This window comes from Numida meleagris, chromosome 2, assembly GCF_002078875.1.
Source record: "Numida meleagris isolate 19003 breed g44 Domestic line chromosome 2, NumMel1.0, whole genome shotgun sequence".
Lineage (NCBI taxonomy): Eukaryota > Metazoa > Chordata > Aves > Galliformes > Numididae > Numida > Numida meleagris.
Window position 1 is genome coordinate 78,412,836 of NC_034410.1, and position 144,179 is coordinate 78,557,014.

A 144,179-nucleotide genomic window follows, 5' to 3' on the forward strand; every position below is an offset into this window, starting at 1 on the left:
ATTAGCTGTTAACTTCATGTTGCTCTTTTTAGTCATAGAATCACAGAATGGCTTAGGTAAAAGGGGACGTTAAAGATCATCTGGTTCCAACCCTCCTGCCATGTACAGGGTTGCCAGCCACTAAATCAGGCTTCCCTGGGCCCCATCCAATTTTGCCTTGAACACCTTCAGAGATGGGGCATCCACAGCTTCTCTGGGCAGCATGTGCCAGCGCCTCACTGCCCTCTGAGTAAAAAATTTCTTCCTAACATCTAATCTAAATGTCCCCTCTTTTGGCTTAAAACCATTCCCCCTTGTCCTGTCACTATCAGACCATGTAAAAAGTCAGTCCACCTCCTGCCTGTAAGCTCCCTTCAAGTACCAGGAGGCCACAATGAGGTCTCCCCACAGCCTTCTCTTCTCCAAGCTAAACAAGCCCAGCTTCCTCATCCTTTCTTCATAGGAGAGGTGCTCCAGCCCTCTGATTATCTTCGTGGCCCTCCTCTGCACCTGTTCCAACAGCTCTGCTTCCTTCTTGTTCTGGGGGTCCCAGGCCTGGTTACAGTACTCCAGATGGAGCCGTGCAAGGGCTGAGTAGAGGGGGACAATCACTTCCCTCACCCTGCTGCCACTCCACTTTTGATGCAGCCCAGGATGCTGTTCGCCTTCTGGGCTGCAAGAGCACATTGGTGGCTCATGTATGGCTTTTTGTCTACCAGAACCCCCAAGTCCTTCTTTGCAGGGCTGCTGTCAAGGAGTTCTTCCCACTGTTTGTACTCATATTTAGGACTGACTTGACCCAAGTGCAACAATTTGCTCTTGGCCTCCTTAAACCACATTAGATTCTCCTGTGCCTCCACCTGGATGAAGAGCCATTGACCACACCCTTTGGCTGTGACCTTCCAACCAATTCCTTATCCACCAAATAGTCCAGTCTTCAAATCCATATGTCTCTGATTTAGGGATAAGGATGTGGTGGGGGACCATGTCAAAGGCCTTGCACAAGTCCAGGTAGATGACATCAGTAATTGTTCCTTTGTCCCCCAGTGCTTTCACTCCACCATAGTAGCCCACCAGACTGGTCAGGCATGATCTGCCCTTGGTGAAGCCATGCTGGCTGTCTTGGATGTGATCCTTTTCATCTTGCATGTGCCTTAACATCTCTTCCAGGAAGATCCACTCCATGATCTTGCCAGGCACAGACATGAGGCTCGCCAGCCTGTAGTTCCCTGTGTCTTCCTTTCTCCCTTTCTTGAATATGGGAGTGACGTTTCCCTTAACATCACTCATTAGTAAGACTTTGCTGACTTCTCTTTATCTTGTACTGGGACAGGCATCTTCTTTCTGTGGTTCATGTCTACAGTCTTTTGCTGTTGCAGCATATACAATTTAGTAAGTTTGCACTCCTTCTTGTTATTAGTTTAACTTCTTGCTGCATAATTTTCTATTTTGTGAAATACTTTGTGTTTGCATCTTATTTTTTTCCAAATCCTTATTGCTTTGTGTAAATGGGAAAATAAGGTTTACATTCAATAGGATACTCATCCAGATGGTATAAGGAACATCACAGTTCCATCAGCAGTTACCCAGATAATGTTCAGTTTGTTTATTCTTTTTTTAGCACTTATCAATGTTTTTTCCTGAAGCTGTGATTCCATGATTATTAATACTAAATCTGTGCTAGCCCATTCAGATATACATGGTAAATATTTGTCTTTACTTTTATTTTTGGCTAAATATAGCATGATACCTCTGTCTTTTTATTTTTGTTTCAAATCATTGCAAGAAAATGAGAAATATCTGATATAGTGTGAAATCAGTTGGTGCCAAAAAGCAATACTGATCTCGTATAGAAGCAGCTTGTATGAAGTTTAGCCATCAAAAGTTTTTGAGCTTCTGACAAGAGTTTATCATCAACTGGTGTAATGCAGCAAAAGAATGCAACAGCATCTGGCCTTTTGGAGTGAATTCAGGAGTTAGATCGTTTATGAATCAGCATTTGATTTATAAAGATGACACTGATTAAGGCAAAGGTAGTCATTCAATATTTTTATTAAAATATCATTGTTATCTCCATATCTTATGTAATCCCATCTAAACGTGGTAAGTTGAGTTCTGGCTTTTCTGTTCTTTCAGGAGACAGTAACTGAGCCACAGAAATGCAGGTCACAAGATTTTGTTTTTATACACTGCATTTCTTAGCGTTTTAGAGGAGAGAGCTTTTTCCGTGATAGCATAGGAAATTCAGAAATAAAATCATTGTTGAACAAATGACTTAGTACAGCAGCAACACAGCCACACAGTATTTCCATTTGAACGTTAGCTATTGCATGAAAGAAAGTTCATATTCCAGAATATGCTGTAGTTTAACATTAAATAAATAAATCTACAATTATTAGGTCAGTGATTCCTAGTAAGGAATATAGGAATATAATCCTCTAAAATTAGAAGTTCTGTTAAAGATCATATCCAAATCATAAGTCATAAGAAAACATATTATTCTTTTTTTTTTTCAATAACATGGAAAACAAAAGCAGATCGCTGTATTCTGACTTCAATTTCTTCTCTTCTCCGAAGTAATGGTTATATGTTAGAATGTCCTTAGAATCAGGGTTTTGTCTTTTGATTAGAATGACCTAACTGAAATACAGTGAAAATAAAGATAGTAAAAATTTTAGAGGAAATTGCTAAAGGAACTGTGAAACATTTAAGAAGGTAAAAAAGCTCAGATAATATTCTGCTGACTCAGAATGTTATTGAAATGGTCATTGTGTGCATACTATTCTAAAGGAACGTAAAATCATAATGGCTATTTATTATGAGAAATCTCACAAACAGAATTGTTGATTAATCATGCCATCTGCACATGCAAATAAATATAAGGCCTGTCTAAACTATCACAACTTATTATTCTTTTAAGATATTCTTCATGCAGGAGGGGTTTCTTTTTTTTTTTCTTTTTTCTTTTTTTTTCTTTCTACAATTCCAATTTGATAAAAACTTTCCTATCACAGAAACATGTAGGTGTGGAAATATTATAACTCCACAGACTTTGGATTTTCAGCTGTAACTGCAGCAAAGCTTTCTGGTTTCCAGAACTTGCCAGAAGCAGAAAAAATAAAGGTCATATCTTCTTATAACTCTCACCATCATTTTTCTATGTCAAGGACATATTTATTTATATGTTCTCCATGTTTTTTTCTACTCTTTTATTCCACAAAACAGACACTTCTTTTTCAAAGAGAGATCTCAGAAAAATCATAATGTTTGCTTTAAGCTGACCTACACAGTTTATGAACCAGAATCACCCAAGTAATCAAGAAGAGAAAGAAATGTATACATTGAAGAAGGAACTCAATGAGGATTGAGCTAATAAAATCAGCTGTTACAAAACAAAAGGGCAGACATTACTTTTCCAGTACTGCAGACAATGAAGGTAAGGAAGACCATTAAAAAAATGAGTTGTTTATATTCATCCAGCAGGTCACTGACAGAAATAATTGAATTTCAGTTCTTTCAGGTGTTGTGTGTTTGTAATAGTGTTGATTCTAAAGCAATAGAGTTCACTGAATAAATAGGTTTCCTGGAAAATTCTCAAGTCTAGGGAATCTTGTTTTGTTTCCTGGTTTTGCTGCTGCACAAAATGTTCTTCAAACATTAGTTTTATTTGCACTGTATCTTTATTTTTCCTCACTTAGTAGGTTGTTGCACCCCATGTCTGCAGAAAGCGGTGCACAAGTGTTCTTTATTGTGAGAAATCTGTCAATGAACATGTCCTAGTTTGAAGGAATTCATGCTAACCCAATGAGTCTATCTCCATCTAAGACTCCTTGTCCCCTTTTTCTCATGATCTGGATAAGTCTAGTAGGTGACAATACCTTTAAGTGACTTCTGTGGGAGCATAGCTTTGCCATTAGGCTCTTCTCTAGTGGGAATACGACTTCCTTCTACATTAGGTATTTCATTGGAAGGGCTGGTCTAGAGTCTGGGTTAATGAATGGTAGATCCTGTTTGACAAACCTGATTTCAATCTATGACTTGGTGGCCTGCTTAGTGGATGAAGATAAGGCTGTCAAAGTGGTCTACCTGCACTTCAGTAGAGCCTTTGACACTGTCCCCTACAACATCCTCATGGAGAAGCTGGCTGCCCATGGTTTGGATGGGCACATGCTCTGCTGGGTGAAACACTGGCCAGGCCCAGAGAGTTGTGGTCAATGGAGTTAAATCCAGTTGGCGACCAGTCATGAGTGGTGTCCCCCAGGGCTCAGTACAGGGGCCACTCCTATTCAACATCTTTATCCATGATCTCGATGAGGGGATTGAGTGCACCCTCAGTAAGTTTACAAATGACATCAAGCTGGGAGGGAGTGTCGATCTGCAGGAGTGTAGAAAAGCACTACAGAGGGACCAGGATAGACTGGATCAATGGGCCAAGGTAAACCATATGAGTTTCAGCAGGGCCAAGTGTCGGGTCCTGCAGTTTGGTCACAGCATCCCCACACAACCCTACAGGCTTGGGGAGGAGTGGCTGGAAAGCTGCCTGACAGAAAGGACCTTGGTGTGCTGATTGACAGTCGACTGAATATGAGCCAGCAGAGTGCCCAGGTGGCCAAGAAGGCCAATGGCATCCTGGCTTGTATCAGGAACGGTGTGGTGAGCAGGACTAGGGAAGTCATCCTGCCCCTGTACTCGGCATTGGTGAGGCCCCACCTTGAGTACTGTGTTCAGTTTTGGGCACCTCAGTACAGAAAGGACATTGAGGTGCTGGAGCAGGTCCAAAGAAGGGCAACAAGGCTGGTGAAGGGCTTGGAGAATATGCCCTATGAGGAGAGACTAAAGGATCTGGGGCTGTTTAGTCTGGTGGAAGAGGAGGGTGAGGGGAGACCTCATTGCTCTCTTCAAATACCTGAAAGGTGATTGCAGCAAGAGTGGGGTTGGTCTCTTCTCCCTGGTGACAGGTGACAGGACAAGGGGAAATGGCCTCAAGCTGCGCCAGGGGAGGTTTAGGTTGGATATCAGGAAAAATTTCTTTACAGAAAGGGTTGTTAAGTACTGGAACAGGCTCCCCAGGGAGGTGGTTGAGTCACCATCCCTGAATGTGTTTACAAACTGTTTAGATGTGGTGCTCAGGGACATGATTTAACGGTGGGTTGTTAGAGTTCAGGCAGTATGGTTAGGTTGTGGTTGGAGTTGATGATCTTGAAGGTCTTTTCCAACCTGAGAAATTCTGTGCTTCTGTGATTCTGCGCAGCTGGCAGATTGGGATGTAACTGGCCCCTGCGGGGGTGACTGGTGCTACCAGAACAGCTAAGGGTTCGGTGCTGGAGGACTGACTGCCTTGACCCTAAGAGGAGTGCCAGAGACAGCTCTGAGACTTACCATTCCCAGCCCCTCAATTCTGAGTGCTGCTTCTGAACACAGAAACAAATGGTGTCTTCAGTCTCTGTCCCTATTCAGCCTGCTACTAGTGAAATGATAGCAGCACCAGTGAGTTCAAAGTGCTTTCTGTGGATCTGGGAAGACCTTTTGTGGAATAGGTTGACTCTGGCTGCAGGCAGTTTGCCCTTCTTTCTGTACACATTTAGACTCTGACACCCCTTGTAACTCTCCCTGACCCTAGAGCTAGAACTATGCTTAGTAGATAATCTGGATTTGAGAGAGAGCTGTGTCTGTGATAGACATCTGATGGGAGGGCAACAGGTCAAATATTTGACTTTAAGTTTTGTGTAGTTAGGAACACAAAATGAGCCAAACTTCAAGATTCTCATTTAGAAAGACCTCTGGAAATTAACTTTGGCAGTGTGTCATTCTACTAGAGTAATCAGTGGCAGTAATGATGTTACTGGATGACAGTAATAATAATGTTAGCTATATGAATTTAAAATGAAGTAGTCATGATTTTTTTCAGCAAGACTTAATGCCTAATAATTCAATTCACTCTCATCAAAAAATGAGATAATTATCTCTAATTCTCTCCGCTGGGGCTGTGATTTTGTTATCATATAGACACTATGTATTCTTAAAGCAAGTCATTGTTAAATACCAATCAGATTACACATGACAGGTTCCAGACAGTCTAATCAAACACTAGCTCTTCAGTCAGAAATCTGAAATAATTTAGACAATTTATTTAATTGCTTGTGTGTTAATTAATCAAATGCCTTTCCCAAGGTAGTGATTACTTTAGTCAATATTCCTCTCTCCTGTACACAGACACACACGCACAAGATTTCACTTTTTTCACCAACTTATATTTCTCCTGTGAATACAATAAGAAAAAAAGAAAAAAAAAGTTAAGCAGCTTTTTTTAAACTATTCTATATGCTTTTATTATTTTTGCTGAGTGTTTGTTTTCCTATTTCTGTAACAGGAATTGTTAGTTAAATCATAACTCTTAAGCTACTTCTGTTTTATGCTATACTCTATGTCCTGTGATATTTAAATAATTAGAAATGTATGGATTGATTAAATATATAAACAGCTTTTGCATTCTTCATATTCCTAATACCTACAAATTCATTTATACAATTTTTCTTTGATCTCAAGTTCACTGTTGCAATGATGTTTCATACTGCAGCGTTAAGCATGTACCATAAAATTAGGAATAAGAATAGCATTAAACAACATTATGTACTCTGCTATTAAGTGTTTAATGCATAGTCACATTCCCTATCTGCTATTGAAGCATACATCTTCTAAGGAGTGATTGATTTTTACCACTGATATCACATTATGCTATTAACTTTTTTTAGGTCAACATATTTAAAGCCCTCTATTGCTTGTAAAGGCAGGGGAAAGGGTTTTATGTGAAAATTTTCAATTTCTGTTGACAGCTTGAATAAAGTAATGCTTTTAATTTAGACTCTCGATCTCTCATCCTATCTTTCATTGCTCCTTCACTTGATACTGCAGAACTTGCATGGTCATGGGATGTTCAAATTACTATGGCCTGGTTTCACAGTAGAAGGTTCTAAATGTTAAAAGAAAGTCCAGTCCTCTTCTTTTGCTAACAGCAACAGCTGCAGAAGTGTCTTTCCCAAGTGAGAACATTTGGAGAAGACATAATCCTTTTTGAAAGAAAACTATTTTTTTTGAAATTTCCATTTGGTTTCTCCCCAGCTAATTTGTGAGAAAAAAATCCTATCAAATTTCTGAGAGCACTTACGGGTAGTTTGAGGTTATAAACTACATCCTGAATTTGACATATGGTCACAAAGTGACTCCAAATCCTCTGAGGTTGTCCTTATATGTACACAGTTTTTCTTACTCTTGTAGTTTTGTGTTTAAATATATTTGTTGCTGTTATAGCCAGCAGCCAAAGTGTTGCTTTCTCTTTAAACAATGTGGAGTCTGGATGCCTGAAACAATAGCTGATGACATACTTCTTCAGTTGGTGGTGACAGAGTGGCCCATGTAGAGTTGTTTATGCAAAGATTAGTTTAAAGTTGAAAGTAGATTCATAGGCTCACAGAATTGCTGAGGTTGGAAAACATCTTTGGAGAACATCTTTTCCAACCTGGTCCCCCAGTTCAAATAGGGTCAGCCAGACCACATTGCACAGAACTGTATTTAGCCAGATTTTGATTCTAAACAGCTATTTTTGTTCTGGAAATATTTGATTGTTACAGAACATTGCAATTTATCTTGAAAAAAAAAAAGTAAATATTTTGAAGAGAAGTCTTTGCTGATTTTGTTGCGTGGTATCTTTCATCTTCGAACAAACATGGTTTGCTTTTATTTAGTGCTACTTTTTGTTTAAGGAAAAATTGGTCATATTTCTTAGCATGGAAATCTTTCATGCATCTCACAAAATTTTTATGAAGCTTAATAACTAGTTCTCCTTTGACAAACATGCTGTGCGAGCGATCAGTGTCTTGGTTACAATCATATGCTTTTTCATTAAAGTTTTTTTGTCATCCAAGCACCACAAAAGTTGAAGGGCAGCTATGTTTTTGCTCTCTTTCTGCAAGAGATTTTAGATATGTAAAGAAACCATACGTTTTGTGGTATGAGTTCTGAGGAGTGGTTTGCACAAGAGGAAGCACAGCAAGAAATCAACTTAGCAGAACGCTGAATCCCATACTCGGCTCTACTGTGGATAATTCATTGCCTCTGCCTGCAGTGAGCCTTTTTCTTAGTAGCTCTATGAGTAGCATTTTCAAAGCTGGTCAATTCTAATTTATATATGCACACAGAGCAACAGGTCTTCAGTTTCTATTTCAATCCTCTCTACATCCCTAGGGAATGGAATTACTCTTTTTTTTTCCCTTTATTTTTGAAAAACTTTTTAGAATGTCCTAATTCAGTAATAAGAGTCACTGCTATTTTTGTGTACGTGGCTTTATATGTATTCAAGCATGCTCCAGAACCTTTTGATGGTCAGCTCATTTATTATATTGATTGGCAGTTAAACATCAGGAAAAGCATCTGTGACTGCTTTGTCAGGACAAGAACTGTCAGTACTCAGCTGTCTAGGCACATCTTGGCATTTTGGCACAATGTCCAAATCACTAATGAATGAAGTGCAATTCTAATGAGCGCAGTAGTATTGGTACTGACATATACATATTTAATAACAAATAGAGGATCACAAAACCTCAACCAAAGAGGGAGGTTATTGTCTCAAGAGTTTTATCTGCACAAGTTTTCTACTTTTTCCCTGTCTCACTGGTGTTTCTTTTTATTTCAAAATCTCTTGAGAAACAATCTTAACATTAACTTTTTTTTTGTAGTTTTGTTAAATATTTATGAATCGAGAAGCCTTTTGGTGCTACCTTTTTTGTTAAGATTTTCTTTTTCTTTTTCTTTTTTTTTTTTTTCCAGCAGTAACTATAAATCAATCAGAAGCTGTTCTCAGAACCTTAGAATGTCAGCTAGGGCTTAAGCAAATAATATAGTTCAGGATGGTTAGCACTGCAGGGCAAGCAGTTTGAAAAGCAAGACTGTCAACAGGAGGGTTTGAGCAGAACAGTAGCTGAATATTTAAATCAAGGCCAAGTAAAATTAAAAGCAGTGCATGAATTGCATTGAACAGTAGAATCACAAAAAAGAACTCAAGTTATTCAAATATCTTACATATGATGATCTCTCTATTAAATCTGCAGGACATCTTGATGCAGAATGAATTAAAGATGAAGTTATGAGCTATATGCTTCCATCACCATTCATGTTAAGAATGGTACCTATCACAAACATCAGAGATTTTATGACATCATGTAAGCTTGTTTTAAAACATCATTCAGTGTTTACCTCATTATGAAACTTAGCCTTGTTCTTGTACAGTTCTATTTTATAAATCTGTGGCAGTTCAAAAAAAACCAAATAGCAGCTAACAACCCAGAGACATATAGTGTTGATATAAATCAATTCATGTTACCTTGCTTATGAGCCAAATTTTACGAGGCTAAGTGTACACCTTCTGGATTAAAAAAACACTTGTTCAATTTTTACTCATCTTTAGGACAGAAAGTATTCAAAAATGAAAGACAATGTTCTCTGCAAAGGCAGTTTGGTACACAGGACTGTACTTTCAAAAGTTGCCAATAAGAGTACTCAGAATTTTCAGATGAAGGTTGAGTTTAATAATAGGCCATACATTTAATGGTACTTAATATATTCATTTCCTAAATGGGAAGATGAGGCACTTGTGGATTATTTTTGGAGCCACTTTTTCTGATTCCATCTTTTTTTCCGTTTGTCAACAGTTATGTAAAATTCTGCCATACATATGTGCTGAGCAGATGAAGTAGTTTGAGGACATCCCAAAAGAGAACACGGAAAAACAGGAGATAAAAAGCAAGGCTCTGAGGTAAAGATATAACTCCTCATTAGCATCCTTGTTCTCTGTCTCCCAAAGCATTGTTTATCTGTGTTTAATTGTTTTTAATCCTGCTTCTCTCATCTTTCAAAACAATACTACAGTGATTCTGCCTCTCTGCATTCTTCATAAGCAGTAAATTAATGTCAAAGAGAAGTTTGGGGTACTTCAGGCCTTGTGTAAGCATCTCCAGCTTATTAGCTACAACATCTTTGAGACATTTTGAAGTGCCTGGTGGAATCATTCTATATTTTATTTTCAGTTTTTAATATCTCACTGGGTTTGCTTAGACAGTTTTATCTCCAGAAATACCTGTGTTTCAGTTTGGTAATGCTTAGAAGCACAAAGGACATGCAGAGCAAAGCCCAAGTGCAACATTCTATGCCAGAATTTTGTGTTGAGATGCAGCAATAATCTTTGCTGTTCTTTCCTGATTCAAGTTACTGCTTTATAGACTAAAATCTTTTGAGAGGTTTGCATCTGATTCTGGATTTCAGTTGTGCAGTCTATATATTCTCTCCAAATTGGAGAGGTATGGATTTGAAGGATAGACTTTTTGGTGGCTTAAGAACTGGTTGGCTGGTTGCAGCCAAAGGGTTGTGATGAATGGTTCTACGTCAGGGTGGAGGCTGGTCATGAGTGGTGTCCCCCAAGGCTCAGTCTTGGGACTGGTGCTCTTCAACATCTTTATCAATGACATAGACGATGGAATCGAGTGCACCCTCAGCAAGTTTGCAGATGACACCAAGCTGAGCAGTGCAGCTGATACACTGGAGGGGAGGGAAGCCATTCAAGAGGGTCCTGTACAGGCTGGAGAAGTGGGACCATGAGAACCTAATGAGGTTCAACAAGGCCAAATGCAAGGTGCTGCACTTGGGCCAAGGCAATCCCAGGTATTTATACAGACTCCTTGAGAGTAGTCCTGTGGTGAAGGACTTGGGGGTCCTGGTGGATGAGAAGCTGGACATGAGCCAGCAGTGTGCGCTGGCAGCCCAGAAGGCCATCTATGTTCTGGGCTGCATTAAAAGAGGAGGGGCCAGCAGGGAGAGGGAGGTGATTGTCCCCCTCTACTCAGCTCTTGTGAAGCCCCATCCGGTGTACTGTGTCCAGGCCTGGGGCCCTCAGTACAAGAAAGATGCAGAGCTCTTGGAACGGGTCCAGAGGAGGGCGACCAAGATGATCAGAGGGCTGGAGCACCTCTCCTATGAAGAAAGGTTGAGGGAACTGGGCTTGTTTAGCTTGGAGAAGAGAAGGCTGTGGGGAGACCTCAGTGTGGCTTTCCAGTACTTGAAGGGAGTGTATAAACAGGAGGGGAACAATTGTTTATGAGGGTGGATAGCGAAAGGACAAGGGGGAATGGTTTTAAACTGAGACAGGGGTGATTTAGGTTAGATATTAGGAGGAAGTTTTTCACTCAGAGGGTGGTGACGCACTGGAACAGGTTGTCCAAGGAGGTTGTGGATGCCCCATCCCTGGAGGCATTCAAGGAAAGGCTGGATGTGGCTCTGGGCAGCCTGGTCCAGTGGTTGGCAACCCTGCACACAGCAGGGGGTTGAGACTAGATGAACTTTGAGGTCCTTTTCAACCCAGGCGATTCTATGATTCTGTGATACCTCGTTCTGGCTCTGATGCTCAAGTCTGAGAAGTGAGTTTTCTTTGTGTCATGGTTTTATGATTTTCGGTTATTGGTACTCCACATCATAACATCATGTAGTGAATGTACCTGGTCCTCAGAAGAGAAGGACTACTACATTCCTCACGGTACTTTGCTCCTCTGTTACCATTTTCCAGCCGGAGGGAAAAGATAAAACCTCGCAGTATAAAAACTTGCAGATCACGAGACCTCGTCCCTTTTTCCACCGTCTCTCGTCTTGGCAGCACCTCGCTCTCCAGCCGTCTTATCGTCGGTAGTAGAGTAAGGCCTACCTTGATTTTGGGACATTCTCTCTCTCTGTATTGGATTTATCAGCTTAAATTGTAATTATTGTGTGTTGTACTATAGTGTGTTGTTTTTGCATTCCGATATCTTATTTAGTAAATTAGTTTGTTTCTCCTCAGATTGTTGCCGCTGTTCTTTGCTCTCAGGGCCATCTCCTTACCCTTTTCCCCTTTTCCCTTTTCCCGGGGCGTGGACCCGTGGATCCCCCGTTCCCTTCGTCATGGAATCGGGCCTAACGCCCGTAAACCATTGACACTTTGTGTCTGCGTAGACAATGGGGAATCTAGGACATTTTACTGTAGTTTTAAGTAGGTAAGCATAGGTCTCCCAGTAGCAGAGTAGACTGCCCACATAGTCACTGGGAAGAGGAACTTTGTCAGAAAACTCCTACTGACAATTTCCCTTACCATGTTTGTAATCTGAATTCTTAGTTTAGACATGGGGGCTTAGAATGCTGCAGTTTCTGAAGTGGTTGGAACGATCTGCCTGAAGAAGGGAAAATAGAATAGAAACTCTCAGTAGAATTTGGAATGAAAGAAATAGAGATGACTTCCAAAACATCAGTTTCTTTTTACTTGAGTTTTCAAATACAAAGATAATTTAATTTAATTGGAAAAACTGACATTTTACCAGATAGAACAAAATAAAATGGTCAGCACATGAGCAATCTTTCCCAGAAAGTCTGTCCATTTTTGTTTTCAAAGGAAAGATAGTTGTGGAAACACAACAAAGAAAGTATCCCAAATAAAAACAGAATGAAAAATAAATATATTTCTATATGAATAAATGAAGCACAGACTACAGGAAGAAACAACCAAATAGAAGGGAATTGGAAAATTTGCTGAAAATAGAATTCAAATGCAACAAAATGCACCAAACCAAGATGAAGAGTCAGCAAATAAATTGTGGCTTGTTAAGACACCAGCCCAGGAAATGAACTACATGTCCCACTCCAGAGTCCGGGCAAGGAAATGGCTTAGAAATAAATGCTGAAGGCATTTTGAACAGGATAGGTTAGAAGAGAGGCAACTAATTTTATATCACTGCATCGTGATCTAGCTTCCCTGAGGAACAATATTAGTATATGTATCTTAATGAAAATTATAGAAGAGATCACAGGAAAAAAAGGAAATTTGGTCACATCTATAATACAATTAAAATAGTTGCAGTAAGTTATGAAAACATGTTTTCAGTTGCAGTTTCAACAAGTACAAGATGGCTGCCTTCATTGCCAAACTGGAAAAGCTGCTACTTCTAGTGAGTGCCTTAGTTGCATAGTGCCTTCAGTAATGAAGTGTTATGGTAGAGATAGAAAAAGATGTGTTGACTTGGCATCATGCAGAGCTGTCTGACAGAGCTCAGGCTGGGCACAAGTTAGTCTCAGCATGATGTATCACAACAGGCAAAGTGGAGTCTAAAAAAGAAGAGTCTGTCCCGGGAAACAATGCAGAACAACCATCCCACAACCTCAGTATCCATGCCTTAGCCGTCCATGCAAACTGAAGAATTACTCAGACTTTGTGCAGAAACTTACAATTAACCAAGTTATGGGCTAGATGATCAATAGGACCTTGCTTAAGTGTACTCACCCCCTTATTATTAGTTAAGGAACACAAAAAGAGGAGAAAGATAATTTTTTTGATATCACTCATGAATTTCTTCTGTTCATTAAGGTGTGCTCCTCCAGACAGTGGGAAGCTATGAAGCAAAAGCCAACGAACAGGATTAAAACTGACAAGATTAGGATTGCTAGTGGTAGACTGCTAGCCCTGATTCCTCCCTTCCAGTGATGAGCTCAGGCCGTACTCTTAGCTGGGGTAATCTGACATAGCTCATCTGGATTATTGTTTAAAATTTATGACATTCATTTGCAGTTATTTTGGCTTAACAAGCAAAAATTACCACAGAATAGGCTAAGTGTTGCTGGACTTGGTGCTCATCAATGCAGAGAGGATGATTGAAGGCATTAAGGTCATACACAGCCTGGGCTGCAGCGACCACACCCTGAGTTTGTGATCTTGAGGAACATGGGCCTGGAAAACAGTTGAGTCAGGACCCAAACTTCAAGAGAGTGAACTTCAGGCTGTTTAAGGAATTGTTGAACGAGATCTCCTGGGAAGAAGTGCTTAAAGACTAAGGAGTGGAACAAAATTGGCTACTCCTTAAGAATGCTTTTCTGAGAGCACAAGAGCTCTCCATCCCTTGGAGTAAGAAATCAGGAGAGGCAGGAAACCAGCATGGCTTGGCAAGGACCTGCTGATCAAGCTGAGGGAAAAGAAGGGCAAGTACAGACAGTGGAAGCAAGAATGTGTCACCTGGGAAAAATACAGGGGTGCTGTCTGTACTTGCAGGGATTGGATTAGGAAAGCCAAGGCACAGATGGAACTGAACTTGGTGCAGGATGTTAAAAAACAAGAAGGGATTCTACACGTACGTGGGTCAGAAGAGACAGGCCAAAGAGAGATAACCTCCTCTGCAAAATGAGAAAGGAGAACTGGCTACAACAGATATGGAGAAGGCTGAGGTACTCAATGCTTTTTTTGCCTCAGTCTTTACTGGCAGCCAGGATTCTCACATCCTTGAACCTCAGAACCTCTAGGTGAGAACTGGGGGAGCAAAAACCCCCCTCACAGTAAGGGCAGATTAAGTCCAAGACTGACTCATAAGACTGAATGTGTACAAGTCCATGGAGCTGGATGACATGCATCCCAGGGTCCTAAGGGAGCTGGCTGATGTGGTTGCCAAACAGCTCTCCATCATATTTGAAAAGTTGTGTCTGTCACGTGAAGTCCCTTGGGACTAGAAGAAGGGAAACATCACTCTCATTTACAAGAAAAGGAGGAAGGAGGACCTGGGGAACTACAAACTGGTGAGCCTCACATCTGTGCCTGAGAAGATCATGGAACAGATCGTCCTGGAAGATGTGTTAAGGCACATGAGGGATGAGCGGTGATCCAAGACTGCCAGCATGGTTTCACCAAAGGAAAGTCGTGCCTGACGAATGTGGTGGCCTTCTATGATGGAGTGACATCAGTGGAAAAAGGAAGGGCAACTGATGTCATCTACCTGGCCTTGTGCAAGGCCTTTGACATGGTCCCTCGCCACATCCTTATCTCTAAATTGGAAAGATTTGGATTTGAAGGCTGGACTATTTGGTGGATACAGATTTGGTTGGAAGGTCACAGCGAGAAGTTTGTGGTCAATGGCTCTCTGTCCAGGTGGAGGCTGGTAACCAGTGATGTCCCCCAAGAGTCCATCTTGGGACTGGTACTCTTTAACATCTTTATCAGTGACATAGATAATGGGATTGAGTGCACCCTCAGCAAGTTTGCTGATGACACCAAGCTGAGTGGTGTGGCTGATACAGCAGAAGGAAGGGATACAAGGGACCTTGACAAACTTGACAAACTCAAAAGGTGGGTCCTTGTGAACCTAATGAGATTCAACAAAGCAAAGTGTAAGGTTTTGCACTTGGGTCGAGGTAATCCCAGATATGTATACAAACAGGGAGAATAACTCCTTGAGAGTAGCCCTGCTGAGAAGGACTTAGGGGTCCTGGTTGATTAAAAACTTAACATGAGCCATCATTGTGTGCTTGCAACCCAGAAGGCCAGCAGTATCCTGGGTTCTATCAGAAAAGCTTCTAATTGTATGGGTAGTTTTGATGATTATATTACACTAAAAAGGAAGACGATCATATACATTGTGAGAGGAGCGACTGCGATAGTTGGTTTAGAGCAAAATACTAAGCAACAGAATACCTAATTTCTAACCATGGCTCTTGACCTATGATCACAGTATCATCTCTTGCAAAATGTTTTCCTATTTTTGCATCTTTCTAGTAAAAATAATCTTGCTTAGAAGGTTAGTAAGATGCTTTAATACTTACAATGTTAATAAGTATTGCCAGCACTCCTATTTACGTGCAAGACAAAGTTGACATATTACACATGAAAATAAGAAGAACAAGATAAGATAGCTAGATAGATCTCACACTAACAGTCTTTTAACCCATGAAAATAAAAACTAGCAAATGTTGTAATCTTCTAAATTGAGAGAAAATGCTGTTTAAATTTGTAAATGTTGTCTTCACAAGCCATTTAATTGACACAACCTATTAATATCTGGAACTCATTTGACTGAGATTTCTGTTTAGTTGCTTAATTGCAGATTTATTAGGATTGATCTTTAAGTTTTAGAAATCTAGGCTCTTGTGAGTGACTGATTAAAATTTCAGTAGTCTTCTTGACTTGAAGTTTTTATCTGGACAGCTTTATAAGCTTTATCTGGACAACAGGTTGGCCATGAGCCAGCAGTGTGCCCTCATGGGCAAGAACGCCAATGGTATTCTGGGTTGCATTAAAAAGAGTGCAGCTAGCAGGTCAAAGAAAGTGATACTTTCCCTCTCCTCTGCCCTGGTGAGGCTGCATCTGCAGTACTGTGTCCCATTCCGGGCTCCTCAGCTCAAGAAAGACATGGAACTTCTAGAGAGAGTGCAGTGGAGGGCCACAAGGAGGGGTGTGGAGCATCTCACTTATGAGGAAAGGCAGATAGAGGTGGGACTGTTCAGCCTGGAGAAGAGAAGGCTGGGAGGGCATCTTACCAATGCTTATAAATACCTAACAGGTGGTAGCCAAGTGGATGGGGCCAAGCTCTTTTTGGCTGTGCCCAGTCGCAGAACAAGGGGGACTTTCTTACAAAAGTCAGAGTGTTTCATTTGAATTGAAATGAAGATTTTTATTTTTTTTTTAATCTGGACAAATATTACAAAAAGAAATTTTCATCTCTTCTGTTTTTGGTGGGACTTGTTTTCAGGCCTTCTTGGTTATTCAAAGAAATGTCTATGAAGAGTACTAGGATCATTACTTACACTTTGGAGAAAGAGTGTGATAATGTTATTTCACAAATAAAATTAACATTAATTTACTATATGATATAACAACTTTCATATTTTTTCATATCTATAGGGGGTTGACTTAGCTTTCATGTAATAAGAATCTAGATCATTAAGCAATGTAGGATTGGATAGAATTGCTGTAGCTTGAAGGGACCTACACAGATCATGAAGTCCAGTTGCAAACAATCACAAAATTGGTGGCAAAATTTTTGTTTTAGTGCAATTTATTTCTAATAAAAACAAAATTTGGTATAAATAATTTAACTTTTGGATAAATATTATTTCAGTCCAGATATATGAGTAGACGGAGCTGCATTTTAGTGACAGCATTTCTCAAGCATTTTGGGAACTAACAAGATGTAAATTTACATGATATGTGTGGGACCAGTATTGCAGTGTTACCTGAAGCAAAGTTTAAAAAATAGTAATATTCTAGTACATTCATAGGCTGAAGAATGTCAGGTAAAAGGTGTTAGTCTTGAACTTAATAGTATCAGTTTTGTACACTGACTAATCAGTAGCTTTATAAGGTAATGACTATTACGATGTCCCACAGAAAACTGACTTGCAAATCAAACTTGTACTCTGAGAAATTTGCTCATCTTTCTATATAAGCCAAAGAGGGCTTTTACCGGCCACAGTTTATATTTGTAGCTTTTTGTGTGGCTATGCACATCTGAGGGAGAATACAAGTATACCAGGTAAGCTGTTGCTGCACCTTTTACCACAGCTGCTTCAGATTTCCACTGGAGAAGACAAAAGCATTCAAGTTCATAACCCCTATTACATCAAAAGGAAATGACTATCTCAGATAAAGATGCCAATGATCCCCTATAGAGTAATTCACGAGGCCTCAGGTTCTTCTGTACTAGTTTGGAACCCAAACTATCTCTTTTGTTTTTTTTCTAAAATTAATTATTCAATCTTTTTTTTTTTTTCCCAAGCAGGATAATATTGAACTGTGAAATATTGGGCATAACATACATAATCAAAAGGTAGTTACTAGTCCATTGGCCAAAGGATCACCACTGTGGATCCCTTCGTTACTCCCAGCTTCTATTCCTATTAAACTCCCTCTGGGAAAGCAGGACAGTTCCCTAACTACTTTCACACTGACTTTGGTGGAGGTTTATTTGCTATGCAGTTTGAATATCTGGGCATATATATTTTGTACTGAGACAACTAGGAAACTGTATTTGCATGTTTTGAGCATGTGTGTGTTTTTGTATTGACAGAGAGCTTCCTGTATGCAGGGCTGGCCCACTTTTTATTTCAATATTACTCAGACAATGTAGAGTTCTTCAGTGCAACAAGAGGATTTTCTCTTTTTTTTTTTTGCTGTCATCCCCCTCACTCCACTTTTCCCCAGGAACTGTATGCAACCTGGAAAGGAGAGGAAGCAGCAAAAAGAATTAACCTCTGTTTCACTATCTAGATCTGTTTCATGTTAAAACTTTGTTATGCATAGTCTGTTTTTCATGTTTTAACCTTCTTTTGTTTAACACTAGATTTTTTACTCTCTCTGTTTTCAATTTATATGTTTGTTTTCCTGTTGTTGTTGTTGGTACACATTGGATTTCAAGACAAGATTGCTTTTTATCCACAGAGCCAGTCTCTGCAGATTAATCCAAACACAAGAACATTTTGTGAAGCTTCTGATCAGTTAAAATCTCAGAGTTTCAGAGGTGGAGTCTGGATGAATGCACATCTTCAGTGCTGTAGCTGTGACTGCTACAGTTGCTTAAAAATACTTTTCCCATCAGCGTTGCGATGTAGAAAGGCCACAAACTTCACTTTGAATTGACACTGAGAAGTGTCTCTACTTCTCAGAGATGCAGAATGATTTGCGTTTGGTAGGATGTTAATAAGATGCACCAAGCTTTGAATTTGAATGGGAGCTCAACTCGCTAAACAAAGAGAAACAAAACCATTTATCTGAATGCACTGGCAGAGGTACAGAAATCACTATACATGTTGTTCTTAAAAAAAGAAAATGAGAGAAAGCTTGAAAGAGAGCGAGATAAAAAAAGATCTACCAATGAGAAGGCTATTTCAGTAAATATTCTTGCTCACTGTTACAGCTGTGTTTTTTGTTTTATAGAGAATTTTGCGATTTCAGGATTTTTTTCCAACTTTGAAATATTTCTAATTGGCTAATGACTTTTTTTCTGGAAAAATGTATGTAGGAAATTAAGAATGTGCTGATGGAAGATTTCCAGACAGCTCTGTTGACTGTAAGTCTAATCACAGTCATAACTGGCAAGCTGAGATACTTTCGAGTTAATTGTACTGGGCAGAGAAATGTGAGCCCTCTGCTACTATAGGGGAATTATGCAGGAATCAGGTTGAAAAAAAGTAAAAACATTTTAAAGAGATACTCTGTCTTTAAAATTTAAATCTGATCTCAGCTAGTATCTTCCATAAACTTATGTGACAAGGGGACTGGATTTAAATGCTGCAACTTTAATTATTTCACACTTTCTGCAATGTCTGATCCATGTATTTTCTACTCTTCAGTTTAAATTTTGATTTCTTCTAACTCCTTGTTTGGAAAAAAAACTGGACTTTAAAATGACTATTTTTTCTAAATTTCCTATGAGATCTCATCTGCTGTTGAAGCCTTACTTGACCTCTTTACTATCACAATAAATGTATTTAAAAATACAATGTACTAAAAGTACAAAGTCCAGTGAAGGTAGGATGCCTGCTTTTGGATTTGAGAGGCCTGTAAATCAGGGTCTGTACATAGAGTCTGTCTGTAAATCTGTAATGACTACTTGTAGGTTTCTCTTCATATGAATTCTCCATTCCTCAAGTCTGAGAAATTGTGAATCTTCCAAAGGTCTCACCCAAACTCTTTGATGGAATCAGAAATTAAAAGCCTAGCTTTAAATAAATTTTGATTTTTTTTTCAGAAAAAAAAATAAATGGAACCTGTTTCAGAGACTTCAGAGGTGCATGTACAGGTTACAGTGTGGTTACAAATTCCCTGGCATCAGTTGCTCTCAGCTCATCTGAGTTTTGCAAGATTTGGGATTTTGTAACTGGAAGTTGGTACAGCACATTTTGAACCATTTTAATCTATGACTTCAGCTGATCTCACTGCTGAGCCTTCCCTAAATTTCATTAGGGCATTGGAGGAACAACAGCAGAAGAAAGAACAGTGCAAAATGCCTCAGTCTGGAAAGAAGACTGTCAGTAGTTTTCTCCTATACTATCCTGATAAATCTAAATCATAGTTGTATTTTAAGGAAAACTTGAGCAGTTTACTTGTAGTTGCAACATATTTTTTCTTAGCATTAATCTATATGAGATTATTCTAAGAAGTTAATATGAGTAATTCCTGAGGTGAACTATTAAATCTTGGAACAGTCTTTTTTTCAGAGCTAAAAATACCACAGTACAGTTTAACTGGAAACTTGTCTTCATGAGGAGCCTTAATAAGATATATAGGAAATATTTTCCTGCTTTATTAGTTACTTCATATTGAATTCCTTTATCAGCTTTTTCAGACAGAACTGGGCTTCCATATATTGCCATCAGCTACTTTAATGCTGAGAGTACTCATGCATGTGTGTAACTTGATGAAAATAATCTCCCTTAACATGCTTAGATGTATGTCTTCTTTCAGTATTTCAAATAAGCATTATATGTAGGCATTTTAACTTACTCCCACAGTGATAACTAAGTATATTAATTTTCAACCTTTTCTTCTTTCCTTCTTTCTAACCAATTAAGGTTTCTTAATTTGGAATAACTTTCCCAAATATTTAGTGCAGACAAATCTTCATCTGTAGTTAAAGCAGTTTTGAAGGACAAAACTTTTGTACTATCAGTAATTCACAATTGACATTAGAGACACTTTTTTCTTAATATGTTAAAGATTATTTCTTAATATGGAACTCATTTATTGCTGAGCACCAAGAAAGTATTTTGGTTATATTAAACATGATCAAATATTATAATAGCTTTCAGTCCTATATTGATTGGTTCTATGGAAACTTAAAGATAGATCTTTTTCACTGAATTTATTCTTAAGTGCTTCATCCAAATATATGGATTACTCTTTAAGTTTAGAACCACTGTCCTTGTTTGAAAATTCAATGACACTGCTGCTACTAATATAAATACGATTTTCTGTAGGAATAATCTGTTCCTTCCTAGAATATAAAGACCAACGTAGCTCTGATGTCCCAGGTTTCTGTGTAAAAGGCACATGCTTTGGAGGAAAACCCCAAGGATACATTTCACATCTGACATTGCTCAAGGCAATATACTTAAATTTAGAAAAATACTAAAATACAAAACCCATAAATATTGAACCGGTGTGGTTGTATGAAACAAAATTTGCAGTAAGGCAAATGTAGATGCAGAGTTCATTTCCACTGATGAGTGATGACATCACAGCAATCATTTATAGCTGTGCTATGCTCTGTCACTCATGAGTTATATATAAGGTCATCAGAAATGACTAGAAATGAATAATGCATTTACAATAACTTCATTCAGTATTCTTTGTTCTGTACACATCTCCTCAAAAGCAGGTCCCCCAATAAAGTCAGAACCTTATGAAAGACATTCAGTGCTCAAAAACAATTGAGTAGATTTTTAGACAACAGTAATTTTAGTAATAATCCTTGTTTATAGCTGTTGATATTCATGTAATTGTTATGTTTATATTGGGAAAGATATAGAGAACAGTAGGTCGAGTGAATGCCCTTCACTGAATGCAACAAGCTTTGACCTGTGCTTAATATCCAGATTTTGGCATTCGGTTTCTTCAGAGTAGGGCAAGTGCAGGATTGGAGAGGCTAAATAGTCTACTCTCTGTGGTCCACAATGTAACAGGTAATTTCTTCCCCAGAGGCAGCATCCACCCAACTAAAATATTAAAGAAGGGCAGACCTTTGTGATTTTGCTCACATCAATGAAATCCCTACACTCTACCTTACCCCAAGCCCAGGCCCTCAATCAGAAAAGTGAGAAACGGGAATGAAGAGGGTCCCCAGGAGCTGAACACCCTTGCTGAATGCAGTGTCAAGTCAGATGCATTTTGTGAAGGACAACAAAGTACAGAAGGAGCAGCTAATCAGCAAAGGTAGATTTAGATTGTGTAAAGTTTGAAAGTTTGCTAATCACATAGTTGTTAGAACTTTTTCTTGCTTCATCTCTAACCTTATGTTCTTGATTCCCAAGGGTTGCATTGTAACAACATTTTCCTTCTTTCAGTTTGATTTGCATACGGTGAGCTGACACAGCACCGATTTTGCTTCCATTCTGCTGTAGCAAAAAAATCAGCTGAAGAGCTCAGTGGGAATAACAGCCTCTTAGCTGCCTTATTGTATGTTACATCAAAATGGTCTCCCTGGTCTAACAACAACTACAGTAAGTGTACATTAAGGACAAAAGAGTCAACTGTAATCTGTGCCTACCTGCTAATAATGGATATTCTTTATATGCACGACAATACCACATTTTGGTTTGTTTTGTGTGGGGGTTCTGTGGAGGAGAATGGAAGGGCTGTCATAAACCTAATTCTGAGCAATATAATTGGCATGAAAAATGTAACCTTATTTCCTTTCAGAACGTTTGTCAGTATCTTAAAAAGAATTTGTATAGGGCCAACACACATTAAAATTCATAAGGTCTTAACTTACCTGGCTATGTCACCAGCTGTCAGGCTGTTTTTTATCTGTCTCCATTTCTACAATCTCATTCTCACATGAAAATAGGTTGGTTTCAAATGTAGTAAATAGAAAACTGATGCCAATTTGATTTCTCTGTTCTCTGTTTATCTTATTCGTTGTCAATCACATTATCCATGTTATGCATCTGAAGCCCTTCCGTTTTCTTCTTTTGTTCCACTTATCGTTCTTATTGCATATACACACATCTCTCCCCACCAACACACATATATAAAGTGCTGACAGATAGCACTGACAAGCCCCTTAGATTACCACACACAGATAAACAGATGTGACACTGAAAATGTCACAGCTCCTCTATTCAGACAGTTCTTTAACTTCAGTAACAAGATAAAATAAATTTTGCCTTTTTATTTTCCTCAGTCTCATTATGTGTGTAAGTGACTTGAAGTATGAAGTCTTTTCATTCCTTAGTCATAGAAACTCCTTTTTTTCCCCCACAATGACATGTTTTGTTGTTGTTTAAAACTGCTTTTTTGAACTCATCCGAAAGCCAGGAAGTTGGAAAATATTCAAAGTTGAAAGCAGCTTTAATGTAACCCCTCCTGATGTTACAAAAGGATATTACAGAAAGGAAAATATTTACAGCTGTGACCTAAACCAGTCCTGGTAAAGTCAGTGTCTTGCAAGTTGCTTTGAATTTGGTCTCAGTGTACCACTGTCTTTCACATCATGCAAGTCAGTGGGAATTTTTGGTGTTGGCTTTATTGGGAGCATAGTTTAAAAAATAATTACTTAGGTTATACTTTCTGCAAATCCTTCCCCAAGTGTTATTGAAAGCTGTGCCTAATGCTGCTGATTCATCTTGAAAGTGCCGCGGATTTTCCAGGGATTTAGAGCCAAACGCTACATGGTGCAGGAAGCATGACAATCTCAATATGAGTACGCAAGCTTCAACTTTAATGGAGTACTTCACAACATATATAGAAACTGAGTTACACCTGGCAAACTGCCATTGGTGGGGCTACCCCAGCCCCATCCTCTGATTGGTGATTACAACTTGTTGAACAAACAAAGCCAAACAGCAACCACCCCCCCTGTGCCCAACAGTTAACCTCCTGATACTTCTGTCCTTGGGCTCCGCCCCACCCAAGGACCCCTAGGCCCTGCCGACCATCCACCCAGAAATAATCCATACACACACTCTGCAGTACTTCCTTGCTCGTGCAGTCGCTCAAGTGATCCGTGGCCACCCTAATCCTGCAACAGAAAGGACAACTGAATGATTGTAAAGATACAGAGAGGGCTGTCCTTTGAATGTATTCCTGCATTATTAATAGACCAAGCTGTATAAAAGTGCTATGAGGTATGTTTTATACCTTTTAATCTATAGATAATATTAGCTGGAGTTTGTTTCTAAATTGTTGTTTGCTGAACTCCTGGGTATTCTGTTTAATTCTTTTTGCACTCCAGTGGCAGCCATGCTTCCTTGCTCTGACACTGTCACCAGATTCACTCCCTGCTGCCCAGCTTTCTCCATCCTTTACCACTGCTGCAGATGTGTGGTTGCCACGGTAACATATGCCATTAATTTCCACTTTTGTTCTAAAAGTCCGTGAGGCCCTCCTTAATATATATATGTGTCCCTGGAGTTGGACTGAGCTGTTTGGGTATTCCATTAAAAGGACCAGAAGTCTGTGGTCCTGAGGTGAATCTGCAGCTCTGTGTTACATTTTTGTTGTGTTTTGGGTTGCTTTTTTTTTCAGTAAGAGCATCCAACCCCCCAAAACACTGTTAATTATTATGGATTGGTTTATTAGGACTTAAGCACATCACAAGAACAAAATAACTCTTGTAAGAGGTGGACAAAATGAAGCTGTCAGCATAAATCTTCCCCAGGACCACAGTGTCAGGGCAGACTGGCTCCGGTCCTCCCATCTTTCCCTGGTTTCCGCAGCTGAAGAAGCCTTGCTGCCCCCAGATGGGTCCTCTGCAGATAATCCCCTTTTTCTTTTGGGGCTATGTTCTGAACATTGAAGGCTTCAGAGTGTCAGCTCTATCTTTAAGAGCAGACGTATGTATCCTTGAATTCCTAGAGAAAAGCTGCAACTCCATTGCTTTCCCTTGTGTCCAGCAGTGTTTTCCTTAGACCTGATGCCAATAAGTTGTGCAATGATGAGGAAATAGCTAAAAATCCTGGTCTCTATACAGATACCCTTCCTATGCTGCATTATATACAATTTAGATAACAGCATTTTCTTAGGAATATAAATTAGCATGGAAAACTTGTTTTTCATACAGACTTATCTCCTGCTTTTTCTGTGTACCCTAAACCATAGCTGCAACAAATACTTTCAATAGAAGAACAGAATACGCTTTAGAATTTGTTTTCCCATCCTGAATAAATGTTTGAAATACAAAAATGAAGATCCCCTCAGAAGAGAGGGAAAGAATGAAAGCAAATGTAGAAATCAGAATTGAAATCAAAGGTGAGAAAAAAATGAAAGCAATGTACCATTAAGTTTTAAAAAGATTTGGTACATTTTGTGGAGATTTATGTTCCTTACAGTTCTTTAATGAAGTAAAAGAACCAAATTAGCTAAATGAAATGCCTTTTTGACTCTTCTCATTCATTTATTTGATATCAAGACACGCAATTTGACCATCACGGGAGCTTTACTTTTTAAAATGAGACATGAAGTGTAACCTAGATTTTTCTCTTAATACAGCCCTTTACCCATTTGTATTGTCAGAAACGTTTGTTTCCAAATCCTAAATTGCATATGAGAGAGGGAACATTATCTGTACGCTTCCAACCTCTCTCATCTGTTCATACTTTGAACGTCAGCAACATCTGAAATTTTGAAAAACAACACCACCATAAAGATTTGATAGAAATTCTATTAAGGACTTAGATATGTCCTTGTAATGCAGGTAGACACTCTTATATTTTACTTTTATTTCCCTCGTGCACTGGAAGATGAGACCTTTACTATTTGCCTTCCATTGTAGCTCTGTTTTTTATTGGTGATTTTATTAGAATGATATCAAAGTTACAGAAAGGTTTAGAAGTCTGTCACCTTTAAAATATTACTTTCTTTCATAGAACCTGTATGAAGACTTGTATCTTTCCATAATATTTGAAAATTATTTGTGTATGCATTACACCTCAACAAAATGTTCCAATAATCTGTTACTGATAGCAAGTAGTGTTTCAAACTCATCAGCCCTCGACCATAATGAATTATTGTGCATGCAGAAATGAGAACAGTGTAACTGCTGTCACGTTCTAGTTTCCTGCCTTCAAAGCTTTACTTTCATCCCTGAAAAAATAGCTAACACAAAAGACTTAGAATAATGAAAAGTACTGTGACATGTTGTCCATGTTATTGTTGTTATACTTTTTTAAATTTCATATCACATATCATTGTGTATTTTATTACAACATAATAATTTTGTGTTAATTGGATCATAATCTGTGATTTGAAAAGCCATTTCATTTTAAAGCCTTTGAATTTTTATATCAGAACAGTAAAAAATTAGTTATATTTTTATGAAACTAATAAAGGAAAGCAGGAACACTGTATTGTTGCATTTTAAATTTCTTGTACTTGCCTTTAACAGTGTGTGCTGTTGTTGTATGAGTTAGCTAAGGAATAGGTTAAAAAGGGGAAATTGTGGCATGAATTCTGCTTAGATTACCTTTAGGGTCCTCTGATTATTATTGCCTCTGTTGAAGTACTGTGAAGTGCTTGATCTTTCAGACATGCTCAACACTTTGTGAAATCAAACTTTCTTATCACAGCTTACTGCTTGATAGTCCTTAGTTTTGACTAAGGATTAGGAACACAAGAAGTCCTTAGTTTTTGAAGTGTTGGCCAGAATTTCATTTGTGCTAGAGGTCTGGGGATCTTCACTCGTTACCAGGAATGTGTGCAGTGCAGCTGAAATGCAGACACCTATAGTTACGTCATTCTATTTCTGTAACTTATACTTTTTATTCAGAAATGCAACCAGTCTATTTCACCTGGTTAGAGTGTATGTTGTTTTTCTGTTGAAAATGTTGTTGAATTTCAATCAATAGCATGAAATTGATTTTTTTTTTTTTTGTGGTTGCTGTCTTTTGTATTTGATTTAACATTTCTAGGAACTATAACATTTTCTGTGAATTTTTTCTTTAGTCAAAACTCTGACATTAAGAAAGGTTTTATCATTGATATTTCTGTCAGTATGCCAGAGCTAGTCTCTCATTACACTAAGGATGGCTGCAACCATTTGAATTTTCCATAACATGGATGTGAAGCAATAGCTTTTACCACAAAAAATGTGGTGAGATTGGAATTTTTTGGACAGATATCTTTATAGTGGGAGATTTGTAGATAGAAAGGAGGCTCAATCAGCATTTCAGTACTTGTCTGACATAGCTTCATAAGGCCCCAGTCTCGCTCTCTCTGGAGCCCGCTGAACCCACAGTGTAGCTTTCATCCTCTGCTCCAGAAGGCTGCAGAGCTTGCTGGACAAGGAGGGCACCTGCTTCCAGCCTTACTCCTTCCCACAGTAAGGATAGATCATGATAGGGATAGTGCTATTCTGTCCTGAGAGATGCAGGCAAAGAGGATGGAGACAGGACAGCTTGGCCAGGGTTGGATGGGGCAGCTCAGGAGGTCCCACAATTAGCACTGCAATACGATATCTGCAATGTGACAGGCACTTAATAAATTTATCTACTGCGTATGTAGAACAAGGTGTCGACTGAGGTGCACATACACAGTCACCACCTGTTGTCACATTAAATGATCTGCCTTCTTAATGTTAATATATACCTATCTAGTGCAGGCAGAACCTATTCCCAAGATCTTTGGGCATTTTTTGTCACCAGTAGCAGAAAAAATGGTGTTATTTACTGACATTTCTGGAGGTGCTCATTGCAGGTTCTGCCAAGCCTGCCAGTGTTGCTGGTGTGAAACACGGTAGCTGACATACACCTCAGTCCAGAAATGTCGTCAAGAGGAATTAATCTGTCAGCATGGTTCAGCTCTTACAAATCGCTAATGGATTTTGTGCGTTATCTCAAGCTACAATGCTGCTGTTTTTGTGTGTGTACTTCTGGAAAATTCTGCCATTACAGCTAATAGTTCTATGTCATACATATGCTTGGGAAGAAAACACTTTTCTGATTTTCTTTGGTTTGTTTTTCTTTTATTCCAGTGGCACAAGGCCCCAGATCCTCATCTGCAGAATGATTTTTGTTCTTCAGTTTTTTCATTGTGTGTAAGAGCAATATTTACATTCTGTTTTGCAGCTCTGTTAGGTAGTCCGAAGGTACACCTCGTCCTGCACCCTAGGACAGAAAATGGAGGATGCTTAGAAAAGGGCGTGAGAACAGGCCATGCATAGATCCTTTTCCATTACCTTCTCAGCTTTCAGTTTATGTTCTAAACAGAGATCACATACAATGACTGGAAAGAGAATTAATCACCTTTAGGTTTTCACAGGCAATGACAAAATGAGGAATAAGCAGACAAACAACTTCACCCAGACATCCAAATCAGTAACTGAAGCCATTTATTTTTAAGTCTAACCCAAGAAGCAGTAAAATATCACTGGAATATCTGGCATTCAAATAGAAAAATCAAGAATTGTGCTTAAAATCTCTAATCAGCAGGTGCAGGGCTGTTCCAAACAGATCTGGTTATACTTAAAGGACCTAAATTTGCATCATGGGATCATTAAATGTTCAGAACATGGGCAGCGCAAATCCTAGGTTATCATGCATGGAGCTTTCTGGGCAATCCAAATGGTGATTAAGTGAGCTTGATATGTAAGATTTTATGAAAAATGGCAATACTTTTATAGCTGTTAAATTATTAATCCCTATACTATTTATGGTAATATTTTTAATCATAATTAACCTATTTAGTATTAATGAGGATGTAATGTGTGAAATGAAAGTCTTATTAATTTTATCGTTAAAAAGCCATTCAATTTTTATGCTGCAGCATCAGAAGGTGGACATTACTGTGTCATAAGAGCAATAGACACGGAGAGAATACTATTTCAGCAGGCCACAGTAAGGATAAAAATCTTTCCCTTTCAAACCTTTGAGCCCTTTTTAACTTCTATCTTTCTTCTTGTTTCAGGGGATCTTTAACTTGTGAAAGCAAAACCCGCATTTTCTTAATAACGATGGCTTTTGTTACAGTATGTGTTACTCAGTAGAACCTGAGGCTATAGTTGAGCATTGACTTTTTTTTTTTTTCAGTAGAAATCCCTAGTGCTAAAGATAAGGATATTTACTGAAAAATTGATTGCTTGATCTGCACCTTGATTTGACTCAGATCTGCACACCTCATGCTTTCTGCATTACAGTGCAAAGGCTCATCGATGGTTTTTCTTTCAACAAAGTAACTTCTCCCTTGATAGACATTTAAAAATGAAGACTACATACAACTCATTTCCAAAAATAACTGATAGTTCTGCTGGGCTACATCGTAAATCTGGTATTAGGAACAGGTGAGAGTCATGCATTCCTATGCACTCACTGTAAGGCAGCATCGGCTGTGCTGTTGAGAATCGTGGCCTGAGGTCCTTTCACTCTGAGGTCCATTCTTCATGTTCTCTTTGAAACTTTTTATCTCTCTGCTTAATAGGTGTCTTCTTTTTTAGTGTCCTGCAGGTAAGTTTTCAATCACCATCATTTTACCTTCCCATTTATAACTGAAACCTAAACCAGTGTCCAGAGGCATGAGACTACTGAATTGCTTTAGAAGCCAAACAAATGCATGATCTACCTCCTAACTGTTGCTTCCCAGGACTGGCCTTTTCAAAGGACAGAGATGACTTAATCATCAGGCTTTGATAAGTGATGTCATTCTGGTTATTCATTTGTTCTTATCAGAAGAACATTTGTGTTCAAAAGAAAAATTGTGTTTTGGAATTCAATATTATTAAAGACTCATCTTCGGCAAGCTCTGTTCCATATGAGTGCAGCTACAGAAGACCTTTTTTTTTTGTTTGTTACTTAGGTTAATGAAAATGGGGGGGAGGATTTTTTTTCTTAAGTAAAACTGCTCATTTTTATTAGGTAATGCTACAGAAGTAATTTATTCATATCTGTTATAAAATATTCCTGAAATAACTCGTAGAATATTAATTTTCCCATGTATAATACTAAATGAATAACATATATGAGACTCTCAATTTAGTGTCTCACCAATCTAACAGACTTTCTCTGTGTATTACAGTACCAATATTTTAATTCTTTTTTTTTTTTTTTTGAGTATATACACAATCTCAAATATATGTGCATTAAAATGTGAGTTATCTGGCTAATGCTAAAACAGTTTTGGGATTTTTTAAATCAGATGTAGGCAAAAAGTTGCAACACTGCTGTGCTATTTATCTCCATCTCTCTCTTGTATACACACTTAAATTTATTTTGAGTCTATGACTAGCTTTATATAATGAGAGATGAAAGAGTTTAAGATAAAAAGGTGACAAGAATTGCTGTAGTATTTCAGAACAAGTGAATATCTATTTAAACTCCTTTTTTTCTTTTTTCTTTTTTCTTTCTTTCATCCTTCTTTCTTCCTTTCTTTATACTTCCTTTCTTTTTTTCTTGTCTCTTCCTTTTTTTCTTCTTTTTTTTTCTTCTTTTTGTGATAAATCTTTTGACAATTTCTTTTATTTCCAAAGAAAAATGAAGCCCAAACATGAGGACTTAGCTGGAACTGTGTCATCAAAGATTTTTTTCTGTCTTATGCTGAAGGTTGAACACACCTCTTTTGTAGTTATGCACTATGAATTTATCCTTGCTGATTTGGAAAAAATGTCAAGTGAACTTACCTGGAAGCAGTACAATTGGCACAAACCACACTCCTGGAATGGGAATATTGCAGCAGTACAGCAGTGTAAAGGTGTTCTCAGATATAAGTGCATATATTAAGTGTAACTAACTTTTTGTCTTAATTTTTTTAATGTTTTATTGCTACAATCCTAGAACAAGATAAGTATGTTATTCCAACCCCTTTCTATCCTGTGCAATCACTTCAGAGATCACCAAGCTCTGTGTGAGCACTGGCTAGTTCTCTTGCTCTTGTTGCTCCTGCTGGAAGGGGTTCAGTAATGCCACCACACGCCTGCCAGGTTGCCTGAATTGCCCAAAGCAATGTGTTGAGGAGAGATTCAGCAAGCTGCAGAAGGTCACCTAGGATTTTCTTAGCCTGTGTTGCCTAGTGACATTTCCACAAAGCATTGAACCTACTCTGTTCTGCATGCTCCAAGTGCAGTATTTCTAAAACGTGATCACCTTCCCAGGCTCCACAATTCTACAGCATATTTCTAGTGATTGTGGGTTAGAAAAAATATTTATAGGTATTTGTTGGTGGACATATGACTGCTCTAAGCTACTCAAATAACTGGCATAATGACACAGCAATTTTTTCCATCTGAAACTGAAGTTATATCTAACTGTTGCCCTCTTATGTTTGCTAGGCTCCGGGAATCAATAGAATGAAAAGGCTGATAAAAATAATTTAACAAAGGAACAATGTTTTTTTCTAACTATCCATGAAAGAATTCCGATTATTTCAGCAGCATCAGGAAATACTCTCAGCAAAGCCTGACTTTCAAGATTTTGTATCCTCATAAAGTAATTCAGAGCACATTATCTCCACATCTGGGAGATAAATACTGATGAAAAATGTGATTTCTTTCCTTGTTTCATTTTGCCGATTTTGATTATATAGCAGCCATGGTTACAGATCAAAACTCTATATCCTGCATGTGGAAGGGGGAAAAGCTTAGAGTGTATCCACTCAATATATTTCTAGAGCCAAAATATTTTGTATGATGCATTCTCTTGATGTTCCAAGCCTAAAAATCAGCACGGATGGGGTGACAGGGCTAATTAAATCCATCAATGTTCTCTTTCTGTGGACTAGGTTATTGCTTATGCAAGGGAGTCGGATTGAAAAGGAGGCAGTCTTCCATCTTCTGCTGAGCTATCTGGGTTTGGGACTTTGGTCATGGTGTATAGGTATGTACAGTAAATGGAGAGAACAGGTGTCTCAGTGGTGACTCAGAACCATAAGTTAGGTGGCTATGTGCTGGCTGTATATACACTGCTCAGAGACCTGTTCTGGGTCATGGGGGCTCCAGGGTTTTCTCCAGAAGCTAAGAAAATTTTGGTTGCAACCAAAAAAGTGACAAGGTAATGCAATTTTTATTTTTATTTTTTTTCTGCTAAGCAGTCAATCTCCAAAGCAATTGAAGCACAATTGCCCAAACTAATTTCCTGTTCAGTCAAAAATGTGTAACAACAATTAAAAGTAGATCAACACACAACACACATTTCTTTTCAGACCTCTTATAATTCTATTCTATGGTCTTTTCTTGTTAACTGTTTTGCCACTTAGGAGACTGGAATAAAGGGTTGTTCTTGAAGCATCATGTTTTCTAGCAAGTTATGTCTGCAATTGATTTTTTCACTCTTAAAAATTAAAAAAAAAGAAAAAAAAAGCCATCTTCCAACAATGAAAACTGTTTCCAGAAATAAATAACAAAAAATATTTTTCTTCTGTCACAGATGAAACAGAGTAAATGATAACCTGAAGTAGATCTGGATACTGGGGTTTATATAAGAACCAGCAGGATTAGAGCTTTTACCCTGCTTAATCCTCCCATAAAGTCACTCCCATGCTTTCCCCTAAAGTGAAATTCACTGGTCTTGAGTTTCCTTCCCTACAGGAAGGTCACTGCTGTTCTGGGAAGGCTGAGCAGAAAGATACGTCAGTTCATGCAGTGCTGCTGGTTGCAATCACCAGTCCTGGGCATTAGTGGCCAAGGACCCCAAGCATTCCCTGGCATTCTTTTGCACCCAGTATCTCCATCTCTAGGATCTTCCTCAACCTCTTTTTGCTGCAGGCAGAGTATGACCTTCATGACTCCAAGATAAACTGCTCTTTTTGGGAACCCTTCTTTTTCACACCTGCTTTTCTTTCCTGAGCCAAAGCCCTAGTTTTCCAGTCTGAATATCCCTGAGCAGAAGCACAATATGTGACATCCTAGCTGGTGACACTTCTCTCCATCAACTGAAGAGTAGAGAACATGACAGTTCTGTTTCGTCAAGGTGTTATGAGTGTTTGTCACGGTTTTATGATTTTTGGTTATCTGTATTCCACATCATGTATCGTACTGGGAGTTAAAGAGTTAATGCTCCAGTTGGGTCGTGGATAGTTCTGGGTACCTGGTTCTCAGAAGAGAAGAACTACTACATTCCCCAGAGGACTTTGCTGCCCTGTTACCATTTTCCAGTCAGAGGGAAAGATAAAGACTCGCGTATCACGAGACGTTCCCTCTTCCCTCTTCCCTCTTCCCTCTTCCCTCTTCCCTCTTCCCTCTTCCCTCTTCCCTCTTCCCTCTTCCCTCTTCCCTCTTCCCNTTCCCTCTTCCCTCTTCCCTCTTCCCTCTTCCCTCTTCCCTCTTCCCTCTTCCCTCTTCCCTCTTCCCTCTTCCCTCTTCCCTCTTCCCACTTCTCGTCCCGTCTCTTGTCCCAGCAGCATCTTGCTCCCCAGCCATCTCACCTTCAGCATTAGAGTAAGGCCTACTTTAATTTTGTACACTCTCTCTCAATTTTATTGAATTTATTAGCTTAAATTGTAATGATATTGTATTATATTGTGTTATTTTGCATTCTAATATTTTATTTAGTAAATTAGTTTGTTTCTCCTCAGATTGTTGCTGCTGTTTTGTTTTTAGACTCATCTCCCTACCCTTTTTCCCTTTTCCCTTTCCTTGGGTGTGGGTCCATGGGTCCCTCTGCCCTACTAGTCATAGAACCGGGCCGAACCAGCCCGTAAACCGTTGCAGTGTTTGCAGTCAACCCATTACCCATAGCAGCTAGAAAGCAATAGGCTGGAGAATTCAAAAATTTGGTTTCAGACATTCACCCACATGTGTGCCACAATCTGTTGCTTGTCAGGCATTCCCATTTGTTTTTTCACCTATAACATCTTCTAATGACAACAATCTTAATGCAATATTGTTTTATGCTGCCCTTCCAGTTTAGGTTTAATTTCCTTGTAAAATCCAAGGTCAGCCATAGATACTAATTAATGACAAATAAAGAAGTCAAAGGGAGAGAATAGGAATCCCATTCCAATGCACTCTTTTCCTCCCTTTTCCTTTACTTTAAGGTAAGAGTCAGTGAGGTTGATCTGCCTGTATGTTCCTTGAACTGTACTTGATAAAGAACGATCTAGTTAAAACTCACATCATTGTCTTCTTTGAATATTTTATAGGTGACTCTAAAGCAAATGGTATGAGTAAGTTATTTATCAGGCCATACGTGAAAACAGAAGTTGATTTGTTGACAAGGACTTTTTATCTCTCATGAATAATTCTTCACAATGAAGCAAAAGTTTTCATTTTAGAAGCAGTTCATGTAACTCTGAAAGAAAATGTTTATACTTACTAGTTATTAATGCTGTAAGATTATTACTGAACATATAGTATACTGTACTTAATAACATGGATACAGCTCATATTTGTATTGCACAGTAGCATTCTTCCTGTCTTCACCAAAAAGATTTCAAAGTAAGCAATTTGCTAAATCTAACTCCCATGGCAATACAGTGGCAAACTTTCTGCAGAAATAGAATAAAGTACTGCAGCAACAGACAGCTAACGAGATAATATGTAGCTGAAAAGTCATCAATGGAAATATCAATTGAATAATATGAAACTTAAAATATGTCTCCACTCTTGCATAAGTTTAATTTAAACAGATTTCAGGACTTCTGTATACAATGTCGTTACAAGCATTGCGTCAAAACGTGCATCTCAAGGAATTATAGTACTGATATTTATTTTTAGTTCTGGTCATATTGGAAGATCTCATTCTTTTATTTATTGCAAAATAAAAAATATTCCTTTGAAAGTTTTAAGAATCTTGTACCACAAGTCCAAATAAGAAAAGTGTTAACAGTAATACTGTATAGTATAATGCTATACAATTATGATAATGATTGCTTACAAGATAATTTACATTCAAAGGAGTCTAAAACCTAGGATTATAAAGTTCTCGTATTCTATGAATGAGATTTCATTTTTGATGATGACAACTTATTTTACCATGTATTTGTTCCATGACTGTCATTGCATTGCATATTATCATTAGTTAGTGGTTAATATTTCTGTTACTCTGTGGCAACTTTGTGAATAATCTTGCTTTGATGAAGAGTGCAGAAGAAAGAATCGATCTATACATCACCTGATCTATGTCCAGAATTAACTAATATAACGGTATTTTATTAGCAGAGGCCCTTATTTAAACGTTAGCCTTGTAAACTTATTTAAAGTTAACTTTTAAACTTATTTAAAAGTTAGCAACTCTCGGAGCTCAATTCCCTGTTGAGTAAGTCCACAAAATGAGACTCAAAATGCATGAGAACTGTTGAGTTATAATTTCTGACTCATAACTTGTGTAAACCATAAAGCTGACAGACCTGTATTACGACAGCAGTTATAATAACAATAAATTCAGAAGTCTCTGTAATCAATTTCAGTTGGAGGATGTTAAAGAGCTTTGAATAAATAAACTCAAGTAGAAAAATGAGAAACTAAAATATCTTGATGGATTATGTTTCTACACTTAAAGTAATAAGGACAATTCCTTTAAAGAGAAATTGAAATTTGGTAGTGAACCCAATAAGAATAAAAATGGCCATTTTCTGAAAAAGCCTATTTTCATTGTTTTCATTGAAAGACTTTTTTTATGGTACGATGTTTCTTGTTGCTATCCATTTTCCCATTCTTGATTATTGAAATAATCATTGAAATGATAGTCCTTAATTCTTTGCTTAAATCTTTAAAATCTATCCATTTTTTTTAAATAGCATGTTGATGAACTATTAAACTGTGTTAATTAAATTTTAGTTTTGAACAGTAAGTTCATAAATACATAATACCTGAACTATCGGCCTACAGCTTGAGAGAACCATTTTCCTGCTCCTTTTATAGAAGAAAGGAACAAGGCAACTTCAGCATTACTCTTAAGTAGGACTAGAAGAATAATCAGAGCAGGGATGTACTTGGGGTACGGAACAACATTTTCAGCAGTGGCAGCAGTAATGCTGAATCGTTCCTGTTGGAGAACTGATTCTTGTAATCTGAACATTATTTAGTATGCAGAGATTGATGGACAATGTATAAAAATAAAAATGTGAAAGTATCATTAACTTCATAGGAGAGAAGCAGCAGCAGAAGACCAATTAGAAGGAAGGCCTAAAAATGCAAACTTTATCTTCATTAATGTTTGATCAAAACGGTTTTAAACTTTCTCCCTGTAGCTTCTGAATGTGCATTGCTCTGCTGAAAGCTGAAAAGCAAGTTTTGTTACTACATGAAAAAAGCTTCATTTCAGATGAATATGGAAAAGTTTATAGTAGGAGAAAACTTGTAGATAATGTATGTAAATGTTGAAAACTCCAGGCTTCAATGAATGTGGTGGTAAGAACCCACGGGGAGTAATGATAATGTTTTTAACCCTAGCTTCAGAGCAGAATCTCTGAAGTTGAGCTGCACAGCCATGAAGCACTGTATGGTCATAATGGCATTCATACGAACTTTGCTTCTTTAAGCTGCTAGAGGTAAGGCGACTGCTTTTCAAGTTAAACATATGTAACAATCAAATCCCTTAATATAAATATGGAGATGGTATTGCCAAAGAGAAGAGATTGCTCAGGTGATCATGGTGGACTGCAGGTGTTGCATATTTATGTTGTATCCATCCAGTCAAACTTACATGGATACTAATACTTTTGATCAGCCCCCTGTGACTGGCAAATTCCACCCCCTGCAGAAGAGGGTTTTAACTTAACACTCAGTTGTGTTAAGTTAAACTGTGAAAATCGAATGTGAACTGAATATGAGACTGTAGTGCCTGAAGTTCCACCAGTGGGTTTGTAAACATCCCATAGAACTTCTGAAGGTTCAATAGAGCTATTTAAACAACTTGGTTTTGAATAGATAATGCAAAAGATTTGATAATCTTCAGGAGATATGAGCTTCTGAGATTAATATTCAGCTAACTATGTGTAAAGTCTGCAGCTTGAGATACTGCTATAAGGCAAACAACATCATAATCAATAGTTTTCCATGACATATATGTTTCTAAAAATATAAGAAAATAGTTTCAGTTAAGAATATATATAAAATATATGTGTATAAATATTATATAGATATAAAAATAATATATTCTTGATAGATTCTCTATAGGAATAAAACTCCATGTTCTTTCATTTACTGGTCTTTCTACCAAAATTTTTCAGGATGGTGTCCTATGATTTATGTGGACATCTGTCCTGTAAGAAGAGATTGCCAGATTTAACTAAGTCAAATCTACCTACTGACAGATGGCAATGATGGCCACTGTAAGAAGTGCCTGCATTATTTAGAGGTAAGATGCTCTACACTGTGTTATTGTTCTCTTTAGTCTAATTTTGCTGCTGCTTGTAGCCATTGGTATTGGCAACAGAATTGTTAAAATCATGGGATTATAGAAGAGCTAAAAATATTATTTGATGAAACCCATCAATATACTATTAAGTTTAATATGACTAGGTACCATGAGCACTCCATAGAGTGGAATGGAGTAAGTGATCCTGACTGAGTAAATAAAATATTTCCAGGGATAATCAAGAAGGCCTTTCCTACATATAAGAAGAATTGCAGAAGTGCAAATGAGGTCTAGAGAAATTGTAACTGTGTGTATTTGGTGGATTTGGTTTTGAGAAGATGTTTTCAGAAATATAAGCTTACTTAGTAGTTAAGGCCCCACTGTTACTTTTTTAATTTGCTTACAAGAAAGTAGCTGAGCCCTCTATCATAAGAGGAAGGTCTCCTGATCTCTTTATTTTGGAGAAAATGCAATATAATACTTTACAAGGTAAAGACTTTTTATAAGTGGGAACACTGAAGCCTACTCTACACAAAGAGCAGAGTGTAGGAGACCTGATATGTATGTATATGCATAAGTGCTTCCCCTAAAGACAAAATGTGCTTTCATCATTCACCAACAAAAGCTATGAGAAGGTCTCTCACTTACTCATGAAATAAACATAAAAAGGAGGAGGCAGTAAACCAACCTATCATATCCACATACAAGAAACAAATACAAGTGTCAAAATCTAGGAAATCATGTTTCAGACTCCATGTCCAAAGTCACATGAGGGTGAATATTCCAAAGAAATAAACTGACAATGCAAATATTATTCATTCATTTCCAACCCTTGTGGGAATGTCTTTTTTATTTCAGTTTATGAAGAAGAACAGCATACATATATAAAAATATTTTTGGTAGGGGAAGTAACACCATCTGCAGTTATCTAAAAGTAGGCTCATCCTTATGTTTATTTCCCATTCTATGCTAACTGTGTTAGAAAAGTGTTTTTGCAAAAGCTGAAACTGAGATGTCCAGCAGTTATTTCTGTGACTATGAAGATGAGATGCAACAAAACTAATATACAAGGTGGGATAAGACTGGAAGAGTAAGTGTACATTGGAATGTGAATGTACATGAGAACATGCACCAGGAAAGGTTCACAGCGGACATTAGGAAAAACTTCTTCCTTGTGAGTGTGGTCAAATACTGGAACAAGCTTCCTAGAGAGTTAACTGATGCCCCATGCTGGCCAGTGTTCAAGAGGCATTAAGATAATGTCCTCAAAAATACACTTTAGCTTTTGGTTAGCCCTGAAGAGGTTGGGCAGTTGGTCTGAATCAGGTGTGTCCAACCCATGGACCAGATGTGGCCCTGTACAGCAAGTAATTTGGCCCCAAAATATCATAAACTTCTAAAATTATTATATGATTTCAGTGATATATTTATCAATGTGTAAGTTTTCTTATTTAAGTGGGCTTGTGTTATTTTGTAAAATAATTTAATAACACATTCACTGTGGAAGAAAGATCCAAAATACCCATGCATTGCTGGCAAAATTAGCATTTCTGGTGAATTTGACTGCTAATTTAATGAGTTAAACATGCACCTTCAAGGTGAAAATCAGTATGTCTGTGCGATGTTTCAAACCATAACAGCATTCAAAATGAAAATTAAATTACGGCAAACTCTAGTTACGGCAAATCATTTCATGCATTTTGATACAGTTCATATCCACTCATTGTTTATCACTTGGGATCTCAACTGTGATTCATGGAATATATTTATTTTTGGTGTTTTACATGACTTGGTCTCTTCTTTTTTTTTAGTCCCTTTCATTTAGATTTGCGGACACTGTGGTGTTCTGTGGTGTTTCTCTCTGAAGGACTTCAGAGCTATGGTCTGTTCTGTCAGTGTGTTACAGCCATCAAGGTTTGAGTCAGGCAGGTACATACTGCAAACAGACGTGAGACTAGGAAATAACAGTGAACTGAGTGGCATATGCACTGCACAGTAATCAAGTGTGTGAATTTGTTAATCAGAAGAGGAACAAAGAATCTCAAATTTCCAAGCACTTCAGTGCTTTTGACACATAAATGATGCCAGCCTTCCAGGTTGTGCTGTTGTCATGCTTCTGTTCTTGCTGTTTGTGTTTGCTTTTGGGAGGTTTTTTTTCACATTTGGAGAGTGTTAACCCTCCTGTGATGCCTTCAGACATCAGTGTTCATGCCTCATCCTATTTTTCCTGTTTAAACTTGGTTAAAAAAAAAAAAAGTACAAGTACATTGCATACTAACCTATGATTATGAAGTTACTTTTAAAGCAGGAAGAGTTTGATGTTCTGACAGAAATCTTGCATCTTCCCCAGTATTTAAAACATGCAAGAAACTGAGAAAGGAAAAAAAAAGCTGTTTTATACTGATTTTTTTTTCATGTTGTAAATTGTTTCAGCTGTGAGTTTTATCCAAGCATGGTTCAAAGGGAAGTGGACTTTTGGCAACAGGCAGATGTTGTTTTCCTTTCAAACTGAAACTAATAAAGAAATTAAATATTAATAGTATCAAATTGTCTTTGGAACATTGTTTGTCCCAGTGCAAACTCTTTAGGTACAGAAAGTGTTTTCAGCTGTTCAAATGTCCACATTTTGTAACAAGTAATGAAAAGAATGTGCTATTAGTCAGAGCTAGCTTCCAAGGAAGTCCATACTACAAAGTAAACCAAGGTAGTTAGTTATCACTTTGATATCAAAGAAGTAACATCAGAATATATAACAAGGATTGCCAATAATGGCTATTGTACTTTATGACCATTAAGCTCTAACGTTAATGTACTAAATCAATATATCACATACACTTACAGAAACTTATTCTGATAAATTAAATTAAAATAATACGTGAGCTCCTATGAATTAGAAAAAACGAGTTGGTTTATGACCCAAATGTGATTTGTTTCCTCTGTTAAATTGGCCCCTGCTGATTTCAAGACTTCTTTGGAGCAAAAAGCAATATATCTGAGACTTTTCCAAGAAGTTTACCATTAGTCTGCCATTTCCATCAGGGTAGAAGGCTCACACCATTTTGAAAATGGTCTGATTTTTTCAGATAGCATACAGAAATAGGGGCTGCCTAAAAGAATTGAGGCTTCTCATTGGTATATGCAGCTTTCATGTATCCACATCCACCAGATGAACCTGATTTGACTAGGACTTAGCAAACATACTTATGCTTTATTCCATTATTCTCTGATCTCTTATTCTAAAACAATGCCAGTTGTTTGTAAAAAAAAAAAAAAAAAAAAAAAACAAAAAAAAACAATCACGAGTTTTTTGCTGTTTAAAAAAGAATAAAATTAAAAACTTGTTTTTCTTATCCATTATAATCTGTACTACTTCTTTTGTCCTGGTGATTGAGACATTGTTGCAGCAATGTATGTCACCTCAGGAAAAAATTCAGAAAGTCAGAACCTTAAATGCACTTTCTATAAAAAATCTGCTGGGCATTTTCATAGTCATGGGATTTGGCATTTATTTCCTATAAAACCTATATTTATATTTTGATCAGATTTACTCTAGCATTCGTTTACAATAATGGCACAGAAATAATTTTTTAAAACTTGGTGTTATAGACAGATTACTAACAAAGCAATTCTAGCAAACAACCAGAATATTCTATGCTAGAAAAGACATTGTTTCTTTGGCTTCTACCCAATAAATGAGCAATATCTTTTTTTTTTTTTTTTTTTTTTTTCAGTAATAGAATAGCTCCTGCAGGCTCCACAATACTAGACTCACCATTCAGTTCACCTAATAAACACGCTTGTCAGGACTAATTATTCCCTGCTAACATTTCTGTAAATAATGGAAAAATAAACCTCCCTAAAGTCAACGCTGCCATTAGTCACTTTGTTCAGTGAAACCTCTCTGTGCAAATTTGGGTCAAGTTAATGAAATTTAATTAATAACTGAACATAACTGAGTGTGATGAGAGAATATTACTTCTACTTATTTCACATAAACTTCACCCTTAAAGTTTTCACCAGGGCATGAAAATAATTACTGCTTGGATTAATGATAGCCTATATATTGCTAATACTAGTTAGTTGATAATATGATTTACCTTGCAGTTTCTGACTTTTGTTTTTCCCAATTAATCAATTCTGTTTCCATAGATAACATATGAATATAATTTATATGATTATCTGATCAGCTCTTTTGTGCTTTGTTCTTTCATGATTTAAAAAATTATTTTGATAATATTTGCTTTTCTGTATTCATTGCTCCTGTTTAAAATATTGTTGTGCTGGAGACATTATTCTGCAGTTGCAATTTGTTTATATTTTCTCCTGGCAATGCATTATTGTTGTTGCAGAAAAACATGGGTGCAGTTCATTTTGCCATTCCCTCAAACCTTTGGAAAGCAGTCCCTCATATTTCTGTAAGACAGATGTACAAGAACAAGACATGGATTTGTTATAAAAGCATAGGAGAACAGCATACTGAAATCCTTATGAAGGTTAGCTCTTTAATATTCCTTTTTTTTCCTTTCTTTGTCTCACTTTTAATATGTTACTACTTAAGAGGCTTCACTTTACTTGGATTGCATATCCTGAGGCTTGAACACATCTTGCTTTGAATCCCATTGTAGGAAAATGGTCTATATTAATTGGATATAGTTAATAATGTGAGAGAGTCATTCAAAATTCCTGCTAAATTAACAAGAATGTTATAATCTGTGATGATTAGGTGCAGCAGTGAGATTCTCTCCAGCTTGTCAGATCACCTGTCTCTGTGCAAGCTGCCTGATTATAATCAGTCCTGAACTTCTTAGGTATTAATGAGGAGAATTTGTTTCAGAAGGTCGCTAGTGATGCAAAAAAACTTACACAGAAAGAATGTCATAAAATGAAATTGTAGAAAACCAAATAATTTGGTCGGTGATTGAGAGCCAACTTCAGCACATTCAGTTCTCCAACAGGTTGTTCATCAGGCAAAACATGCACAGGCCAGAAAGTGTATGCCAGTGGACCTTTTCAGCTTACTTCTCTGCTGAAAAGTTACCCCAGAGGACTAAATTTGAGGAGGAAGCTGAGGCAGATGAGAAGACATCAAACAAGATTCATCCAGCACCTCCTGAACTGTCAGCACCTTTAGTCAATGTAGAATGATGATTTCTGTACACATATGTATGCGCTCTTCCTGAAAGGAAGCTTTGATGTCTGCCTGTGCCAAAGTTATTCACATACAATTTTTTTTTTAAGCAAAGAAATGAAGAGAACCTTTTCCCTTATTTTTTTCTTCTGACTTTGGAAAAATAAGCCTGTATAAATCCCTCAATGTATTCAGCTGTGATACAATCCAATAGTTTTGGTGGAATTTAATTATAGTAGCATCCTAATGGAAGGTAAATTAAACAAGACTAAAACCAAGAGGTGTCACACTAAATGAAAATCTAAATTACATCAGTAACAGACAGCTCTGTCCTAGAATTATGACTTAAGGAGTGTGACATTTTGTTTTCAGGTTAATCAATGAAAGCTTCACAAATATTTTGAAGCCTTCCTTGATCTATTAAAGGCCAAATTAAATCTAAGCCTCTGAAAGACGCTGAGCAGGAGAGCAATTCACTTTGGAGAGGAAAAAATGTGCGCAATGTATAAGCAGGCTCTCTTGGAGCTTTGATGGTCTTACAGGTTCCAGCGGTCAGTGTACAGGTGTGCTTGCCTGGTATCTGATCGCTCAGGCTTATTTTTATTTATTTTATTATCTGATCACCTAGGTCTTATTTTGCCACCATGTTTACTATGATGTTAACTTATGCTGGCAGTCAGCTGCCCGTGTGATGAGTGACTGCCCCACCCAAGCCTGGGTGAGTGAATGGAAGTGGGGGACTCAACCCCCTGTAGAAATGATTTCCTTCCTCTTCTCTGCCTTGTCTCAGAACACCACTAACATTACATCGTTTCATCATCATAGACACATCTATCATTATTTTGTCCTGTAACTGCTGTGACATGTATCCTGCAAAACCTTCCATGATGGCACAACAGGAGCTCATGCAGCTTTACTGACACATGCTCTCCTCAAGATCACCAACCTAGGGTCTTTTTCATCAGCCCCCACAGAAAACAAACAAACAAACAAAAGAAAACAAAAAAAGAAAACATCCACAAACAAACAAAAAACCCTGAACCAAAAAGGCTGAACAAAAAGCCCCAACCCAACTGAAGAATTTGTTCCATTCTAACTCACCAGTCATGTCAGTCCCTTACCTCCTTCCTGTTTCCTCAGCTGTCAATACAACAAGCCTCTGCAAGAAAACTACTAGCCCTTCATCAATAGAGCTTGTCAGCTGCAGGCTCTGTAACTGCATTTTCCTGCTTTTTAGCAGCAGATCTTAATATTGCTAAGAAAATGACTGCACAGCTAACAGCCTGTACTTTTCATCCACCCATAAATGCACAGCTGGCATCCTTATGGGATTTTCTATTATACATATTCAGCCTAGCATTTTCAAATATTCAGATTTGGCCTGTGTTATTTCTTCTTTCAGGGGAAAAACAACAATAACAAAACTAGTGCAGAAGTAGAGGCCTGTTCTCTTAATCTTTTGGATATACCTAAGGTTAACTTTGGGATTTGAACAGAAAAAAAGCTTTTCATTTTTATTCACTATTACTTCCATGGGGTCCCAGAATCTACGTAGTGGCTTGTAAAGAAATAGGCTCAGCCTTACCTTAGGAAGTATACAGCTGGGAGTTGGTGAAAACACAGGTTCCAGCCATCTGTTTAATATCATGTCCTAGCTGCTCTTTTCTCGAGGGAATATTACTTGTTGACTGACAGTCGTAATGGCCCACAGCAACCCAAAAATAAAAAAGAACTAATCTGTCATTTGTTCCAGTTCTACTTGCTTTTGTTTACTCATTTAGACAGCACTGTCAAACCGGTGTCTTTCTAGAGGTACTTGTGTTTTTAACCTTTGTGATTAAATTTTGTTCTTTCGCCTTCATGAACTCTCAGAGAATTATGTTTGGCATCATAGTTTCTCATCTCTGGTGACCTCTTCAGAGTCATATCCAGACTGGTCTATTCATAACTATTGACTTCTTCATTATCCTAACTAAAGCAGCACAGAAAATTTCACCAAGGAAATTTTATATGAAATATTTTTTCTCTTTAGATAGATAATTCTGTTCTATTGAAAACTCATCCTGGAATTTCATTAATGTCTACTAAGAGAAAGAGGAATTGTTAGAATCTCTCCAACTAGAAGACTGTATAGGCTAGAAGCATTGTGAGGTACATCTGAAGACTTCAGAATAATTCTCCTTACATCACAGAGCCAATTTGTTCTTCTTTAACAAATTAAGATATTTTGTATATGGCTATACACACAGTTTTATGTTAAAAGAGATCAGTGACCCATCAATAAAAATATTTTAGGTCAGAAGTCGTTAGCCCTTTTATTTTCCATGTACTGGAGGACATAGTAACTGTATACTTGTAAACAGCTTTCTATAGCTTTTCCCTCTCATGGCCAGCTTGAGCCAGCATCACTTTACAAGCTTGTGTGTCTAAAAAGCAGTGATTTCTTTTTTATTTGTTTGACTGAAAAATCAGGATGCTTGCATCTTGTCCAAATGCTGGCAAGATTTTAGAAGGGATAGTGGAATGAAGGGATAGCTCTGCTACCTTTGCACATGCAGATGTAATTGGTAATTACTTGGAACATGAGACTTTGAAAGGATGGGCACACCGTACCTTTGGGTCCTGACCTTGGCTTCAAGGGAACTGCAAAATCTAGAAGTTAGATAAAGCAACATCACTTTTTCAAATGCCTGACCCAAGTAGAAGAATCCAAACCCATAAGTTATCTCTTAGGCCTCCTATATAATGGAAAAATTAGCTGCTTCTGAATGGAATCCCTAAAGGCAGTGCACTCTGTAGAGCACCTTGTCAACTCACTTGGTATAGTGATGTAGTATGAGATAGCATGAAACCTCAGGATTTATCTTTAAATATTGCCTCACTGGAGACTCACATAGGGAATTATTATTACTATTGCTATGGCCCTGAGTTCTCTTCCTACGGTAATTTCTTATTTTCCTCCCTTTTAGTGGCTTGAATTTTTGAAGGTGGATGTTGGAGTAAGAACATTATCTCTCCTTCTGTTGGAATGCTGTAGTCTGTAAGTTGCAGTGTTGACTCAGGAAGTGGTAAAGGAAGATTTATCCTTCTGCCTCTTCTGCAAAAACATAGTATGAACAATAGGGTCATGAAATAAGGTACAAGAATTTGTATATTTAAGGAAAAGCAGGATTTCTGTCTCAGTTATGTCCTCTGCTTCATTGTCTTCCTGGTTCAGAGTTTTCTCTTCTTCGTTATATCTTGGAAGATTATTGAGGCATAGAAAGTTCCACAAAATTGATTATAACTTTGAATTAAATGATATATATTTCAGCCTGCTGGTCTGGAAGAGATAACTTGCCTCTTTACAGATAAAAAGCTGAGTATGGTTTCTTCAGGAAGACTGAAGCTAGTTTCAGTTTTCCTTAATAAGCACTCCAACAGTAAGTTTCTTAACTCACAAAAGAGGAAGGGAAAATTCCTCACTGAGTATTTTTAAAAGAAAGTCCAAGTTTTAATTGCATTTTCTGAGGAATTTTGATTTTGCGGTGTTCACATGTTTACAGAATGTATAGTAAGCTACTTAGGGTAATGAGGCAAATGGTCATACTGTTTCCTGATTGTGTTTGGGTAGGTGGTAAATTGGCAGGACAGTTTGACTGTGACATCTCAAGATAAATATTTAAGATTAAACAAGAAGGCATATATGTGACACTTCTATTTTGCAGCTTCATTTCAAACTTAAGATTTCTGCACACATTTTACAGATCTTTAAAGCCATGGAAATCACGTGCGAGCACTCTTGATGGCTCACTGTTTTGATATTTGTTCATCATCCAGAGCTTTACTTCAACCAGTAAAATGCTAAGCTCATCTATAGTAGTATTTACAACAATTTCATAAGTTAAGGGTAGTTAAAACACAGGGGCCTGATTATCTGCATTTACTATGTTAATTCTTATTTGTTTGCTTATGTATTTATTTTGTATGTGATTCCTAGGATTGTAAAATCAGCTATTTACCCTCATTTACAGATTGAGGGATAACAGCAGAAATTTTAAAACTGGCTATGATGCCAAAGTTTTCCTAGTTGTTAACAAAGCTCTGGTTAGAGCTGATGAAATATTGGGAAACTGTTTCAACAAATAATCTGTTTCTGGGAACTGCAAAGTTTGATGACTGGTGAATTCAACAGATGGAACATGACTATATTTAGGGCTCATGTGTAGCTATGTAGGGCTCTCTCCAAGAGAAATCCATAGGTTTCAGTGAGCTATTTGCATAGCTAACCTAATTTGCTCCAGGAGTGTGCAGATTCTTTATAAATGTGGATTTCTAAAAGTGCAGTCCTGTGACAGCAAATTTCTCAGGACAGGTGCTGGAAGCTAGGAAGTTAACGCAATTTATCACTAGCAGTTACCAGAGCATAAGCTTTGTGGATGCCTTTTAAATGTTTGCAAATAGAAACACCTGTTTTCAAGTAGCCAAGTATCGCCATTTCCCCATTGAGACTGCATAATAAAAGCAAATTGCAAAGAAAATAATGATGGGTGTTCTAAGACTGTTTCTTCAGTTTGATTTGTATCTTTCATCAGTCTACATTTTGAGATGACATTTGCGCATTATATGTGCGCTAAATGATAATGAATTTCATCATACAGCACGTGCTCTGTTGCCTAAAGGCCTCATTGTTCATTAGTTAATAATTCTGTTTCAGTAATCATTTTGGAGAGTTTGGTGTAAAGTGCCTTTGTAAGTTTGTTTGGAAATAGATTTTCCAAATTTAAGCGTTATCTCTTTTAGTAATACTCTCCCAGCTCCAGGAAACTTCACTGGAGTTTTTTTTTTCCTCAGAGATTGTATGTTTTGTTCTTGATTTGCCATTTTTAATGTCCAGCGTATTTCAGCCCAGTTCTTCACAAATGGTTCTTGTTTTGCCTGTCTCTCTTCCGGGAGAGGAAAAAAGCAACTGTCAGCAAGGAGTTAGTGTCCATAAGGAAGGAACAGCCAGGGGAGAGCTGGCAGACACACTGCTTGTCAGCAGAGCAAGGGAAAAATGGTAAGTTCACAGGTGAAAGCACTGGAGAGGTAGCCTATACACATTCCTGATTTTCTATTAAATCTATTTTATGATGTATCTGGATAAATTTTAATAAAAAGATGAGAAAGTGAGCAGAATAAGAGAAAAGCACAGATCTCCTCAGTGCTACGAGGCTTATCCCAACAGACAGAAGTCATCTCTGCATTTACAGAGACCATTGCTACATGTAAAATGACTTCAACTGAACAACTGATTTTGTATGATAACAGTGACAGCCTCTGTCTTATTAAAAGCTTTTTTAGTCTACTCCCTTACAGCTTTCTGCTTCTACGTTATTGACCCTTAATCATGTTGAATAGGAGAATGTAATCCTGATAATTCAGCTAAGTGACTTCTAAAAGCTTCTTTGGGCATAACAAAAAAGTTCTGAGGCATTGCAAGAGTAATTACATTTTTACTTCAGAGCTTCATGAAATCAAGATTACCGCTTCACTTTCGGATCAGTGTTCAGTCACTTTCTGAAAATCTAGATGGCAGGTAGTCACCATAAAGTTTTTATCATGCACCACTTCAGCTGGTGTGAGGAAATGATCGTCATATGTTAAATATGGAGATAAACAACTGATTACGGTTCCCTTAATTAAATGTTTTTTGAAAGCGCCAGGAAGCCATTGGCCATTAAATTAAATAACTTTTTTTTGCTTGCTGCATGGGAGCATACCCTTGGAATTACAGCAGGATCAGCCTTTGCAAATTGAGCCTCTGTTTAAAAGAAGAGCATGAACTGTTGCCTCAGATTAGAAAGCTGTGAGCATGGTTGCAGGTAACTTGCATTCAGAGTGCTCCCAGACAGGGGACAAACCCAGCCAGTTCTTTAACCACTCTGCCACACTTTGTGTGCGAAATACACAATGCACACATGCCAGCACTCCCAAAAGTGCTGCTGCTCCCTTCACAGAGCACTAGCCAGTTTATGAAAGAGGAGTGTCTGACCGGGATACAGGTTCCAAGTGCTAGGTATATTTCTTGGCAGTAAAATATTTAAAGAAAAGCTTCATGAGATTGTACCTGCCAACATGGAAATTACTAAGGAGAACTAAAGGAGATTATACTCCATTTCCCCCTTTTGCTGTTTTCCCACTAGCACCATTCAGGTTCATTTGCCTCATGCCCTGCTAAATAATGCATGGTGCAGGTGATGATACTGAACCAGCCTTTCTGTCTGAAGAAGTCACGACTCAGTGAGCAGGTAGACATGCTTTACAGCACACCACTGACTCCACATTTCAAAGCACACAGGTGTGACACAGATCTGTTGGGTGCCCATTGCCCGTAAAAAACTGACAGCAACCAGTATGTTGTAAGTACTGTGCTCCAGTTTGGTGTGTCTTAGCTCCCTTGGATAAGAGACACAAACAAGCCCTACCTGACGTTATGGCTCTCTGCACATACAGCTGGAAATGGGCAACTTATAACAGCATGCTGCAGTGGTATCACACCAGCACTTCTGTAGATTACCATGCTATTGACAGTTTCTTATCATTGCATTTTTAAGACACCTGCATTTAACCTTTCCTCTAGATAGTGACTTCTCAAAAAATATATCTACTATCCAAAGGAGTGTTCAAGCCTTTTCTTTTTTTTAAGAGATGAAGGACTCGTTGATTTTTGTTTTAACAAACTGCCTTGAAACTATTCATTTTCAGAATATTCATTGCTAATATATTTAAATCTTTCCCTCCAGCATGAACAAAGTATTATTTACTCCCTGAAAGAAAATATCAGACTTGACAGTTGCAAAATATGACATCTTTGAAATTGTTTGTGGCAATGGTGTTGTTCTTAAGTCTGTCAGATTAGGCACATCCCCCTCACTGCAGCAAATTTTGAGCAAATATCAGATGGGAACATTCTCAGTGTGTATTACGTCTGCTTCTGCTGCTCAGGACAGAATCATAGTTCTGCTTTAATGGTTTGAGAAATCATCTGGTGCTATGGATAGACATTTAGAATACCACTTAGACTGTTTATTAAAGGAATGTAAACTTTCTACTGACATGAGCATTGAACTCTCCCTTCACATTCTTCTGGGTTTAGATAAGGAACTGTCACTATGAATAGGATAAGAAATTTTATCTTATTGCATTACTGTTTTTGAACAGAAGATTGAGGCTCATTTTGCATGGATGTGATAAAACTTTTCTGCCCATATGAACCTCAGTTCTCCATAAAAGAGGATGCACATAATCCACTGGGATAAATGGGATCATGCATAGGGTAATTTTCCAATAATCTCAGTCAAGGTACTAAATGCATAGTGCATGAGGGATGCTATCAGCTATGATTGCATGAAGAGTCCAGAAAAACTCAAAATGAGTTAACTTTGGCCCACAGTAAGTGATAGCCCCAGTGGTTGATGAGGGTTGAGCAGGGAAAAGGAGAAGGAAAAAAGAATTATAATTCTTTTCTAACCTTAATAATTCAAAATATCAGGACTGCTTCTTCAACTGTTAAAAACTTTTAACCATTTTTCTGAGAGGAAAAATTATTTCCCGCTCTTCTCTGACCTAAAACTGAGGAAGATGTTGGTAGTAATACGATTATGACCAGTCTTTTCTTTATGTGTAGTGCTGCAGTAATGGAGGTGATGGAGCCAGGTATAATTTTACTAGGAAAGAAAGTTTAAGAGACTTCCTTCCTTGCTTTCTTTAGAAAGTCTTGTGTTTCTTCCAAAACGAATGTGTGACACTCGTGAAGTTCCTGATTTCCTGCAGACTTTACCTCTTCACATTGTACCATATGTAGAACTTTAACTTATGAGTCTGCCGCTTGTAGGATAAATATTGTGGTGTCCATCACTAATCAGAGCAGCAAACTGAGATTTGGTGATTATTCTATGGAATTCTTGCTTTCATTTGAAAAACTCTGCGAGCATAACAGTGCTATCAGAGACCCTTTCCAGAACAAGTATTTTGTCTTTGTTGCTCATAGCTGGTTCTTAATGTTTTTGTGATGCTCAGACTGTAAAAGAGGCTGGAATTGTAGAGTGTAGCAGCAAAAAAAATGAGAAAAACAGATTTCTTCTTTGTGGCCAACATATTGATACTGACAGTGTACTGCAACATTGCCCACCATAGGAACAATTGTTGATATGTCCCCTTCTTCCTCATCACCATTCTCTGCACACTAAATACCCATATATGTTCCCTATTGTTATTCATACACAATGATGAGGAAGTAGATGTTGAGGATCCTTTTCTGTCATATGGTTGTGTGTGATTATAACAATGTTTTCTGGCAATTTTAAAATTTCATGTCTTTCACTTTTAATTGCCGTTGGTGTGTCTGAAACTTATAGATGTAACATAATAATGTGTGCCTCGGGGTTATGTTGAGTGTAGAAGATTTTTGTGTGCACAAAGTATTGTTAGTAGGCAGAGATCTGGAGAGAAAAGATCTGGCAGGTGGGTTAGCAAAGTGATGAGCACTCACTTAAACCAAGGCATGATCCTTGCAAGCTGCTGAAGCTAAGTTCTGTTTCAGAGAGCTGTGTGTTGATGTATTTTGTTCCTGATCATCTGCACATTTTGCCCTCTTTTAGCACCTGTAAGGCTATTCTATCTTCTCCATGTAAAACAGTGACTACATCTTTCATGGTGGCATATTTTTAAAAACAAAAAAGGAGTCATTTTTCCCTCTGGGACTTTCAACCTGTTACTGTTATCCTTTGCTCTTTTTGTATTTATATATAGTCCTCCTAAGCACCCTACACTTCAATATGTTTCATCAGCTGTGCAACAAACTACACTCAGTCTCTTCAGAACAGATTTTGTTTGCAAGATTTATGTTTGAGGTGGATTTGGAACAATTTTGGCGTGCTTTTCTAAGGAAATGAGGCGTGTGGACTTACACCGTCCATCTGCCAGCCTTTCAGTCTTCCACTTCTTTTCCTCCAGGGACATTTATGCCTTCTGGTCAGGTTCAACCAGGACCAAAGGCACTGAATCACAGAAGATCACAGAAAATTTATGGTGAATAGAGGAGAGAAACTAATATCACTGCAACCTCCTGACACAGTGCAACATGGTGAAACCAGCATCGATCTGACCTACTTAGCCTGCTGACTAGCAAGCTTATGCTACCTAGCTACCTAGCTAATTAATACATATATGTCTCCAACCTGACCACAAAACTTGCTGTCTCTTCCCTAGTTGGTTACTTCATGACTCAGGGAGGTGTTAGTAATGTAGTGAAGCTTGGAAGGTGTTCAGAGAGCTGGAATTGTCACAGTGATACCTGTAGAGGATGCAAAAGAAAATTAAAAAATCAGTAGGCTACCAACCTTCAATTGTTTGGATGCTCACTGTTTTGGGCTTTTTTTTTTTTTTCGGTCTAGTGTGCTTTTCAGAAATTATTGAGAGAACCTGGGGTATATATGTCATTACCATATCTGAGTGTAAAGGAGGACTGTTTCTGCCCATCTTCCAGAATGTATGAATCACAGCGTTTAGCTGAATCTATATATAGTTCACCTTTTTTATTGTTTGTTGTTTTATGTCTCTTGATGAGGATTTCTGAAAGTTGAAGATCAGCTAATGCTATGAAAAGTAAGATAAGAAATCATTTTAATTATAGGAAATGCCCTCTGAATAGAAAGATGTTTAGCCATGTCAGTCAATAATTGAAAGTGATTTGAAGAGTACTTACACACATAGGGGCAAAGAATATCTGCACCACTTCATAGGAAGAGCAGTTTATCATTTCAAATAAATCATTTCAAAATAAAACCATATGGTGGTTCTTCACTTTTTTGAAGGTGAAAATTTTATAGTCACCATTGTCATCCATTGAACCTATCTGAGCAATGATCTTCCAGTCTTTTTCACAGTATATTCTTCCTAATATAGAGATTGGTTTATTCCTTCCTTAGCTAAAACTTAAGGAATGAATGAGGACTTCTCCAAAAGTAATGCTTCCTATTTTATTATGTTGGCCCATGATATCAGAGGCAGATTTTGGTGGTGTCAGTATTGGTTGAACCTTCCCACCAATATTCAATTATATTTTGTTGCTATGTGATGGAAGAAAAGGGGCAGTCTGACAAAATGATATCTGACATGGACGTGTATAGGAGGCAAAGGTGTGTCACAGAATTCCGGCATGTTGAAAAAATGGCACTCACTGACATTCATCAATGTTTGCTGAATGTTTTTGGAGATATTTTGGATATGAGTGCAGTGAGGCTGTGGGTGGTGCATTTCAGCAGTGGTGACAGCAGCAGTGGGTCACCTTCGCTGGTGCAGACTTTTATGAGTGCAGCATGCAGTCTCTTGCTCATCACTGGCAAAAACACATAGCTAATGGTGGTGACTGTGTTGAAAAATAGTATTATGTAGTTGAGAATTTGCTCTATCAAATAATGTTGTTGTTCTCTTTGTATTGGTTGTAGTTTCCATGGAAAAAAAAATAGGAGGCATTACTTTCTGAGCAAGAACATAATATAATGTTTAGATACTACATGGTTCTTGTTGATTTCTACTCTAGCAAAAGCCAAAGCTAAAGCCAAAGAGCCCCCACATTCCACTTGCAAAGATCTTTGTGCCTTTACATTAGTTTTGACTCCACCTTAATCTGTATATGATACTTTTCCAATTTATTCCCCACAAAAAAAATAGTCTAAGCTTCTTCTGTTTTACAGAACAGCTCAAAACCAAGAGATTAGGTACTTCTGTGTGCTGAGTGAGAGGCAAATGAAGATTTTCTTCCATGACTGAAACTCCGTTAAAAAACAACAAAAAAACAAATAAGCAAGCACACCTAAGATAGCTTCTTCAGATAAGTCCTACTAAATACATATTTGGAAAACATTTTTTGCCTTCATGTTTTTAAAGATATACATTTGTGTTTGTAAATGCAATCATTAAAATTATTGGACCCAGATGACACTTACATTCCACAAGTTACATTTTCCACGTATGTGAATGTCAAGAAATAGATTAAAAAGTCTTGTGTTATAATACATTTCAGGATGGAGGATCTGATAACAGCTGTCAAACTAGTCAAAGGTATAGCGAGATCTTCAATCTATTAACAAAACGTCTGCTCCATTCATGAGCTAGGAAATAAAATCCTCTAACCTTCAAATATCAAATAACGCTTAAAAAACCTTGTGACTACCTTAGCTGTGGCCCTGTTGCATTTCAGAAATTGAAAAGCTATACCTGATGTACGTACATTTAGTTCAGGAATGAAAGGTTTCCAAAGTAGATCCAGGGTACAAGAAAAAGTCAGTTAGCTATGTATTAGATATTTCTATTATTATTATTATTTAAATTATTACAAAGAATAAAACACATTGTATCATTATGGCACACCATGCATATGACCACAGAGTTCGATCACAGGACATTTCAAAAAAGGCCTTGACACCTTGATATATACAAAAAAAACTCTCCACGTGGAAATTTTAACTATATTTTTAATTAAAAGTTGATTCAATTCAAAACCAAATGACCTAGGGTGCAGTCTCCTGTCCAAACTTAAGGAGAAAACTATTTGTGTGGCATGTGCATTTACTTGGCATACAGAAGAACTAAGTTGGGGTCTTTGGTATCTGCTGTTCATAAAGGGAGGATTTAAACATTATCCTTTTGCATATTACTATTGTTGATACTTTTATTATTAAGAATTTAGATATCTAAGAATTTACGTATTTATCTTTGGAAAATAGTAATCTGGAAAAAGCTTCAGGTCTGTTCTACCACATTCTTCTTATTGCCTTCAACTGTTAGTAGCTATTAGATTCTTATTTTTATCAGTTTTGCTGGAATACATTATTGATTTAATTTGGCTATGTATTATTTAAAACTAGAAAATTCTGTCATACGACCAGTGGGTCAGTGCTAATGTTAGATAGAAGAGGTTTTTACTATCTTAGATAATATAAAGTCTCTTACTGAGAATGCCAGTATTTAAATGCTTATAAATGCATGTGAAGAACATTTATTCAAAGTATTACAGCTTCTTTTAAAAATGCAAAAAGAAAAGCAACATGATGTAAGCACGAACAGTTAATACAAGAGGTCTTTTAACTAAATATGCATAACATCTGGTAAAAAAGTATTTAACTGTAATCTTCATGGAAATCTATGATCACGGACTACTCAGGAGTTGGATTAAAAAAAACCAACACACTGAGAAACAGGACTGCAACACAGAAATCAGGCATGAATCATGACTGCTAAAATCCAGGCTGTGTTTTTAATCCTAAAATCAATATCCCAATTTCTTAATCGCTTTACAGTAGGAACTGGATTTTAATTTTGCAGCTGTAAAGGTTGGTCATGGAACTCTGATTTGGCTCCAATCTTAAACGTCTCACAAAGTCACTGATTTTAGAAGAGATTTACGCTTACAAAACATTTCACTCTCCTAGTATTTTCTTAGACAGTCCAAAAAATATCCCGACTTCAGAATTTTACTTGAGCATCAACTGCTGGCCATGTCTGAAGCAGTCCACAACACTGGACTATACAGAATCATTTTTAAGTCCCCATTTTTCTTACTGCTTTGACTGGATTTTGTTACTGGAAGTTTCTCATAATTCCTGAATATATACAATACCTCACAAACAAATCTTGTGAAAACTGATTAAATACTAAATTTGTCCAATGGGAGTTTTATTCCAGGGCTGTCATGCTTTCAGTCATGGCTGAGTGCTTGCAGATCAGATAATGACCTTCTTTAGCTTCATCTAGAAATATTATCAGAGGGCGTAGACTGATATTATGGGACTGTCATGACAGAATTCACTTCTCGGTGTTATAAACTGGCTTGGGACAAAATATCCTCAACTGACCTAGGCATCATCTGCAGCTGGACTCAGGCCAGGATTCTCTGCAAGTGAACATCTCCGAAAATAGCATCAGTTAGGCCCTAAGAACTAACTGGAATTGTTACACATTGCCAAGAAGTATCTTCTAAGGTTGGAGGGAGAGTTATGGGAGGCCACTGTGACTGATCCCTCCTGCAGGCATCGTAAAGGGCACGTCACAGTCCTGATCTAGTCTGACAGCTGAGGTATGTTTGTCTCCATTTCCAGCAACCTCTTCCCTCCGAACTTAAATTTTCACATAGATGGTCATGCTTTCATGATTCTCATGTGAAAGTTTTTTCTACAGAGACATAGAGTTACAAACTTTCCACCTTATCCATCAAATTTTGGAGTGCTTCATGATTATCACTTACAAACATTTGCTCTTTTGCTCCTGCATAGATGAGATAAATCTCTGATGTTTGTACCCCTGCTCCATCCCTTGACAAGCACTATTGAATAGAGGAGCCATATTTGTGTCTCAGGCTGCCCAGTTCCCTGGCGCTGAGAGCAGCTCTCTTCCCAACTCCACCAGCAAGAATCTCCTAAAACTGCCTGCTGCCTCCACCATCCCAAAGGATATGCTGTACCAGCTATGTGTTTGCAGTCTGCTACTGCAAATTATTTTTCTCACCCTAGAGAGGGCACCAAATGTGGAAATCACCACATCTGATATTCCGTTCTTAACTTGTCACCCTGCCTGCAAGGACTACTTTCTGTCCCCAGCCACCTCGTCGCGTTTACACATCAATATGATGAGCGGCAAAATGGCGTTTATTGCGTCGTTACATTGATTTATATATGTTTCCTTATCACCTCGTTAGCTTCGTCTACGCCCAAGCACACTAGGCAGGGGAGGTCCTATCGCGTCACATCCCATACTTTCGGTTGCCGCCTACTACACACATCAGAATTTTACTGGTTTCCATGTTTTTCTCCCTTGGCTGGAGAGAAACCTAATTGTGGCAGAAGCCCCAGGTGCTGTCACATTGCTTGTGTGTTCCCTCTCATTCTGTCCATCAAAGTTGTCCTCATAAATAAGAACTTAGCAGCCCAGTACATTTTTCAATTTAATTTTTTGGGTTGTATTTCTATTTTGTGGCTGAATACCAGCATTTAGACCAAGGAAAGCGAGGTAGTAATTTTGATTTCACATAAGGGCTAGCACACTGAAAATATACTTCGCAACATTATTTTGATTCTTGCCACTGGCAATGTGATCTCTTCCAGCACTGAGTTATTAGTAAATATTTAGTGATTTAAAATGTCCTGCAACCAGACAGCTAAATCCATTCATTAAGTGTCTTTATGAATTTGTGAGACAGCACTGTCAAGTGAATAATTAGTTCCTAGAATGTTCCAGGCTACACTGTTTTCTTAATTAATATGTTTGTCCACTTACTTTTGACTGGTAGATCTTATTAATTTCTTATGTGTGCTTTCCTCCCTCGATAGCTTCTCTATTTGAAAGAAGGACACAATTTTTCTGTGTTTGCTAGAAGTTTTAAAGGGTGAACATTGTTTTATATGTAATGCCTTACTGTTAAGTGCTGGACTTAATGCTGTCTTTGTTCATTAACTTCATGACTCAACTTTTGTCCTCAAAATACTTGTCTTGCCAAGGAAATATCTCTTGCTTAATGAGAAGGCACATGCAACAAAACTACTAGAAGAATTCAAGGACATTTCCCAAGTAGATCTGCTCGCCTTCTGAAATGAAGATAAGGCTAGAAAGAAAAGATAAGTCTTATTTCCAGTGTAAATGGAAAAATGGAAAGAAAACATGGAAATGGTAAAAAGCTGTCAGACATGGAGGGAGCTGTGTCCTCTGGGGGAAAGGTATGTAAATACGGCACAAGAAGATAGCTTTTATAGACATGAAGCAGTTATGTAACATGATGAAATGCAGAGAGGCAAGGCTCTAGGGCACAATCATTCTCTGCTAGCACGATGCTCAGTCATGCAAAAAACATTTCCAAACAGCAAGTTAACTCAACAGGAATAGAAATTGCAGCTGCAATGAAAAAATGCCATATTCAGCATTAAGGTTGTTCTGACTGGAAAGTGTGCGTGAGGAGTTCTACACTTTGGCTCCACATTCCTCACTCATTCAACAAACAAATGCAGGAAATTACAGGAGAGATTTCTTCCTCTGAAACTGTATATGACCCTTTATATTTTTGTTTTTATTTCCTAGTGGAATAAAGACTACTGTAGTATTGCTGCCTGGATGTCCATTCACCTGCCCACCAGTTTCATTATTTTTTCATCTGTTTCCACAGATAGGGGGACCTATTTGCTGGCTTTTGAGGAAGGGTCTTACATGCTGTGTTAATTCATGGATCAAGCAGAGGAGACCTACCATTCTGCTGGTGAGAAGGCAGGTAGAATTCAGTGGTCATACTGGTGTTAAATGTAAGCCAGCTGGGAAATCACGATGCCCATATTTCTAAGATAACAACATATTATTTTCTTTTCTTGGGAGATGCCTCTCAAGTGCATCATGGACTTGTCCACTTCTTGACAGGAGACTGAAAGTCAGCAGTTGCAAATTCAGAAGAACCAGGTTTCACTAGCTCTTTTGTTTGGACAGGACATTTTGTGATTTTTGTATATCAAAGAAAATATTTCATTCATAACAACCCTGCACACCAGTGAGATGGACTGTATTGGTGAATGGCAGGATGCTGGGTACAATTGTAAGCAGGGAAAAATTAAGGATGTTCTTCTTCACCGAGGTAATCATATTGCAGTATGTAGAACTATATATGCTCCTTTTTAAAGTATTTGTTTAATTAATGCTCCCAAGACCAAAAGCAAATCTGCTGCAAGTATATGGACAAATGAGACAGAGTGGAGAGGCAATGTTAAACTGTAGTTTCTCATTCACGGTATTTCCAATCATAGCTAAGTATCAGTGTCTCAGCAGCAACTTTTAGGCATCAAAGCAAGTCCCTGCAGAAATGGATTCTGTTTTTCTAATTCAACTTACCATCTTTCTTGTTTTCATACGTCTAACACGGTGTCTGTTCATACCTCTAGCTGACTACCTTGAATTTGCTCAGATTTCTAACGCAGCTTTATTTGTTATGCTTTTTGATTCCATGCATACTTTGGGGGATGTTTTATATGTTTCATTTACTTTTTTATGTTTTCTTCTCTCACGTCCAACCTCATCTGTCCAAAGTTCATTTCACAGTTGTTGTTGTTTTATTAATACTTCATTGATTAAATAATATAAAAAACTTTTTAATCATTTGTGAATAATTAAGTTATTAAACATGAAAGATATGTATTTGCCTAGTACTTAATTTTTTTAACATATGAAAATATTGAACATCTATTGAGAATGAGAGGATAAGCTAAATAAAAAGGTAATTTTTCTTTGCCAAACAGGGGCTAATTTCCATTCCTTACATCTTCATCAACTTATTCCGTGTTTATCTAACCACGACGCTATTGTAAAGATGAAAATCCTAATCAATCAGCCCTGAAATGTTTTTTAAAGCTGAGATTGATTACAAAGTTCAATGCTTACAGAAAGCAACACGTAGCTGCTTTGGAAATCGCTAGAAAAGAGATGTACTAGATAATAAATAAGGAGAGCAATTGTGCCCATTATTTACATCAGTAGAAACTGAGAATGCATTAAAAAAAAAAAAAGAGCAAAAAATTCTAGCTGGATTATACAATAATTACACAGGCCTGCCTCACCTTCAAAAATAACTGGCAGTTAAGAAACCAACTTATAATAAAATCCATAGGACTGTCTAAACACCTAATAAAATGCTCTTACATATGGTGACTTGAAACACTTTGTTTTCATTACTGCTTTATCACTTTTCTTACATTACAGCATTTCCCAAACTGAATTTGATTTCTGTACCCCAATAACATGTATAATGAGGAAATCGTCTGATTAAATGAATAAAAACCTTTGTTGAATGACTATCTTATTAAATCTTTTCTTCAAATTAATCACTTTTGAAATGCTCCAGTGACTTTTAGTAACATGTTCTGGTTCATAAGGGTACTTCATCACTTAAATAATATGTGTGATGATGCGGTGGTTGATGAAAAATATGATCTTAAAGTGTTATCCTGAAAATGAATGCAGAAAGTTGGATGATTTACGGTAGCCAGCAGAAGGATCTCTGTCTAAAGTCGCAAGGGAGGGCAAGAAAGATTGTAGGTTAGTGAAAGGTGAAACTGCCCTATATTTCTATCCAATTTATTGAAAATAAGAAATGACCCGAAGCCAACAGGTCTTACATTTCTAATAAACTCATACATCCAGTGTGACTTGAGGGGTATCAACTTGTAATTTTTTTAGCTTAAGTTGTTCATGCATCTAGTAATGCAGACTACATAGCATTTGAACTATGAAGATGCTCCTCAATGCACTATTTACTTTGCTAATGACATCAAACCTAGTTTTTCTTAGGAATATTTTTCCAGTGTTATTTTGCCATTACTGAAATACGTAGTACCAAACTGACAACTTTCTAAAAGTTGTTTTCAGATTTTACTGAATCTCATTAAATATGACTTCACTGCAAACAGATTTTAAAGTTCTGGATAACCTTTGCAGCTCCAGGAGACCCAGACCAAACTGGGTTGAAAATGAATGTTGGAATATTCTCCCTTTCATTTGAAAAGCAACCAGATGGTTCTGTATTTTTAGCACAAACAGCCAATATTAAGCAATAAGTGACAAATACATTCTAGGCTATTGTGACCAAGGAAATAAACTTATAAAAATACTTCCTTTCTGGTACTTTGCATTGTTTTTTTTCCCTCCCATCCAAGATTGTGTCACTCATGACTCTAACTTAACATTAATTTTGGCACTGGTTCATATGGAGACAAACTATCTGGAATGAAAGAAGGAACTTCTCAATGTCTACACATGCAAAAATAGTTGTTTTTTTTTTCATTGAATTAGGTCTCAAGATCTATATACAAGGTTCCAAAGAAGTAAAATAAAAAAAGAGAATAGCTAATGTTCCAAGTAAATGTAATAATTATTAGTTCTGAGAAGGCCACAGTTACTATGGTAATATTAAAATTTCCTGACACTGAACATGATTTGTTATCATTAATTTTAGATATGGGTACAAGTCCATTATGATAGCACTGAGGCATAATGTGCATTCTTGGACAAGGGTATGCAATTAACTTTAACTGAGGGTGCAGAGATACTTGATGGAGATCTGGTAATTGTACTAAAGTCTGATCAGCAGGAAGCAAAATGCCACCTCTAGTGCTGCCAGGCTTAGTTCTGTGTGTTCTCTTTTCATCCATGAAACACAAACACTGACCTGCATCTGCAATCTGACAGATTGCCGGAAAAATCAGAAATTCAGACAGTTCTTCAGCAGTACTAGAATCATTTATGGCCAGGCATTATCAGGCTGAATACATTTTCCCCTCATATAGATAGCTCTGTTTCAATAACCCAGTGTTAATTCAACAGAAAACAATGTTTCCTGTACAAACCCAAATGTCCTTTATAGCTTCCTGTAGCACTGCAGGCTGCACTCCTACTCTCATCAGCGAGATTTGCTTTTACAGATGCGTCCTCACACGACAGACTTCATTCAGCACATTAGATTTATGTACTACTCAGGCTTCAATTTTTGTTCTTGAGGTAGGAGGAACACAGGAAATCACAATATAAATATGCACACACTGAGGACATTAACTCTTATCTGAGATTATCTACTTCACCGAGGAAGCTCACATAGCTCTAGAGAAAGTGAAATGACAGAAAGGGAGCGAGGGAAAAGGACTGATACTTTAGATACAGAGCATGTCCAACCACCTTGACACATGGGTGCAGCTAGGAATGAGCAGGATCTTCCTGAGCAAATCCAGTTGCTGCATAGATGCGTTATAGAATGAAATTTGTATGACTTTGCGGACTGAGCCTCTTTAGGCAACCTGTCTTTAGAAGAAGTTATGTATCTGGGAGCATGACACAGCAAGTATCAAAATAAATAGATTTCTAATTGCCAGTAAACTTATTTAAAGTTTAATAAACCCACAAAATTTGGTGCATTTGGGCTGCTTAATATTTTAAGCTTGAGGTTGGCAGTTTCTCAGTGTTGATTGCTGCAGCTATGTGGTGATCTGCCAAGCACGAACACTGTGCAAAGAATTCTTTGAAAGGTCACCAAACAGTAGCTTTTGTTTCATTTCTGTATGTTTAGATTATTGATATCCACATGCCATTAATCCTCTTTTCTTCACCCCAAAAATGTAGAGATTAATTAATTAATTAAGTATTAATAAAGAGAAAATATGTTCCACCTGAATTTCTTTATCATTTGTGTCTGTGCAGTTGAAAGAGTTTTATTAACCCTGATCAATGCCATGCTACTTCATCAATCTTTGTTATCCTTGAACCTCATAGAAGTGGAAATTCCATCACTACATATCACCTCATCATAATGTTGTAGCTAATTCAATCTAGAGACAAGTACGTGAACTTAACCTATTGTGTTTTTCCCTGCAGAGATTTAACATTAACAGAGATCTCATCCAGACTAAGCAGCTGTTGATTTATCTGAGCTGCTTAACCCTCCTGTGCTGATGAGTTGATGGAAAACCTTAGAAGAGTATGTTTACTTACGATACTTTCAGGACCCATTGCCAGTGAAATCACAGTCCCATCAAAATAAATGTGTGTTTTGCTACTGGCTTCATGGTTTTACTTAACCAAAATAACTCATCTTGAAGAATCTGGGAGCTTCTGGACCTGAAGTACAAAGCGTGTTGGGAAATAGTAATTAAAAAAAAAAACAAAAAACTCTTTTCCTGTCCAAAAAACCAAATAGTTTTGGATTTGGATCTCTACTAAGATGCGTCTGCAAATGAGCAGTTATTTTATTAGCTGAAACACATCTGTCTTTACTAATGATAGGATGAGCTGAGATCAAGTCGGAAGCATTGCTTATGGGAATGAAAAAAGGCAAACTTCTGGAAGTACAAAGAAGCTAAGAAAATGATGCACCTGAACTGAAATCTTAGAGTCTGAGGGAAACAGAAAAACCAGCTAACAGAGAAGATTGACCTTTTCACTGTTTGCAGGAACTTTGTGTTGAGAATCAAAATTTTGTTCCTCCAACCGTAACTTCAGGTTTACTGGGGAATGGAGACAAGCTCCCACCATCTGTTACAAATACTGCCCATTACTACAAATTGCACGATACTCATTGTTCAATCCGCTCATACCATCTTTTTATCTATTGCTTCATTGCATGTGTTGGATGAAAGTTCCAGCTAGTCTTCTGGACGAGACTGTATAAAACTGAGTTTATAAAATTCTAAAAGTTGGACCGAGATCTAATTATGTCTTGCCAACTAGGTGACCTGTCCAGTCAAAACTGGCATCCTCTCAGAGGATGTACTGGTGGGAATAGACTAAGGAGCTAGCAAAACAGTCTTTAGTTGAAGGTTGGAGATTTTGTTGCTGAAAGTGACACTGTTTTGGCTCATATGATTCTGCAGAGTATTTAAAGTGTGTCATTAATGAATGACACACAATGGCTCTTGGTATCAGGACCAGTCAAATTACCAACTATGAATAATTTATGTGAAGCATTCTAGCAATTTACATCCAAAATTGTAGCTCAATGAAGACTGGTATTTCACAGAAATACAAAGCAAAAGAAAATGTTTCAAATAATTTGTTCGTTCTTTTTCTCCAGTCAGTAAACCCAGTGTGTACATATAACGTGATAAAGATTTGGGTTTCTCAGTGTGACAATAGAAATTTGCTTTTCACAGGCATCTTTTCTAAAACATGTTTTAAGATAACAAAAGGTTAGAAGAGGCTAATACTTTTTCATGGTAAGCTTTCTTCTTCATCACTGTTTCAGTCCAGCATAGTCAAGAACAGGGATTCATAAAAGTGACCTAGCCCCATTATTCTCTTTGAATTATTGGCAAGATTACTGTGTGCTGGCTGCAGGTGACTAAGCACACCCTTTCACACTTTACATCCTGATATACTTAATACTGTTCATACATCTGCATATACGTATATGAAAACATCATTTGATTTGCACAGCACCTGTGTATGGAGTGCAGGTTTGTATATTTGTATGTGTACATGTGTGTATGTACAAATATGTCTGAAACTCTACTGTAAATGTCATACTGATGTAGAATACATTTATGAGAATTGCATTTTTTCCCTAGGATTTAAATGATAAATAAATACAAACTTTCAGATATTTTGTCCTCAGTTTACAGATAGGAAAATTGCACCTTAGAAGCCCACAATATTTAATAGGTACTCCCAAAATATATGTGCTTCTGGGCTGCTGATCTTATATAGTCCACAAATTCGTGTATGTGAAGTATAGACATTTTCTGGTATTCTTTGACAGCATCATGCTACTTTATATTCTATTTACCTTCTAAAGCTTGACATACATTGCTCAGAAACGCCACTCTCAAAGAGTTCTCTTTGCTTCATCCTTTACTGATCATAATGTCAGGCTACTGCATTTATGAAAGTCCTAATGTTAATGTTTTCTATTCGAGGTTTGGGGAAAGATCCCAAATAATGGTGTCTGCTGCTAACTAAGATGGCTGGTCTGAAAGTAATGCATCCTACTTTGTGGTATCTGCCCATGAAATCAGAGGTGGATGTTGATGGTATGGCAATAGGGGCTGAAGCTTCCCCCCAGTATCCCGTTACAGGTTGCTGCTGTGTGACAGATGGCAGCAGAGGGGCAGTCTGACAGAATGGTGTCTGGCATGGAAGTGTGTATGAAGCAATGATGTGTTGCTGAATTCCTCCATGAGGAAAAAATGGCACCCATTGACATACATCGATGTTTACTTAATGTTTGTGGACACCAAACAATAGATGTGAGCACAGTGAGGTAGTAGGTGGTCAGTTTCAGCAGTGGCAAATAGCAACAGTGGGTCACCTCTGCTGGTTCGGATGTTTACGAGCACAGAATGCAGGCTCTTGTTCATGGCTGGCAAAAATGCACAGCTAATGGTGGTGACTGTGTTGAAAAACAGTGTTTTGTAGGTGACAATTTGCTCTATCAAATAATATTATTGTGCTCTTTGTATCTCTTGTAGTTTCCATGGAAATAAATAGAAGGCATTACTTCTGGAGTGACCTACCTACATAATCAAGAACAAACTTGAACTGTCTTAGTAACATCAACAAAGTAGCATCTTTGAGGATAATTCAGATCAAGCACAATTTCATTTGTTATTCAAGAATATGGATATCCTACCTCTGACAAGTACTAAATTCCAAGTGAAAACAATGAAGTAGGTGCATGTGCAGAGTTTGAGAAAGATAAAAGGTACATGAAATACAGTTTGCTATGTAATACAAAGGACAGAAGAAAGAGATATGTGGGCATGATTGTATCCTCAGATCCTCTACTCATGCATTGTTGCTATGTGAATTAAGTGAAACGGCATTCTGCATTTCTCTACTCACACAAATTTGTGCGGAAGCTACAGAAAAATGAAACATTATTTGCTCTAGATTACCTGATATTCTTCAGAGAACACCACTGGTGGATTGTGTATTTTGGCTGTGAGAAGGCTTCAATCTTACAGTATTAGAAACTCTCAGATACTGTCCATGCCATGACCTAAACAAAATATTTCATATACAGAATTGTATTTTTTTTAAATATTTCAAATGCTAAGTGTGGGCTCTTTGAGAGTCTTCTTCCATTGCTATTGGTTTCTTCAGTAAAATGCCGAGAGAATAGCTGGATGCATCTTTGAATAGGATTGCATTTTAGCATCTTTTAATGTCATGCTGTTTATTCATATATTGCTTAAAATTCAAGAATTTTTCCTTTTAATTCTTATGTATTTTAAAATACTGCTGAAAATGCACAGAATACTGTGTGAAACCACTAAATGAGACTATTATTTTCCTTTGTTCTATGCTAATGAATTCATTAATGGTTGTTGAGTTATTATCAGGGGCATTCTTCAGTTGTTATATTAGAAAGATCTTTATCTAGTTTTAATGTGAATCTGTTCATTAAATATCTGAGAAAGAGCAGATGATTTTTCCTGCAGAAGAATAACCTCCAAGCCCTTGAAACACACTACAAAATGTTCTGGTAATTTCCTTGACTCTGATGTGTATTTGTTTATGCTCTTCACTTTGGTTTTTTTTGAGAGATTTTCCAGAAGATCACAATGAATTGTGCAAACATGCCAACAACTGTAAACAAGGAATGCAAATATCAATTCTGTATTTATAATAAGCAGTGTAAACAATAATGCTGTTTTTTTATAGTTCTGTGCTTTGTCAAATAATCTTTCCTAAGGCTAATAAAACAGGCTTTTATAGCTTTACTTACATTGCTTTTAATTACTGATGAAATTGCTTAATTTGTAGATGGCATTATTTTTTTGCTTAAAGATTGTAACACTTAATGAAATTTTACTTTAAAGAGATAACACATTTCATTTAAAAAGAACTAGAAATATTTTGAAATCCCATCATTAATTAATGATGCCTGACATCGCATCTACTTGTGAGCATATTACAAGCGCACTTCACTGTTTTACCTGATGACCCACTCTCATAGCTCTTTGTTTCTATGCACGCTATCTTCAGATTTCTAATGCCTTCTAATCATAAGCACATTGGAGGTATAGCTTAGTTATATAATTTTAAGGAACTTGGTAGAGAGATGTCTCTGTTCCTACTGGAATTTTGTACAGTTTTATGAATGACAGATGACCCTAGCAGGTGACCTAATAGGTGATATATATAATTGAGGTTGTGGATAGCGATTGTCCTTTCTAGAAGGAAAGCTTGTAAATGACATGAATGAGAAATGAAAACTGAAGAAAGGGGAATGTTGTACATAATACTGCTTCTGATACTTTTCAAGCCCATAGCAGTGGTGTGTGAAGTCACAGGCATGGCTGAAGTACAATGCAAAAATGCTGTGAGATAAACCCATACTGTGGGGTAGCTGTAAGTCATGGTACCACAGTTGCCCATGCTCTCATTTTTCTCTGTTCATGTTGCACAGCAAAGACATGTACTTTTGGTTTGGTACTGGCTCAAATGCTAAATGCCATAACCATCTAAATAACCCCATGAGTGGAAAAAAAGAAGGTGGGGATTTGGGACAGTCATTATCCTTTTGAAAGCCATGATAACACTTAGCACATCTGAAAGTTAGCCTGCTTGTAAGTGCTGTGCTGGATAATAGCCAGAGAACTCAACACACAACAGAGTAAAGCGTCTGTTCTCTTTCAGCAGCAGCTACTGACACTGTAGACAAACCAGCCACATTTATCTTGCTGCCAGTTCCAGACCCTTTCCCTGGTGGCATTGTTCCTTCCACTCATTCTGAATTGCGCTTTAAGGCAAAACAAAGGTCCCTGACAATGAGAGAAGCAAAAAGTAAGTCCATAATAATAATACCATGTGGACACAGGACTTGAGCAGTAAGGGAGAAGGAAGAGCAAATTTTGAATTTTGCAGTAAGTGACAGAAAATAAAAGTATTCCTAGAGAGCAGCTGCAGTGCTGGGATCCTGTGATCAGATAATTTCCTTGAGGAAGGGAGCCAAGAGCTTCAGCCATCATTGACAAATGGCCACTTTTACAGTCTGTTTTGGCTTTCAGGATTTTGTGTCCTCTATAAAGGGGAAGCTACCATTCAAATGTAAGTGACGGGCTTAAGGCAGAAATTATGAGTAGAGCCTTCTGTGCTTGTGTTATGTGGGAAGACAGATGAAACAGCCAGAGAGGTCCCTTCTGGCTTGAAGAGATCTGGGAGCTGAGCATAAAAGATTACGGCTTCCCACACAAGCTAGGTCAAGTGTGCAGGATAGATCTTGAGGGAGTTTTGAAAGCAGAACGTTAGGGCCTGGCAGGTCAGAAAGGGTATCCCTTAGAGAATAAATTAGTGTCAAGCTCCTGAAATAAATCGTATCTGGAAATACACAAGTGATCCATGTGCTTTGGCTATGTTTTTTCCAAACTTGTATGTGATTTCCAATAAAGTTTGAATAAATATGTGGCTATGGAGGGGTAAATTCTAAACTTTCATGAGCAACTGATAGCATATTTTAAACTCATATGTGCTGAAACAATGTGGGGCACAGTGGCTCCAAAGCACTTGTTCTCTATGCCAGAGTTTAGACAACCAAATAAATCAGACAAGCATCTGGCCTCATTGTTGCAGTTAAAACTAGACATGAAGAATTACTTTATATGAATGTGATGAGACAAAATTAAATTTAAACTTCTAACGTAGTCAATAAATTTTACAATACTCTAATTTTTCAAGGAATCTTGCCTCAAGCAAGAACCACAATGGGAAAGATATATATATAGTTCTTAACTTCTAATGCTGAATAACTGTTTTCTCCATTTAATAGATTTAGTGCTTCATCAGCTCTATAATAGCACTTATCCAGTTAAGAACTAGAAGTATGAGGGCTGCTCTGAAGGTAGTGCCTCCTATTTTGTGATGTTGGCCCATGACATCAGAGGTGGATGGTGGTGGTATGACAGCAGAGATGGAACCTTCCCAACAATATTCCATTACACTAATAAGTCACATAAACTTTATCTTTTCATCTGTCCTACAAATAACACAAGGAATGTCTCTGTTAGTGATTGAGATGTGATGTGAAAGCTGTGCAGTGTTTCTGTGTTTGAATGGATACTAATCAGGCTCCACCTATTTTAAATCCATACAGTTCTCCCTTTATAGGTATTTGTCATTCATGACCTTTCAAAGCATATTGTATTAGGATGGTAATCTTGATGCATTCAACCTATGGACCATCTACCTAAGGAGGAAGATATGCAAGTCTGTGCCTTGTCATCGGAAACCTCTGACAGAGGTAAAATCTAGGTATGTTTTTTTCTAATGCTGATATATAGGCTAAGATTTTTCACCTCTGTGTAAAAGCTTTATAATTACCAAACATCGTTGACAACTGAAAAGTGGCTAATGAAATGGAAGTTTTTAAGAAAGAAAGAAAGATACTTAAGAAGTTTATTTTCAGAAATCTAACCATAACGGAAATGGTGTAGTCTGAGGCTCTGGAATTATTTCTTTTCAAAGGGTTCCACACAAAATGATAATGTGTACAGAATATTAGATTTTGAAGCTGAAAAAAGAAATCCTGATGAAACTGAAAGAAATGTTGGTCCCCTCTAGCAGCTACAACCAGCTCATCCTGTTTTGTACAGTCATTATGCTGAAATGGCCTATTTTTTTCCACAACACCTTCATACTTGCATGACTACCAACATTCACAGCAGTAAATAAATTCATTCATCTGAATAATCTCACTGAACACAAATAACAGTCTATGTTACAGCAGATCCTGGGTGGAGGGAGATAAAATAAGCCTCTGTTCCTCTAATCCATGCCCACAGGGACACAGCCCATGCATTAGCCAACATCTCTGCCTTCTTTTTGCTGACTTGTCTGTGCCTGAGGTGAGTGTAGAAAACAGAGCATGGCAGGCATGGACTAACAGAGGTTAGGAGAAAAAAATACAACCAGTCCAGTAGGATGATTATGGAAATAAGTTTGTCTTATTGTAGGCAAGATTGCTTACCATTATCCCACTGTAGGTTCTGTGTAAATCCTTGTTACTTGCAAGTCTTTCTCATTCAACCTTTTCAACTGCTTAGAGCTTCTGATGTGAAATGTATGACATTTTTCATTCTTGCTTCCCTACTGCTCTGCATGCCCCAGAGTCTGCACACCGATAACAATTTTCTGAGTCTTTCTACTTCACAAGGAACTCTACCTAAAGAAACTTAAGAAACAGTCTGTTTAAAATTTTATCAGTTTTCATCCTGGTTGTATTTTTATTTAGGCCCACAAATTTATTAACACAAATATTTGTTTGGGTGCAGTTATAACCATTTTTCCTTTTTTAAACCCTTCCAAATATTAGATCTGTATTGAAAACTACTCCCACTTGTTTTGCACTCAAACTTCTCACTACTTCTGTCGACTTTATGTAAATCTTTTCTTTTAGGCTAGAGATTTCAAAGCACTTCCAATGTTTCTTTTAATGCAAAATTATTGAAATGGCGTTCATTGTTTTTTTTTTCTCACCCAGCTTTAAAAAAGGATGTTTTTATAGACTACAAATTGAAGCAGGATATTCATGCCTGTGCTAAGAGAAGCACAAGAAAACATATTAAGCTTTCCAAGTTGCTGTGAAACATGTACATTTTGTTGTGCCCTCCTTCAGCAGGACTGGCTTTCATTCTAAGCACCAGAGACCTCAGACCACTTTAAAGACTTGCCACAGTTTGTGTCATCAATCCTTGTGTTTCTGCCTCATAGTTTTCATATCCTCTGTAACTTTATTGTCTGTATTTCTCCTTATCTCTGCCAGACTCAATAAAATTCATGTGCAAATTATAGTATTTTAACAGCCAGAAATATTGCATTTGTTAGAATAATTCCATGAGACTTGGATGTGCTTATGAGACACATGTGCATATGTTTCTACGCTCACATTTCAGGCATGTCTGCTGAGTGAGAAATGCCAACTAATGCCCCGTGGCAATACATTGGGCTGATGTTAAAGTAGCTGCAGGAAGGACCTTTGGGGAGACTGACTAACAGTGTTTTACCATGTGGCAAGAAAGAATTAGCACAGGTGGGAGAGCAGTGCTATCTATTATCAGAGATCAAATCTGCATCGTATTTACTTCAGTTCAGCAATACAAGCAGTGATCATGATCAGTGGAATTGAGCTCAATATTTATCTATTATTGTTGAGATCCAGTTATCAAGGCACAGCTAAATTCCACACAAGAAAATGCCAGCACAAATAATTAGTAATAATTTTCTCCTGCTCCGGAAACTGACCTGGATGGTTCTCTCTGTGCTTCGTGGGTATTTGAAAAAATATGTTTTTCACTCCATTACAGTTAACTTCTAAAGTTGGAGGCTAAAGTCCGCTGATAAAGTGTATTCTGTTTTTGCCTGGCCCAGAAGAGGTGTGGAATTGTTACACTCATGGCAACGATTGTCTTTCCTTGTGGAAGGAACCATAAATTCAACATTATGACTTAGCCATAGCATCACAGAAGAGAAGCAGATGGGTTTCTGAGAGAGAAAAATCCCCATGTAGTGTTTTAAAATTATATCTTTTTTAATCAGAAGAATGTCTGGGAAAATGATGAAAACGCAAATAGCTACTTATTAAAATAAGCTGTAACAAAACTCCTTGAAGTGAGTTAGTACATTTTATTTTATCACTGAATTGCATTTTAATATAGGCTCCCACAAAAACTGACTTAGACTTTTACACTGACTTGAGGGGAGTATATGATATATTCAATAATCCCTGTCAAATAAAGGCACAAATCTAATTAAGCAATAAATCCATAAAAATTGTTACAGACAGTTAATGAGTGGCTTGCATTTTCATAACAGCAATGGCATATTAAAAAAGCATTAGCTGTTGTAGTATGGCTGGAGTAGTTATACTGATAAATTAGTCATTCTGGCATTTCATGACTGACTTTTAATCACTTGGAGCTGCAGAGATGTGCTTGGTTTAGAATTTGTGCTATTATTCATAAATTCTATTAAAAGAGAGTTAATCTAAGTATCTATCTGTATTTGTAAGATATCAGTTTTATAAAATGAGTTACTTTTTCATCTTAAAGGTATTCTTCTCAGCAGAACAAGCACCTCTGGCTAACAGGGATCTAGAGCTGATATTAAAATTTGGTATCAAAACCACCAGTTTATAAGTACAGATTGTAAAATCAGTGTTTTTAACAAGAATCTAATAAAGAGACAGATTGCTGTAATATGTTGGTTTTAGGATTATGACATTAATTGAACTCATATAATCTGTTATTAATGACAGGAATATATCTAAACCTCAGTTCATAATTTGAATTAAGCCAAAGTTGGAACATTAGTTAGGACCCTCTCTACTCTCCTCCAGTTTCATTACTATGTGGGTAATTTGGTGTTTCTTGTTGTTGCTGTAGTTTGTGGGTGGTGTTTTTTGGAAAACCAATTAGTTATGGGCTTCTTCCTATTGCATGTTATTCCTGCTGAGCAGCACCCAGTTCCTGTTTATTTACCTGACTCTGGCAAGCAGGTGACTGCACACTCAGCACCAGCAAATCCAGTAGTTTCTGGAGAGCTGGAGATTAGCCTTAGGGTACTAAACAGTGGTGGTCTGCTTGGGGCTGATGACCTCTTTTGGGGTAATGCTGCTCCCCAGCAGCTCTGAGGGTCACTTACTCTCACATCAGAGTTGATTTTCACCATCACATAGCAATTATGCTACTGCAACTTGGGACAGCAAATGTCTGTGATGAAGTCTCTGAATTGTTCTGGGCTGAGACACTGCTGCCTTCCCTCATATATCTCATAAATATGCTTTATGTTGATCATATGCCTTTAAACTACTGCTTAATGGAATAAAGGACACCAAACAATAAATTGAAAAGGGATAAAAATGAATCTGTCAAGTATCCTATGGTATATCTATTTCTGCAATGCTTTTAGCAGTGAGGAAGAGCCAGGTGGTGTTTTTATTTATAACAGATACACATTATATGCAGCAGGTTTAGTTTGTGATGTTGAAAATATGTAAGGAACTTTTAGCTGTTGTAATATATTTAGTAATAATACTCAGTGTCTCAGAAGCTCACTCCAGCTGGAGATAAAAATGATCTTAACAGGCATTAATAAATTAGAGTCTAAAGTACCTTTACCCTCATTTAACTTGTTTTTTGAAAAAGAAACCCTTTATTCCTCTTTAAAATGAATCTATGATAGCTGTTGTTTTTAAAGAAATAGTACACAGTTTATTTATTGTTCATATTAATGGGAAAAAAAAGCTGATAAAGGTTATAGGCCAGCTTTATTTATATATATCTTTCAGAGCGACGGCCTGCACTTGTTCATGAATGTCAGAGGTGAAAATCAAACTCCTGCAGAAAGGTCACGAAGCTTTCAAGATTTGTTAGACTCTCAAAAAAAAATCTTGTATAGGATTTGACAAATCGGTAGGATTTCCTGTGTGAAGAAGAAAGAGCTACAGAAGCTGAGACTACATCATTCATCTTTGAGGAACTGCAGCTGAAACTTTTTCTTTTAGACATGTGTTGCTATATAAATTTCCCTCATTGAGTCACATACTTTAAAATTGTGTATTATTTTTTCTGGAGTAGATTCTCCCCTTTTACCACTGAAGTGTGGTAAATATTTAAAGGAAATAAAGGTGTTGAGTTTGTGCTAAGAACACTCATCTCTACTTTTTCATTTGTATGAAGTGACCCTGTTTAAGAGCACAGGTGCTGGGAGTGAGTCCTATAACCAGCCCCATCCTGACGCTACTGGTGCTGTGCAGGCTTAAGCAGGGGAGCTAAAAGAGAACTAAAAGATGGAACTTGGAAACTGATCTCCTGTTTAGATAAATTTCTCCACAGACAGAATATCTTGCATTATCAGAAGTCATTTTATAGATGATTATTGAGTTATACTCAAACATGCCAGAAATACTACAATGTCTAACACATGAGAGACAAAGGGGTAAGTTGGCAGCTTCAACAGCTTCATCTGATCCGGGAATCTTGGATGGGGCTTGTCTGAAATTAGCAGGCTGCCTACCTATGTCACTGAAGGCAATGGGAGAAAGTCAGATAAGGGATAGGTGGCATGCTGTCTGGGTGGATAATCATAGAATCATAGAATCGTTAAGGTTGGAAAAGATCTCTAAGTTCATCTAGTCCACCTGTCTACCTACCACCAAATGATGTGAGTAAACTTGCTCTTATCCTATTCATACCTGTAGAATCTAATCTGGCAGAGATTCAGATGGCTCCATACAAGTCTAACATTAATTAATTCTTCTGTTCACTAGCTTGTATAGATCATAGCAGCAGATGAAGGATTTCATGGCCTTACTGTGGTAATAAAGATGAATTTCATGGTATGTCATCTTGTCGAAGATTAACAAGATTGATAAAAAACTACAGAATAAGCTGTTATATTGTAAAAAATCTCCCCAAATTGTTTAAAGATGTTTCAAATACAAGAAATTGGGTTAGCTTTTCTTTTATTTTCTAGAAATTGCAGATATTCTTATTAAGTTATTATTTCTTTCACTAACCGAGTTTCGAAGTCATTTAGGTATGACAGTAAAGTCAGAGAAAGCCATAGAAAAACTATCAGTTCAGATATAGGATAATCAGGATATATTTCTTTATGGTCACCATTGGAAAAAATTCACCCAGTGCAGAGCAATAGTTCATGCATGTGTGAATGAAATCTAATTAGAACTTACATGACGTGTAATTGCCTTCATGAAGGCATCTCTCACAGGGGCAAATCTCACTGCTCTTTGTTCCATGATCAAGAAATTCCTAAACATACTTTCCAGAGTGTAGTTTCAGGGCTTTTTTCCCCCCCTCATTAGTCCTATTTTCAACTGAACAAGGCATTTAAAAACATCTGTCCACTGTCGAAAGGTCCACAGACAAATTAAAAATGCATTTCAGGTTTATGATATCTATCACAAGTCATCCACTTATGAATATTAAGGTACTACCACAGATACTCTCATGTTTAGAAAACATAGTTTTCTTATCAAAAGAATGACAGAGAGAAATATTCATATGTAGACTTAGAAGAGATTTAATATTAATTCACCTCTTAAATTGTTATGTGTCCTTTTATATCTAGTTGAAATCTTAAAACCAATATACTGTTACTGTCTTTCAGTTGATACTCCCTCAAAATTTCTTCTATTTCATTTTTGTTAAGCTTCTTATACCTGGTACAAATATAGAACACCCTTACAAAGACCATGGAGTATTCCTATATTCTTTAAAATGTATTTGTCCAAAAACATTTCTAAATCTAAATGTCTACTTATATGCTTTGCAGTTATTCATTGTTGGCTAAGGAATCAGTCTTCCTGGAATTTGTGCCGACATTCACAACCTGGTTGCCAGATGCTCACATGATACTTGCCTTTTGGTGTAGGAAGGCCAATGCCATGCTCCCCATGGAGATATTTACAAGGTTTGTAAAGGGCTGAAAGGCATTTGGGACCTCAGAGCTTGTGCATAACTGGAAGGCTGCCCAGGCGATCAAGGTTGTATATTGACTAAGAAAGAGAAAATAAGTTGGCATGGATGGAAGCTGAAACTCATTCTCAGGTGAGGCGAGGATTACCACCTACACAATTTAAATTCTGTATTTTCACTTTTCTTGTAATGTTTTGACCCACAGTATCAGTTTCCTTAGTGAAAGAGGCAAAGCTACACAGCTGTGCTGCATCAAGCAGGGCATTGAGTCGGTCAGCTGAACACCCGGACACTGCAGTGCCAGAAAGCAAGCTAAAGGTTAAAGTGTGGATAAACACTTCACTGTTTTTAGCTAGTGCTTCAGCCCATTTCCTGTTCTTGTTTACTTTATGGATATGTATGTAGCCAGCTGTCTGCCAAAGCTGTAACTTTTCCGTGAAGTCATATTTATCAGTAGGATAATGAATCAGACAGATAATCAATGCTACATTTCAAATATGGCCTCATTAGTGCCCTTGTTTAGTGTCAGGGAGAAAATATCTAGCAGGTTGCTTGCCATTTGTCTTCCCACTTCTGGGAAATACAGTTTCCTTGCTTTTTTGTCTTTACACGTTGTGTTGAATTTGATTCTAGCCACTAAACCTATAATCCTTAGCTTGCATCATTCTGTATGTTTATGAACTTTGAGTGGCTATTTCTTTCCCCATCCCTCAGATTTGTTCACCTGCTACTCCAAGTTGTGTAAGATGCTTACTCATCCTGAGCTTATTCTGAAGACCAACCGAGGACATTGCTGTGGTCCCCATGCCACGCACAGTAGGAGAACTGCAGCTGAGCAGAACTGTTTACTCGTATGACTGTTTTACCTCTTGATGTAACTTACTATCTCTATATAAATGCACTATGATCTTCCCATTCTTGGCTTTCTCTCTCATTATGCTTCAGAGCTTCTGTGTCATTTATTGTTCCTTTCAGCCTAAGAGAATCATTTCCTTTAAAGCAGTTCCAGACTAAAGCACTTTGCACCTGTCTCCTCATTTTTGTCAGTCATTTGCTGTCACCCCAACTCCATCTCTTTTATTTTCAGCCCAGTTGGGTTCTTGTGTTTGTTTGTTTAATGGCGATGGACCAGAACTTCAACAGTAGAACAGATCTGGACTACAAATAACTTCATTTTATTTTATGTTAAGAAGACTTCATTAGCAGTTATATTGCACAGTATGGTTGATGATCTTTTGTGGCAATATGAAAGCACCAGAGAAATGGTTGGAGCCTGATACTGGGGAGAAAGAACAACTGCGACCAATCAGTGCAGTACATAAGCAGGCACTGCCATCAGGGAAATAGCATATAGAAGCCTCACTTGGTAAAAATATCTTTTGTATGATATTTTTAAATGACTGTATAAACTATGTAAGTCTTGTGGCATCTTTCATACATAGGAAATTTTGCAAAACCATTTGGTGAAAAGAAAAACTTGGACAGCAGTACTCTGATTTTTCAGTTATCTCTTGTGAGGGCTTATACCCTTCACATTTTTCTCTCTCCTTTTTCCCCTTTATATCTTTACTCTCACAACTTCCAACATTTTTTTGCAATTTTTAATTGCCTCTATATTTTATAAGAAATCTTCTATAGTTTCCAGTAAATCTATTACAGGCAGAAAACCAGGGACATATTTATTAAACATTCTTGATCACCCAGAAAAGCTGCTTTTTTAATTGTCATCTTACTTTACCACTTTCATCATGTCATGCACATGTTCATAATGTACAGTGTCTATGGAAACTACATGTTCTTTATGGTGCTTGGCTTTAAAGTAACTGAGAAGAATATGAGTATCAGTGATAAAGTGGTTGGAAAGTGCAACTATTTTGGGTTTCTTGGATCCCATGATCTCATAGGTCAGATTCTTACAACAGCTACACAAGGGACAGAAAAGCTTTCTGAGCTGTAGAACCTACTGTACAAACAAAAGCAAATCAGTCCTGTACCAAAATGATACTGAATTTTTTTTTTTTTAAGAGAAGTTGAAGTTTTGTGGATGTCTGAAACTTTTTAGTTATAATTCTCTGAATTTAGTAACGCTCATGTCACCTCATTTAACAACTCTTCACCTTCATTTAGGAAGCACCACCTTTGTATTTGGGAATTTTTAAGTCATGTATTATGGTATCTTTCAGTCATGCATGATCAATGGCCTATTTCTGCATCTAGGTAACTACGAGTCCTTTTTTGAAGTTCTCTTGTTGGACTGCTATTACTATGGCATTGTTTTTAAGTTAATTCATCCTTTTCTATCTACATTTTCTAAATCATGAATGAACTAATGAATAGAGATACAAATTCCCCATTTTTTTGCAAGCAATGTACCTGAAAATTCATAGTACTGTAGATAATTTGGTAGGATTTATTTACATTTGAAAATACATGCAAATTAAGATAAATTGCCATTAATCAGTGAGTCTTCATGTAACTCAGAACCACAACCAAATTGTAACGTGTCTTATCTGAGTATTAGTCTCATTTTATTATTTGCATAGTATTCTTCTGGTTTTACATCATTAGCTTTTATTTTTTAAAGTTCAGAGTGTAAATATGTAATGATCTGTACATTCCCTTTGTTACTTTCTTTTATTTCTAAAGTCAAATATTTGAACAGATTACTCACTGTCTTTCTTCTAACTTGATCCATTTCTGTATCCAAGTACTTAAAGTGAAAACTTAACTATAGTGAAGTTAAACATGAAGGTACGATGACAGTTGCCTTGCTTTTCATATCTAACTTCCAGTATGACATTTTTAAGATGGTAGATTCTCTCCAGATAGTTTTTCTAATATCTAAAAGTACCCATCAGGACCTGAAAAGGACACTGTATTTTACTGGGAGCATGCACACTGTGCTGGGTACCAGCCAGGAAAATAGATTTAAGTCAGTGATGCAATTTCAGCTAACATCAGGAGTTTCTTTCCAGTGTTTTTCTGCATGGTAAAATCCAGTTCTTTCATGTGTGGGCACAGACAGGAATTAGGTGGAGTAAGGAAATATTTGATATGAAACCAGTAATAGAGTAGCCATTGGGTTACTAAATAGATAATTACATAATGCTGTGCTGGATGTAGTCATTTTCATTTAGGAAGCAGCATGAGATTGACATAATAACCTTCTTAGCAATATCATTTTTAAGCATTGGGTTCCCAGCTGAGTATTTCTTGCTACCCTTGAGATTCTTTCATCCTCTTTTCTGATAATAAAGGAATTACCTTATTTTTCCTTCATTCCATTGAAATATATGCTAAATTAAATATTTGTCATGCTTTCTGGGTAACCATTGTGTGGAATTAATGTTTGCCAAATTAATTATTTAACTTCTTTCTTTTCTTTAGATGGCTTATATAGTATTTCTAATTTTTTTAAATTGTTGAAATACTTGATATCACCATTTTTTTCTTTGGATTTTTTTTCCACCATCAGTAGAGCCATATCCAATAAAAAAACATAAACAGTGAATAATTTTCTCAAAATTAAGAAAAGATCATTCATTTGTTGGCATTGTCTTCCCACCCCATTTAAAAATGAACAAACAAACAAATGCAGAACTCAAAAGATGTGTCTGGGGAGAAATACCACTCGCATGCATCTTACCTCCTTTGTCTGATGGGAACAACAGGGTAAAAGAAAATGGATGCAAGCTTCAATTTCTGGATGATAGGTTTTACCAATGAGCAGCATATCAAGTTGTTCACTTTACTTGCGTGGGCAGAGAAATTTGGAAAACAAGACCATCTGCATGCAAGTCTTTTCTTTTATGCTGGATTTATACCAGAGTAAATTTGTTAATTTGTTAACTTCATTTAGCTTTTTTCCAGGCTTTGATTAATGTGAAATAAGTAGTAAGCTCAAACAAGAGGTCCTTAATACAAGGATGACTATGCTAACAGGTAAGCAGCTGTTGTGCTGGACACAGTGAATATTTTAGGAATTTGCACAGTGTCAGCATAAGCAGTGTACCTGAGCAATTCACTGTGGTTTTCCTTCTGCAAGCTCTGACTCCTATCACTACACTTTTTAAACAGCAAATACTCAGAGAGGTGGTGAAAGTGGAGTAGATTAATTTAAATACCAATAGACAGAGATCCAAACAGCTCAGCTCCCAGAACAGCACTTCTTCTCTCCCTCCTGAGGAGCATGGCCTATGAGGGCAGCATTAACTGAGCCAAACTTCAACCATACTGCAAGAGAAGTTTATGAGGATCACCTTCTCCTCCAAAAATTTGGATCCATGTAATAGAAAGCAAACTGTAATTGGAGAAAAAAAATATATATATTACATTCTGCGTCGCCCATCCCTGGTAAATTCTCAGTGTTTTTCTGTCAAGGTTTCAGTAATTGACTACATTTGGCTTTGTGAAGATATTTTGAAGCAAATATATTCATACTCAAGTAATTGGGGTTACTTTTATTTTAATTTATTGTTTCAAAAAGCAGTATGAAAAATGCAGAAGAGGAAAAACTACCATGTTTCCATGAAATAACGTTGCAAATTACCCGTAGTCTGATCTTATAAATATTTGGGCCTTTATATATTGGGATTATTATTATTATTATTACTATTATTATTATTATGTACTTTACTATATACTCTCTGATTCATAGATTTTTATTACCTCTTCTCAATACTATAGTTAAGAACTGATGACCATGACGAATACACAATAATCAAGGTCCAAAGCATGGAACAAGAGGAGTATACTCATAATTATGTACTGCACACAAAAAAATCACCGATGCTATAAACTGTTTCTTCTTAGAGTCCAGTATGGCTTCCACAGATAACAGCATAGAGATAGAAATTCTGTCACACTTATGTATACTTTTTTTTTATTTTAAACCGATATCATAGCAAAATGTTAAACAAGGCATTCTTCATTAAATCTGTCAGTACAAGAGTCAATAAGGAAGACACAAGAACTTTGACACAAGAACCTGGTTTTAAAGAAAATAACTCTTTCTCAAGCTGTCTTTATTGGGCATTTTTTAAAGTTTTATTTTTAAACATACTTTTCTTATTGTTATTGATGCCTTCTCTGACATACCTTGTCCTTTATCAATGTTTATTTTATCCTAGAGAAATTTACTTGAAAGTTGTGCTCAAAATAAGCAATGACTAAAGCGGCTCTGACCTTAATTGCATCAAAGTCAACATGAACAGCATTTTGAAAAATAATTGCTGTTCAAATATCTAGTTTTATGTGGTCAGCTAAGATACAATAACACAACACCTTTTCAGTGGAAACCTCATTTTGTTTATTTTTTTTTCCCCACTATTAAGGCATCTAAAATGCATTTCTCCTCTAATTCTGTCTCTAAAGTTTGGATGAAAAATCTTACAATAAAAATCATGCATATTTACAAACAATCACATAAACTGTCCAAAATCAAAAGGGCTCTTCGTTAAATTTCATAGGAACCAAACTTAGTCTCTGAAGTCAAATTGAAGGAAATATGACCTCAGCAAGAGAAACATACTAAGGGTAATTTCTTACATTCAGAACCTTACATCTTGCAGAGTATAACTTATGTACTAACGTATGGTAGCAGGGAAGTGGAGTCTACTGTTGTTGCAGAAGTACTGTATGAAATGATTTATCTAGATGGATGGGTAGATAAATCATAACTACTAAGACCACCATCAGCTGACATGTATGAAGATAGGTACTGCCTTTTTCGTTGTTGTCTACGTACTACAAAGTTACAGCTGTTATTTATCGAAGTTGGCCTCCAGCACATAGCTTTTCTTGTGCAACTCCTAACAATCTCCAGGGGAGATTTCAACAGCAGCTGCTACTTCTAATACTGTAAGCAAGCAAGGAAGGAAGATGCTTTTGGTTGTGAATGCAAATGATTAGCTCAGGATGTAATTTGTATCCCAGAATTGTTATGATAGCTCAGCATTTTCTTGGTTCTTTATCTTTCCCCAATGAAATAACAGTCTTTTCAACTTCAAATAAGTCCTGTCTATCTTGGAGTTACATAAATGATATCATGAAGAATTCAGCATTGCCATGGCTCATATATTAAAACTAGTAAGTAATCAACGAAATATTTAAGACAAATTCAAACTCTCAAACTTCTACTTAAATAATCTTTTAAATATTCACAGATGCATGAGTCTAAGAAAAGCACACAAGAGCCAAAGTCAGCTTTTCAAACATTGTGATCTATTGAGATTTATTTAGATTGCAAAAATTCTGTTTAGTCCTTAACTAGTATATTTCAGGGCTGCTTTTGGAAAATCTCCTGCATCATGCTGTAGTGGGTCCTCCAAATTGTTCTTTCTGTCCTACTGAAAAAACTTATTGTCATTGTGCTTCACACACATGGTCAATATGTAGGCCAGCTGATTATTGGATATTCTGACAAAGATCAAGCTGGTTGAATAAGGTGATTTTTTCCTCCTTTATGCAGGTGAGAGTTGTACCATGCAAATAAATCAGAGGAGAAAAAGAAACAATCTCAAATGGCACAGGCAGTAGTTATTTCTGACTATGGACAAAAGCAAAACAAAAGGTGAGGACTGTCACTCTGGTGGCCTACGATTTTTTCTCTTTACGTGGCCCAATTCATTCCAAATTACGGTCCCTTTGATTCTACTGGATCCAAGGTTTATGTTGACCTTTTCTTCATGACTGCCAATACCAGCTTCCTTTCAAAGAAGTTCAAAGTTAATTGGAACAAATTTAGTTTTTCACAGTGAAAAATTGCCTCAAAAGTACTGAAATTACTTTTTTTCTTGATAGACTTTTTTTTTAATACACTGCTTTGGCTTCATGGTATAGAAAACAAGCCAGGAAGTGTCTGCCATGCAGAACTTCTATTAGCAGTTCTCTTTGACCGACTAGTACAAAGAAATAGTAATAGCTTTCTTAAATTAAGATATATATATAATAATGTTTATCGTGTTTTTGTTAATAAACTATATTTCTTCAGTACAGTAACATCACAGCAGCTTCGGAAATGTTTATTTATGAGGAAAAAATGTCATTCTCACTGCATTCAATGCCTACATTTTTGGTGTCACTTTTTTTACCCTTAGGGTTTACTTGCAGGGATCAGAGACAGGATGTTCTTTTACTAAATGTTTCACTAAATTTTCACCTGCTGTCGTTAACCCCAGAGGACTTGAATAACATTCCCTGATAAAGTAATTTCAGCTGAAAGCAAATAATTGGCACTTGTAATTTTTTAGAGGTTGAGGACTGTAAGATGCTTTTCAAAACAGAGGGGCTCCTGAGTGAAAGGATTTTCCTCATGACAACTGTAAGTATTTCTGTTTACTGCATGAAGATTATGTATATATATAAATTATGAATAACAAGGGATTCTGAAAAGCTGTTTGCTGTTTTGTTACAGGATATTTTGCCTCTGGTTTGGCAGGCTTAACAGACTTTTGGCCAGGGCATGGTTGTTAAAATGCGGGAGAGGGGGGGCAGAGGTTATTATTTCTTTGTCTTTTATTTCTGCTTTTGATGTCTATAAGAAATTAGATGATGGTGGTACATAAATTTTAAATTAACTACATTTGTATTGTGTTTAAAAAAAAAAAAGTTGCTAAAATGGGATGTAGCATGCATATGGAACAGTGGCATGATTATACAAATCAAACTATAACAGTGGTGATATAATCCAGTTCCTGTTAAGACTGATAAGGGAAGTTCTAAATTTGACTGGACTACATTCCACTATGTGTTTCTTTAATTATCCTTTCCTTGATAACTGCGGTGGGTGAAGGAAAAAGCTGAGATGAGAAATAGCTGCAAAAGTTCTAGCTGTTGTAAGACTACCTGACCTAATTCTGGCCTAGATTATCTTTGCTTAAGCGGTATGCTTTCTTAGGGACTACAGTTGTAGAATGGGTACAGAAAATGATCAAAAAAAAAAAAATGTACATAGTGCATACAGAAAAACAAATAACATAGCTCCTTAAATTAATGTCAGTTGGGAAATAGGAAAATAAGTTTAGGAAATGGAATCAAATTACTCTTTCACGTCCTGAAATAAAATGCAGCTGTGTACCTAAATAGGGAACAAACCTCTTATTTCCTCATGTAAGGAATAGCATATTGATGATTACTGAATAGATATGTTTTATAAAAGATGTAAGCAACTTTAATTCTGTGCTCCTTCTACTGTTTTTTATTTACCTTGCTAACTAGTTCAAGGAATTATTTCACAGGATAGAGTGTTAGGGGTTTCTGGAGTTCCTGGAGGGGAGGGAAGGCTGCAGGAGTCCCTGTGGATGCAGCCTGAAATAACCTGTGCTGCTTTGAAGGTTGGGCTGAAAGGAAAACTTGTGAAAAAGAAAATAGGATTCTCTTTCAGTCCCACCAATTCTCTTGTACAATGTACATGGATGTGGCCACCTGGATGTCTAATGGAGAAAACCATTAAATGGGCTTAGGGAAGCATGGAACATTGTTTGGGATCTGACCAGACCCATGTAGGTGTCTATTCCTGCCTTGTGAAGATTTGCAGGGGACAAGAGCATCTTGAGAAACTTGATGAGAAGTTCAGATACAAATTAAAAACTGTTAATGCTAGCGACACTTGCTTCACAGAATCCTGCCTGCTGAAACAAAAGGACAACAAAAGGCCCACAGAACGATCAAGGCAGGAAAACAGTTACTTGGTTTCTGAAAGCTGATGACCTGGTTTTTGTTGACAAAACATTCTGCATCTATCAGATACTAACTGCCACTTCCTCTTAATTCAGCTTTCCTTTGTGAGTTGCCTTATATGTATGCACCTCCAAAAGTAATATCTCATAGAATCACATAATGGCTCAGGTAGGAAGGGACCTTAAAGTCCATCTATTTTCAACTCCTTGCCGTGGGCAGGGCTGCCACTCACCAGCTCAGGCTGCCCAGGGCCCCATCCAACCTGGCCCTGAATGTCAGCAGGGATATGATGTCCATGACCTCTCTGGGAAGCCTGTGCCAATGCCTCACAACTTTCTGAGTGAAGAACTTCTTCCTAACATCTAGCTTAAATATCCCCTCTTTTAGTTTAAAGCCATTACCCCTTGTACTATCACTATTAGGCAACTTAAAAGTCGCTCCCTTTCCCGCTTATAAGCCCCCTTCAAATTCTACATATTTCCATGGAAACAAAAAAACAGATAGAAAGAGCACAACAACACTATTCGATAGAATGAATTCACAGCTACAAAACATTATTTTTTCAACATTGTCACCACCATTAGCCAATTTATGGGGATGATCCAATCAAGACACTCTCCATTTCATGCTGTGACAGTCTTAATGGCCTTCTGGAGTGTAGTTTGTCTTTCACATCACTGTTGCCACTCCTGAACCTCACCACCCATCGCCTCACTATGCTCGCATCCACTGTTTGGTCTCTACAAATGTACAGCAACTGTCAGTGAATGTCAAGGTGTGAAAATTCTTCCGTGTGGAGGAATTTAGTTCCACGCCTTTACTTCATACGCTCTTCCATGTCAGACACTATTTTGTCAGACTGCTCCTCTGCTGCCATCTGTTGCATGACAAAAAAAATGTAACAGTATTGTTAGGAAGGTTCACCCTCTACTGCCATACCACCAGCATCTGCCTCTGACTTCATAGACCAGCATAATAAAATAGGGGGTAGTACTTTCAGGGCAGCCCTTACACATGGATTTCAGATGAATTTTTGAGATAGATACATCATTATCATCTGTACTGTAAGTCTAGGGATGTAAATTGTTTCATTTAGTAAACTGCTCAGGGCTTTTAGGCCAAAGTAGACAATGACCTATTAGCATTTATTGGCTCATTAAGTCTAATAACCTTAGGCAAAGGATTTACAACAGTATTGAGTTTTTGGTTCAATCACATTGCACTTTTGCATCTTTGTGAAACTGAAAGACCTTTCAGACAAAGTTTTTCTCAACCCTTGCTTTACTTGCTATTATGTTCAGATGAAGGGTTTTTTCGTAGCTGGGCTATGAAAATGTTCAATGGCAATTCAGTAATTGTGAACCTCATCACCTGTGGATCTGTTCTTACAATTATGTTTTTCAGTTTTCCTTTGAAAGAAAATAACAAACAAACAAAAAAAACCCACAGCATGTCATCTGCCTATCTTTCTTTAATGACTGTAAAACCCCAAGTTGTTCAGACATCATTAATTATGTCTGATCAATTTTCTCAGGAAATATCACTGGGAAAGCCTTTTCAGAATGTACACTCTCTAATTAGAAAAATTCTCTTCACCTCTCACCCAATTTCAAACTGAGGTGAACATTTAAGTTTGTGGACAAGATCAAAACACAATTAGACTTTACATAGCTCCACAACTTGGAATATTATTTTGAAGCCTTTTTAAGAAATACAAAGAAAAGTCTGAGAAGCAAGAGATTAAGTAGAAGGTTTTTCCTTCTGAGACAAGAGACTACATCCTAACTCACCAGAGAGTGTCCTCAAATCCACGAATCTTAGGCAGTATTCAGATTCAGATAGGATGAAACCCACTGACACACTGGTCTTCCCCTCATCTCTCACCTCATCTGCACACACATAAATAGCATGCAGTTTTCACAGAAAGAAACACATGGGCCAGAAAGATTCTTAAAATATCCTCCATCCTGTTTACAGAGTTGTTGTGTAATATATGTACTTTATTATGTATATTGCATGTGTATAAGTTATGTAGTAATCTTTGACCTAGAAGATATTAATATATTTTTTGTTAATCAAAGGAGACAAATATATGTTTGTGTTAATCAGTGAAGAGAATGTGTAAATAAGGTGGCTTTCTACATTGTTGTGTACACAGACTGGACACTCTGTACATGATCCAAGATACCTGCAAAGTTAAATTGTATTAACACCTAAATCATGGCAATAGCTGGTGTACAGTTGATGTAATTTTATAGAACTAACGTTTAACAATAGACTAAAACATTAAAAATATAGGTTAGAGTAACCTTAGCTTGAAAAAAAAAAAAAAGACTTTGTGAAGTAGATATGAACAGACATTTGTAAGAACTGTTTCTTCCTTGGATTATGTCTTTAAAGTAATCTTGTCTTAGCAAGTGGAATAAGATAATGATGGCTGCTTTGTAAAAGCACTTAATTTTATTTTCACAAGTGTTAACTCAGAGCTTATTTGTTTTCTGATGTGTAGATGTGCAATTTACTTGTGCGTCTTCCAACATAACTGTTTAGGGAAATATATCTCACAAAGATTTAGCTGAAAATCAACAGGTTACTGATAAACTAGTTATTTTAATAATAATAAGCCAACCCCAAAAGTAAAAAAAAAAAAAAAAAAAAAAGTTTAAATCATGGGAACTTGCTAAAGGAAGGAGAAGTATTTCTTTCAATTCACCTTCTGAAAAAAGGATCTTTCTGTATGGCCATGCCTGAAGTGGGGTAACCACTGAATTGTTAAAATAATAATTATCCAAGAATAACCAAATCTTTTGAGATTCCACTCCTTGATGCAGAAATTTCAGCTCTGAACTAGTCTCTCCCTCTCCAGTTGCCAAAGGCAAGAGACATGCTATGGTGCACAGTTATTCTACTATCAATCAACTCTTGAACTGCTTAAAAAGTATTATAAAAATACAGCCTTTTGTTGCCACCCAATAGATCACACTGCCCAGAATCCCATCCAACCTGGCCTCCAGAGTTGGAGCAGCCACAGCCTTTCTGGGCAACTTGTTCCAGCGCCTCACCACCCTCTGATTAAAAAATTTCTTCCTCATTACAGCCTTCCAAAATTTAAAGGGAGGTTATAAACAGGAGGGAAATAAACTTTTTACACAGGTAGATAGTGATAGGACAAGGGGGAATGGTTTTAAGCTGAAGGAGGGAAGAGTTCAGGGAGGAGTTTTTCACAGAGAAGGTGGTGAGATGCTGGAAAATGTTGCCCAGAGAGGTTGTGAATGCCCCTTCCCTGGAGGTGTTTAAGGACATTCAATTCTTCTATGAAAAATCTGAGGTTTTCTCCCACTGCTTCCTAAAGCAACAGTGTTCCCTGACTCTTCTCTGTTTCTCAGCAGTATATCTCCTTTTCCCATCAAATCTAGTTTGAAACACTGGTGATGAGCTCTGCCAGCTTGCTGCCTAGTGTATTCATCATAAGATGCAGCAGGTTGAGGACCCGTCCTAGCACCTTGTCTCTCTAACTTAGCTATGCTATCCCACACCTTGTTGTGGGCAGGGTTCCTATCCCCTCCTTTCCCCTTCAACCCTTGTTTAAAGCACTGTCAATGATCCCAGACAGCTCCTGGGCCAAAATTCCTTTCTCCTTATGACCCCTATTACCTAGCTCTACCTCATTGGGTCAGGTGCAGAGAAAACTGCCCCATCTTGTTTAGGGTGAGAGGGTGAGGAGGTGAAAGGGACATGCCAACCTCCTAGAAAATAGTGGGGACAAACAGAAGGCTATCAGTATGGAGTGTAGAGCTGGAGAGCACCTTTCTTCCTCCACATAGGTAGTATAATGCGGAGTCTCTGTGGAAGACACAGTTCAAGTCTGTATTCTTCCAAAAATCTTCATGTCTTTATTATCTGTTTATATATGAGAAAAAATTATTCTAAAGGACTGTCTCACAGAGTAATTTAATGTAGAGTGTAGTGTTGAACACTGCACAAAAGCTGCGGATGTGTTTATTCCTAAGGATTGCCTCTAAGCTACTGTTAGCACGCAGTGCAGAATTGAATGCTGTAGAAAAAACTAATCCTTGACAATTGTTTCTGTCTCCAGGGGAAGGCTTGAACTAAGGGTGGAGCTACATCCAAAATAACTGGAAGAAAAAAAAAAAGGATCGAAGAGAATCCTCTCTGTTTGTTTGAGGCACTGAATGAGGCAGAGGTTGTATGAAAGAGCAATCAGATGACAGCCTCCATCCCAGCCTACGGGCACATCACTCTGCAGTTCCACCAGGTGCAGAGAGCCCATCTGGCACTTGGCACAGAGGAGGAAGGACACCCCCAGTCCCTACTACTGCTATTATTTACCTTGTGCTCTTTGTACACAAGCATTTTTTCATGCTATAGCTTCCTAAATCAGCAGCAACTTACAAAAACCATCCAGCTCTTTTTATGAATGGTGCAAGTGCCTATGGGATCATAGCATCATGGGGTAATTCAAGTTGCAGAGAACCTCTTGATGTCATCTAATGCAATCTCCAGATCAAACCAGGAACAGTGGTCAGATCACTCCTGGTTTTCAGGGTGTTATCCAGTTTGGTTCTAAAGGATGAATACTTCAGAAATATGCAGAACTACAAGAAGGGAGACAGATGGGTCATAGCAGAGAACAGAAAGACTGAGGAAGAAAAGGAAGAGGAAGAGGAAAAGGCAGAGGAGGTAGTAAATGTCTTTCTCTAGTACATATACTGTAAATACGAATACACATAAAAATACACATTACCAATGACAGCAATTGTACTAGATAACACAGGAATAGAAATGAAAGGGAAAATTGAATCTTTTCTCTAATAATTACTTCAAGGCATACTAAAATTATAGTTCAAAATAAGTAATAGTTCTTCATCATACCACTGGCATTTTTGAAATAACTGAAGTATCTTAAGCCTAGGCATATGTATCTATGCATGTATACATAAAGAAAAATACCTGAATAATAGATAATTTAGTATCTGACTGTATTTGTATAAATCTGTGACACCCTGAGAAATTATCTAGAGCGCACACAATAAAGAAATCTGTATGAAAGCAGCCACAGAACTTGGTGACTGAATATTTTGAAAAGATCTATCTCAGGAAGTTATCACCTGATGCTCAGGCTCCAGATGTTGATTGTAATAAAGGAGGAGGAAAAAAAAAAAAAGTGCAGGAATGATAATCTACAAGTGTGAGCTGAAATGAAACTTTCCAGAAGGCCTACATGATCTTCAGTAGCATGGTAGATTACAGAACAGCTAAATAAGAGTGTGGGATGGATTACCATGTTTCAACTCATCCTAAATGCTAAATTGTTGTACAAGGGAATGTAGATCATCAATTACTTTATAAATGTACAGAGGGTATTCTTCTTGCCCAAGAGAGATGCCCTAAATCCCCATTTTTTCTTATTCTGTAGAAAGACTAGCCTATTTATATATATATATATTTTAATAGTGTATCCTAGGTACACTATTCTTAGGTGATGTTTTACAACTATGTAGCTCACGAGAAATATCTTCAGTGGATACTGTATGATTTCTAATGATTTGTTTATATCTAGTTCTGCAACTGGATAAGTCACATTCTGTAGAATGCAACTAGATGCTTACAAGGAGATTTGAAAACTCAGAATCTGCCTGTGACATTCAGCTTTTTGTAAAATCAGGCCACATTTGACAAGCTATAAAACAAAAGGAAATAAACCCAATAAAAGCAGCTTTGTATGTGACTTTCATGCTAGATCTTACAATGAAAGAAACTGCATTAAATTAGCAATTATTCCAAAAATCCTTTTAAGACTAGCTAGACAGCTCATGTAGCAGAGGAACCATTGTGATAGGAACCATCACAAATCAAAGACACTAGCAAGGTGATTGTACAAGAAGATATTGAGTACTAAATGGATAATTTTCTTGCTACGGACTTTAATTCATCTATCCATGGCCAGTTCCAGCAGCTAGGTATAAATTAAATGCACACAAGCTGCTACCTAGGCTGTGAGTCTGTAGTACTCTGACATTTCTTTTCTTGTCTCCAAACTTTGTCCTACTTTCATGAACCACCTTATGTGCAATGACAGTTCACCTAGCATGAATTTTCAGTCTTCCCTTAGGAGTCTCCTTACATTAATAATTTATGAGAGTTACTATTGCTTTCTAGAGGAAGGAAGGCATGTGAAATATCATTTAGAAGATTCCATTGGTCGTTATTATCAAATGCCTAAGGAAAATGTTGTAGATAAAATACCAAAGAGTTTGCGCTATTTGAGCAACTGAGTTATATGAGTTAGAGACTGAGGAAAGGACAGTCATCCAGGCCTCATCTTCAGCTCATTGCCAGGATTTGCTAATAGTTCATGCCACACTTGACAGAAAATTGGCCTATCCTTAGAGATCTCCAAAGACAATGACCCAATATCCCAGAAGATCCTTCTTTATTGGCCTTCACAGTTTATCAAGATGTTATCTCATGGACCCCATGTGTTGAATTGCTAGGATGATGAAGCTGGTAAAGAAGCTATGGAGATGAAGAAATATTTGCGTCAATTCTCCCTGTGCTGCAATGGCAGTATGTAATAATAAGCCACCATATAAACTGCCAAATGTATCTTGAAGGGTCACACCACAGAGAGAAAGGTTTTAAAGCCTGGTCTGCATCATTTTGAACTTTTTACAGAAATAAATTTTTGCCTTCTCAAGACAATATTGTCATCCCCAGCTTCATTGGTACATTATGAATTAATAATGGAGCTGTCTTAATATCTTCTATTCCTCAAAAAAAGAAGAAGAAAAGAGTGGCTGACTCCCCAAACTCACTAGATACATGGAAAAATGTCACCAGCTCAAAATTGATGTAAAATTACTTCATCCCTTGATGGGATGGAAGGTAATATATTTTGGAGCCACAGTCCCTAGCTTAGTAAACCAATTAAGGTAATTACTGGGCTTAAAAACGTAGATTATTCCTGGGTAACTGATCATTGTAATTCCACCAACTGACTTGTGCTGAGAAAGTAAGAACATGCTATGTTTATAGGTGAAAAACGTGAGCAATTAATAAATAGCATTGTGACCTGCTTTGGAGAAAGAGATCAGGGAAAAGCCAAGCCTATATGAATGTTATCAGGCACACTGCTGCTTCATAAAATGTTGCTTCATAGCTAAAGAATATCTGCTGAATTCTCTGTGTAATTGTCAGTCCATACAGAAGCAGTTCATCAGGGCTGCTAACTAAATTCCCTCATGTTTGTAATGTCAAATTGTTGGTAAATCGTAACATTGCAAGACACTTCTATTAACGCAAGTTCTTTTTATACTTCTATATCAGTCATGGTAAATGCTGCCAAACAGATGAGTTTATAAATATAGCACAGTGCAGTCAGGTATCATGTTTGACAAATTGATGCTGTCTTACTCTCTATGGCTAAAAACTGGCTTCTGACGTATTAATTTTTATCTGAATTCAGATCCTGTCTTTGTCATGAGTAGTAGTAAGCAAGTCACTTATTAATGTTCCTGTTAATTATTTACATTACAACGCCATACAGTGAATCAGAATAAGTTCAGGGACTCGCTGTGATGAGTGAAGTCATACTGAGAGGTGGACAGAGGCAGTTCAGAACTGCTGTACATCAGGGAAGATCTGGGCGGTACCAGGGACATGAGTGACATGTTCATATCTATAGGAGAATGAAACAAATGGTCCTCTCAGTGCCAAATTTGTGAGCCCGCTAGGAGACATGTAGCAATAATTCTAGATTCTTCCATTTTCCCATGTCCTTTCCTGTCCATTCAGAAACTGTTGCATCATAAGGAAAATTGCAGTGTACTTTTCTGCTAAATATAAATAAATTGCTTTTAGTTATAGCTATAACATACAGTACCCATTCACGACAGTGTGAAATAGCTTTTCAGTAGTCTTTGAAAGGAAAGAGTCCTTACTCAATAATTGCATAATTTTTTAGGATGTTATGTTTATATACTGCATGTATGTTCCAAGACAAATAAGTACATATTACTTTCAGAAAACTTTGATTTATTTTTTTGTTGTTTCCAGTGGTTTATCTAAAATACAAAGTTACTGTGTTTGTAAAGCAGTTAGATCTCTCTTCCTCTGCAACTATTTTTTTTCTAAGTTGGGAAAACGTAAAAACTTATTTTTCTTTTTAATGATGAGTCTTTTCATGGATTATTCTTGTGCTTTTATAGTTGCCTCTGGTAAGGAGGTACCAGAGGTAGAAGAAAATGTTTGCAATGACCTTTCCTGTCCTGGAAGAAAACCTAAACCAGCTTGCTGGTGATTTGTCATCTTGTTTACAAGTTAGCTAAGCTTTGCTTTTAAAAGGGAGAACAGTTCACTCCTTTTATGATTTTATAAATTGTATTTGAAGGCAGTTTTTGTTTCTGTCATTTGGTGCAGCTGTGCAGGGAATATGTTGGAGAATTTGATATACTATTGACATTATTTTATGAAAACAGTGTCAGATTTTATTTGTGCAGATGATAGCTAAAAGACCCAAGTGACTGTCAGTTATTACTGGAAACATCAAAGAAAATAAGCAGATGGGCATGAAATACACCCAAAAATGGGACATGAAAGTCATATCAGTTTGTTGTACACTGTGTCAAAACATAAGGCATTTAATGGTGTTACAGCTTTCCAGACCAGGTGCATTCTCTTAAATTGGCTAGTTTTGTTTAACCAAGAATATAAACAACCAATCAACCTGAACAGTTCTCTTGAGAATTTCCTCAGACAAGGACATACAGTAGCTCTGCAGAAGTTTATTCTTATATACTATGAGAGAAAAGGACAGCTGTTCCAGAGCTTTCTATGATAGTTTTATTTTAAAAAGGTACACTACAAGTATCTGAAACTTCAAAAAGGGTATTATATGGATGGCATACAAACTAGTAAGAACCTATGCTTTGGTACATTGGCTTGATCGAACCCATTTTATATCTTGCATTTTTCAGAGGTGTCAGCATGTTTGACACTTAAGTTCAAGGATCTCTCTCAACAACTTGCACTTGATCCTAAGGATGTATAGACCCATTCGGCTCTATCTTTCAGGAGTAAATAGTGATATGTATCTCCAAGCATCTCTGGACATCTGGACAAGAAAGGACAGTAAGTTCTATGGCACTCAGATGTTTTGCAGATCCTCTGCTGTTTTCCAGTGAGCTGTAGTCTTGCCCTGCTTTAGCAATGCTTTGTTTCCACCTTGTATAGATCTGGGAAAAAAGCATCGCACACCTTCAAATATCACAGTGCCATGAAAGACTCCTGGTTGTTGATCCTGCATTTCACTCCAGACTCCTCCTTTCCATTCAGCGTAATACCAGCATACTATAGCCGTAGTCAGAAATACAGTAACCTCATTCATTCTTCAATGCTCTCTTTTTTTCCACATTGTTAAACTTTCACATCTATTTATATCAATTTACCATTGAAGATACAAAATATATTTTGCCTGTGCCTGTGTCAGTGGAAGAGCCAATGAAAATACGTAAACCTATTTTTATTGCCTGAATAAGAAAATTCTTCATGAGAAGTCATAAATACATAACAAAAGTTACCAACCCAAGAAAGCAGCAGGAGTCAACTCTCAAGGAAAATGCCCTATATTATCCATTATTTTTAACAATCTTCAAATAATTTTTGAGCAGTGATGAACTGTCACTTGCAGACATAATGATGATGCAAAGAGAATTTTAGAAAGGTATGAGCTGCATATGCAAACTGACACGTTCATTTAATTTTCACCTTACTTTTGCTTTATTTTTCTTTTGAACCAAAGTTACCTGAAAGTTTCTTTTAAATGTGAACATTTTTATTCTCTAGTGTGATTGAAGAAGCTGACATTTCAAAACAAGCGTTAAGTACTGTTGAACCAGACTTGGTTTATAGCCTAGTGTTCTACACAATAATTCTCCAAGTACAGAGAATGAAATATTGTGCTAAATAATCAATATTCATACCTAATGGAAAAATAGTAAATATGAAATTCTTCATGTATTTTCAATAGTTGTAATAACATTTATACTTCTGTAAAAGGAAATGCCTTGAGAATTGTAAATTTACATGAGGTATTGTAAAGTTTGAGAAACATTCTAAATATTCTGTTTCAGCTTAATTTATTCAAAGAAGAGCATCAGTAAAATCAAAACTAAAAATGTACTACCATTCTGCTATAAATTTAGTCTGGCCTGTTTACAGACCATAATTTATTTTATGGCATCAGCAAAGAAATGTTTTGTTCTTTTTAAGTGATTACATGAGGCAAAACCAGCTGGGATTTAAGATATCACAAATTTATCAAAGCTGATAGATTTATATATGTTTGCATTAAATCTGAACATATATTACATATAATCTCCAAATTATCATATCATCAAATCAACGACTTACAGTTCTGGAGGTGGCTGGGAAAATTATTCCGCATAATGTAGACTATAATATACATACATCCTCTTAATATTGATAACAGGGAATTTCTGCCAACATGTGATTTTGCTATTGATTATATTCTGGCTAAGAAATGGTTGAATATATTAAAAACCATAGAACAGTTTTTTGGTTTTTTTAATCTGCATTTTATTTCAGACACAAGATTTCGACCAATATTAGAAGAAGAATAAGGTTGGTTTACAAGAAAATGTTTGCCTGACCAGAGCAACTAAGTGACTGCAACAAAGAAATCTGGCTTAGCTGCTTGTTAATTTGCAGTTAACAAAGAGCCAGTGCAAGCAAAATGAAGAAAGGATAGATCAGGTTTGCTGTTTCAGGATAACTCCAACTAGGAGCAACAGGTGCACAGAGGAATCTCTCCACACCCTCAGTCATCTAAAGACTGTTTCCTATAACAACCCAGTATTACCAAGTGATACCTCAGCCTTGTGAAAAGCCTCAGAACTTGGAGAGAAGTCCTCTGTCCAGTATCAGCTATTAGCTTAGCATGGAGGAGGTGAAGCTTAGGATAGGGAAATGACTAACTTAAGTCAAGCTAATTAATACTCAGACAAGCATACTAAATAACTTGTCAGAGAGAAGATGAAGTATATTATCTGCTGAGCACTTATTTTCAATGTTTGTGTCTTCCTCGGTCACTTGTTTACAGTTGATCACTTTGATTATGTTTTCAAAGGGCAGTCTTTAAGGTTTGCTAGCATAGGCTGAGTCTCGGTACATCAGTGACACTCAAGATAGCTGATAATATACCAAGGAACAAAGGCTGCTGGAAATAGATGGTATTGTAGAAAATGCTTATAGGAGGAAGATCAAAACTATCCATGATGGTTAATAGCTATCAAAGGCAGATAAAGAAAAAGAAAGCATTTCTTTCAGATCAGGTATTTCAGTCTGAGCACTGAAGAATGCTACTTAATATTCATCATCTGCGATCCTGCTACTTCATTAAAACCTAGTGTGCTCAGTATGGCTATGGAAGTTCCTTCTAAAAGACTGTAGGAGGGATGTTCTTTGTGTCATTAGCACTTGATAGGGGAGGGCCATTCCATCTACTATCCATTGTCCCTCAGTCTGCTGTGTCCCCAAACATGGTCAGAGCGACAAGACAATCCACTACTTCTCCATCTTAGCTCTAACACCCCTTCTTATAAGAAGGGTATCTTAAGTCTGTGGTTCTCAGTTCATCAAGTAGCAAAATGTCAGCCTGGAGCTGGCTGTGCCAGCAACTGAATGAAGAACATATTGATTATCAGTATTTGGAGATGTTAAGACTCATATATATTGAGAGGTTTTGGCACTCTGCTCTTCCAAATGCCACCAAATGTCAGCTTATAACTTCCAAGAATCGGGTTCTCGGGTGGAAACAGCTCATAGAATTGACTAGAAATATAATCTACAATACACAGTGTTAAAGAAGAGAATAAAATAAGTACAAGAAAACAAAGAAATAAAATATCTATAAGCTATAGGGCACATTCATAAAATAAAAAATAGTTAATGTCAGAATGTTTTAGGGAGCACCTCGTATTTCTTGACTTTTGCTCTGACATTTTACACCAAATTGAACACAAACTATTAGGTTGTTTGTTTGTTTGTTTTGTTTCCTGTCTTTGAAAGTCCTGTCAGAAATGAATAAAATCCACAGTATTTCTGCATCTAGTGTGCAAATACTCTTTTGGAACTGTAATATTCTTGGCATTTTTTGAATTATAAAACCATCTTCTGATTAGATGAAAAATGAGCAGCTCTGAAAGAGCAAAGTTTGACAGCCTGAGGCCATGTTCACAGAACTTTTCAAATTTGCTGTAGAGTAACAAATTTGCAAAACAGCAGAAATACCAAAATATGTCTCAATAATAAACAATATTTTGTCCCTTACTTTGCCAAATATCACCTCTAACATTGGCTGAAAAATCACTCCTTCAAAAATGTATATGGAGAACAAATTCTGTTGTTCTCTGAATGTGCTGATTAACATTTCTTTCATAATTCAGCCAGCAACTCAAATATTACTCATCAAATATGATGATAATGATTCTGTATGCTTCTCAAATAGTGATCAGGCACTTCTAATTACTATATGAGCACAATGAGGGGGTTCTCCAAAATCAGATCTCCCTCTCTCCATTGATTAAATCACATCTAAGTGGCTTTGTGTGTGTCACGCATAAGCAGGAATGGTCTTGAAGGTTTTAAGAGCTTTTCTACCTCCTTTTGTTTATTAGAGAGAATCATTTCTATGATTTTCAGTAAGAGGAGGGCTAGGGAGAATCTCCATCCCTTGGTTGGATGCTGAGGGCAACACGATGACCAAGGTTCAGTATAAGGCTGAGGTACTTAATGCCTTCTTTGCCTCAGTCTTTAATAGTAAGACAGCCCCTTGAGCTGGTAGATAGTGATGGGAAACAGAATAGGCCATGCATTATCCATGATGACATGGTTTTAGGCCTGCTCCGAAAGCTGGACACTCACAAGTCCATTGGGCCAGATGGATTGCACCCTCGAGTACTGAGGGAGTTGGCGGATGTGGTTGCCAGGCCTCTCTCCATCATTCTTCAACAGTCCTGGCTAACCACGGATGTCCTGGTGGACTGGAGAATAGAAAATGTGATTCCCATCTTGAAAAATGGCTGGAAAGAGGATCCTGGTAGCTATAGACCTATCAGTCTCACATTGGTGCCAGGGAAGATTATGGAACGGATAATCTTGGGAGCCAACATGGATCAATTAAAGATCAACCAGGGGATCAGGCCCAGTCAGCATGGGTTCTTGAATGGCAGATCCTGTTTGACAAACCTGATTTCAATCTATGATAAGGTGACCTGCTTAGTGGATGAAGGTAAGGCTGTCGATGTGGTCTACCTGGACATCAGTAAAGCCTTTGACACTGTCCCCCACAACATCCTCATGGAGAAGCTGGCTGCCCCTGGTTTGGATGGGCACACGCTCTGCTGGGTGAAACACTGACTGGATGGCCGGGCACAGAGAGTTGTGGTCAATGGAGTTAAATCCAGTTGGTGGCCAGGCACAAGCAGTGTCCCCCAGGGCTTGGTACTGGGGCCTCTTCTATTCAACATCTTTATCAGTGATCTTGATGAAGGGATTGAGTGCACCGTCAGTAAGTTTGCAGACAACACCAGGTTGGGAGGGAGTGTTGACCTGCCAGAGGGTAGAAAGGCTTTACAGAGGGACCTGGATAGACTGGATCAATGGGCCAAGGTAAACCGTATGAGTTTCAGCAGGGCCAAGTGTCGGGTCCTGCGCTTTGGTCACAACAACCCCAGGCAACCCTACAGGCTTGGGGAGGAGTGGCTGGAGAGCTGCCTGACGGAAAGGGACCTTGGTGTGTGTGCTGATGGACAGTCGGCTGAATATGAGCCAGCAGTGTGCCCAGGTGGCCAAGAAGGCCAATGGCATCCTGGCTTGTATCAGGAATGGTGTGGTGAGCAGGACTAGGGAAGTCATCCTGCTCCTGTACTCGGCACTGGTGAGGCCCCACCTCGAGTACTGTGTTCAGTTTTGGGCACCCCAGTACAGAAAGGACATTGAGGTGCTGGAGCAGGTCCAAAGAAGGGCAACAAGGCTGGTGAAGGGCTTGGAGAATATGCCCTACAAAGAGCAATTAAAGGAACTGGGGCTGTTGAGTCTGGGGAAGAGGAGGCTGAGGGGAGACCTTATTGCTCTCTTCAAAGACCTGAAAGGTGATTGTGGTGAGAGCGGGATTGGTCTCTTCTCACTGGTGACAGGTAACAGGACAAGGGGAAATGGCCTCAAGTTGCACCTGGGGAGGTTTAGGTTGGATATCAGGAAAATCTTCTTTACAAAAAAGGTTGTTAAGCACTGGAATAGGCTCCCCAGGGAGGCGGTTGAGTCACCATAGAATCATAGAATCATAGAATCATAGAATCATAGAATCATAGAATCATAGAATCATAGAATGGCCTGGGTTGAAAAGAACCTCAGGGATCATCGAATCTCAACCCCCCTGCTAAGTGCAGGGTCGCCAACAATGTGTTTAAAAACCGTTTGGATGTGGTGCTCGGGGACACAATTTAGCGGTGAGTTGTTAGAGTTAGGGTAGTATGGTTAGGTTGTGGTTTGATTTGATGATCTTGAAGGTCTTTTCCAACCTGAGAAATTCTATGATTCTATGATTTGTGATAGAGATGCCAGGTGACACAGTGTCTTTTAGTTAATTCACATTGCTTGCAATGTTTTTTTTTCCAAAAGATGTTTTCTTTTTGACTATAATTCATTTTAAGATGATGCTTGAGCTTTTCCAAATTTCTTTTGCTGTTTCCAGTTCTAGACTTGTTCAGAGACACCAACCTGTAAATTGCAATACTGTGTCCGTGACCCTGCTCTGGACACGGAGATGAGAGTGCAGCAAACAGAGCAGCACTGCACATGCAGAGTCATGCTTACAAATATTTGTTTTTTTTAATGTAGGTTAGCACACCTACCTTCCAAATTTTACAGAATTATGATATACAGCATGTCTGTACTCCTGGTCAGTTTGGACTAGGCTTCTCTGAGAGGCACTCAAATCCACTGATCTGCAAGGGCCACTATTTCCTTCTCTTTATCTTTTCTTTTTGCCTACACCTAGCTGTGACACTTTGAATACCAACCCAATACCTCGACCTGAGGAGCTGAGCTCCATTTCTGCACAGCTCTTGAATGACCTTGGGAATATTTGAAGGCTTGTTTATTTTCTTAGCCTTGGCTCACTGACATGGAGTTGCCTTGTTCCAGAGAGACTCGTACATTGTTCAGGCTGCGTGCTTGGTTAGCAAAACCTAGGGAGTGAAAAAAGACAGAGCTGGCGTCAGCTGCCTGCCCCAAACCTCCAAAGGTATGCTCATAGGGAAGAGTAACAGAAAAATTGCCACCAAATTGCCTGACCTTATGTAGGCTTCTTAATGAAAGGGGCTGCAGGTTCTCTATGACCTTTTCTCCCATAATGTGCTTTCTGTTAGGATTCAGGAGAAAGTTACACTTTAAGTTTGCAATCTGTTGATTTTTTTCATGGTTGAATAGAAGAGAAAAAAAATAAGAGAACTATAAATAATACAGATAAACATCTGTGGGGACAGACGTGTTGTTGTGCTTAGATACAAAAGTGGTGAGTAACAAAGACCCAAATTCAGTAAAAATGCATTAGGTGTGTTTTAAATTAATTTCTCATTATTCTCCAGAGTTGGTCTTTACTGGATTTAGTCTCAGCGGATGTATGGAATGGAGAAACCACATGAGATGTGACCAGGCATGTTCTTCTTACTTGATGGAAAGCTCTGCATTGATTTCCATGAGTAGCAGGTAAGGTTAATAGTCCACAGGAATTTAAGACCTTGCTTATGCTGCAATAAGCTGCTGAGGAGAATTGCATTGAATGGTCATTTTTGGTGCCTAGCCTGTCCCTTACCCAATTTATGAATTATACCCATTGTTTCTGTTACAGGTTCAGGAAAAAAACTCACTCTGAAGTATCTCTTGCACGTCTGCCATATAAAAAGTGAGAAAGGAACTTCCACAAGAAGTATGTTAGTATCCCTTGGCAAGGCAGAAAAGAAGTTGCATTTGGCCTAGAACCAAATACTTCTTCTTTTTTATTTTTTATTTTCAGGCATAGGTCATCCATATGACAACACAAACCTGTAAATGGGACTAACATCAGCAAGTTGTATATATGACAATCAAGGTAATAGCAGTACTGCCTGTGAGGTGTTTTAATATATGAGAGCAAGATTTTTTTTTTCCCCAAGACAGATAAAGCATTCTTATGACACAAACACTTGTTTGAGAAGGTCCATCCTTTCTTCTATTTTTTTTCCCTTTGGACATTTTTAGGGACGTTTGTGTCTGGCTGCCAGATTTCTGAAGCTAAAATGATACATCAAATTCTAAGTGATAGCAGAATGACAGTTAAATTAAAGAGATTCACTATTTCAATTATATGGAAATATAATCTAGCCTAGGAAATATGTGCAATTGCTCAGGGTCACAGAGTAACCCAATTCACATGCAAGTTAACAAGTTGCAAGTTGCAGCAAGTTAAGCATTACTTTGCTGTAGAATTTTTGAGTATATATCACTCATAATTACTCTGGTTTGGGTTAAAGCAGCACTAGGCATGCTGTGATATTATTCCAGATAGAAAAAAAAATGTTATTTTCCAATTTTTTTTCCAGAAGATTATCTGTCACTCTTTTATCATTCCTTATTTTGGCTCTCTCAGCGTGCCTGACAGTCAGAATAACAGATATTTTTGTTCAGGAGGAGACTTTCTTAATGGTAATACTTTGCCTTTGCTGTGTAAAATCTATAAAATGCCTGACTGGAACAATACAATCAATAAAACAGGCACTGAACTAGGGGTGGATAATAATATTTTCTTGGCAGTCTAGAAAGAAAAAGAAAAAAAAAAACAGAAATGCACATTTGTGCCTGTGGCTGTCTGCAGTATTTGATGCTAACTGAAACTGTTTTTCCCTGAAATTCAGATTTTACTCCATTCTCTGTGGAGTTTTCTATCTTCTTATACTCCATCTCTCAGATGCAGTATAGTAATGGAACCCTTGTCCATTAGCTTTATTGCAGAAGAAGAAAGAACGTGTGGATTACTAGGATGTAACAGTACATTACCTTTTGTTGCCTCAGGTATTTTTACAATGAAGTTTGCTTTATGATATATAAAAGCTTGCAACAGAATTTTGGAGTTGCAAATGAATTACAAATCAGCTTGAGAGTAAAAGATTTTGTGAGAAAGAAAGTTGGAATGAAAATAAGCAGAGAGCAGCAAGACAGGTGCTTTCTGAAGACCTCACTTACCTCAAAGTGGCTGCACTTAGGAGGAAAAGCTGTAAAATAAAATTATTGATTATAAAATCAGCTCATTCCTTGATGCAGGCAAGCACAACTTAGTATGTTCTAAATATGTCTGAAGCTAAATCTTCATATGGGAAAACAGACAAAAAAAAATTAATGCAATCACAAAATGAGGGATTGTAACATGTTGGAAAAGTTATCAGTAAGAAGCCTGGTATTCAACATGCAAGAATACACAATTAGAAACCAGATACTGACAGGACATAACTGACAGGCAGTCACCCATCAGGGATCTGCCACCCAAGCCTTTAAAATGATTTGATCAATACATCCAAGTGAGAGAAAAGGGGGATTTTTTTGCCTTTTGTGCCTTAATATGAGACTTGGGAATCTATGACAGTAAGCATGACTTGCTTAGTAACTATACTGCCGTGAGTTTTCATCACTTTCAAGTGATTCTCTCAGATTTCTCATAGGTTTTGCTCTATAACTGAGTCTCAAAACTCACTTTTTGGTTTTGTGATATAATAGGAAATATAGTTGGGGGAGGATGGAAAACCATATTCCAGGATTTGGAGAGTGAGCCTGGATATGGATAGTTTTTATAACATTCAGAAATGTGGGATGACAAGGCTGTAACCATGACCATTGTTCTGGGGGAAGATGCACTACAAACAGATTTTGCAGACACAGAGACAGCAAATCAAATATTAGGAGTGTCAATGTCCAGAATCTGCAGATTCACATCTTTTTTTTCAATGTGTCAACATGAGAAAAACAATTCTGAATTATTTTCCCAGCATTTGGGATTCTAGACAGTTTTTGTAGCTTAGTTCAAGCAGGCTCTATTGCAAGTTATTTCACTTTATCATGAGTCATAGCCCCTAGCTATAATTTGAGGCTAATTATGAAATCCAGAAAGGATTGACTCTACTGTGAAAGTGACTGAAAAACTATTAGGGCCATACTTCCTAAAACATAAACATAAGAAAGCCTAAGAAAGATAATCCTAAAATGATCAGATAAAAGAGATAGCATTGCACTTCCAGCAACCTTAAATCAAAACAAATAGCATCAGCAAAGAGAGGGGGGAAAAAAGACCAAACTTCAAGCACAGCTTGAGAAATTGTCTTCTGGGCATGTCATACTGTCTCTGGAAGATGCCCAAGGGGATTGCATTTTTTCTTTATTTAGAAATTTTTTTTTCTAGTTTGTCATACTGATATAGGTGCATTAGAGTAGTCTGAATTCAAATTGACAGCTTATGTCATGAGCATTTTGAAAGTCAAGGACTAAACAGGATATCCAGAAGCTGGGTGTCCCACATGAACCTGATTTCCTGATCTCTGTTGCAAAAATGAAGCTTATCCTGAAGAAGTTATCAGTGAGTGTGGTCAATCAGGAAAGAGTCTTCTGTGGAGGGAACTGCTGCCTTGATGAACCACAGAAGTCCCAGAAGAATGCTGTCATGGTCCAAGCTGATTTTCTTCTCCTCCTCTCTAGCAAGCAAATGGTGATCTGGTAGAGTTAATATATCATATATGTAATTTCAAAAAGCCTTTGAACACATTATTTTATTAAAGATTTTTAAAGAAACAAAATTGCCATGGAACTGAAAGCCTGTTTTATTGACTGAAGTTTATTAATGAGTGGGAAGCAAAAATTTAGTCTTAATGATCTTCTTTCATCATGGGGAAGAATCAGTGCTGCAAGTGGTTTTATTCAATAACATCATTGATTACTTGGAAAATAAACCAAACACGAAATCTCAAGTTCATAGCTAATGCTGAGATCTATCAAGCAATCGCATTCCTTCAAAAAGACTTCAGAAAATCCTCTTCAGAAAAGGTTGATTCTATCAGTAAAAGGGTGGCTGATATGCTTCAGTGTTGCCAAATGTAAGACAAAGGAAAAATAATTTAAAATCTGCAGAGCTGGGGCTGAACTCAGTACTGGTGGTTACACCTCAGGCTATTGGAGCCATCATCAATTGTTCTCTGAAATCCCCACCATACTGTGCAATGGCAACCAAAAAGCCAAGATAACTCTGAGCATCTTTAGGAGAAAAAAAGAAAAGGGACATCATTTTGCCACTATTCTGCCAATAGGAGTACACCCCTAGGCACCCACTCTTGAGTACTGCAAAGATACAAGGACACAAAAGAATTCAGAAAAGGTGCAGAAAGGACAACCAAATGATAAAGAGAATGGAACAACTGCCTTACAAGGAGAGACTTAAAAGGGTGGAGCATAAAATACCTATTAGGAGGCAAAATCTTTTCATACTAATAAAATTTTGGGTTTGTGTGTCATATAAGGAGCAAAAAACATGAAATAAAATGCCTTAGGAATGTCAGAGTCCAAACGGTAACACCTTTTAGTGATATTGGAACATTTAACATCTCCTTAAAAAAAAAAAATAAGTTGTTGGCTTTTTTTTCCGAAGTTTTGCCCGATACTGTTTAATGAAACTATCCACACTAGAAAGCGTCCATCCTATATTTCACCCTAATTTTGATAAGAATAGTATTGTCTAATATTAAAAGTTGAGAAAGTTCATGTTTTATAGTGAGATTCTTCAGATGCTAAATGAAGATCCAAATTCAAACTATTTTGCCTGGATCAAGAGCTGAACTGGATTCCCAAGTTATGTCCTGATCCAGAGGGCTGTAGAACAGCATGTGCACATTTCTGAATGGAGGAGTTTGGGTTTCAATGCATATTCATTCTGTTTTCTTAAATATTATCAACAGTTTTGAATTTGATGTAATGCAAAATTAAAATAGTTTTTATTCTCCATGAAAATAACTTTAATTTTCAGCTAATAAGAAATCAAATTTCCACCTTCCTGCCAAGCACTAGCAGATTACAGCCTGAGGCAATGCTGTCTTCTGTTCCTGGGCATACAGATGCCTTCAGTACTGGATTCCCAGTGGACCTGATGATATTGAATAAATGAATAAACAAGCATAGGAGCTCCAGGTCTCTGAGAAAATTAAAAAAAAATTGCGCTTTATGTTCATGGTGATGGGAGAACTCACCTTTTAAGGCTATTACAATGATGTGTTTGCTAGCAGAAGCAGCAGGCAATTTTCTTAAAACAAATAAATAGATGATGGGAAAATACCATTCTCTGTATCTGTCAAAGTGCCTTTTATTTTGGCTTTGCTGGCTTAGCCAGCAAAAAGCATGTGTGAGTATGGAGTCTGTCACAGTTAATATTTCAAGCTAGATTCTTAAATGCAATAATCAAACAGATGCTACAGCAGCATAAACAGACACAAGCAATTAGAGAAAATGAAAATGATTTCTGTGACCAAAAGAAATAAACCAGTGTCCAGGATGGGAGAAATTACTGCTTGTCAGAATGACAGCTGGCAATTTTAGTCATTTCTGTTTTATCTCCAGCAGAATTGTCTATCCTGTTGGGATTTTTTGCTTCATCGAGGATTGCAGACTAGGTGGATATTCAACATTTGGCCCTACTTTTCTAGACTTAATCTGGTGGATTTCTTGTCACCAAAAGAAAACGGGAAAAAATGTTTTTACCAGTGATTGTGGAAGAAATCTTGCAGGGACTAATTAGATTCCATATCTGCTAAGTTCCGGGTAATTATAATGCAATATTCTTTTGAAATGCATAATGGAAACTGTTCCCAAGTGACCTGTTGAGCACCAATGACTAATACTTTTTGGGATCAAAGAACCAAATTCAGTTTTACACCTGTGTAAGAGTACCAGGTCAGACACGCAGTAGATCGAAGACTGTTGCAGTGTACATACATGTTTTCAACTGTTTGGGACTTGTATCATTAAAGAGATGGTTGCAGGCAATTTTTTTCCTGTAGGTAAAAATGTTTTCAGTCACAAGCCCTGCATTCGTTGACACGATGTGGGGAGCAGCAAGGACACACACAGGGCTGAAGAGACCTTGTCAGCCATGGGGGGTGATTAATGGGGCAATCCATCACCCCCAGAATGGGGATGGGCCCCGTGACCCTCATCTGCTGTGAGTGTTGGTGTGTGCAGGTGTGGCTGTGAACCTAAAACAGTGTGAACAAATGTGTGCATGTGAGATTAGAGGTTTTTGTGACTGGCTGTAGAAGGATGTTTTGAAAGGTGTGGGTGTCTACTAGCATTTCACAAATTGCAAATCACTGATTGCCAGTAAATTACGAGTGCTTAATATAGCAATAAACAATGTCAGTCCTGTTTTTGTTCATCTATCCAAACTGAGCAGATTTTCACTAATACACAATTTTGGTGAAGAACACAGGCAAACTGTTGAAGTATCTCAAAGTTTGGGCAGTGAACTTTCTGGCTTCTGGGTCAGTAATTTGGAAAAAAAAAAAAGATGCACATTGCTTACATATATTACAGATGCTTCTGGTGCAGAATTGGAATGGGTAAAAGGTTTAGGCAAGAAGAAATAAAGAGTCAAACCTGACTTCCCACTACCCCCAGCCATGTGTAGAGGAACTGTTGAGTTATGGCCTGAACCACTGATTGAGCACCTGGAGGAAAGACACAGTCAGCCCTGGGAGCACAGGTGAAGGCAATTCACCTGTGCAACCAGAAGCCTGGCTCCACCCCCTCTTAGGCCTCATTTAAGGGCTGACTGCCAGTGAGGAAGGATCTTTTTCTGGAGATCCCTCCTTGGTGAAAGTTTTTCCCTGTGAACCCAGAATCTTCTGATATGGGTGAGTGGTCTACTTCCCTTCCTTTATAGCACCTTTCTATTGTGCTGGTTCTTCAACCTCTTTTGTAACACCTTTTCCGTGTGTTGATCTTTCTGATTGCTATTCCATGGTACAAAGTAATTGTGAAAAACCATTATCCCAGTCCTTGGAATGAGGAACAGTTAGGACTGGTATGCAATTATGAGGAGAAACTGTGTTCTGGATTAGCCAAAGCAAAGAAGCAGAAAACTCACTGTACTCAATGCAGCTATTTGTGTAGCAGCTAGCAACTGCTCTCTCAGAGGATAAGGAGGCAATTATGAAGTGGGAGGATGAGATATGACAGCTGAAGGAATGCATGTCTGATTATGAAGTCTGCACAGGAGGCTACTGAGCATGCTGAGGCCAGGGAAGCCCAGCAGGCAGAGGCCAGTGCAGGAGTGTCAAAGACTGAGCACCTTCAGGGGAAACAAGCATGTGGGACCAGGTCTGGGAAGGCTGAGTGGCAGATATTACTGAAAATGTTGAGTGGAAACACCTAGGAAACAAGGATGGCAAGAGCACAGTCCAGCACCTGCTCAGACGCAAATGGTACCCCAAGTAGTGTAAGGTCTGTACAAGAGGTACTAAAAGATACTACACTGACATTTGTGAGGAGAGGATGCATTTTTGTTTACATCTTTACCACTGTGAGAGAGAAGACAAGAGCACCACCTTCAGCTTCCCTGGGACACACATATGGCTAAGCAGCCCTACACCACAAATGGAACAACGTAGCCATCCTCAGATAACCAAACCTGTGGCCAAAGAAGCCAATAAGTACCATCACCACTGTCTTCAGCACAAAAGATGGAACCATATGAATGATATTATTTCTGCGTGGCACAAGTTTGGTGTGGGAATCAAGCAAGGGAGATAAAATTTCATGAAGTGCAAGAGCTACCAACACGGCACAATTTAGCACCAGGAATAAACTGGGAGTAACTTTGCAATATAGGAGAAGCAAAAAAGGGGGAAAATTAGGGGAAAAATAAATAGTGGTTCTGGATAGACTTAAGAGGTAGCATGATAGGGCAATATTGGGCCAGTGCAACAAAATCTGGGCCAAATTTAAGATAAGTTGTGATCCAGAAACAATTATTAAGAAGATAGATATAAAAAAAATTCTGGGCATCACCCCTGAGAGGAAGAAAAGAGATGAGGTACATATGGGTCTTCAGAATGAATATATTATTCAAATGGAGTTTAGCAGAATAAGCATTAATATTATACCATGATGTAAAGATCACAAAAATAAATCGTTTTGTGATCAATAATGAAGGGCTTGGGGATTTTATGAAAAGCAAAAGAGCTGTCAAGTATTCTCAGTGTTTTAGAAGACCTCCATGTAGAAATCCAGATGGGAAATCTTCAGAGCCAGCTCCAAGTTGTAATAAAATTGAAAACAAGGCATAGAGTGGGGTTGTCATGCTGTAAGTGTGCAAGCAATGAAATCAACATTTGGACTGCAACAAAAATCAGCAGTTCTTGATTTGGAAAGTGATCTAAATGATTCATTAAAGAACATAATGCAATGGTTGAATGTGGAACTTCAGGTATTTGTGCCTCAAGTACAGATAGGATAGTGGCAGGAGGCACTGTACCAACTACAGGGAAGAGGTAAGGCACCCATCTCTTCTAAAGTCATGAACCAGGGAAGTGTCAATTCAAGATTAGGCTGAACAATAAGATGGGCAGGAACGGGCAGCTAAATCTCCAACAGCATTGGTTAAAAACACCAAAACACAGTGAAATTATTTGCCCCACAGTGCCCTCAAGGACAGAATTGTGTGTTGTCTTTCATAAAATTAAAGTACTTAAATTAAGAAATGTGGGGGTATACCGGGAGACTGACAGAGAAGAGAGAGACTGGCAGTGTACAGAAACAATGTTAAAAATTATCCAGATTTGGTTACACTATGTGAGCAAGGCCAGTAGCTTTGCAGTGACAGTCATCCACTCTAGTTCCTTGAAGGTTATTTTGAGGTTTTGTCTGTTTGTTTTTCCTTTCTAATTTTGTCTATGTATCACACCAGTCAGTACTGTGACAAAATAGAGAATAAAAAACAAAAACACAGCACATTCTCACCATGCAAAACAGGCATTAAGCATGCTTACAGTTTTTGTCACGCTACTGTTTGACCAAGAGTATTCTGTTCCACTTTCTGATACAATCAAGAAAAAGACAGCCTCTGACTTAATGTCCCACTGCCAACACATTCAATCTGAGCAGCAAAGTTGTCTTCTTTAGAAGTTTCAATTGGAATTTCCAAGAGCCTAGCCAAAGAGAAAATGCCTGGATCTAAGAAATGAGCATGGGTTTTCTTTTGGGTTACAAGATTTTATTTCCCAGGTGGTATCTCAGCGTGGTTTCCATCAGTTTCTCCCATGATGGCAGCTAGGTCTCAGAGGAAGCATAAAAGTGAGCTCTGACCTCAGGGTTCGCCTTTTTTTTTTTTGAAGGCATCACAACTAGCCTGTCTGACATTGGGCTGTTGCATAAATGAAGGATGCAGAGACCTTGGTCTGAACGTTCAAGCTTATCCTAGCCACAATGAGATGAAAATGCATTCTTGACTAATGTATTGAATTTTAATCTCTCATGAAGTCCTATCTTTCAGAGGGGCTGTCAATCACTCATTCTCAGTCTGTGAGGAGAAAAGGGTACAGTTATTTTCAAGGATATCTCATAAAACACCAGCTACAAAACATTGCTGAGAAGAAGAGAAAATTAAAGTTAAATAATCAAAGAAAATAAAATTTAAATATCCCTCCTCCAGTATATCAAGGTTAGCTGAAATAACTGTTCTGAACTGAGATTAAAAGTAGATTTTCAGTTCAAGTCCTTCGTCCACCAGTTCCTTAAAATAGATTTTTTTTTTGTACAGAAGCCCTCAGAAGATTGTCCTTATTCATTTTCTTTTAATTATGTATCATTAATGCCTGTCTTAATAAATGCTTGATATCTGCTACTGCTGGAATATCAAAAGGCTGGTTTATAAACTGGGTGCAGCAAACACATGAGTCAGTCAGTTACCCAGTGATGCAAACCTAGTATGCGCAGATTCATCTTCACTGTACAGCTCCTGGTCATGCTACAGAAAGACACAGTAGTACATTGTTCAGTGTCTAATTCTGCAAACAAAATGTGTTTCCTTGAATGCTTGAGACCTACACGTGATTCAGTTTTCAGAACCAGCATATACAGCCTAGAACAAAGCTGAAATCTGAAGTTCGACCACTGTCCCCTGACCCAAGCCAATGTTGTTGTCCATTTACAGAAGTGAAATGGGCTCTGCCAAATGGCTGCTGCTCTTATTTAATAATCAGGAACAAATCCTCAGTCTGAATAGCAAAGCAAAAGAGTACAAGCTATTTTATTTCATTCTCATGTTCATTTTAGCTTTGTATTAGGACAGATAATCCAAATATAGTTTATGCACTGGATTAAAAAAGACAAAATGTACACTTGGACATCTTTCTGTATCTATAAATACAGATGAATAGTATGTCCTTTCTTTTCATCTAACAGGATTTTGCATGGCATTTCATGTTTCTAAACACCATTTTACGATATAGTTTTTCCCTTATGCATAAATTGGTGTTTTGATTTTTTTATTAGGTATATCCTTTATTAGGTATTTTGTCTGAAATCTCATAAAACCTACTGATCCAATTTCTGTGATGGTTCAAACAGAATCATTGGTTCATGTGAAGCTGTGCCAATTTACTGCAGGAGAAGAAATTGAGCCAATTTTTTTCCTATGTTGTTTCTCTAAATGATCAAAATCAAGGGTGGGAAAATGCAGCTTTATTAGTATAAAATCAAAGGTTGATTCTCAGTTCTAATTAACATGACAAAATTGTTGCTGTTTAGGGGCAGATTTAGACCCTGAATGAAGCTGTGTAACTGCGCTACTGTGGGCTGTGTTTCTTTAACAAGAGGTCCTGTTCCTCCTGTGTCTAGCCCAAAAGGTCTCTGAAACACCCATGTTTCTACAACACAGCACAGTCTCTCTTCATGTTTGGTCCCTAAGCCTTTAGAAACAACTGTTTGGGTGTGCTTAGTGAAATGCTCTCCTCTTTGCTCGTGTTCTAGTCCCTTCACTCCTTTCCTCTTGGTGCCTTCCACATTCTAGGCTGTGAGACCTGCTCCAGGCCACCTGGAGAGCACATCCCAGTCCCCGCTGTGCCAATCAGAGGACACTACTGGTGTCAGCTTCCAGAGCCAACTCCAGCAGTGTTCACCTCATAAGGGCTGGCTGCAGCAGCACAGACACCTTCTGAATGCACCATGCTTTGAAATATATTTAGCAAATAAAGCAGCATTATAATGCATACACACAAAGACAGCTGACTAAATGCCAAAGATCAAAATGGGACAGGATGTCAGGCCCTCTGTGTTAGTCAGGCTCTTGGGTATTTTCAGTTAGTGTTTTCATGAGCCTTGTTGTTATCACCAACCCAGCCCCACTGATGCGAAGGTCAGGTTGGTGGGGGCACAGCTTGTTTCTGCACGCACATATCTGATATGGAGTGAAGGAGAGAAAACAAAATTGAAATAGCTTAGAATATACATATATATGATATATGAACATATACTGTGGGGTGAGTGAGGAAGGGAGATATAGCCTAGATCTGGAGGAGAGTAGGATGTTGTCTTATCTGTGCATTGTTTTCTCCAGTGACACCTGAAACTATGCCAGCTGCAGCTACCTTTACTGTTAGATTGATAAACTAGGATATTCACCCCAGAGGATTTTATTTTCTGTCTCGTTGTCAAAGTAACTTACAATTTATGTGTAGGAGCATCTGTCCTCTATTCACTGGTGGAACAATTTACAGTCAAGTGTAGCAAAATCTTCTACCAGAACAATAAATAAAACTCCCTGAATTTGATCCTAATCTGGAATTATCATAGTAACAGTCTATTACTTCCCAATAATTACTCCAAACATGGAGCTAATGTTAGCCTGCCTGGGAATGTGCTGCAAAACCTGACTACTACTGAAGCTCACTCACTAAGGCGTTCAGATAGTTCAGAGATGAACAACTGCTCATTCCACTGAAAAAAAAATAAAAAGCCCAACATCTGCTTCATTCTAAGAACAATGATATTTGCATTTGAAATTATAGTTAAATGAAAACTGTATTATTTTCTGGCATAAAATCCACAGTTAAAGATGTTGCAATTCAATGTGCATTCTTTTTCTGGATTCTAGTTGTGCTTGCAATTTATCTTCCTGTTTTGTATGAAATTGTGAAATTTTTTACAGCACCTAAGTGGTAGTAAGTCTCATAATGAACTGTCACAAGGATAGATGTTTTCCATTTTTCTAAGAGGTTCTTTCTACAATAATTACCATTTTTAACTTTTTATCTTAATTTCCCAGCTGTTTGACCATGCACCAGGAAGGAACATGAAACAGATTATATGTTAAGAATGGCACCTCTGCTCTGACAAACGGCAGGAAATCAAAATGAGTATCCCCTTCCGCAAACTTGTTCAAAAAGCTGTGTGTCAAACAGCCATTCTCTTGATTGGCGTAAGAAAACAATGAAAACATTCTCACTGGTCACTTCCTTGGACACTGCATAATTCTTGCATATGTGATAACTAAAATATTAAGAATGTACCTTTTGTCACAGTTGTAAGTTTTCTCCCATAACAAGTGACAACTGATGTTCCCCATTGTCATACCTAGGTGACACAGGGTAAGAGTGACACTGGAACAGCTAATCTGATGCCCTACATCCAGACATAAGAGATAATACAGGAAAAACGTAGAGGACACCAGATCTGCATAGAGAAGGCTAATTCTGTGGATAGATTACCTAAAGGGAGGCTATAAGAAAGAAAGTGACAGACTCTTTAGCAGGGTGTGCTGTGATAGTACAAGGGGGAATGGTTTAAGAGAGGAGATTTAGATTGGATATAAGGACAAAGGTTTTTACAATAAGGTGGTGAGGCACTGGAACAGATTGCCCAGAGAGGTGGTGGATGCCCTGTCTCTGGAGATGTTCAAGGCCAGACTGGACGGGGCTCTGAGCAACCTGATCTAGCTGTAGATTTCCCTGGTCATTGCAGGGGAGTTGGACTAGATAACGTTTAAAGGTCTCTTCCAACTCAAACAATTCTATGATTCTATGGTTTGTTGCTGCAAAATCCACTGTGGTGAAGTGTGATGTCTTTTCCATACCTATGGACAAATACTTCTTCTGGAGTTTAGGTTCTGAGAGGTGCAACAACAAATGGTGTGATTTGTGTTTCTTAATCTCTTGAAGGCAAAAGGGATCTTCATGGAGATTTTCCTCTCTAGTGATGTTGGTGATCAGTGTGGATGAGAAACAATTTGTTCTTTAACACACACAGGCACTAAACAATAGGAATGGTCTCCTTGTGCCTGTTTACTTTGTCTTGAATCTTCATGACGCTTTTGCTCTTTTTATTAATGCTACGTGCTCTCTTCTTTTCCCCACAAATCAGCCTGAATGCACAGGTAATCCAATAATACTCAAGTGTTGAACTTTCGAACTGAAAGTGTGTTCTAAACCCTTGGGCTAGATATAAAACATGTTTCATATCATTTCTCTATGCAGAGAGGGCACAGCAGTCTGTACCATGCATACAGCTGATTCTTTGCATTAGGACCTTTGTTGGTGTGAATCACCATTTCTTTTCCACAGAAGTTCATTTTGTTGCAATTAAATGCACTATATTTCCAATACAAGACGAAGTTCAAAGTATTCAGTACTGATATCTCATAGCTTTCCACAGAACAGGCACTGTGGAAAATGTAGTGTCTGTGCTTTCTTGTAAGACTTCCATTTTAACCCATCCTGTCTACTGCTCTGGCAGTGTGAAAATCCTTTGCCCTCTGCTCCCTCCAACCCCCACCCTACATGTCACGTTTCGTACTTACATGTTTAATGGTCACATAACCAAAATGATTTTCTACTGCCCTAATGGAATACGAATATAAAATATTTCAGACAGGCCCTTTTCAGGTATGTTTAGGGGCTGTAAAGAGGGTGTTACTAGTGAAGTAACTTAAGATCTCCTTTCAGCCAGACATATCAACAAACAGCCAGAGCTTACATTAATGATCTTGAAGCAATCTTGAATAAAGAATTATGACTGCTGGGGCTGGGAGAGCTGAAACATTTTTTTTTTTTAGATTTTTCTAATCAACTGAATTAATACTTCATACATCTGTTATGTTCTTTGTTCCCTGCATAGTGAATCCTTTGGATAATCGAATTAGGATATGTATCTAACTCACATTAGGAGTACGGATGGATGAATAAGAAGTGTGTAAGTGCCATAGTCAATGATTTTGCCAATATTCCTACTCTTGACTGGACAAAACCACTACTATGTTGCTTTATGTAAGATAACCTAAATGTCTATCAGTTGCTGAGCAATCTTTCATTTAACCTTTTTTATTATTTTGAGTGAATACATCAGCCAATAGTATATTTCTTTTCCTTTATCACAAATGACTTTAACCTGCTAATCAGATCCCACATTTCCTTACTGAAGGAGAAAGAATTAAATTATTATTTAATTTGTATTATATATTATGTATTTATAATTAAATACAAAATTATCATTTTGCATTCTTTGATAGAACCGGAACACAGAGCAAACCCTCTTTGCAGACATGACTCATATTCCATGACATGACTCTTCTGATGCTGCCAGAGATCCTGCCACCTTACTTTGTAAGAATAGGACATATGCAATCACAAAGGAATAGTAAGTAAAAATCTCTCACAAGCAGAATTGAAGAACATACTATCTCCCTTAATCAGGTCTGGATTTCCTGTGTTCACCATCTTCTGATCCCACAGGCGCTCCTCCAGAGATATTTGTGTACCATCATAGAATATATTTTGAAACATTTGAAAGATGTATTTCATTCTGAAAATGATTTCTGTCACTGAGGAAGTAACAGGAAGTATAAACTTTCATTATAAGGTCAGTCCATTCATTACTAGAGAATGGATTTATTTCCTTGTCTTTGTAGCTAAGTGAGCTCAACTTGGTTTCAAGTTGCCACATAGAAAGTTTTTAGAAAAAAGCCTTGCCTCCTGCACTAGGTAGGTTCATTTCATTCAAGCTGGATCCTTCAGCTAATTCCTCTGACCTGGAACATGTCTGTTTTAGATGGGCTGACGCATCAGATCCCAGTTTCTACTGATAACAGCATAGGAAAATCATGATCTTAAATGAATCGCTCAATGTCCCTATGTTAAATGTTTAGAATGATGTTAAAACCTTTTCTTAGGTCACATTTTCCTCATTGACACATAAATGCAGTAGTGTTTCTATACAGAGTCTTCCAAATGAATTATGCTTTAGTTTAGAGAACTGCATTACACATCTCCTCATACTCATCTCACTTAGCTACTTCTTGATTTAATAAGGCAAGTAACTCAATATATTTTTATTGCCCATATTTTAAAATTAATGTCTTGACAGGGAATTACGGCAATGCCTGAGTTTTAATGATTCTCAAATTGGTGTTGACTCCCTCCTCCTTTTTTTGTTTTAACCTATTGATGGAAACTATTACACTACAATAAAAGCTTACTGTTCGGACAACTTGTTCCAGTGGCAACTTTCTTCTTTCCCTGTAGAAAAGTAGCTATTTTAAAAAAACAAACACACAAAAGTGAGCTGAATAGCTCAGCAAGAGTTTTGTTCAGCAGTTGGGACTCATTTGCAGAGTTCCATTGGTCCTGAGGGAAGTTTCTCATCACAAGACAACCAATAGAAATGCAGGTATTTTTTTCCAGGTAAGAAAACACACCTAAGTCCAAGCTGTGAAAAATCAAATCAATACTGAAGCGAAGCCCACTGATTTTCTTTCCCAAATCAGTAATGTAAGAAAGTTTGGAATATACTCTGAGTGGTTTTACAAGAAGTCTCCAGTCCTGAAAGCAGACAACATTTACAGGGTTACTGATGTCAGGAAAGGAGAGGAAGAGGTCCTCAAGTGGCAAATATTCTACCTATCCTGACTACTCAGCAGCTCTGCTTTGGACAAGCAGGCATTCCTTCTTCTCAGCAGTGTGAAAGCCAGGCTTATCTTGAAAATCTGTCAAAATTTGTTGGATAAATTAACCAACTTGTCTTGTGTGCCATTGCTCATGTTCTTGAACAGGTCTGCTTGATTCTGTTTTGCCAAGGGCTGCTGAGTAACTTTGACAAGATCTCTTTTGGAGGTTGGTTTACATGGGCTAGCTATCAACTTCGGAAATGAATACAGAAAAAAGCTGACTGTTTTCTCACACAGCTGCACTTCAAATGAGTTTGATCAGGTCTAACCTCATGCTCATTTCTGCTGCCTTAATGAATTCTGTATCCAGAAATCCCATTTCCTTGAAGTAATTCCTAGTATTTCTTTGGGAGATTGGATAAATAACTAAACAATGATTAACATTTTAATCCAGACCACTTCTTGATCATTCTTCAATTTCCAGAGGGCTGGTCCTATGACAAGTATAAGAAACTCACCAGCAACCTGAATTAATTATACTTAATATGAAAAAAAAAAGGAAAGAAAGAGAAGCTTGGGTCTGCTATAGCTGTCAATAAACTTCTCAGCAGGAAGCTTTGTTCCCAATCACCCAGTGCTTTCAGCAAAATGTCATCAGAGGGAGATGTTGCTAGATGTTCCTAGACAGCTGTTAAATTGGAGAGGAAGAGAAAAATAATGAAGAAAATTGCCAGAAGCCCTGCTCAACTATTAATCATGAAGAACACACCAGTGCTATCCGAATATAAAGAAACACACCACAGCTTTGCAGAAGCACCAGTTGTGGATACACCACCATTCTTTACAGATGTGTGAAAGGTGCTATGGGAAAGCTGGAAAACCTGAAGATGGATTTAGCTCCTCACACATTACTTCTGTTATCTTTCTGAGGGCAATCCAAGTGATGTCCACCAGGGTAAGGCGATGGGGCAAAAATTGTGCTTTACAGTAGGTGTTCTTCAAATAGAAGCATAAAATACAAATAGAGCATAAAGTACAAATAGAACATAAAATACAAATAGAACCATAAAATAGAGGTAACAATGGGAATATTTACGCTTGTTAACTTTTCCTTGCCTATGCCACTGCCATACTTCTCTACTAACATCAGGCCTACTGCATGCTGCACTGCAGAAACTTGCTGAGGAGGATTACTAAGGTTCCTGATATAGCTGCATTACACACACTTTGATACACCTTTATGTCCCAGTGGTGAAGACAAAGCAGAATATTGAGGACTGGTTTGGTTTGAATGGGCAGGTGGCTAAGCACCCTGCAATCGCTTGTTCACTTCCTCTATTCCCAGTGGGATGAGAGAGAGAATCAAAAGGAAAAAAAAATAACAAAGTAGAACTTGTGGGTTGAGATAAAAGCTATTTACTGAGAAAGGGAAGAGGGAAAAAAAGGATAATAGGACAAATGTATATATGTATATATATAACAAATAATGCACAAGCAATTGCTCACTACCTGCTGATTGATGCCCAGCTAGCCCGCAAGCAGTGGCAGGAAGTGGGAAGCCTTATGAACTCCCATCTTTTTCAGACTTTCCTTCCACGTGATGTCATACAGTATGGAATATCCCTTTCGCAAGTTCAGATCAGCTGTCCTGATTCTGTCCCCTCTCAGCTCCTTGGGCTCCCTCAACCCCTCACTGGCAGAACAATACAAGAAGCTGATAAAACTAAATATCTTTGGCTCTGTACAGCACTGCTCAGCAACAACTAAACCATTGGTGTGTTATCAGCATTGTTTTTCTCCTAAAACCAAAACATAGCATCATACCAGACACTATGAAGTAAAACAACTCTGTCAGCCGAAACTAAGCCATCAGAAGCAAAGATAAAGCTATGGGGAAGATAAAAGAACAGGCAAATGCAGATTGGTTATGAATAACAGGAGTTTATACCTCAAACAATTGGTATCACACATAGCAAAGGAGAGCTGTCAAAGGCTGTTTACCATTATTGACTATTGTACAGAGTAAGGTGGCACCAGTTCTAATAACTTGCATTTTTATATTAAAAAAACAAATAGTGACCAAGCTATTTCTGTGATCCCGTACTTATAAAATGGTAAGAAGAAATCTGCAGTGTACTTTCCTGAGAGGAATTCAGGTGACCCAAAAGCAAACTGCCTTTGCTTTATTAATCTTTGAAAACAGCCCGTTTATTTCAAACATTTTTGCAAGACAGGGAAGAGGGAAAGTAGCCTAGTGGAAGTTTTAAAAACTATTTGAAAATCTGTTCCAGCATGTTAATAGACCAGTGAGGGAAGTTATACAGAGTCTTGGAAAATGATGTTTACAGCACTCGTCCTACCCATTGCAGCTGATAAAAACTTTAAAACCAGTCTGTGATTCAATTAAATAGAAAAGTAGAGGGTTTTTTTGGCAGAGAAACTAAATTATATCAGCTATGTGAACCACTTGTCAGGAATCTAGCAGCTGTTTTCTTGAATTCACTGACAGCCAAGGGAAAACTAAAGCTGTAAGAGTTACAAGCTGCTTGCTAATTCATCTGTTCCTTTACACAGGAACAATCTGAAACTCTCCAGCACCCACTGGAGTGAAAACTCATCCATGCCAAAAACCTTTCCACAAGCAGGCTTCAATAATCTGCCTACAAGATTGCACTTGAGCTTCCCTAAAGAGGGTGCTAGAATGTGATATTAACAGTGAGCTGATTTGTCTCTTCACATTATGCTCCCGTTCTGATGAGGAGCAGGGAGGGAGGCCCTGGCTGCACATTCAGTGGGAATGACGGAAAGGAGGGAGAAGTAAGTGCCGAGCACCTTCCTTAAGAAAGAGCTCCTAATTCTGATTTTGTGCTGTTAACTCCACTAGTCCACTGGATACCGGTAAGATGAGTGTCCAGCCCACTGCTGCTGTGAACCACAAGGCCAGTCTGCACAGTCTGCACAAGCAGCAGCAGTGCTCCAAGGGACTCTTTGACCCTATGAATACTGCATATGCATTCAACCCACCAGTTTGATATTCTTGTGGCACTACTTTTTATGTTTTAATAAATGTATAAAAATATGAAACAAGTTTTGTTGCTTATATACATTGACTATATTATATATTTCATATGTGGCTCAAGACAATTCTTCTTCACTCAATGTGACCCAGGCAAGGCAAAAGGATGGACACTTGTGAACTAGATCGTACCCTGAACATGGGTAAAGAACCATTGATTTCAAACCTCTGGTGACTATTCCACAAAAAAAAAAACAGTGAGATTGCCTGCTTACACTTTAATGCTGAAGGGGAAGCTTTGGTATGTTTATGACTGGTTTATCTTAGTGGTCTTATAAGCAGTCAGTGTTCCCAGGACAATTATTCCGGCTACTTAAACAAGGTTTTTTCAATCAATACCTACTGAATTCTAAGTGCCTTCAGATACAGTTTCAGAAAATCAATAGTTAAAGATATAGGTTTTTCAGTACTTTCATACAAATATAGTTTCCTTCTTTCTCTTCTGCATGGAATATACTATGTAAGAGTATGATTCATACCTACCAAAAGCTCTCCAATGCATTCAGCAGTTTCAAGGAGTACTTCAGCCATATAAAATATAAGGAGTGATATCTTTACTGTAAGAGATCCTCTTAAAATACATTGTCTTTTGTTTCTGCATGTGGATTGAAGAAGATGATCAGAGGGCTGGAGCACCTCCCCTACAAAGACAGGCTGAGGGAACTGGGCTTGTTCAGCCTGGAGAAGAGAAAGCTACTAGGAGGCCTATTTGCAGCCCTCCAGTATTTAAAAGAGGATTACAAAAAAGAAGGGGAATCAACTTTTCACTCAGGTAGATAGCAACTGGACAAGGGGGAATGGTTTTAAGCTCAAGGAGGGAAGATTTAGATTCGATGTCAGGGGGAAGTTCTTCACAGAGAGAGTGGTGAGGTACAGGAACAGGCTGCCCAGAGAGGCTGTGGATGCTCTGTCCCTGGATATGTTCAAGACCAGGCTGGATGGAGCCTTGGGCAACCTGATCTAGTATCAGATCTAGAGGTTGATGGCTCTGTCTGTAGCAGGGGGGTAGGAACCTGATGATCCTTGGGGTCCCTTCCAACCCAAGCTATTCTATGATTCTATGATTGTACCAAAAGCATGTTGAATGCTGGCAGTTATCTCAAACACAGGCTGTAAAGATCTGCTGTGATATTCTGATGCTTTTCTAATTTAGGCCAGGCAACAAGATACCATAGGCCTATGAAGCACAGAACAGAAAACTAAAGTCACAGTTGCTTTTCAGACACAGTTCCTGCAATAAATCTGGGGTTTCCAGGGGCCTAATTGCATATTTTAAATGAGGCGTACACTTAAAAGGTTTGCCAAGTCAAAACCTTTTTCTGTAAGTTCTTTTGCTAGCTATTTTTACCCATTTCCTGGCATAATGCAAAATAAAACTCCCACTTGGGTGCTCTGATATACAGTGAATAATTAGAGCTGAATGGAAAATGGAAATATTTTTCAAGAAATATACCCCCCGCCCCAATTATAAATATTCCAACAAGTGACTACAGCAAAAAAAATAGTGCTTATGCAATGTAAAGTAATATATAATAATGCAAAACAACTAATAATAACAATGTAAAACTGATTTTTAACTAGTGGAATTGCTCCACTGAAGTAAATGGCTTGTTTAGTTAATATTCATGTTAATTTTCATGATGAAATTCACTGGAAAAAGGATATTTACTCAGTGGGAGTAGCAGTGTCAGAATCTGGCCCCAGTGAGCTAACATTCTGTTTCCATGTACTGACTGCCTTTACTAGCAGAATTTTATTTGATCAGTTAGAGTAAGTAAGCCAGCAAGTGAATGCTTTGTAAAAACTGAAGATTGCCTGCTGATGTTGACCTTTTGGATTTTTGCATTAAGGTGTATGCATTCAAAGCAAGTTTAGAAAAAAGAGAGTAAATCAGTAACTTTCAGTTGCACAGTTAATTACTCTACTCCTAATTTTAGTAACTCACAGTGAATATATTGTGTGGGTATATCAGTGTACAGTAGTTAGATCTGACATAGTATAACCATAAATAGAATCTGAAACTGAATGAAAATAAACATAATAAAGCTTTCTTTGTTCTCATCCATTGTTTTCGGGCTCAGTTCGAACCACCTCAAGTAACAGAGAATTACTGAGTGTTCCATGGATTAAGAAGAAATAGAACAGAGACACTCTTCTAAAACAAACAAACAAAAAATTACTGGGAAGAAAACAAGTATATCTTGCAGACAGTACAAAATAAATCTCTTCACATCTGCTCACTGAAGATTCTGAAGCTAAAATCAACCTTTTTTGATTTCCATTTGTTTTTCCTCCCCTCTCATTTTCTCTCTCCTTTTTTTTTCTCCTTTTCTCATTGACCCTCTCTCTTTCTTGCCCTTTCTTCTCCTTTGTGTCTGCGAAAGTTGACTGTCCATGGAGAAGAATTCGTAAAAGAAATTTAATGTCCTGCAGTACATTTCCAAATCATGCTCATACAAGTTAACCTTGTAGTACATTTGGCAAACTTTTCAAAGGAGGTTGTCTTATACAGAGATGGCAGTGAACCCAGTTCCTTGTTTCTTCTAAAAAATAATTCTAAGTGGATGATCTATCAGAATGGAAAATGAGTAGCTTATCACAGCAGTGAAGAAGCTGAATTTTGGCTCAGCAAATAAACAGTTCACCCATCCTATTATTACCTTCTTACTATGAGTGCATGTTAAAACAGAAATCTGATAGCAAATATATATTGAAATTACCAAAAATAGCCATGCTTAACTGACTGAACCTCAAAGGTAGTTCGAGCAAAAAGCTTGAAGCAAAGAAATTTGCTGCAAAAAAAGAAATGCAAGAAATGAAAATAAAGTGAGTTAAATAGCTGAGAAAATAAAGGATAAGCAAGAAACTGTTTGGTAAGTGATGGCATCTCATTAGGCGGGTTGAAATTTTAGAAGCCAGGGATGTTTGTCAAGGTTACCAATAAGGACATTTATCACTCTTCAATTTCCTTTATTTTCATCTTGTTCTGTCACAATGTTCAGGTGCAAAATAATGTCAAAGAGGACACTGAATGACTGGTGTGATAAATGCATACCTTCAATTCTTCCCCTTCTATCTTTCCATTTTTTTTATTTTAATATATTTCCTAAATTTTTAATTTCTTATTAGTTTGATTTTGATTGCTTTTTCTTTAACTGTAGAATGCTTTTTCTATAATATTGTTTTCCCATATGCTTTCATGTGAAATCTCTCTCTCTTCTTATTATCTTCCTTATAAACATTCTGTGCTGCATTAATAAAGACTTCCCAAAGTCTCCCCAGCTCACACATAGCTAACCTCTCTTTTCTCTAACCGTCCCATGTTCTTCTATTACAGTTTTCATGAAGCAATTTAGTAAAATGAAGAATCTTGGGGCCATAAGGAGCTTTTGGTGAATTACATCCGAGTGATTTATTTTATGAAAAAATATCATAGAATCGTAGAATGGCCTGGGTTGAAAAGGACCTCAAAGATCATTGAGTTTCAACCCCCCTGCTGAGTGCAGTCACCAACCACTAGACCAAGCTGCCCAGAGCCACATCCAGCCTGGTCTTGAGTACCTCCAGGGATGGGGCATCCACAACCTCCTTGGGCAACCTGTTCCAGTGTGTTACCACCCTTTGAGTGACAAACTTCCTCCTAATATCTAACCTAAATCTCCCCTGTCTCAGTTTGAAACGATTCCCTCTTGTCCTATCGCTATACACCCTCGTGAACAGTCGTTCCCCCTCCTGTTTATATGCTCCCTTCAAGTATTGGAAGGCCACAATGAAGTCTCCCCAGAGTCTTCTCTTCTCCAAGCTAAACAAGCCCAGTTCCCTCAACCTTCTTCATAGGAGAGGTGCTCCAGCCCTCTGATCATCTTGGTGGCCCTCCTCTGGACTCGTTCAAAGAGCTCTGTGTCTTTCTTGTACTGGGGGCCCCAGGCCTGGACGCAGTACTCCAGATGGGGCCTCACAAGAGCCAAGTAGAGGGGGACCACCACCTCCCTCTCCCTGCTGGCCCCTCCTCTTTTAATGCAGCCCAGAAAAAAATATATCATTGATTTCATATTTTTCACAGATGATGAAAAAAGAAACAGTATAGGGAAGTACATACATTTGTGGTTTTACTAACTCGCTGAACTCCAAAGAGCATAGTTAATTCATAATGCCCTTGAAAGATAGATTTTACATTGAAATCTCTGATTTAGAGAAAAGATGTATTAAATGAAAAGTAAATGGAGAACATCTTCATCCTTATGTTTCTATGGATAATCCAGTGCACTTTTTACTCCAGAAAATATAAAGGAAAAGACTCCCACCTGTGAAATATGATCTGCAGCTATCATTGCTTTCAGCAGCTCTGTGAATCTAACAGCCCAACAAGTTCCTGTGAAAATCTAACCTTACCCTCTGCCTTCAGATGGATTGTCTTGCCAACTGACTCATTAGTTCACTGTGCTTTTGGCATGAGTATCTATTTTGCAAAAATTGTGAATTCCCTATATGTGTTTTTCTCAGGGGAATTACATCCCCATGATTTCTTCCTGTCTGTACCTCTGAGTGAGAAATGAGGGAATTCATTGAGGACAGATATCTGAAACATGCAAAATGGGTCTATCACAGATGCAGAGAAAACCAACCCATAATATCTGATCACACATCCTTTCTATTAAACCTTTGCTGAGCAAAGTCACCATACAGCATAACTGGGAGCAGGAAGTGTTCCTTGGGTGGAGCCAGGCTAAAAAGGTGGTAGTGGTTACCAATGTTAGTAATTCATGTCAGTTAACACAAGTTTTGTAAAGCCGCCTTCTGCTTTTCATCCTTCTGATCCGTACTACTAATACAACAAATATCACACAGAAAATCAAGGTAGTTTGTACATGTGGCAGTTTGAAAATCTGAAGCCAGTAATTTTGTGGAGACAGTGGCAGGAGATAGAGGTAGACTTTTAAGTTGTTGAGAGGCAGTAGCGATGGGCAGAGTGAGAGGGAGGGTGGTAGGAAGACTAGAATCACTTTGGTGGTGGAGAATTTATATATGTGGGTGTTAAATATTTTATGTTTATATTGACAGCAGATAGATTGTCTTGCATCTGGCAGGCAATGTAAATTAAATCTTTTTTTTTTAATTTATCACTTGTTCTATGGTTTTTTACTACCTTCCTCCCCTTTAATTCTTCCTGAAGATATATTCTCCTAAGTACAGAATTTATAAAGTTTCATTGTCTGTGTTTCAGAATCATGTTATACTACCTGCTGACCTTGCTTACATTTCAGACACTTGTTAAAAAGAGAACAAGGCCTGATTCTTCTGCCTGAAAGCAGTTTGTGGGGAAAGGGGGTAGGGCTTTTATCGTATTGCAAGGTGGAATGTTTCTGGAATGTGTTGCAAAGCGTGCCTATCAAACCTGTTCCAAATCCTCTTCTTCTTGCTTTTGAACAAATCTGTCAGCTGCCCACAATATTTTAGAAGCACAGATAATAAATTTTTATCTTTCACGTTATTTAGTTCCATAGATGTAAACAACCAGTTTGACACATTGATAGGCTTCTTAAGACTCTGTAGGAAATTGATGCTAGCATTAGCTTCTTTGCATTATGTATATTTTGCATTAAATAAAGGACATCTTTCCACATGTGAGGAACAATCTTCAGCTGTTTTCATTCTTCAGCTCAAGTGACTAATAGCCAGATATACAGGAGTGCAGACACAGGTGTATATACACATTTAAACATCCACATGATATATTCATTAGACAGGTCCTGAAATATTGCACAATGAATGTGCAAATAATCTGCATCTAGTTGTCTTATATGTTCTATTAAATTCCATTCTATTACAATTCTATTAAAAATTATATTAAGAAAACTGTTCTTAATTATATTAAGAAAATTTTATAAAGAACCCTTCTTTATAAATCTAAGTGAAGTAGAATTTCTCCCTTTCATTACATGACCAGGTCTGAAGATATCTCACTGTTCAATCTAGATTCCCTCCATATTTAAAGATAAGTCACTTTTTTAAGGTGTTTCATGCTCACTAATTCTAAAGAGCCAAGCACAGGTAGACTCCCAGTAAAAAAAAAAATAAAAATAAACCACCAACCAAATAAAAAGTGTTGTCTAAATATCTCTGAAATACTTTGTGACCCTGATAGGTAGCATAGGCAGAATGGAAAATAGTATGGAATGTGATTAAAACATCCTGTGAACATTGAAACATCCTGTGAATAAAACATGATTAGAACATCCTGTTCTATCTAACTCTTTCTCAGACCCATCATCAAGCATTTTGTGTTTTATTTTTCATTATATTAGAACTATGCCCATGGGTTTCATCAGACAGAATTTCTTATATACAAAAGGTGACCAGGGCATGCAGTTAAGTCACAGAGTTAAAAAATAACAAATACCCAATAGACCTTTATGCCACTAAAAGAAAAATATATTCAACCAACCAACCAAACACCAAACACACACCCTGGGTGTTAAAACAACAGTGACAAAGTTAAAACAATATAAAAAAAAATAGGCTAACAGACCTAAAGAAATGTAGGAAAGGACAGATTCCTCATCATATCACAATTTAGAATGAATTTTGGGGTCAAGTTTAAGTCAGCACAATCAAAGAAAAACTAAATGAAATCTTATGCCTTTTACTACGAGTTAAGATGAAAGTTCTGATTGACCTATCTGACTTTATTAATAGATTAGCATATGCTTAAATTTAAAATGTTTAATTAAAAACAATATTTTGCATGAGTAAACTTTAAAAACTACAGTGAAAGTACACTGTCTCCTTTGAGATGTTTGATCAGTATATTTTACAGATGAGAAAACTGAAGTACAGTGAATAAACTGATGTGGTCAAGACCACATAACCTTGTCACTTACAAAAATATGACAGAAAATACAAAATCTTTGCTCTAACCTCTAGCAAAAATCAATAGTTATACAAAGCAAGAAAAACAACTCAAACTTGTAATAAGTTTAGTGAACACCAAGGTTAAATTATGTAAGATATATTATTTTCCTGCTCAAAATATATATTTTTTTCAACTACTGCATTATTATTATTTTCTATGGAATAATATATAAATATATGTACTAGTAGCTTTACTGTGATAAAATATCATACAGTATTTTGATAATAAGGAAATTCAAAATGGAGTAGTCAAATAATAGCACAATGAAATACTCCTACAACCATTTTTTTCCCAGTTTTTCCTGAGATTGTTGTTTGTCTCATTATTAGGACTGTAACTGACATGGTTATTAGACCATTGTTGCTAATATACAGATGGTCTTTTCCAACCTCAATTATTCTATGATTAATGATTCTATCACACTATTGTTCATATAGACATTTTAAGGAATTGAATTTGGCTCTGTGTCTGTACTGGCATATAAGTACATATACAGTTATGAACATATGAATATCAGTTATGTGTGAAGGGCCTTCGTTAGCTAGCTAGCTGTTTTACAGTGCCAGACATGCAGTTATTGTGCTTTCAATTGAGCAAGAAATCTATACCAGTGAGACCTGCATGGAGGAAAAAGTGAGAAGTAAGAAGATTTCTTCTTTGAAAAATATCTTCCATTATTCATTGCTATTTACTGAAGTCCTGGTTATGCTACACTAAAACACAGTGAGAAATATTTGCCCCAGAGTATCTTCCTATAGCTTTCGTTAGTACCACATACAGTACAAGATAACAGCACACTGGGGAAAGGGTGGCAAAATCAAGGGTACATTATTGTGTACTTCATATTCATTGTTCAATTGGTACTCCACCTCAACCTCTTCCTCCAGTTAAAAAGAGACAGCAGTAGGCCTTTGTTGGGCATTAAGTTCACACTTAAAAAGATATACTATCTATATTTTTCTGTATATGGCAGTTGAGAACACAATAGCTATATAAGAGATTTCTGTTACATTTTGACAGAAAGATGGGGATGAATTGAATTTATTTCAACAGGGAATACTTTTTCAATCCCAGTTTTCACTCTGAAAATAAAAACATATTGCTGAACAGCTGGGGAAATTGCCTAAAATGTACATGCATCCTGAAGTCTAGAATCAGGGTCACAGTTGCTAAGTAACTACTTTTTGGAATAAAATAGATCTGATAATGGTCACTTCTCATTGTGGATAACTGGAATGAAAAGGAAGGAATGCCTTTTGCAGAGGTTCCTTGTAAGTACAGAAGACTGAACAGTGGTGATTTTTTTTTTTCCAGATCACTCTGGGGTAAATAGATCTGAAGAAGATACTGAATACATTTCAGTACATCTAGATTGAAAATGCATTGTTCTTTGGACCTCTAGCTCTGAGATAAACTGTTACCTCCACGCTCTGTGTGAATGGGAAATTAGAGATTTTGGGAATAGCCAGAAAATCAAATTTCCATCCTACATAAATATTGGAATTCCAAATGTTTCAAAAAATTCCTGTAAACAAATGTTTCCATTTTTCCAGTCAATTGAAATGTTTTATTCTAATATTGTCTTTTCTGCTATATGACATGGAAATGTAGACTGGAGAAAGATACACTTTAAAAGGAAAACTAAACCTGAACGTAATCAGAGAAGTGATTTTATTTTTCTAAATTTAGCTTGTGTATGCTGATCTTCTGACCAAGATATACTGCCATTTTGTAAAAGTAGGGAAGTGTCTTGAGGTGTGTGAGGCATTGCTGACATGGAATAAACAACAACAAGCAAAAAGAACAAAAAGAAAAAATCACCACCACCGAAAATAAAGTAGGACATGATATTAAGTCAATAACATCTTGCACTGAGCAAGTTATGAGTCTCTCCCCTCTCCCCCACCTTCAGTTATTTTGGCTGGATATCCTGCTTGCTGAGCAATGCTATAAAGTAATTCTACAAGAAATCACTAGTAAGATTACAGCCCTGAAGAGTACAAAGATAACAAAAGACAGGCAATGGAAAGTGAACATCTTTATAAAAATCATGTATGTTTTTATTTAATAAAATAGCATTTGAAAGGCTAAGGATAAGTCATAGTAAGTAAGAGATAAAAAAAAATCCAGGAATTTTCTCTTTCATGCTTTTGTTTTTAAGAGATTCAGGAAATCATCATTAATGACTTCTTTCCATGGGAAGGAATTAATGTTATATACATACCCTTTCTCCATTATGACACTATGTTACTTCCCTGGAGGTTTACGCAAATCTTCATTGTACTGTGGTTAGCAGCCACTGTATCTCTGAGAAAATTATGTCAAACAGCTAATTACCGTAAGAAGTATTTAATAAGCTGATTTGATCTGTTATATTTCAATTTCTTCTTTCTTGAACACTAGCTGAACATCAGACTGTTCCATTCTTTAAGTGCGATATGTGTCTCCTTAATTATTTCACTGGGTCTGTCATACCTTGTATTCATATTTTGCTTGGGTAAAACACAGGTATTTATTTTGCAACTCTTTGAGCCCTTTTTTTTTTTTTGATGACATATGGGCTTGTCTAATCCAGTCTGCTGGTGATTCTGTCTTTCATCACAACCTTGTGTGTGTGTGTGTGCACCTGTATGTGTGTGCGTTTGCAGAGAAGGACAGGAAGAAAGATGTAAATAAAATGGGAAGAGGTATGGTGAAAATTTAAAACTATTTTCAATCATGAAGACTTCCTGCTAAGATTTCATTCCCCAGAGAGCTGTGAACAAGATAAGTGTTTTGATTAACATCAAGAATATTTCAAGCCGTATTATTTACAAAAGTATGCAGGAATGATATTGCATAGTAATGAAGTATTCCAAACTCATCAGCACCGGTAAAAAATTGTATTATTGCCCTTCTTTCTTTAAAATAATAATTCCCATGTTAGTTTACCCTGAGACAAAACAAAAGAGCTTCCATAGGAAGCTGCTTTAGAAAAAGCTTCAAATGAGAGAAAATTTTCAATACATGAACTTGAAATTGGACTCAGATTTGGAAACAAAGATCAATAAATACTTATTTTAAAATGCAATGTAGGTTTCCTCCATTTGAAAATGCAGAAGTGAATTTAATAGTGGAATTAAAAAGGCATTTAAAAGGGTGATGATGCCAGTTAATTTTCATTATTTTCCTCAAGGAAAGGAACACTCAAGCAATTTGAGTAGCTTTAAACATTCAACCCTCAATGTTCAAGTATAGATATGAAGACCTAACTTTTCAGCTTCTCTCTTGTCCAGAACTAAGTGGGCATAGCTGCAGCTGGACAGCATATCACATATAGTAAACCTATGCTCCACATGCATGCACACTTAACCTGTACAAGAAAACCTCCACCAATACACTCACTGCTCCCACAACTTTTCTGTTAGCAAATCCTTACCTAGTCAGCAGAGAAGTAACTGGTCATTGAAAGAATGGAGTAAGTGGCACTACAGCCAGTGAGGTGCTCCATTCTAAAATTCTTTTTATATATAAATCTAAATACTTTTAGAATAACATGAAGATGCTACTTTTAGAAGCTCTTCACTTAAAACTCTTCAGAATATCCCCTGGGTAGAGAGTAATCTCACTGTCTAATTGGATTCGGATACATTTTAATGTGTAGAAATCATGAACAAAGTGAATAAATCAATCTTATTCATCTACTATTTAAATGATAGTAGTCTTCAGAACTTGAAAACCTAAGAGCTAAAACTTAGTTATTATGCTACAGTTTTTTGTTTTACTAGAAAAGCCTAGAGAAGAGCTAATTTGGTAATGGTCTTCAGCTGTTTAAAAGATGTGGCAAAGCAAAGAGAACAGACTGTTCTCAGTGTTCACTTGGGGTGAAGGAACAAACAATACGTATAAATTGAAGCAGAGAAGAATTAAGCTAGGAATAAAAAGAAAAAATATATGGTAACACTACTATTTAGAGTACATTATCTAAACAGTTTATAGAATTCCCATTACTGAGGGATTTTAAGATCAGACTAATAGAATATCTCAAGTTGGAAAGGACTCATAAGGATTATCAAATCCAGCTCCTAGCTTCACACATGGACCACCCAAAAATCAGACTGTATGACTGAGAGCATCATCAAGATGCTTCTTGAACTCTGGAAGCTTGGTGCTATGACCACTGCCCTGGGGAGTCTGTTCCAGTGCCCAAACAGCCTTTTGATCATAGAATCATAGAATCGTAGAATCATAGAATCACTGTACCGCCTCCCTGGGAAGCCTGTTCCAGCACCTGACCACTCTTTTGGAGAAGAAATTTTTCCTCACATCCAACTTGAATCTCCCCTGGTGCAACTTGAGGCCATTCCCTCTAGTCCTGTTGCTAGTTACATGGGAGAAGAGGCCAACCCCTACCTCGCCAGAACCTCCTTTCAGGAGGTTGTAGAGAGCTATCAGGTCTCTCCTGAGCCTCCTCCAGACTAAACAATCCCAGTTCCCTCAGCCGTTCTTCATAAGACTTGTGCTCCAGACCCCTCACTAGCTTTGTTGCTCTTCTCTGGGCATGCTCCAGGGCCTCAGTGTCTTTCCTGTAGTGAGGGGCCCAAAACTGAACCCAGTTCTCAAGGTGTGGCCTCACCAGAGCTGAGTATAGAGAGATGATCACTGCCCTGCTTCTGCCAGCAACACTATTTCTGATACAAGCCAGGATGCCATTGCTGGCTCATGTTCAGCCGAGCACTGACCAATACCCCTAGGTCCATTTCCTCTACACAGTCTTCCAGCCACTCTACCCCAAAACTGTAGCATTGCCTGGGGTTCTTGTGGCCAAAGTGCAGGACCCAGCAAGCAGGACCTGCCTTTCATGAACCTATGCTGGCTGAGCCTGATCCCCTGGATGTCTCGTGCATGCCATGTGATCTCACTCAAGACAATCTGCTCCATCACCTTTCCTGGCACCGAGTTCAGGCTGACAGGCCTGTAGTTCCCCATATCCTCTTTACAACTCTTCTTGTAGATGAGTCACATTGGTAAGATTTCAATCCTCTTAGGACCTCTCTGATTGACCAGGAATGCTGACAAATGATGGAAAGCAGCTCAGCAGTCACAACTGCCAGCACCCTCAGGTGGATTCCATCTGGCTGGTGGACTTATGACAGTTCACATGGAGTAGTAGGTCTTTAACTGTTTCCACCTGAATGGCTCATTGAGAAGAATTCCTTGGTGCGAGCCTCCACTATGAAGCTGATCCACATGGAGTCTTTGCTGAACATTTTTGAATTGATGAAGAACCTTTTTTTTGATATCCAGCCTGAACCTCCCCTGTCACAGCTCTGTGCTATTCCCTTGAGTTCTCTCACTGCTTATCAGAGAAAGGAGATCAGCTTCTGCCCTTCTACTCCCTGTCATAAGGAGCTGTTGGGCACTACGATGTCTCTCCTCAGTCTCCTTTTCTCTAGGCTGTATAAACCAAGGAACCTCAGCCACTCTTCATTCCCCTCTAGACCCTTGTGGAATGGTTCCACCATGTATAGCTGAGTAATTCTTAACTGGTTTGATGGAGAACCAACTTAGACAAGCATCAAAGCCTGTTAAATGCTTAGACTCAGTTCTGTGACGCCCCGGCCACTGTAGCACTTAGTTCTTTCATTTTTTTCCCTGAACTCACATTTAAAAAAATGTTTTAATTTTGAGAAGTTTACAGTTTTAAAAAATCACTTCTTCATTCAAAACAAAACATAAACCTAAACAAAATAAAACCAAAAACAACAAAAATCTCTAACCAGCTGGCTCTACTGACATTGTCGTCAGTGTCTGCACAAGAAAACGAGACAAGCCAAAAGACTTAATGTCATATCAGTGAAAATGTGGGGAAAAGAAACCAGTTGTAAAGATTATCTATGCTACAGCTCATTCAGTGTCCAGAGCTGTAGATTTTTGGCTTTTTTTGTTTGTTTGTTGTAATTAGCAGATCAAATGGGACAGAAGAAAGTAGTTGGAGTTAGTTGGGCAATGGGCCCAGGAGGCCCATGCATTCAAATCTTCTTACATGGATTTCCTAGCTAATTATAGTCAAGCATATGCTTGGAAGGGATGTGGAAGGGCACTTGCACAGAAGAAGAGCTGAATGCTTTAGGATGCCTTCCCTCAAACTAACCTTACTACAATCTATACACCTTTAGAAGCAATCCAACTAAACAGATTAGGTACCTCATAGCTGGAGATAATACTCTCAGAAATATTAAATTGTAAGGGTTTTTTTTTTCTATTCTTTATTACTGTGGGCTTTCTAAAATAAGCATTTCCTTGATAAACATAATTCCTATTGTTTAAATAAAATATGTTAGTCATTTTTTGGTTCAGAAATAATCCAATTATGGAAACTGTTGGAGTAAGGAAATGCAAATGAAAGAGTGGCCAGATATTTAATTTTGCCCCTGAAGAGCTTATGGAATTCTTCTCTGAGAAAGACATGATTCAAATTAGCTCAGTTGTAGTACTTTTAAAATTACAGGCTGCATTTTGAAGATGATACTGTTCCGCTTCTAAGTGTAAAGTAAGTCATGCAAATACCAAGATCACATACACTCAGTTTTTATTCACAACTGTCCTGAATATACAATAAATGGGAAGCACAATAGTGTATGTTGTCTTTTCTTTGTCAATACATGATGTAATGCGACTGTGTTTTAAAGTGTGTGTTAATAAACTTGTAGTCTAATTGAGTTTGCTGTAGTCTTGTCATTGTAGCAGGGAAGCAGTACTCCTAATACACCCTGGAGACTGAAGGAAAAGATAAATAACATATACCAAGTCTGTTCCTTAAGGTGAAGCTACAATTAGATAATGTCTTATTTTGTAGCTACAACCCTTCAGCCTTTAAATTAGGGCATACATTCTTCATTTGAAAAATGGATGTGATATATTATTTGTATGTGTAATCAAATGAAAGAGAGAGAAGGACAGTATTTCTGACAGCAACAGAAACCTATGAGATTATCTTGTTTACATACCAACCAATGTACTAACTACTGCTGCAACAAACATGAAAAGTTGACTTTCTCTTCTACATGAGTATTGATATGCTTACCCAAAATGATCACACAAACTTTGGATAAGTTTATGCATGTCACAAATACTGGGCTCTAAATGTTATAATCATACAGGTTCTCAATAAGCAATTTTACGTAAATTCTTTTAAGCTTCATTCAAAAGCTACACATTCAACACGGAACAAAAGAATTCTTTAAAACAAACTATAATGGTTTCAAACCTCAGAAAATCATTAGATTGAAGGATAAACATAGATTTTTATTTATAAAGCAACTGCCCCACTTCAGCTCTAGTAATTTACCTAGAGCAACTTAGAATGTGAAAGAGGTTTTATTAGGCATTTCAAATATTGTTAAATGTAATTGGTGTGAGTGCATTCATCTTGGGAATTCATGTTTTCTTGCATTTTCAAAAGACTTCTATAGTGATTTATTCTGCATATTCACTGGTATGTGACTATTTCTGAGAGGAAGAGTTCATGGAAGAAAAACACTGAAAGGCAAAATCAATCTCACAGCTGATGAAGAATATTGCACAATATACAGCTGGTATTTTGCATTATTTTGAAGACAGATTGAAATTCTGCTGGAATTGATATTTTACAATTAGTCTACTGGTAGCCCAAAGTGGGTAGGGTTCTGATATTCCAGTTTCTTTAACCTCAGCCTGTAAGCATGCAGAAAGTTTCAAGATCCAAAAACTCAGGATTTAAAGGTTCATGGAAATATTCACAAAAGTGTGCAAATATGAAGATTTAAATTACCACATTACTCAGTTATATTTCAATTAGTGAATTCCTTAATCATTCCCTATTTTTCCAAATGTCTCTGTGTGATGCAGTCCACTGGAGTTAGAAATCTCAGCAACCTAATTCTGCCTACCATTAAACCCTACATTGTTTGGAGTTTGAGTCATAGAAGTCAGATCCTCAAAAATGTTAATTCCCATCAATGGCAAAAAAAAGGTACAAAGTATCTTAAGGAATCTGCACCTCAGTTCCTCAGACTATTCAGTCTGTCAAACTGGCAGTTTTCCTCCACCTGCTGTCTTTTTCTGCTCTGTCAGCATTGCAGCATCTTATAGACCAATAACTGAACTGAGATGGAGAACAGCTGACCATTCAGGGCATCATCCACAACACAGGGCAACCTGTTCCAGTGCCTCACCACACTCACTGTAAAAGATTTTTTCCTTATATCTAACCTAAATCTGCCCTCCCTGGGCTTGAAGCCACTTCCCCTTGTTCTATAGCCACAGATTCTGCTGAAGAGTCTGTTCCCTTTTTTCTTGCAGCTCCCCTTTAGATACTGCAAGGCTGCTATCAGCTCTCCCTGGAGCCTTCTCTTCTCCAGGCTGAACAGCCCCAGCTCTCTCAGCCTGTCCTCATAGGAGAGCGGTTCCATTCCATAGATAATTGTTGTGGCCCTTCTCTGGACACGCTCCAACAGGTCTATGTCTCTCCTGTACTGAGCACTCCACATCTGGACGCAATACTCCAGGTGAGGCCTCACCAGTGCAGAGTAGAGGAGCAGGATCACCTCCCTTGCCCTGCTGGCCACACATCTTTTGATGCAGCCCAGGATACGGTTGGCTTTCTGGGCTGCGAGAGCACATTGCTGGCTTATGTCCAGCTTCCCATCCACCAGAACCTCCATGTTGTTTTCTGCGGGGCTGCACTCAATTCCTTCATCCCCCAGCTTGTATTGGTAATGGAGGTTGTAACATGCTTTTTACTTTTTGTTTTGGTGGGTTGGGTGGGGGAAGGGGTGTCTTGTTCTTGTACTGTTGGAGATTTTGTGTTTGTGGAGCTCCTTTCTCATTAAAATCCTACAGGGAAAAGAAAACAACACAGCTGTGCTATTCATTCATTCTTGTTATCTTGTTTGTCAAAATGCAGATCTTTTGTATCGCCATAGCAGTGAGCAAAACCATGGAATCTGAGCAGGTCAGGGTCCATAGCATGACAATGAAAAACTGGCCATTGAGCTAGAAAGAAGCTGGGTGCTGGACTCAGCTGGATACTGATGTTGTTTCACTTTTGAGGTCAAGAATAGCACAGTGTCCTAACAGCACATAGTGGTCAAATGTCTTCGGAAGGGGAAGAAAAGACATTCATACCTGCTAAGACAGCGGAAATCGAAAAACAAACAAACAAAACCAGCAGGAATGTGTAACTGCATCCAACAAACAAACAAAATATACAAACGGACCAATAGGGCATACAATGAGGTGCAACTGTCCAGCAGTGACCCTGGAAAAAAATAATTCTATTATGTACTTACTCTAATGATATCGTACTTTAAAATATTTCTTAAATTTGCTCTATTAAGAGTAAGAAGGACGATCAAAGACTGGTCGACTTAACAGAGAGGAAAACTGTAGGTGAATTTGAAAATTAATGTGTTTGATAACATTTTTCCTAGCAATCTTCACTAAAGAAGGCAGTTGTGATGAAGTGGTTAATACAATTAATGTGATAGGTGCCAAAAATACTGTGGAAGAGATGTTCAGATGAACTGCTTGTATCTACCTGGAAAATAAGAAGGAAGTGACATGCAGAGGGCAGCCAATATGACTTTTTTTTTTTTCTAAGAACATATTTTGTCAACCTAATCTAATTTCCCTCTAGACAGGATGGCAGGCTGGGTGGAGAAAAGTTACTGAGGTCATTTATCTTAACTTTAATAATACTTTTAATATTCTCACATGAACATTCCATAAATTACACAAGAAACATAGTCATAATGACATTCTTATAAGGAGAATGCAAAACAAGTTGACTAAGTTAATGATATGTCAAGTGGAGTTACACAGGGTTCTCCCACTGCTTATCTCCTATTCAATAGTTTTATTGAAGACACAAATGTTGGAATGGAAAACAAGCTCACTAAATTTGCAAATGACATAAAGCTATGATCTGAAGGAATGATATGGGTAAATGCTAAGTACAAGGTCTGAACAATTAAATAGATGTCTTCTCAAAAATGAGTTTGAAGGGGCTGTAGCATGTCATAAACAGAAGCAGTTTCATAGTGTTGTTTAAAATGGAAACACCTTATCAGGAAATATGAGGAGAGAACATCATAAATTTTACTTTGCTTTCCTTATCTCTGATATGGCTTCAGCTAAAATAAAGAATGACTTTTGAGAACTGTGTTTCAGAAAATGAATGTGCACTAATTGGAAATAATCCAGAGGTCACAGCAGATCACAAAGTAATGAGTTTAAATGCAGTAAAGAAGTTTGAAGTGGATATTATAAGCTATGTGGTAGAAAAAATCCCTTGCCATTGTAATTGGTAGAGATTGCCTAGGAAGGCTGTGGCCAGGGAAAATCTTTAAAAAAGATCTGAAAAACATTTGCTGGAAATTACATCAGCAGAGATGATTCTGTCCTAGAGCAATGGTGTGAACAAGGGAAATATCTGAGGTACTTTCAACACTATACTTCTGTGATTCTCTGTGTTTTATCCTGCAACTTTCTTTTATGATCCAAGCTTCTTACTCTACTTGAGTTTCACTCTGCAAGTTGAGGGGGCTGTCTTCAGAGATGGCTTATTGGGTAGCTTTGCACCACAGTAAATAATTCTGATGTCTGCAGTTTTCCATAGGTATAGTGCTAGAACTGTTTGTTGCAAAGGGCTATATATGAGCTGAAGATGGTCCTATGGGCAGAGCTATCTGTGGATGTGTCCCTCATATTTAATTTCCTGCATTTAGTACACAATTGTGTTCTCAAATATTTACAATACATAAATTCATCTCCAAGGCATTTTCATCTATAGGCTGCAAGCAGAAAATCAAAGAACATGATTAGAACCCTAGCACTACTCATTTTAACACAGAGTGGATAGCTTGAAATTGTGTGCCCCAAGGGACTATTAAAAAAAATAGTATTCAAATTAGATTAAAGCTTGCAGACATGTTTTGAGTACTGCATGCCCATTTCCTATGAGATTAAGCTTTTTTTCTGTTACCAGTAACATAACATGAATTAATGCAGGTATTTTATTACATATGTGGAAAAATATCATACACATCATTTACCTGCAGTAAAAAATATACAAGATCATGTTTACTGAGTTTGCAAGCACTACTCCAGTTATCATGTCACAGACTAAAATCATTACCCCCTAAGGCTTACAAGTTAATTAGCTCTGATTTTTTCTCCTTTAGCTTTTTTATGAGTGGAATTTATGTCTATACTAGAGTAGGATGAATGCAAAGTGAATGAGGAAATTTTAAAATATCAATTACAAACATATTTTCTATTCAAATTATCAGTAGGATTGTACATTTTTATAAAACTTTTATCATGTTGTTATTCTCTTTTTAGTAATACCAAATAATTCTATTAATTACAGCAACTATATTGCATTGTCTGTAAGAATGTGTAAATTCTTCTCTCAGTACATTATATCAACTAAGGAAACGTATTTTATTAAAATGAGAGTTAGTTGCTTTAGGCAAAGCATCATTCTCTTCCCATTAATCAGTTTTCCTCCTGATTGAAAACTACGGATTTTTTTTTGGTTACAGTTTCTGTTAAGAGAAATGCTTTTTCCTTTTAGTACACTGGCATCTAATAGTTAAACTCAAGATTCTTGGTAGAGAAAGTGGTAATTACAGCAGATTATTCAGGCAGAACAGAACAGGAACACAACAGATTTTGAATCCTTTAAAACTGATGAGAAATGTAACAATTTTTCATGGTGAATAAAAGAAAAAAAATTGAAGACGTGAGAAAGTAGGTCTAAAGGATTGCAACATTTACACTAGAGTTATTAAAACCAATAAAGCCCTCCATCATGGTGGCCTTTAACGCTTCTTTCTAGAGTGAAAAGTTATCATTTTGCAAGCATGATTTCAAATGAAAATTAGAATGTTACACTGGGTTTTATGATGAAGAAGATGAATCGTATATAATATAAAAACATATCATCCGCTAAAGCGTAGGACACAATTCCACACAGCCAATTCAAAATGTTTCAGAGGTCATTGGCAGATACAGAGAACAAATGGCATATAGCATATGCATAGGACACTATATTACCTGAAAATTGTCTTGCCGCTTTGTCAAAATCAGATTTAGATGTGAAAGTACAAGCTCTCAGTTTATGTCCACTAGTAATGTCTTGTACCTTGAAGCTTGGAGGTTTCAGTAATAATCCTTTCTGTTGCTGTGAGAGAAGAGTAGCATAGAGATACATCCATATTAAGTTCCATAAAGCAGAAAAACACTGGCATTATTTATTTGAGAAAAAGTACACAAGTGAGTGGGGCACAACCACCTTTCAGATTATTATAATTTTTGGAAAATTGGTCAAGATTTCATTTATACTTCAACTTGAAAGGTAACAAAAAATTACTGAGCCATGTGATGGACAAGGATAGGAATTTGAAAGTGCATTTTGCTTGTTCTGAAACAAATTTCTGTACCACATTTTGTGGTAGGTGATATAGCAGAACCAGGTTCATTCAGTAAGTATACACCTGATAGTACTGATTCTCTCTGAGGACTCATTTGTTACTAATTTACTTACTAACTGGTGGTACAGGTGCAACGTTTCTTTGCAATGAATTGACAGTGGTCTAGCTGTGACATTAGTGAAGTAACACTGAAAGAGCTTCTTTCTGGGTGAAGAGTTTCTGGGTGAAACTTAGGAATGGTTCCATTAAAGCCTCCCAGTACTATATTAAATAGAAGCTGTAATTCTTACACCATGAGAAACAGGAATGCTCACAAATAGGAGGTGCTTAGAATCACAGCATCACTGAAGTTGGAAAAGACTTTTAAGATCACCAGGTCCAAACCTCAAGCTATCATCACTATACTCACTAAACTATGTCCCTAACTGCCACATCTACACATTTATTGGACACCTCCAGGAATGGTGACTCCAACACTTCCCTGAGCAGTCTGTTCCAATACCTCACCACTCTTTCCAAGAATAAATTTTTCCTAGTATCCAACCTGAACCTCCCCTGGAACAATTCTTGTCCTATTGCTAGTTACCAGGGAGAAGAGACTGACACTCTCCTTGCTACAAGTTTCTTTCAGGTCATTGTAGAGAGTGATAAGGTCTCCCCCAAGACTTCTTCAAACTACACAATACCAGTTCCTGCAGCTTCTCTTCACAAGACTTGTACTCCAGACGCCTCACCACCTTCATTGCCCTTCTCTGGACACGCTTCAGGGCCTTGATGTCTTTCTTGTAGTGAGGGGCTCAAAACTAAACACAGTACTTGAGGTGCATCCTCACCAGTACAGGGGGACAATCACCTCCCTGGTCCTGCTGACTGCACTATTTCCGATACAAACCAGGATGCCACTGGCCTTTTTGGCCATTTGAGCCTGCTGGTGGCTTACACTCAGTTGGTTGTCAACCAGCACCCTCAGATCCTTCTCCACTGCATGGCTTTCCTGCCTCTCTGCCTCAAGCTTGTGTGATGCTTGGGGTTGTTGTGACCAAAGTTCTAACCTGGCACTTGGTCTTGTTAAAGCTCATACAATTGGCCTCACCTCATCAATCCAGACTATCCAAATCCATCTGTAGGGCTTTCCTATCCTCAAGCAGATAACGCTTCCTCCCAGCTTGATGTCATCTACAAACTTATTGAGGGTGCAGTCAATTCCCCTGTTCAGATCATAAATAAATATATTAAACCAGACGGGCCCCAATACTGACTGCTGCGGAACACCACTCATGACCGGATGCCAGCTGGATTTAACTCCATTCACCGCCACTTTCTGGGCTTGGCCATCCAGACAGCTTTTACCCAGAGAAGACTACGCTTGCCTAAGCCATTGGCTGTCAGCCTCTCCAGGAGAATTCTGTGAGAGACAGAGTCAAAGGCTTTCCTAAAGTCTAGGTAGACTACATCCCCAGCCTGCATCAAGCAGCTCCATAACCTTTCCTGATACCAAGGTCACACTGATGTGCTTGCAGTTACCCAGTCCTCCTTCTGACCCCTGTTGTAGGTGGATATCACGCAGGCAAGACTTTTGCTTAAACTTTCTGTGTGGAGAAATACCACTTTAAAACAACAAAAACAACAAATACAAAACACAGCAACCTATCCCCAAAATTGAAATCATATTTTGGTCAGCTGAATGTTAACTTATATTTTCTCACTGTGATATACTGCCTAGTAAAAAGAATAGTTTAAGCCATCCCTTCTCTTCAGGTAGGTCAGGCCTATACTACTCACAATTTAGAGTATGATTTCTATTCATCATAAGAGAGTCATGAATGTCAGTGCATCAGGTACCAGGTTCCTGAATTCCAGTAAAGCAATATAACGCACAATAAAAAATTAAATTCAAGATTGAATGTTCTTGAAACATAGTTCTTCTTAATGCAGTCAATTAAATGTTTTAATTCATGCATATGGAAATTTTCCATGCAGAACAAAAAGGTCCAGGGTGAAATATTTAACAACTACTACACTTAAATTTTTAGTATTTGAGAATTCTTGGAGGAGAGGTTTGCAAAGGATATTTGGGGGATGGGAAAAGAAGCAATTTCCTTTATTAACTATAGGTTTTAATCATTTCCAATAAAGTGCTATAGCAAAGTTCATCTGAATACTCCAGGTCAGCATAATTTTGGACTTTTTAGGAAATGCAAACACTGAGATATTATGGAAATATTCAGCCTACTGACAGATCATATCCTAAAAACCGGCAAAAACAGATCATTAGGAACAAACAAAGCTTATGGAATATCAAACTTTTCAATTTTCTATTCATCTGCCATTTAACACAAATATTTGTGAAGGTAATATTTGATTTGAAATTAGTTAGACTATGACAGAAGATAGAATAATTAGTGGATGCAATGGGCTTCATAACTTAGGGTTTTTATGTCAACTAGGACTTCCTAAAAATTTTTACTATAGGACTGTCAGACAGGACAAATATTGAAGGTCATTTACATTGTCTGTTCTATTTGAGTATGTCCACATCCCTACTGATGAGCAATAACTTTCTAAAGATAGTAGGAGCAGCTGTGAATTAACTACATGATTTTTAAACAGAAGAATAAACTGTTAACAGCCAATGGATTTGCTAAGCAAAATCTAATTTTAAGCGTTATTTTTTCCTGTCTATGTTATAGCATAACTTTAGCTTCACTCTTGTAGGCTAATTTCAGAAAGAACATGCCTATCTCACAGCTATGAATATGGGGCCATAAAGAGCAGCAGTATTTTCTGAAACAGTTCTGGCACAGGCACTTTTTTTGAGAAATTAATATTAATTCTAGTTTTGTTTAATGCAATTTCCACATCACAATAGGCTTCAGCAAGTAGGACATCTGGCTTTTGATATGAGGGCTCCTGGTCATGTATATTCCAGCTGAAGAGTATTTGAGACTCGGTAACCAGAATAATCTTGAATGAGAGCACTTTGGAACAATGGAGTAGCTGCTAACTCAGGGGAAAAATCATCTACTCACTCACTGTATGGAAGTCAAAGTGGTTAGTGGATAATCCCCAGGAAAAATGAGGGAACGAAGAACTGGAGTGTCAAAAACTTGTTCTATAGGACTCTGGAGCTGGAAACTCTGGAATAAAACACTCTTCTCTCTGAATGTAGGAAATATTATGAATGCTGGACATCAGTAATCTCTTGGGAACATAATGTGAGAGCCGGTAGATAACTCATGACTAGAAAAATTTAACTGTACAGAGGTGATCAGATGCAGGAAGAAGGAACTGAAATGCCAGTATTTATTGCTAAAAATCTAACAAACACTCAAGCTTAGCAGAGACTCATAGGAAGAGAAAAGCAGAGTTCTCTTCAATAATGGATCTGACCTTGATCTGTAAAGGCAGAGAGCTACATGGCAACGTGACACAATGCAGGAGCCCATGGCATGTGGCTCTTGCTAATGGTCGCTGCAATCTGTACTTGCTTTCTTTTTAAAATCTGTGCATCTCCTGCACGTTGTCACTAAAATAGGACTCAGAAATGCTGAGAAGCACAGGGGGGCTGGGCAATGGGACTGGGGACATCTCTGACAGCCCCATTCTGCCATTCCTCCCTCCTCACACTGGGCTGTGCTCCAGATGGGGCCTCCTCAGGGTCTCCCCAAGACACCCATCTACGGCTGTTGGGCCTGGTGATGCCCTCACACCACAGCCCCACAGCACCTCACCATCACCTGGGCACCCTCACCCATCCAAGTAGCCATTAAATTACAGCTCTGGAGAAGGATGTGGTTAAGGAAGGGGTTGGGAAGGCCTGTTTGTGATGGATAAATAAGGAAATAATGTTGTAGTGCTGCAAGACTCCTTTGGAAATCAGATGCGTTCAGCACGTGAACCCAAGGGGTATGGTTGTGAACTGCGGATGGAAATCCCAGAAGCACACAGACCGCCTACATTAAAAGAGTGGTAAAGGAAACTAGTAACAACAGGCACTGAAAGAAAGGAAAAAAAAATCGTAAAATATGTTTATTAAATTTTCGTTGTCTTCAAAGTTTTACTTATTAATTTTTGTGTTTTCAGCAGAAATTATAACTACAATGTATTTCAAATGTTCAAGAGGAGGAGTTGAAGGAGTTGCAGGAGTTAGGCTATGCAAATACAGTGGCTTTATTTTGAACTCTATTAATCCCAAAGCACAATAGCAATCAGGGTTTCCCTTGTATTTCTTTAATCCTCTGCACGCTTTTGGTGTAATAAACTGCTTTGCTGGCTTGTTTGTAATACATCTTGTGCGACGTTCTGCAGCCCCAGCCATTGCTGAGCTCATTTAAATTCACAGATAAGCGACTTTTCTCTCTTCCCAAGCACAAGGTCTAAAGGAGGCACTGTAAATATGGGGGATTCAGAGGGCTTGTGAGCTCTGTGGGTTTTCTGAGTTTAGCACAACTTTTTGCATAATTTAAGCTCCTTTCTTAGGAAAAAGAAAAAAAGATTCAGTTAAAGCATAACCCTTTTTAGCCCTAAGTTCTTAATCCAAAACTTTCCATTGAAGTTAATGGAAAGATTTCTGAGCGCCACGTCCATCTTGAAATGGATGTCTGTGCCCTCTATTACTGTTAAGAAAGCTCTGCACACACACAGCTACCAAGCAGCAGCATCTTTAATGCACTACTTGCTCAGCAGATTTTCACTCTGTATCTTCCTCTTCCTGATTTTCCCCCCATCTCTGAATGTGTTTTCCCCTCTGTCCCTTCTGTTCCATTTCTCATCCTGCTTTTGTCAGTTGCTTTTTTTTTTTTCTGTTGACTGTTTCTTCTCCCACAGTATCTCTGTGTGAGGAGCAAACAACACTGTCCAAAAATAATTTTCACTTCCCACTTCCCAGGGCTTCAGCTGACACAGGAGCAGGCAATATGAACTTGCTTAATGTCTCCATCTTAAGGATTTATCACTTGTGCATAGTAAAGAAAAGATTTAGGATGGTTTTAATTTCAAGCCAAGATTTTTAAACCTAAATGGCTAATTACAGGCTTCTAAATGCACATTTAATCATATAAATAATCATATATTTTCAAAAATGCTGAGCATCCAATGCCTTTAAAAAGTAATCTTACTCTTTACAGCCCAGATAAAGCCCAGTATTAATTATCTGGGTTTAAAATCGATTATGATTCTACCAACACCTTTTTTTTTTTCAGAGAAAATCTCTGTTTATCACTTTGAATTCCTTATAGAAATTATTTGTATGCACAAAGACAACCTGGAAATTTCTGTATTCTGAAGTCTGACTGCAACTTTGTTGTTTTTCAATAAAGTTCTCTGTGTGTCACATCATATTTAAAGCACTGTAAAATGAATAGCAATGATTTTTTCCTGTGATTTTCATAAAAAGAATGGGAAAAAAAGACTGAATCACCAAACCATGCTGCATTTATAACTATGCAGAGAAAATTCTCAGTAACAATGTATCTCCTGCAGGGGAAAAAAAGAAGTATATTTTCTTCTGGTAAAAATATTTGAATTGCATTATTCATTTTTGTCTTACTCTTTTCCTATTGTATTGCAGCAGGGTGATCCAAATGGCTACATTTTAGCAATACCTCTAAACTATATACAAGAGACCATAGAATACTTTCATACTCCATACTTGTCTAAACTATATGTATGTCAGTGGATTTTCCAATTTGTGAATGCAGATTTTTCAGATGGGTTGTGGATCACAAAGTAGACAATCATTAAAGGAACTCCAAGGTAAAATCATGGAAGAAATAAATTTGGGGAACTTGTTTCTCCTAGTCACCTTCAGTCTTTGCAGCCTACAGATACCGAGACTATACTTTGTAATTGCTGTCCGTGCAGAAAGAATTTATTGTTCCTTTATGGGCAACCCAGGACCAGCACATTCCTGTTCCAAATGTCACAGCCCTTCAACCCTGACTAAAAGGTACCCTGCAATGATGTGTGTGTCACAAAAGTGCCATGGATTGTTATTAAGGCACAGATGTGCTTTCAAAAAGAGATTCTTCCTTGGGAGGGTGCCCTGTGTGCCCCAAATTCTCTGCAACCTGCCCCAAATGCTTGGGGTAGGGGTGGACTGGAGGCTGTTGCCAGTCAGCCCTGCCTGGGGACAGCCATGGAGCTTGGGCCTGTTTGGTGTTGATAGAGGTGGTGGGAGCAGACTGTGAAGAGCCCCCTCTGAGCCTTCCGCCTCACTTGGGACTGCTCCAGGCTCAGCCTTAGGTCCCAGTTCACAACATGTCGTGGATATTCCGTTGCTGGCAATATCCTTCCCCTGGCCCAAGCCATGAGCTAGGCATTCTCTTCCCCTACAACAAGCTGCTCTTGCAGCGTCTGCATATAAGGAGATTGGCCAAAGCAGTGCAATAGTGCAACTCTTTAAACGGACTCATACCACTGGGAATGTGATAAGTACTAATCGATGTATTTTACTTGAGCTGTGATGAGGCCTTCCACTTAACAAGCAGTGATTAGAAAGTCACTCACTAGGTCGATGAAATCATACTGAATGTTGTGCTTGTTTTCTTAACACAAATCCTTGTCTAATGGGATACCTCAATTCTTTTAATACAGACCACTGAAGAGAACTAAAATTAATTGGAAGCAGAAGTACATCACCATCATCTAAGGCAATTTTTTAAAAGAAATTGCTGGATTCTGCATCAGATGAACTGCTGAAACAAGATCCTCTAAGTAGTTATTTCAGCCAACATGTACAATCTTCCTTTCACTTATCCCTGTGACAGAAATTGATTTTGGCTTTGAACAGGCACAAGAGAAAGGACCCTGGCAGGTAACTTACTGCTGTTCCACTGGACACTTCCATAGCTGCTAGGATTTGGCTTCCTTGTTCAAAGGTAGGTGCAGCTAGTAACAGGTTCATATCATCTGCTATCAGACACAAAGTCTAACATACTGATTGGTAAATAAAAACAAACTGAACAATGGAGTTCAGCACTGTTTAAAGCATGTTTAAACAACCATTGTATAATGTGTTGAGGTTCCTCTGTACTTCAAGGATTTTCTGAAGATCATTTTCTCTTCCTGGATTTAGCCACTGAACTTCACATAAATCTCATATTCTGTCTTCTCTATAAAATTGTACGTATCTGCTGTAAATTCCTTGAAAGGACATCCAGAACTGTTGCAAAGGTTATGAGCAAGCTTGGAAGCAATCTGTTGACAGACACTACTGTTCAACTGACTTCAAAACCAGTAATGAAAGAATGCTTTTGAAGAAAAAATGCTGCACTGACTATGAGGAAAAGGTATGCAGCTCTCCACTTTTAAACATTCATAGTATTAATCACAGAAAAACTCATGACTTGAGGAAAGCACTAATTATCAGAACTTGATGTTCAAATTTATATTCTTGCATATAAAATATTTTCTTGTGGAATGATCCTGAAGTTCTCTCCATTTTCAGAAAAAAAAAAAACAAAAAACAAATCTCTGGTAGATTTTAAAGCAGGAAGGGATCATTGCTGTTCTCTAGACTGCCCCTTTGTGAAGATCAGACTGGAAAATTTAATTAAGATTGCTCTAGCTATGGATATGTAAAAAACTATCTAATCTAGCGTTTCATATTGCCATGGCCACAACCTGAATATAATTCAGTTGAAATACGAAGTTCTGTCAACAACATACCCTTGCATACCCCTTCATCTCACATAACCTTCTCTGGTACCATATCGCATAAGCAGCAGAAACATGGGCCGAATTGCTCCCTGTAGGTTTTACAGATCAAAATAATCATAACTATGGTAATGTCACATAAGGGTAAGATAATAATAGACTGTACATTTCAATAGGAATGAATATTGACAGGTGTTACATTAAGCAAGCTCTGTGAAGAAATCTTCCTCTGAAAAGGGAGAAAGACAGTGGAGAAGAATTTCTCCTTTATGTATTTCTATCACATTTGTGAGATTACATATGTCAAATAAGATCTGTTTTTCAGATGGCTGACGGATGTGTATCTCTATATATATATATATTCAGAAACCACTTTGTGACATTAAGATTTAAAACACCACAATTTCTGAAGATACTCTTTTAATTATATATGGTTTGAGGATTATTTTTTGCTTTGTTCTGTTTTTTGTTTTTAGAGGTTTATCTTTGTTGAGGTGATCTGACTTAGCAGACAAAAAAATAAATAAA